Source organism: Cryptomeria japonica, chromosome 2, assembly GCF_030272615.1.
Source record: "Cryptomeria japonica chromosome 2, Sugi_1.0, whole genome shotgun sequence".
Classification (NCBI taxonomy): Eukaryota; Viridiplantae; Streptophyta; class Pinopsida; order Cupressales; family Cupressaceae; genus Cryptomeria; species Cryptomeria japonica.
In genome coordinates, this window is record NC_081406.1 from 73,302,368 (window position 1) to 73,446,546 (window position 144,179).

Consider the following 144,179-nt stretch of genomic DNA (forward strand, 5'->3'; position numbering starts at 1 on the left):
TATGACTCAAGGGGAGTTCAAGTGCTCATGATGAAGAGCTGACTTGATTGAACTTGCAAGGGTACTGACTACCCAAATTGCAAGAGATGGAAAATGCAGAGGTGTTGCAGGATGACCAAGAGGTGATTAGTATTCACTGACACATCAACAATGGGTATCAGTCTTTCTACAAATTGAGTTAAAATTGGAGAGAACATGCATGCTCAATTTGTGTCAGTTGATGGTTAAGTTCCCCATCTCAAGTGCAGTGACTTGAGAAGATATAACAAGTGGTATCTGATGAAGACAAAGGGGGAGAAAGTATCCAAGAAAGTGTTGATAGAGACAAGGAGGTATGACATCCTAACAGTGCCCTTTGCCATTGTTGTCAAAGGGGGTGAAGGATTCTATAGTATGACGGATACTACATGTGTTGACATCAATGCCAAAGGGGGAGATTGTTGGCATTGTGTTGTCATTGATGTCAATTAATATGTGATGATGATCGGTAGAAGAGATGTACATGCAACACTGTTATGAAAGAGTACATGATGTGATATCTTGGATATCACCTTGTGTTGCAAAACACTAGTAAAGATAAGGAAGATGACCACAGGAGTCACCAATACACAAATCAGTGCTTGACTTGTGTGATGAGATAGAAAGGTGTTTGCACAATTGTTTGTTATGAAGAGGAAGAATTTTATCTGAATCACATCAACACTAGAAGAGAAGAATGAACCTGTGTGTTGTGAGGTTGTAGAACTATGGGACCCTCACCGGTTGAAGATGCAGTCATCATGAGAAGCAATGACTAAATAGTAAGTGTGTCCACACTGGATCATATGTGCCTATTTGAAAATATGCTGCACAAATAGGGAACTCAAATGAGCAGATGACAAGGTGTCACTCCACCAAGTAAGTGGGGCTTATCTCCTATATGAATTGAGGCATTATAGTTTGGTGAGACAAGAGTGAAGAGGGAAAATGATGCAGGAGCATCCATTCAAGGCATTCAGGGTACCAAGGTGAAGAATGGTACAAATTAATCCAATGAATAAAGGAGACCTATAAGGTCCTCAAATGATGTAATAATTGCCATTAGAGCCAACCAAATTGGAAAAAGTAATAGGAAACCCAAAAGTTGAAAATTGCCAATATGTGCAAAATTGACAATTTTGGCCTAGAACTTGGTTTTTGGGTAGGAGATGAGTTTTATGAGTAAAATAGGTTTGTAGGGTCATATAATGACCATATGGACTGATTCCATGCATTGGATAAGCCATTTGAGAAAGTTGACAACTTTGTGGGACAACATGACAACTTTTTGTGCATTTTTTTTGTTGTCAAAAGTTGCAAAATTGCATTTTTGGTGGTTAGAGGGTAGTTATCCATTTGGATTTGGTTTGGAATGATCCAAACACTATATAAAACTTTTAATAAATCCCTAAAAAAAGGAGAGAGGGGATTGGAGACCGAAATACAAGTTTTGATGCTTCAATAAAGGTGAAATAACCCTATTTTTCTGCATTTTATCACGTGGCAGTCTGAAACTCTTTAATTTTCCATGCATTTATGAATTTATTTCTGTTAAAAATTGATTGTAGGTTGATATAAAATATCTTAGCTTCATTTTGATACCAATATTGATTGGGTTTGGTGTCCATTTGAATAAGTTATAAGCATTTTTCTATAAACGGTTAAAACCCAGATTTAGGGTAAGCAGCAGGCTTGTAAATGTAATTTCTTTCATTTCATTGCATGTATTGACCCCAAACATGGTAAGGGGCTTGGGGAAGATGTATATTACCTTTTCAAACCATTGGTTTGAGGTTTTGTAGGGTTGACATCCTTGAAAGTTGTAGATTTGCAGGGTTAAGCATGATGAAGATGCTTGGTAGGGTATTGGTTTGACCAATCTACCTTAAGGATGGTACCTTTTTATGAAGGAAACAATCTAGGTAGGTCCTAGGGATGGTGTAGGGTCCATCAATTTGATGGTAAGGTGTCTAGAGGTCAAACGTTGACCAAGCCCTAGTTTCCTAGGGTCTACATGCTCAAATTTGGGGCTTTCTATGTTGCATGTGGTTTGAGTCTAATTCCTCTAATATTTAAGCATTTTATAACATATATTGCCACTATCCAAGAGATGGAGTTCAGGGGTTAAGATTTGAGGGGTGTTCCTTTGTTAAATGACCCACTTTTATGTCATTTTATAGTCCAAAAGTTGTAGCAGCAGAGACATGGTCCAAAAAAACCCCTATCAAGTTTCACATATGTTGAAGAAATTAAAAAAGGGTATTTGAAAAGCCAAACACTTTGTCTAGTGCTTTGGAAAATTTTTGAGTCAGTTGCTCTAGAAGGTCACTACAGGGCTACAAGAGGGGCAATTAGGCCTCTTTGGCAATTCTTGGTGTTTGAGTGCTCCTTTGGGTTTTAGGTCTCAAAGTCCACCAAGACCTATTCAATTGATTTGTGTAAGGTGTCATGAAGTGTCTTAACCATGAGTGAGTGGCTCGAGGTGTTTGAAATCCATTTTGTGTCTTTTATGCCATTTGATCTTGTTTGCGGAAGGGCTTTGAAACCTTGTATTTCCCTTATCTATCTGATTGGTTTGAATCTCTTAGTCCACCACACTTACCTCTACATCAAGTGGTATCAGAGCCTAGGAATGACCTAGGAGGAAGGAGTTGAGAAGATCCTTGAGTAGATTGGTTGCACAAAACCAGAAATCAACCCTTGAAGTGTTCATTCCTTTGGAGCAGCAAAGATGTCAGAAGGAGAGGATGATACACTACCTCAGAGGGTCACCAATGCAGAACTTGCTAAGATTGTGAGAGAACTCATGGTAGAAAACAAGAAGGTCAAAGAAGATATGGCAAAGATGAATGACAAGATAGTCAGACAGAGCATGATTCATGAGGAAGAAAGTGACAATGAAGAAATTGCAGCAGCAAGGACAGAGCCAGTTGATCCAGAAGATGCAAGATTGGAGAGGATCCTGAAGGCAGTAAGGCTTGGAGACTCTAAGGTAAAAGTTGAACTTCCTTTTTATGATGGAAACATGAATGATGAAGTCTTCTTGGATTGGTTCAGTGTTGTAGAAAACTACTTTGAATGTGATGATATTGCTGACAAACACAAAGTTAAGATTGCCAAGTCCAGGTTGAAGGGGCATGCATTTTTATGGTGGGATAACTTGCAGGTTGATAGGGTGAAGAAAGGTTGGCCTAAGATCTCATCATGGACAAGGATGATGGAGAGGATGAAGGACAAGTTTCTTCCTGAAGATTATAAAGTTCAGTTGTTCAAGAGAATGCATGGACTGAGGCAAAAGGAGATGGATGTCTCTAGGTATACTGAGGAGTTCCACAAACTTGACATCAGAGTTTCTCATGATGAAGATGTGGAAGAGAAAGTGGCAAGGTACCTTGGAGGATTAAGGTACAATATTCAAGATGAGATGAGCATGGCTATGCCCAAGACTCTTGAAGAATGCTTCTGTTTGGCCATGAAGGCTGAAGAAAAGTTGAAGAGGAGGCAAGAGAAGACAAGTGCTTCAAGAGGAGTCCAGAATAAGGGAAAGAGTGGCAGTTCAAGCCATGAACATGCTGAAAAAGGCAAGGACAAAGTGACTGATCCTAGAGGAGACCAGAAGAATGGGAAGAAGAGCTTCTCTGGCAAGTGCTACAAGTGTGGAGAAGATGGGCACCCATTCTACAAGTGTCCTCTAAGAGAAGCAAGGAAGAATGAGAAAAGAGTTGCTTTGGCTCAAGATGAGAAGTAGCAAGATGAAGATGAAGGGGAAGGACACCATCATTATGCACATCCAGAAGTCAGAGAATGTCTTATGGTGGGAAGATCTTCAAGTCAGCATACACCCAAGGTATCAATCTTTAGGACTAATTGCAAATGTTATGGCAAAGTTTGTACGGTGATAATAGATTCTGGTTCCTTTGACAATCTAGTGTCATATGAGATGGTTAATAAACTTCATTTGCAAAAGATTCCACATCCTAGTCTTTATAAGATTTATTGGATTACTGATCCACTTTGTAACTGTGTTTATTATGAGGTTGGATTGGAGCAGTAGACTCCAACAACATTTCTCACCGAGGTTTTTCCCATCTTGGGTTTTCCTTGTATATGCTGGTCTTATGTGATGTCCCCTTGTGAGTGTGTTTGCATTTAAGTGAGTCTCCTCCATAACTGGTAAGTCTGTATTGAGTTAAATCTTTCAACCAGTATGCTCACATAGGATTACAAAAAGAAAAGGGATTTGAGAACCACTAATTCACCCCCTCCCCCTCTTAGTGGTGCGTTATGTCTAACACTTACAATTTTCTTACCCTCATCACCAGTGATTTCCTTAAACTCTTCCTTCATTTTAGTCTTTACTTCCTCTTAGATTTCTTGATCTGATCTATCTAGCCTTTGGGTCTTCTTCTCACTAATTCTTCTTTTGTATTCCTCAAATTTTGTCTTTCATACTAACTGCAAAAAGGTTGGGCTCCTTACAAAGGCATCATCCTCAAGAAATTTGTCACATGTCTCCTTTCTTGTATCTTTGAAGGCTTTAGCCTGGATATCCAAGGGAGTAAGATCCAACTCCAAATTAGGAGGCAATTTAGGAACACTGATTTGCATTTCTGCACTTGTTGCAATGAACCTATCTTCCTCCATTTGTTCCTCATCCTGCCTTACTGGTGAAGAAGATATAGCTGATGGTGAAGGACTTCTATCAGAATCTTCAAGATCAATGATCCTGACTTCTTGAAGAGGCTTATTTTGTATCTTGGGTAAAGGCTCTTAACTGATCATCTTCTTACCCTTTCTCCTTATCAATCTTTGACTATCATTACTACTATCCTCTTCATCACTTGTTTCTTCTCTTACTCTTTTGTGAGAAGGTTCTCGAATAGGCTTCCCTGCTACCATGCCACTTGCTCTTTGGGATAAAGGAGGTTGTGAGTTTGATTGTTGTCAGCCATGAACTTCTTCAAGTTTGGCTATCTTCTCCTTTAAAATCTACTTCAACTCCTAAAAAGGTTTCATAACAAAATCAATTAGCACAGAATGGGGAAAAATCCTTTAATGCATCATATTTTTGGTATTGCTTGGAAAAGAAAGAAAATGTCTTATGTGCCATTAATATTTTCATGAGTGAAAAAATGGCTCATAAATTTGCATTTAAGAAAGTTTGAAACCAAGTCGTCGATCATCTTCCAAGTTGGCAAATCCAACGATCATCTCTTGTCGACTCAGTACTTGACTTTCCATCTATATCAACGGACCCACAAAATCATGACTAATCAGCACTACATCATCCTTCGACCAAACTCTATCAGCAGCCTCACCGTAAGCCTTCCTAGTCATCCCTAGACATGTGACATCATCTTGCAATGCCACGGTCTGTAACCTCCCTACAAATTCCATCATGGGAATATGGGGGCCATCAGATTTGTTCAAACTTTACCCTTTGCATAATACCCATTAACTCCTCTAGAATTAAAAATTGAGCAACTTTTACCTCAAGACAAAACATCTCCATTCATTTTGAACATGTATAAATTGATGGGAATGTTAGTAGACCAACCTTTACCACTTGAGAATCGATAACATGATGGTTCGACTGGTTATATAGCCAACCCTATCGATTTCCACTGATAAAACGTGGTACAATCTTGTGATGTCGCGGTCCCTATAATCCTCACATCTTTGATCATGGGGAAGTGCGGTCCATTGGATTCAATCTTTCTTTAACAACCCACTGAACTAATTAGGACTTTTGGTCTTAGGAAAATATAAGCATGGGCATAAATATTTAAAGTGAGACTGGTCATAGGGAAATGTTATGTGCATGACTTAGGAAAATCATATTTCATAAACCAGTTAACCACTGCTTAATACTTAGGAAATGAAATGGCCCTGTCAACAAAAGTGGTACCCTCGGCCTTAAGTGAGAAAAAGGTAATGAAAAAATATAAAAAAGGACTGAAGACTTTTTTTCAAACCAAGATTTAATCAAGAAAAGACATAACCCCTAAAGCCCTAAACCTTTATAGCTTGATAGAGGGCAAAATAAAACCAGAACAACCAAATTTTGGAAGACATAATTTTAGGTCCTATCAGTGGCTCTAGTTGGGGACGTCTATTTCATAGGAATGAGATGAGAAACCAAGATCTTTGGGTGAAGCAGACCAATTATAGAGCAAACAAAAAATAAATTACCTTGACTAGGCAACTTCAACTGAAAGAAAACTACACTAATACATACAAAATCTAACTAACATTCATGGAAAATAACTACTTTCAAGAAAACTAGAGATTCAAGAATTGTCCATGAACAAGCAATTCAAGAGTATCACCATGTATATCCTAGAGAATATAAGAATCTTCTCCCCATTTTCTTTCAGATATGGGCCCATCCAAATGGCATCAAACTTGCCATTTTTTCCCTTGTCTTCTATTCTAGTGTTCCACATCAGAACCAAATCACTAACCTAAAAGATCCTTGTAGTTGCTCTTTTATCATACAGGTTTTTAACCTGCATCTATAACTTTGTATTTCTAGTATTGGCTTCTCTTCTAGCTTTGACTAATTCCATTAAAGCCTCAATTCTCAACTGCATATCATCATCTATATCATTGTTATAAGTTTGGGCAAACTTATACATCTCCATCAGATTATTTTGGGGTAACCTTGCATGCATACCATACACCAAATCAAAAGGTGCACACCCAATTGATTTCTTGATTGTTACGCTGTCTGTCCAAACAACTAATCTCAGCTTTGAATCCCAAGCCTTTTTATTCTTTTTTAGGATTCGTTTAATAATATTCATCAAAATTTTATTGTTGGATTCAGCTTGGCCATTTCCTTGTGGTTGGTACAATGATGAATAAGAGATCTGGATACCATATTTGTTGCAGAATTTTTCATATTCTCCTGACCTAAAACTCATTGCATTATTAGAGACCATCCTCTCTGGACATCCAAATCTGGTCAATATATTGTCTGTAAGGAAATCAATTACCACCTTACTTGTTTCTTTCTTAGTGGGTATAGCTTCAAGCCACTTAGTGAAATAGTCAGTGGCCACTAAAATCCAAGAATGGCCATTGCTAGATTTGCATGCTATTTCTCCAATAAAATCTATACCCCACTGCTGAAATGGAGCTTGCACATTTACAGGTCTTAATGGAAAATTTCCTGAAAATCTTTGGCATGGGTCACATTTCTTGACTAGTTTATGTGCATCTTTGAAAATTATTGGCCACCAAAATCTAGCTCTTAATACTTTGTGTGTAGTTTTTTTGGCCATATTATACCCTCCACAAACTCCACTATACAATTCAGGCAACAACTTTTGAGCTTGATCCTAGTCCACACATTTTAACATGACACCAACACTATTCCTCCACCAAAGCTTCCCATTTACAATGGAATATTTAATAGCATGTAATTTTAATGTCCTTCTTTTATTATCAGTCATGTCTTTTGGACATTTCATCCTCTACAAATAAAATATGATATCATCATACCATTTGCAACCATCCATATCACAGATATAAGATATGTGCTCTTCTTCCACAATTTTTATTTGATTGGCATCCAAATTACTCTAGGCCATCAATTTTGCCAATCCTAATCCTCTCACTAACTTAGTGATTTGGATATCAATGTTGAATTCTTGGATCCTATTATCCATCAACATCTTCTTCTGGATACTTCCTATTGTGTGAAAATATCTTTAATTGCAGCACTTGGCACATATGCAATCATTGTTCCTCCCATCAAGTAAGTCCTAAAATCTTTAACAACCTTCACTAGCACATAAGCTTGCTTTTCATTTAAATCATACTTCAGTTCTATAGCTTGCAAAGACTTACTAAAAAATGCTATAGGCTATTCAAAACCTTCTAAATTCTTTTGCAACAATACAACTACAACAGTATGAAAAGATGGAAATTAAAATATCTACATAGGTTTTCCATAATCAGGTGTTTTAAGAACAGGTGCATTTTTAATAGCCTGTTTGATCTCCTAGAATGCCTTGACTAGCTCCTTGTTCCATTCTATCTTTGCACCTTTCTTTAACATTTTGGATAAAGGTCTACTAATTTCAACAAAATTAGTGACAAACCTTCTTAAAAAATTGATCTACCCAAAGAAAGATTGGATACCTTTCACTATTCTGGGCTGAGGGACTTTGTCAATTGCTATTACCCTCTCTGGGTTAATTCTCACACCATATTTTGAAACGATGTGACCCAGTAACTTACCTTCAGTTACCCCAAAAGCACACTTTTTGGGGTTTAGGGATATCCCATGTTCAACAACTCTATCAATTCTTTTTTTAAGGTGACCACAGTGACCACTTTCTTTCTTGGAATAAGCTGTTAGATCATCCTGATATACTACTAACAATACATTTATGATATCAGACAATGAAACATCCATAGCTCTTTGAAATGTTGCTCCTACATTTGTTAAACCAAAAGGCATTCTTATATAAACATAAGTTCCCTAAGGTATAGTAAATGTTGTTTTGTATTTTTCTGACTCTTTGACCATCACTTGGTTGTAACCTAAAAATCTATCCATCATAGAAAAAATCTCACAACATGTTACCCTTTGTGAATTTGCTTCCATATTTGGCAATGGATAATTGTCTTTTAATGAAGATATATTCAGATTTCTGAAATCAACACATAGTCTGATATCTCCTTTCTTTTTTCTTACAGGTACCAAGTTAGACACCAATGATGAATATTTGATGTCATATAATCCTGACATATCTTAGCTTGACTAACTCCTCTTGCATTTTAGGTGCTAATGTTGGATTAATAGACCTCTATTTTTGTCTAAAAGGCTTGGCATTTTCTTTCAAAGGAATCTTATGTTGAAATAAATCTTCCCTATAAGCCTTCAAGTCATCATATGGCCAAACAAAAACATGCTTGTATTTTCTCAATAAATCAATTAGCATTTTCCTAACCCTGGGTGACACTTTCTTTCCAATATATACCTTCCTTCTAGCTCCTTCTATCCCAAAGTTAACTTCTTGTAAATCTTCAGGGTGTGGGGTAGTAGTAACAACCTTAGCCTTATCTTGACTATCAAACACCCTTTCTAAAACAACCAAACCTTTAAAAAATTTATTTGTCTTTAGTTGAATCACTTCCTTCTCAAATATTGTTTTCTTGTCATCTTCTGTCTGCAGAAAAGCATTGAAATCAATTTCCTGATTTTTATATTCTACACAATGTAGAAACCTTAAAATATCATCATCATCATTAAAAACCTACCAGTTTTCAATGTTATCAGGGATTGAAGGCCTTGTCTGAATCTTAATCTTTAAGATACTAGCAAAAGTGACATCCTTTAGCCGTAGAACTATATTTTCCAGGAGATCAGCCATTTTGTTATGTCTTTTCTCTTTCCATTCAATACCAAACGCATAAAAGTTCTCAATTTGGTCCCATACATGATTTCTATACTACTTCAGCCTTTTGTTTTTTGATGCATATTTAGATCTGATTTGGGATATGACTAACTCAGAGTCTCCAACCACCTTGATATTCTTTATCCCATATTTTATAGATAACCTCAAACCAAGCAACCAGGCTTCATACTCTACTACATTATTTGTACATGCAAAGGCCAGAGTAAAAGAAAACTTAAAAGTTTCTCCATGGGGTGATATGAATAACACACCTACTCCTAAGTCCTCCTTAGAACTGGCTCCATCAAAATACATGGTCCACAAATTGTCATCTCTTGATGATTTTTCTACTTCTTCATCCAATAATGTAGGTTGTTCCCTTTTCTTCTGTGGAGAATCTTCAACCCTGAATGTATTTATCCCTATGTCTACAAAACAAGTCATATCTTCATCAGATTGTGTTGTATGTACCATCATATATGGTACCTTGGATTCTCTTTTAACCTTTACATTATTACCATCAATGCAAAAGGTAGCATAAGATAGGTCACATTGCAAACTTCCACCCATAGAGGCACTCCATTTTCTTGATAATAGCATCCCATAATGCAATGGAATATCTACAACTAGGACACTCATAATTAATTCTTTCTTGGGGAAAGCAACAAGTTTATAGGGTAGTGCTTTTATAGTTCCTATCATAGGCACTTCTCTTGAATCCATAGCATAACATCTTCCATGAGGAGTATCTACCTTCAAACCCATGGACTGCATTATCCTTGTTGGCATGACATTATTTGAGGCCCCATAATCAATCATACAATTCTTCAAGACTCTTCCATTTATAATAACAGTTAGGAAGAAAGGATCTACATTGTTAGGGCTCTCACCTACTGTATCTTCAAGATAAATTTGGGGAATCTGAGAAACCATTCCCTCTAACTCTTTATCCTTTGTTTCATTTTTAATCATTTATTCCTTTATATTATGAGATATATTCTTATTTTCAATTTCAACAGAATGGGAAATACCCTTAACGCAAGCCATGGCTTTCGCTCTATGCTCTTCAATTCTTAATGTCTCTTGCAAAGGAACCTTAACTGTAATCTGAGAAAGGAATTGAAGCATATCCATAGGTGTGTAATATGGTAATTCAAGTGACATACCTGATTGTTCTTCAAATTTCTTTGGTATGTTGCCTTCAATGTTTTGTGTATTTTGTAAGTCTCCTTCAATAGGCGAAGCATACTTTTCAACCATATTTGCTTTCATCTTAAGTAGAGAAGTTTTTTCAATAGGTTTCACAAGCTCTGCTTTCTTAGCCCACTCCTTTCTCTTGACCTCCTTAATTTTGATTGCATCTTTCCCTGATTTATCCTCCTTGACCTCTTTTCCTTTATTTTTCAATTCTTTGACAAATAGAACCGAAGGCTTTCCCTAGTCTTCACCCACAATCCTGTTTCTCAATTGATAGTTGCTTTTTACTTGAGCTACCATAGTAGTTGTTATTTTGGAAATCTCTTTATTTGAGGGTCTTCTCAAGGATACAGAACACTCACCTTGTTCAGCATTACACATTCAGTTATCAATAGATAATTCCTCATTAGAAAAAACCTACTGATGATATGTTTCATTTATTTGCCTTTGATTATTTATATTAGGGAGAACTAAGAAGCCAAATTATTCCCCGAATTGACACCTTACTCAGTGTCTAGGAAGATGCAATCAGTGCCTTAGATAGACGGGTGCCTTTAGATCTAAAAGGTGTTGAGGCCCATATATTCATGTTTAGTGCATTAATGAATGTTTTGGATTGTTTCCTTAGAGGATGGAATGAGTACCTAAAATCCTTAAAGGTTACTTATTAAGATATTTTCAATTTCATATAACTTATTACATTCATTTCTTTCATTCATAAGTTTTGACAGATACTTGCCCATTACCATTGATGTTGAACACAATGCACCACTGAGAGGGGGTGAATCAGTGGTTCTTGAAATCATTTCTTCTTAACCAACCTTAGAATATCGGTTATCACCCTATGCACTAAAAAATCAAACTGGTAAGATAAATGTGGATATCAAAAGAGGAAAACACACAATTACATAACCCACAACACCAGATGTACGAGGAAAACCCAATATGGGAAAAATCTCAGTGAGAAATGTTGCTAGAGTCTACTACTCCAATCCAACCTTATAATGAAATAATGGATTAAAATGATTTAGGGAACCATCCCAAGGAACACCAACCCCTACTAATTTAGGGCACCAACCCAAGGAGCACCAAACCTTGCACCAAGCTCCAACTCGGTGTTGTATAATGAAATACAATTTTGATACAGTGATAGCACCTAGTTGCAAATGAGTTCTACAACACTTAATCAATGTATTTCTAATGATTAACAAACTCCCCTTCTTCACTGGTTCTCATACTACTAGTTATCAGATTACTCTCTCTAATCAGTCATCGGTTACTCTCAATCTTTCCTCTCTCTCTCTCTCTCTCTCTCTCTCTCTTAGACTCACACTCCATGGTGTCACTCTTGGATGCCTTCTTAACCAATCACTTCTTACCAGTTTTCTTGATTGTTAGAACTGCAATAGTTTACCAGTTACTCTCTCTACTAGTTAAGACCCTCTCACCGGTTACCAGCTAACACACACTCTGACTCTCTAAGAAATAACTCTAAGACATATGATCTTTCTTCTTCCTTAGGCTTGACTTCCTCTCACACCTTACATTCAACATCAACTCATTTCAGTCTCAAGCTAACATATTTATCTATTAGGGTTCCTGCTGAGAGATGCATTCAAATGGTGTCGTGTTAGGTTTTTCATTCACCAACTCGATCTATATTAGATTCAATCAAAGTTGCTTTTCTAGAGTGACAATCTACATGTCATCGATCAACACCACCAACACCTCATATTCTAATGTCTATTTTATATATTTGGATGTATACACCATTCTTTTCTGCATTTCTCTGTCAACTATCATTAATGGCTTGGTTGTTTCCTTTGGCAAGCGGGTACAAAGATCAGATCTTCTTGAAGGGTCAGTTCAATCATCCTACCACCTTTTCTTCCTCGATCTACAACATTCTACCATCATCCCATTATTTTTGGGTTCTTCATAAAAGTTACCTACTTGCTAACTATTACATTGATGAGTACTTCACCGACCTCAGCATGATCAACACCTGGATTCTACATGTCATCCTTGTCAACATCCACCTATGCTTAGTTGCTATGTCAATTTGACATCTTTCACTGACCAAGATTGACTACCGATTCAACTCACCTTACCAGTATAGCCTAACTTCATTGGTTGTCCTTCATACTTGTTGACCTCTTCTTTGTCGATGGATCAACTTGGCCTTCCATTAAACATACTAGTCCTTTGACTAAGACCATTTATTGGTAGCATTAACCTTCCCTGTGTATATTGGTTCATATCCTTCAGTTCTTCTTTTGCTTTCTTTCTTTTCCTTGTTGATGGTCTTTGTTTATGGGTAGATGATGCAATTTATGTGTACTAGTAACCTACCTTCTATCTTCTTACACACATATGGATTGAAATCATCATGTCTTACTTCTCTCATACCAGTCACCACTTCTTAGTCACGGGTGACCATGCCAAACTAGTTGACATCAATAAAAACTTAATGCCAATAATGCCAACTATTAGCATTATATACTCAGATGAGAATGGTTGATGTTTTCATTGATGGAAACCAACTGGTAATAGGGTTCAAAGGTTCTACCGGCAATAGACTTCACATTGGCACCGATAGTTACTATAAGGTTATTCACACCGACATCCATTTACATCGGTAGTAGATCATATTGGCAGTCCAAGCCAACTTGGAATTATATTGTTTATGCGAATTGTATTGTAATGAAATATTATATTTGTATAGCCGACAGGATGCAATTGTAAAGACTCATATATGTATGAGATCTTGTAGGTCATTTAAAAAGTGTGAGACTATGTATGTAGGTATGTATGTAAGCCGTATATGAGAGCGAATAATTATATATGCATTTTGATGTATTTATCTTAAGAGCGAATAAGAAGTAGAGAAGAGAGAAGCAAGGTTTTGGTAGAGGTATCAGACAAAGCTTAAATCGATATTGAATCCAACATTGCAGATGCTATTATGAGTAGTACATTGTTATTTGATTTAACCATCGAATTGTGTAGTTAGTGAGACTCCATTTTTGTAGTTGAGTAGTGAACTCTAGGCAGTTGGTCTTCCTACATGTGCAAGCCCCTATTGTACTAAGTAATATTTATTCATATTGGCCAGTGAGTAAATGTTGTGGGTCACAAATCCCACCAAGGTTTTTCCCTTACCGGGTTTCCTCACCAAAAATATTTGTTATGGTGTGTATTGATGCTTATTGTTTTGTTTCTCTTTACTGTATTATTACTTGCTTACCAGTATATTAATTTGGGTGGTAAAGTTGTAAATAAGTTTAAATATTTCATCTACCGATTAGACATTGATTCACACCCCACACCCCCCCCCCCCCCCCACTCTTAGTGTCTTTGGGACTAACCAAATATCTAACAATTGGTATCAGAGCCTAGTCCTCTATTTGTATAAGCCTAACAACTTGAGGAAGATTCTGAAATAGGTATTGATGGAAAGTTTGAGACAACAGTTGGAAGGATCTCTTAAATATTTTGATGCAAAAAATTTGAAGAATATCAAATTGGAAGATGAACTCAAAAATGCTAAGGAATTTATCATAGCACTTCAAGATAACCTAGTTATAGAAAGAATAAGAGAAAATAATTACATGTGCAACTGCAAAACCAAGATGATGAAGAAAAAGAAACTCTCAAAGATATTGCAGAGAAACTAAGACAAGAGAATAGTAACATGAGGAATGAGATGCAAGATTTAACCATGAGACTATGTAAGGATATTGAAGATAGAAAGAGGAATGAGGAAGATTTTGCTAGAAGACTTAATGAAAGATCAGATGAATCTCTAAGGCTTAGTTATGAAAATGATATGCTTAAAATAGATTTGATTCACAAGAAACATGACAAAGAGGAACTTATGAGACAAGTTAGTACTTTGGAAAGTGAGTTGGTTGCAACAAATGAATACAAAGACAAATTTAAGAATAATTTAGACAAGCTTGATGATATGCTGAAAAGTCAAAAACCTAATGGAGAAATAGTTGCACTTGGATTTGAACATGGAGAAATTTCTAGAACTGCAAACAATCATGATCACTACAAACCAGTAAGACAACCTAATGCTTATAAATTCAATGACAAATATTTTAATTGCAACAAATTTGGTCATAGAGAAAATTAGTGCAAATTTAGGAATAATCAGAATACAAACTAATCCACCGGTCAATGTTCCAAATGCAATAAAAATGGTCATAACTCAGACAATTGTAGAATGAATGTAAAATGATATGTTTGTGGTAGATTTGGATATCTATCTAACCAATGCAGAACTCAAACCAGTCAAGATTATGGAAAAGTTATTCAAAGAAACAATGTAACCTATTATGCATGCAACAAGATTGGGCATAGTGCAAGATTTTTTAGAAGCAATAATTTACCAACAAACAATAGAGGATCTAATGACAAAGGCAAAGAAAAGGTGAATGAAATCAAGAAAGAATTCACTAAACAATGGATTAGGAAGAGAGATCAGAGGAATGATGAATCTGTCTCTGCACCAGTAGAACAGAGTAATCCTGCACCGACAGGAGATTATTCATCTAACTAAGGAATAATCCTTAGGGGTAAGACAACTAATTGAAGATCATGCATTTACCCTCAGTTGGTGGTAAGAAGTCACAATTCTTCTTTATCAACACATATGTTGGAAATTCACTTCACCAACAAAGCATTTAATGTTGTTGTAAGTTAACTTTTTGGTTATAAAGCACTTGAATTTCTCAGTTCAACTTACCAAAGCATTCAAGCATTCAAAGAGCATAGGAGTTGAGCATCAACATTCTAGAAGCAAAGAAACAAAGGTTTTTTAGAGCATCCAAGGTTTTCACTTGCATTCAACAGTAAAAAATATTTATCCTACGACATGGCTTCTTCATCTTTCGCTCCTGAATTCATTGCAAACCCTACCATTGTGGAAAATCTCAAGCATCCTAGACTAGTTTTTTAAATCATCCCTAAGATAGCAAAGTTGGATGACTCCATTGGTGCATTTTCAAAATTTTTGAAGGGAGATGCATTTGTTGAAGACCCTAGGACATACATTCACTATAACATAGAATATTTAGGGTCTGAAGATTTAAGGAACATGGTCATGAATGTTATTACTGACAACCAAGGTGTAGTGAAACCAGAACACAAGGTTATTGAAGAATTAGGGTTCACTAGCATCCTTCACATGCCTGAATTCTCAGATGAGATTGTCTATTATGTTCTTAGCCGAGTACATGGTGAATTCTTGTGGTTAGATTCTATTTTCAAGATCACTAAGGAAGCAATTAAGGTTTTTACTAGTTTACCTTCTATCGGCACTAGGCCTGAGAAGAAAAAGAAAATTCCAAACAAAGAGGTTATGAACTTAACCAGAGCTACATTTGATAACAAATCGGTTAGGGTTAGTGATATAACCGACAACAATGTCAAGTATGCTAGTATGTTTATTGGATACAAAGTTGCTCATACTAATAGGCTGAATTCTGTTCCAAGTTTATGTATTCATAGTGCCTATGAGATGATTATGAATAATGCAAAAATTGACATCTATGAATAGTTGAAATATGAATTGTTAGAAAATTTAAGCAAGATCAAAGGTGACAAAAAGGGAACTTTCAAGTTTAGGAATTTGATTGTATGTTTAATGCTATATTTCTCAAAGGAGATTCTCAGTATTGGACACAAGGACTTTGCTTGTGATATTTCTGTTGGAAAACAAATTAAGGAGGCAATTACCGGCTTAGGCTTAGATGGTGACAAACTGGTAAAAGAGTATTTCAAGAACTTTCAAGAAAAAAAGAGGCAAAGGGAAAGAATCCCTTAGAGAATTGTAGACAAATATGACAAACATATATGCTTTTTTGTGAAAAGAGATGAAGTATGGATGGAGGTAGTTAGACCTAGAACTGTCTGGATAACAGAGATGGGTTATGAAGTGGACTCACACATCTTGGAATATTATGCCAAGATACTTCTAGATGCTCCACCGGAACCCATTGAGAAGATCTTTGGAAATACTAAAATTATAGAGAGTGATGTTTCTATGCAAAAGCAGAGGAAGAAAAGAGAAAAATAAATAAAAGATGCTTCAAAGTTTGTAGAAGTTGTTAAGAAGGGATTGTTGAAACTAGATCCAATGAGAGGTGTTGCTGAACAAGAAATAACATCAGAATAGAAACTAGTAGCACATATCTCTCCTATGGCTACCTCATCTGATTCTGATAATGATAAGGTAGCTGAATTCAAAAGGGTTGAAAGGAAGAAAAGAAAATCCTCATCGGCACCTACTCCATCTCCAAAGAAATCTAGAACACTTAGAAAGAAACAATAGGTTGTAAGAGAGCCCAGTGGTCAAAAGAAGAAGGTCACACCAAATAAGCAACTAGAACAAAAGGAACCAGATACTCTTTCACTAGTAGAGCTAATAAATGAAATAACTCAAGAAAGAAATATTAGTAATGTCAGTAATTTCTATCACTCTTTTGTTGATTCAGATAAGGATACTATTGAGGAAAGTATTATTTTGTATCTAGACATTTATAAGAAGGTTCTTATTGAGGTTGTAGATGTTCTTCATGTTAGATTCAATGACAGTCCCAAAGACACTGAGAGGGGGGGGGGGTGAATCAGTGTCTAACTGATTAGTGGAATATTTAAACTTATTTATAACTTTGCAACCCAAATCAATGTACTAGTAAACAAGAAATAATACAGTAAAGAGAAATAGTAGAGACAACATAAATGCACACCATAACACAAAATATTTTGGCGAGGAAACCCGATGTGGGAAAAACCTCAGTGGGATTTGTGACCCACAATATTTATTCACTGGCCAATATGAATAAATATTACTTACAACATGGGCCTGCACATGCAGGAAGGCCAACAGCCTAGAGCTCACTGCTCAATACAAGAGTCTCACTAACTACAAAATGGATAATTAAATCCAATACAATGTACTACTCAAAATAGCATCTCAAATGCCTGGTTCAATACTGGTTTAAGCTCAGTTAGATACCTTAACAAAAAAAATTCATTGTCTTTACATATACCAATAATAATCACCTATCCTTATGCTTCCTCATATAAAATGATCTATAAGATCTCATACATATATGATTCTTTACAATACATCATGTTGGCTTACAAATAATTAATTACATTTATAATATAATTCATATAAAAAAAACTTTGTCTCATGTTAGCCTGAGTGCCGATATACTTCATTGTCGGTGTGATCTAGATGCCGGTGAATATGCCTGCCGGTGCCGGTGCCTATTGGTGTATGATGTCTACGATATTGGTGCCTATGTAGAAACCTATTGTCAGTTGGTTTCCATCAATGACAACATCAACCATATTCTTATAGAGTGTATAATGCCAACAATATCCCCCTTTGGCATTGATGGAAACACTCATGAGAAAAAATCTAAAACTATTATCCAAAAATGAAGTCCAAAATCTGATCCCAAAAAGAATGTGCTCCCCCCGAGCAAGTGATCTCCTCTGTGCATTTTTTTTCTCCATACTACTCCCCCTTTGACATAAATAGCAAAGGATGTCAAAAAGAATCAAAGAATACAAGAATGCTACCTCATAGCCTATAACCGGTTTTGTACAAGTTGAAAAATGTCTACTAAAATTAGATTCAGGATCTGCATGAATTTGTTATTGTTAGAAAGAATGGTTTTAGTTTTCTAGATCAAGCTAGTGAGCTAGTGCATCTGTTTCTCTAGTGATCATTCTCCTTGAATTTATGCCTTTGATATCTCAACCCGCTAAGTGATAAGATTGTCCAATCTTGGACCAAGTTTTATTTTTAGTTCCTAGGCTTTTAACCTTATTCTAGCTTTCTCTCTCTCAAGTTTCTCCAACCCTTGCTCAAAAACTGAGATAAGTCTCGAAGAGCCTATCATATTATCCACAATATCATCTATTTCTTTCAGTGTCTTCTTAATATCCTCATCAATATCTTCAATTAGGTGGTGAGGCTTACAAGCTTCTCTATATAGTTCCTTATATTCCAAAATTGTTGAGTTAAGTGCTGGTAATAGTGAATCCATGTGCTTAGTATGGTTTTTGATGGTTTTCTCAAAGAATTCTCCTTTCTCTTTATCTACTCTTTCCTTTCTAGTATCCTCATTCATTTTATCTATAGTTAGAACATTCTTAGCAATAAATTTGGACAATGTGTCCAATTTGCCTAATGAATCCTCAATGTGATCTATCTTAGAAGTTGGTGCAATCATTTTCAAGATAGGTAATGTGTCATCAATAGCCTTAAATGCTAAGGCATTGCAATCTGTTATCCTCTTAATAGAATCCAATAGAACATCTATTACATTGGTGGGTTTGAATTCTCTAATAGATGTGCTTGGTTTTGCATTAAATTTCCTTTCAAAAGATACTTGCCCAATTACCTTCACTATATATTCCTTATTTCCATCAATTGCCTCCTCTTTATTTACATTTTCAACTGGTTTCTTTGTCTATGTAATTACCTCTGCTTCTTTTGGTTTTTTAGTCTGTATAAGTACTTCTTCAATTATCGATTTCTCTAACTCTGATTTCTCTATGTTAGTTACCTTATCCTCTGTCGGTTTTTTAGACTCGGGTTGCTCAGCTTGTGTCGATATCTCAGTGTTCTGAGAGTCAATAGTGTGTGTTGGTGACTCAGAGATCTTACTGATCTTAGCATCATCTATCGTAACCTTTGTAGTCTCTTTATCCACAAGAATGTTAATATCTTATGTATCTACATTCATAGTGAAAAGAATTTCGGAATCAGGGTTAGTGTCATCATGAGTAACTTCTTCAGTTGCCTCAACTGGTTGATTGTTTTTATGTACCACTGTCTCAAAATTTATTGGTGGAGTATCCTATGTTGGTGGAGGAATGTTATATGTTACCTTTATAATAGGTATACTACTAATTTTTCTTTTCCCTTTGTCCTTCTGGTATACCTTAGCAAAATATTTATCCATTTTCTGTCTCTCCCTTTCCTCTTTCTTTTATTTTTCCACAAAAAATATGTCCCATTTGTCTATAGTTTCATCAGTAATCTCTTTCACTCTCCCAGCCATTAGGCTAACCTATTGGTGTCCACTCACAAGAATTGACCTATTTGCTTCATAAATTAGTTCATCAATTTCCTCTCTAGAATTTATAGGATGTACTACCAATAATGCTTCAACCTTTAACTTTTTATCTAGTTCCATCATTGACATTCTTTTAGCTTCTAACCTTAAATACAAGTCATTTGGCAAATCATCTACAACTTCAATCAAAAACTTCTTATAGATGTCTAAATGCAAAATAATACTAGCCTCTATTGTGTCCTTGTTAGAATCGTTGAATGAATGATATAATTTATTTACATTGCAAAGATTTCCATCTTGTGTTATCTCATTTATCAGTTTCTCTAGTGTAAGGGTATCTGGTGCCTTAGTTTGTTGTTTCTTCTTTGGTGTTAACTTCTTCTTAGGCTCCCTTACAACCTACTTCTTTTTCCTTAATGTCCCTGCCTTTTTAGGTGAAGGAGAAGGTATCGGTGAGGGTTTTCTCTTCTTCCTCTCTACTCTTTTGAACTCAGCTGCTTTTCCACTGTCTGTATTCAAAGATGTAACAACATATGAAACATGTTCTTCTAGTCTCAGTCCTTCCAATTCACTAGTAGATATACCACTCAAGTTCATTAAATTTTCTTTAGCCTCCTTAGCCATCTTGGATGCATCTCTGATAAACTTTTCTCTCCTTTTTCTCTACTTCTACATCAAAACAACACTCTCAATGGTCTCAGCATTACCAAAAATTTCTTCAGATGGTTCTTTAGGTGCATCAAGGAGTGTTTTAGCATATGCTTCAAGAATATTCAAGTCAACTTCATAACCCATTTCTATTATCCAAATAGTTCTAGGAGTAACAACTTCCATCCATGTTTCATCTCGTTTGATTACAAAGCATATTTTCTTATCATACTTATCAACTATGCTCTGTGATAACCTTTCTCTAGCTCTCATCTTAGTTTGGAAGTTTTTGAAGTAGTCTGCTATAATGTTTTTACTATTAGAGCCCATAACAGTGATAGATTCCATGATTTTCTTGCCTACCGGGATGTCATAACCAAAGTCCTTATGACCAATACCAGGTATCTCTTTGGTGAAGTAAAGCATTAAACACACAAGTAAGTTGCCAAAATGAAATGGCCCCTTCTTGTCACCCTTAATCTTCTTTAGGTTATCAATCAGTTCATCCTTAAGCCATTCATAGATATCAATCCTAGCATTGTTCTTGACCATCTCATATGCACTATGAATACATAAGCTAGAAATAGAGTTTAATCTATTTGTATGAGTTACTCTATAGCCAAGTACCATGCTCACATATCTCACATTTGCATTAGTAATATCATTAACCCTAAGAGATCCATTGTCAGATGTTTCTTTGGTTAAATCCATAACACCCTTGTTAGGTATCTTCTTAGTTTTATCGGGCCTACTACCAGTTGATGGTAAACTAGTAACTGCCTTGATTGCTTCCTTTGAGATTTTAAAGACCGAATCAAGCCACATAAATTCTCCAAGAACTCAGCTTAGAACAAGATGAACTACCTCTTTCAGAAATTCAGGTATGTTCATTATTTCAACAAATCCTATCAATGATAGTCCCAAAGACATTGAGAGGGGGCGTGAATCAGTGTCTAACCAGCTAGTGGAATATTTAAACTTATTTATGGCTTTGCAACCCAAACCAATGTACCAATAAACAAGAAATAATGCAGTAAAGAGAAATAATAAAGATAACATAAATGCACACCATAACACAAAATATTTTGGCAAGGAAAACTGATGTGGGAAAAACCTCGGTGGGATTTGTGACCCACAATATTTACTCACTAGCCAATATAAATAAATATTACTTACAACATGGGCCTATACATGCAGGAAGGCGAATAGCCTAGAGCTCACTACTTAATGGAAGAGTCTCACTGACTACAAAATGGATAATAAATCCAATACAATGTACTACTCAAAATAGCATCTCAAATGCCTAGTTCAGTATTGGTTTAAGTTCAGTCAGATACCTTAACAGAAACCTTTCACTATCTTTGCTTATACCAATAATAATCACCTATCCTTATGCTTCCTCATACAAAATGATCTATAAGATCTCATACATATATGAGTCTTTACAATACATCATGTTGGCTTACAAATAATTAATTACATTTACAATACAATTTATATAAACAAAACTTTGTCTCATGTTGGCCCGAGTGTCGGTATACTTTATTGCCGGTGTGATCTGGATGTCGGTGAATATGCCTGTTGGTGCTGGTGCCTATCAGTGTATGATGTATACAATGTTGATGCTTGTGTAGAAACCTATTACTAGTTGGTTGCCATCAATGACAACATCAACCATATTCTCATAGAGTGTAGAATGCCAACCCTTCCTAATTATTTGTACTTAAGACTTGAAGCAAAGAGAATGTCTATTATGGAGTTAGATAAGAAATTGAAGGTTGAGGCACTATTAGCTATCCATCTTGTTAATTCAAAGAAAGAAATAGATGACTTAATGTATGAAGCTAACATGAATGTTTTTGTGAGTGGTCATCGACAAGTTGGTCTTATGATTGATAGAGTAAAAGAGATTGCAGATGAAATAGCTGATAAATGGGATATATTCTTTGTTAATAAGGAGAAAAGAGAAGAGAAAGATAGACAAAAAATTGATAAATCATTTACTAAAGTATATAAAAAAATAGATAAAGGCAAGAGTAAGATTGGTAATGCACCTGACATCACAATTAAGGACAACTTACCACCACCGACATAGGACACCCCACTGGTTGTATCAGAGGCATCGACAAAAAAGGAAAATGAGCCTGAAAAAGAAAAGATATCAGAGGAAGTGAAAATAGATAATGTTGATTCTGAGTCAGACATTCTATTCATAGTGAATGTTGACACCCAGGACATCAATATTGTGCTAGACAAGGAAATTGCAAAGGAGAATAAATCTGAAGCTTTAAATGTTGAGAAACCTGAATCACTGATCAAGACTGTTGACACTCAGCATAATGTTGAGATACCAGCTGAAAAAAAAAAAGGAACAAGAATAGACACAATCAAAACCGACAGTAAATAAGAATGAGGATAAAAGTGAAGATAAGAAGGAAGAGGAAGTGGATAAGGAAGAGGTTAAGGTATCTGGAGAAGAGAAGAAAGTTATTGTAGATCCTAGCACTCCTCCCAGTACTTCTACTATGGATTACAGACTAACAAATGTAACTGATGTGTAATTGGATTCCATCAAGAATATAACAAAATGCAATGCCTTAGCATTTAAGGCTATTGATGATTCTTTACCAATTTTGTAGATGATTGCACCGATGTGCAAGGTTGATCATATTGTTGGGTCTATAGGTAAACTGGACACATTGTCCAAATTCATTTCTTCTAACATTCAAACTGTAGATAAGATAAATAAGGAGACCATTAAGGAAAGAGTTAATAAGGAGAAGGATGAATTCTTTGATAAAACAATAAAGAATTGTATAGGATAGATTGATTCATTGTTACTGACACTGAATTCCACCATTTTGGAATACAAGGAATTGTATAGGGAAGCATGTAAACCTCACCACCTAACAAAAGATATTGATGAGTAAATAAAGAAAACACAGAAATAAATTGATGACATTGTTGACAATATGATTGGTTCTTCAGAACTCACATCAGTTTTGGATCAAGAGATGGCTACTTACGAAGAGAAGATTGATAAATTGGAAAGGGAAAAGGAAAGGCTAAAGATGAAAACCTGCGAGTTAAAGAACAAACTTGGTCCTAGATTGGATAATCTACTAACACATTGTAATAAGATATCTAAGGCAAGTATTCAAGGGGAAAGATCATCGGAGCATCAAATGCATTATCTCACTAGGATAATCTAGCAAACAGAGACTATAATGTCTGATAGTACAGAGTTTTTGCAAGGTCTTAACTTGGTTTTGGCACACATTTTTCAGATTGTACACAACCAGCTACAAGTTTCTAGGTAAATTTTTATTTTTTGATACTTTTGACATCCTTTTTCATTGATGTCAAAGGCGAGTGGTGTAATGATAAAAATATACAGAAGGAGATCACTTCCTCAAGGGGAGCACTCTCAGTTTTTGGACTTCAAATTTTGGATATCAGTTTTGGATTTTTCTCATGAGTGTTGCCATCAATGCCAAAGGGGGAGATTGTTGGTATTATACACTCAGATGAGAATGGTTGATGTTGTCATTGATGGCAACCAACTAGTAATAGGGTTCAAAGGTTCTACTGGCAACAGACTTCACACTAGCACCGATAGTTACTATAAGGTTATTCACATTGACATCCATTTACATCGGCAGTCCAAGCCGACTTGGAATTATATTGTTTATGCAAATTGTATTGTAATGAAATATTATATTTGTATAGCTGACATGATGTAATTGTAAAGACTCATATATGTATGAGATCTTGTAGGTCATTTAAAAAGTGTGAGACTATGTATGTAGGTATGTATGTATGCGGTATATGAGAGCGAATAAGAAGTAGAGAAGAGCGAAGAAATGTTTTGGTAGAGGTATCATACAAAGCTAAACTGGTACTGAATCCAGCATTGCAGATTTTATTTTTAGTAGTACATTGTTATTGGATTTAACCATCCAATTGTGTAGTCAGTGAGACTCCATTTTTGTTGTTGAGCAGTGAGATCTAGGCAGTTGGCATTCTTGTATGTGCAGGCCCCTATTGTACTGAGTAATAATTATTGATATTTTCCAGTGAGTAAATATTGTGGGTCATAAATCCCATTGAGGTTTTTCCCTTACTAGGTTTCCTCACCAAAAATATCTGTGTTATGGTGTTCATTGATGCTTGTTATTTTTTTTCTCTCTAATGCATTATTACTTGCTTACCAGTATATTAATTTGGGTTGTAAAGTTGTAAATAAGTTTAAATATTTCATCTACCAGTTAGACACTGATTCACCCCCCCCCTCCCCCCTCTTAGTGTCTTTGGGACTAACCAAATATCTAACACCAACAATATCCCCATTTGGCATTGATGTCAACTTAGTGCAAGACTTCACACCGATAGATTTCTACCCCTTTGACATAATGACAAAGGGTCATGGTACTTCATTCTCCCCCAATTATATAGAGTATTCTCCCCTTTTTACCATAATATTCTTAACCAACAACATAGAAAATTCAAATGTGATTGTACTATGAGTGTTGCTAAGTGGGAAAGTAGATACATGTAATCATGAAATCTCTAGGGTATTCCTACAATAATTTCCTTCTTTTGTAGTTGATGCTATCAGTACACCCATAAGTTCAAGCATGTCAGTTCTGCATCATAAATACTTGATCTCCCCCTATGTCCACCATATGGTTCAAGAGATAGAATATTTTACCATGAACTCCCCCTGAACCATAGATATCCTTCCAATCTTAAGTGCATGAGGTGGGTGACACAACTCCCAACTTGTTTCTTAAGTACTCAAAAGTGCTTACCGGTAATGGTTTGGTGAAGATGTCTGCAACTTGTTCTCCTATAGGAATGTATTCCATCTTTATTTCCTATCCTTCAACCTTTTCTTTGACAAAATGATACTTGATGGCTTTATGGTTTGTCCTTGAATGCATTACCACATTTTTTATATGTTGATGGCACTTGAATTATCACACCGGATGGGAATAGGATAAGAGATGTCCACCTATATGTCCTTGAGATTTTTCTTCATCCAAAGCAACTGAGAGCAACATGTATTAGCCACAATGTATTCTGATTCAATAGTTGATAGGGAGACTGAATCTCGCTTCTTGCTATGCCATGAGACCAACCGGTCACCTAGGAAGAATGCACCACCACTTGTGCTCTTCTAGTCATCAATGCAACCTACCCAATCAGTATCAATATATGCCTCCAAGATGAATTTCCCTTGTTTTGGGTACCACAATCCATAACTAAGTTTCCCTTGTAGGTACCTACAAATTTTTCTTACAACATTCACATGACTGCTTAGGTGCTGCTTGAAATCTACCCACCATGCACACTGCCTACACTATATCTGGTCTAGAAGCAATAAGATACAATAATCTGCCTATCATGGATCTATACAATGTCTGATTCATCATTCTTACTTAATTTGCTTCCGGTCACCATGGGGGTACTCACCAGTTTGCAGTCCTTCATTTGAAACTTCTTTAACATATCCATTGAATAATTGGTTTGTGAGATAAATATTCCCTTATCTTGTTGTGATATTGGCAAACCAAGGAAGTATGTCAATTCTCCAAGCATTGACATCTCAAATTCTTTGTAAAGGGTGTCCTTGTTGCCTCCAAAAATATTATCATCTACATACACAACCACAATGATCATGTTATTTCCATTTTTCTTGATGTATAAATTGTTGTCAGCACTCCCCCTTTTGAATCCTTTCTCCTTTAGATATTGATCTAGCCTTGAATACCATGCTCTAGGAGCCTTCTTTAAACCATATAGGGATTTCTTCAACCAACACACAAGGCTCTCATCATCATGTAACAAAAACCCTTTCGGTTGCTTCATGTAAACTTCTTCTTCCAAATTTCCATCGAGGAAGGCGGATTTTACATCCATTTGATATACCATATAACCCTTGTAGGCTAAAAAAGATAGAAACATTCGAATTGCTTCTAATCTAGCTATTGGTGCAAATATTTCTTCAAAATCAATGCCCTCTACTTGAGAGTAACCCTTGCACAAAAGTCTAGCTTTATGCTGAACAATTTTACCTTCTTCATTCATGCTTCAAAATCAATGCCCTCTACTTGAGAGTAACCCTTGCACACAAGTCTAGCTTTATGTTCTTGTCTTCTAGTCTAGGGACTAATTCCCAAGTCTTGTTTTTCTCAATTTGCTACAACTCTTCTTCCATGGAATCCATCCATTTATGACTTTTATTGGCCTCATTGAATGTTTTAGGTTCTACTTCAGTCATAAGGAAGAAGTTGACTTGTTCATCATTCTAGGCAAGTCTTCTCCTAGACTGCACATCATCACTCTTATTACCTAAAATCTACTCTTCAACAGAGATTACTTTAGTGGCGAATATGTGCCAATGGAAAAATTTTCATGTCAGTGACCTGGGAAATGGCAAATATTTTGTATTGACTGGGGTTGTCCATGTCGCCAGAACATTATCAATTTCTATTAAATTCATGGCCTGATCACCATATGTTTTATGTAATTAAATGTTTCTATGTGAGGATTTCACCAATAGAATATACGGTGGACACATAGTAAATTTATTTCTTTTGCCTACAATGTCTGAGGTTGCCTTAATAGATGACCATAATTTGCCTATAGGCATGTGAAGATTTGTTAGCTAGGAGGACCTAATTCACCTAACATTTTGCCGACACCTGTCTTCATTCACTGCAATTTTCACTTATATTGTATTTTCCAATTATTTGGACAACCCATAATCGCCTCAAAAATTACATAAGTCGTGTTATAGTTACACAAGATTCACCAAATATTTGTATACCATATAAAATTTTGACAAAATTCACCATATAAGGATTGGTATAAATACATGCAAAGATCAGATCTATCTCAACACAATCTGGTGGGTTCTAGGCTCTAAATTCTGATTAATAGAAAAGTTTCAGACCAAAGAAAATCATTGTTGTTGACTGCATTGGTGACTACTAGTGACCTAAAGGTGAGTGATTATATTTTTTAAGTGTTATAATATTATTCTAAATTTATCTATATTTGTTTGCACTGTTGAGTTCATTTTTATTTAGTGGTAGCCTATCAGTGCCAAGTGGTCAACTGGGACATTCAGACCTCAGACATCTAGATTGGAGGTCATAGGGCCAATGAAACATATATTATACTTTATAGTCTATTATTGCTTCTTCAACAAATTGATATATTTTTGGTAGCCTTTATTTCATTGGAGATGTCAACCGGGAAGAAGGGTAGGAAACCTGAATGTGGGGAAGACCATGAGAGGCCAACAAAAAGTAGAACGCTATCTTCATACTTTGGCTTTGGAAAATATTGTGGTGAAAATTAGGAAGGTACATCATCACAAGTACAAGTAAAAAATTCACAACCTACACCACATGTTAAAGATGACAGCAAACCTGATATCTCAGATCTAAATGATCTTGAAGAAGATTATCTGGTAGATGCCCAAGTTAGCCGGAATGATATAATCAACTTGGGTGATAATGCCATTGATGATAATGCATGGAAGGGGAAAAGAAAAGCCAGATCAAAAAAGGATCAGGAGTTGGATATGTTAGTAAGGAATTTTCAAATTAATTGGGCATCAAAGTATCCATTCATTGAACCAGTGGAGAATCCAATTGAAGGTGAGTCTCCAATAGAATGTAGGTGTAAGATTTGCACCTGGAAACATAACAAGGAAATTAGGTTGCAGCTAGAATTTGACACCATAGAAAAGCATATGGGTAAAGTTTATGAAAAATAAATGATAGACAAAGTTGAAAAATTAGTGATAAGATGGAAAACAAAAGAGGAATGTAAGCATTTGAGGAATGTCAGAGAGTATTATTTTCATGAGAAAATATAGACCAAGCCTGCTGAAGTTAAAGGTTCTATTGAAGCTAGTTTTGGAAAAGCAATGCAAATAGAACAACTGGGAAAAGTTGTTCAGTTAAGCATTGTTTTTTATATTTTGAGCAGAGGGCACACTATGATAGATTTACCATCAATTAGTGGTTTATTACACTTTTTTTAAGTTACTAACTATCCTAATGGACACTGGTTAGTAAATAGTGGATGGGAATGGGCAAGTTGTCTTGCTGAGGTTGAAAAAGAAGATGTAAAGGAAAAAATAAGAGAGTCAAACTTTATTGCATTTTCTTTAGATGAAGTTACGATAGTAGACAATACTTCATGGGTATGCATGAATGTTTATACTGTACATAATCATTCCCACCAACCTCATCTACTATCTAGTGCTAAAATGAAGGAGAGTGCGACAATGGAAAATTTATTTCAACTAGTAAAGAGAAGTTTAATTGAATATGGAGGTATGGATGACATGATGGTTGCCCAAAAATTGGTGTGTGTTGGAGTAGATGGAGCTTCAGTAATGCAAGGTCATAGGAATGATCTTTGTATAAAGATTGAAACTTCATTTGCACCGTACGTTATTGCAATTCACTGCATAGCTCACAAAATGAATCTAGCTTTTGGAATTGTGAACAAGTATGCTTCAGTAAAAATAATTGAAATTTTAATCAGAGAGCTCTACTCACACTTCTGTTGAAGTCCCAAGCGATTTATGGAATTTCAACACTTTGTTGATGGAATAACTAATAGGAACAAGATTCTCAATGATAATTATACCAGATGGATCTCTTTGGATGGTCCAGCACATCAAGTTTTTTTAGAATATCCGTCCTTGATTGGACTATTTCACACAACTCACGATGAATCAGAGCAACCAAAATTTCTTGACCTTCTTCAGAGGTTAAGTAATCTAGAGACACTCTTAACTTTAGCAGCTCTTCTACCTATACTAGAGGAAATGAGTAATATTATGAAGGCTTCAAAGAAAAGAGCTCTATATATTACAGAATATGCTATGCTACATAAGATGACATGCATGACCCTCGACAATCTCGATCGAAATCAGCTAACATTATCTGATGAAAAATTTGTTAAGTGGCAGACACTCATAGATTTGAACAATCCTAATATTTTTTTACAAATTGGTGCAAACATGGAGGTATGTGCCAATGTATAGGGAGTTGATATACCAATGCACTTATATGCCACGATCGACCCCGAGGAACTAGGAAAATGCCCCAGGAAGCAACTAGCAAGAGTTACAAGGAAAGATTTCGACAAGGTTGTTGAGACTATAACTACTTCTATTAAGAAAATTGCCTATAATCTTTCCTCACAAATTAGAAGTAGATTCCTTCCTAATGACCTACTCGAAGCCATGTCTATAATGTTTCCCCAATATTGGAGCCTCAACAGTGCTACTGATTTTTGAAGTAAGCTACTAGCTTTGATAAAACAATTTTGCATATCCAGAGAATTGAATGGAGTAACTATAAATGAAATATTAGATGAAACTCATGTTTGAGAGAAATCATATCATTTTACATACACTATGAGAGAACAATATGGCACAATGGAGAACCCCTTGTGAAAAGGGATCAGTAACAAGGCTTTGGAAATATATAGCTGAGAACACAACGTTGTATGATTCAATGTCAGAATATTTGAAGCTTGCTGATTTATGTCTTACCATTATATTGGGTGCGATGGAAGATGAGAGAGTTTTCAATGCTTTGGGGTTCCTAAAATCAAAGCTAAGAAACAAACTAGACAAAAAATTGGAAAATTGCTTGAGCCTCTATACATCTAGGTATGATGCCCACACTTTTCCTTATGATACGACACTACAAATCTGGAGGTCCAAATGTGAAAGAAGATGTTTGGGCAACACTTCAAACCAAAGTGCTAGTGGGACTATTGACTCATGTACTGGACCTACTAGTAGCATTGAGATGTAGTTCAACAAAGGTATGAAGACTCAGAGTGAAGAAACCACAAACAAGAATCAAGAAAGCTCTGAATTTGATGAGGACGAATGGCAATTGTAAGAGATCGGTATTTATTAATCTTATTACTGTATCTCATCATTCATATTACAAAAGCATATTATTATGGTTGATAACTTGATGATATTTTATGAGTCTATTAACTTTTTGCAATTAGAATTTAATATTGATTTGTAATTGTATTTTTTAACTTTCTATTTCTAAATTTAAAATAGCATAATAAAAGACCATAATGTGTTTATTGGTACAAAGATTTTATTTAGACATGTTTGAGAACTTAGATTTTCATTAATTCTTTCAAAATATAGCCATATGATATAATTCATTGAATAGTAATACACTAATTTGTTTGATTCTCCATCCAAAAGTCAATAAAAAGTTTTAGAACCCTTTGCAAATGACCCTGAATTCCCTTTTATAGAAGCAAGGGAGTAAAAATAGCTTAAGGTCGAATTGCAACATGTGAAGACTCGACATCAAATTCACAAACTCAGCACAGATTTACATGGCCATCACATGGTAGATTAGAAATTTAATAACTGCTACATGTCTGATGTCTCCTATTCAAAAAATAGAGTTCAAAATTAATATTAAGTCAAGCCATGACAAATTAAATATAGATAATAGCAATGCCCAAAACCTAGTAATCAGAAATAGAGAAATGCAAAAATGTTAAAGCTTGGGAGAATTTGAGAATACAAATTTACAGGCTGAAGTTTTGCATTGTGCATCATATATTCATAGGCTGGATTAGCAATTTAGCAATAGCGAGTGCTAGTTTTTTCCTATTCATAAAACAGAGTTCTTTCAAGCGATGCCAAATTCCAAACAAAAAAAATATAAAACCTTGAAATTAAGAGTAAAAGAAGAAAACTGTGCAATACATACTATGATTCTTAAGATTTTTGTGCCAATTTTTGTAGGGTGCTCCAATCTTCATTTGATGGAAGGTCAATATTCTATAAACTATGGAAAGTCAACTACAACTTCATCAACAATCCATATTTAGAAGAGTGACTTGACATCACTATTTCACCCAATACTGCATTCAGAGTTGTAATTGGTTGGATGAATTCCAGAAAGCTTTAGGGGGTTGTGTTCTTAGGAAGCAAGTCTAGATCAGACTTCATTTTTATCTCCATGTTTTTTTTGTAAGCTTCTTTTCCAATGAATTTATTTGATGTGTCAATGGTCTTAGGAAAACCAAGTTTAATCAAAGTAGTTTTCTTTTCTTGTAGCTTCAATATCTTTTTGCCATATTTATCCATAACTTTTGATGTTTCCCTTAGTTTCTGGCATTTTTGAAGGATAGATGATGTCTTAACTGTGGCATCAATGTGGCTCTTAATTACCTTGGATGCTAAGTAGCCGACACTAGTACTGTAGACTACTTGCAGAATCTGTTTTGCCAAATCCTCTTTTGAATAAACATGTATGCTCTTCTCAAAGTGCCCTTTGATTTTCATATAAATTAATCTCAGACTTTCATTCAATTAAAACCATTCACACAACTTGTCACTCCTCTGCATTATTTGCTGCCAAATGTTTTCTTGTATATACTTCATTGTACTTTTTAAATTATCTTTCAATCTATCCTCCAAAGTTTTAATTTTATCATTTGCGTTGTGCAGGTCTTCTTTCATTTGTGCACATTTTTTTCTTTCTTCCTCTACTTCCTCTTCCAAATGTTTTTCTTTTTCCTTCTCATGATCCAATAGGTCCTATATTTGTTGTATTTCGGCAGCAGTAGACTCATAACTTTTGTATATTTTTTGAAAACTGGCTCTTTCCTCACCAATTTTTTTACTACTTTTAGCCAGTTTTTCTCTCAGGTCCTTCAATTCCGCATCCATCTTTTCCTGCTCTGCAATTTCTACTGCAAAGCCCAAATTTTTAATCCTTTTTTATAAATCATTTCACTTGTTATCTGTTGCTTTCCTCTTTAATTTTTTTATTTGCCAGATCTACCTGTAACTTTTCTACTTGTTTCTCCAGTTTATTTTTTTATCTCTCCACCTTTAGCAATGAAGTGTACACCACTTCATTAGTCCTTTTCGACACACTAATTTTGTCCATATTATGTACTTTGAAAAAAACCATTTGGAGGGTGCTAACTTGAAATTTAGAGGGATCTATCTAACTGTGTGGTGGATTTTCATATTTAGTTGGGGGCATAACAACCATGAACTCCATCTTATATTTGTGTGGATCATATGTTGGAAATACCCCGTTCCTTGCAGGTTGTTCATATAAAACTTCAATTAGGGAAACCCTATGAAATACTCTCTTTTTTTCTTTATTTTCATTTGTTGTGTGTTCAAAATTTTCATAGTAATCACGAAATTGAAAATTTGGTCTTGCTAAAGCAATTGAATGTTTGAAAGGTGACATAGGAATAGCAGAGGCTCTATTTCCACTTACGCCTGTGGTTTTAACTAATGCATTACTAGGATTAACAACAACCATTCCTCATCCTATCCCACTGACACTTTCATGTGTAGTTTTTATAATCTTTTGAGGTATGTGATCTAAAGCTACAAATGATTGATTTGTAGTGTCAGTGGCACTTGATATAGGATTCTGAATAGTATGAGTATCTACCACTAGTGGCCTCTTGCGAGATATATTTTGTTGTTGCCCTTGTCCAAAACCAAGACAACTAGTATCAGTAGTAGTACCCATGCCAACCCCACCAATCATAGTGGTACTTGATTGAACACTACTAGGAATACTATCCCCAGATTCCCCACCAGTGGCACTTGATTCGCCACCAATGGGAATACCATGATGTGGTGGTGGTCATTGATTTGAACCTAAGACAAATGTAGGTGGACCCTGAGGGTAATAAGTAGTACCTTTTCATGATGAATCTGAAGAATCAAGTCCAATGACTAGTTTAACAGGAACTTTTGATTTCAAATCTGATGGAAATTGTACCTCAAGTGGATACCAAAAGCGTTCTCCTCTTGGACCTAGACCACCACCTACAAAACCCATTTTTTCCACAATGTTCACCCCTTTGCTATAATTTTCTTTCATGGAATCATTGACTCCACCTAATATTTTAGGGACTGTAGTAGTTGCTGGAGTGGGCTCTATTGTCTTGATGATAATTGTAATGAATTCATCATATGTTGTCATTGATGAAACACATACACACACATATATTAATATTGTCTACTGGTGTAGCTTCAAAGTTGTTTATTCTACAATTTGTATACTAGAGGTTTATTTCTAACCAATACTTGGTGACAACCGGTATATGCATAGGAGACAACCAGTTGATCAACATAACTCGGCAGCAACATGAAGATCGAGTGGAGATTATCACAGGAGCATCAAGGATAACGGTTTATATGTTTAACTCCAACCGGTATTTATTGTTCCAACCAATATTCATTGATTGTGTGATGAGTTATCACAAGTCATGATGAGTTATCCTCACCGACAAGATTTGGTAGTATTTTTGTGATGAGCTATGATCACTTTACTAGATACACTGCACCTAGGTAATTGTGTTATGATTTCTAGAGGCTGACATGAAATCTAAAATGTCTATATATTGACATCATAATGAATTATTTTGTATGAGAAAAATGATATGTTATGTGTAAAGATAGAAGTGTTAAGTCACAAAGTATGTTGGTAAAGAGGAGTTAAGTGCACAGAAGAGGATCCATACAAGCAATTTGTGTTGTCACTAGATCACATTGCCTGTTGTTTTCTAATCACTGCAATAGCCAAATCCCCTAACTAGGTAAGCTTTAAGAAGCTTCATTGTTCAAATCCTCTAACTAGGTGATCCATTATTTTGGATTTAGAAATCCTCCACTGAGGTTACTCCTTACAAGGTACTACCTTTTATAGGGTATAGCTTTTAACTAAGCTTTGGGATCTTTAACAAGATTCACTCCTAGTAGAATATTTTATAGACCCTAACCATTTGGTTATCTATTACTACAGATAGTTAACTTGTGAGTCCCATCTCACTATGGTTTTTACCTATTTGGGTTTTCCATGTATAAACACTTGTGTTATAGTGTATTTTTTACTTATTGTGGATGTTGTTATATCATTTTTTATTGCATGCATATTGTTTAACAAACTACTTGAGTTTATCTACCGATTAGTGTTTAAAGTAGTACTATTTTTGGTGTCACTGATTCACCCCCCCTCTCAGTGCTCTACAAGTCCATCAATTGGTATCAGAGCGTAACTTCCTTAAATCCTAATCACTTGGAAGAAAACCCTAAAGCTATCATGGGGGATATGAGCTACTTTGAGATGGCTAGAGAGCTTGAGGCTAGTAGGAATGAGCTTGAAACCCTAAGGGTCAAACTAAAATCTTCTCAAGTAAAAAGAAGAGAGATAACTAAACAACTATTAGAAATATCTGATAATAGTTCTTCAGATGAGGCCAATATTGATGCTTTAGCTAAGGAAGTTGAAAAACTAAATAGTGAAAAGCTAAATTTGAGGAGAGAGTTAGAAAGTCTTACTATCCGCATGAGTCAGGAACTGGAAGCTAGGAGAACTGCTGAAGATCTCACCAAAGAAAGAGATCATGATTTTTCCAAGATCAAGTGAGAGAATGCTACCTTGCATGAGAAATTGAATGCAGAAAGAGAGGAAAAATAGAACCTACAACTAGATCTTAAATTAGCATCATCTCTAAGAGAGAACCTATCAAAACATAATGAAGATCTTACCAGATAGCTCACTAAAGCAAATAGGAAATTGGAGAAGTTCAACAAAAGTTCTATCTTATTGGAAGAAAAAATTCAATCATAAAGGAGGAATGGTGATACCTCTGGATTGGGTTTTCACACATCTTAAAAAGGTGAATCCTTCGATACCAAGAGCAACACTCTTAAGAATAAATCTGTTCTTAAGGTAAAAAATCCTACTGGTAAGAAGGTCTTTAAACCTATTTGTTTTCTTTGCCATAAACCTAGTCACACTACAAATATTTGTAGAGACAAACCTAATAGAAATGCAAACTACAATACTAATGCTAGGTATGTGTTCAACAAATTTGAAGGTCATTGCTTCGCATGTAAAATGTATGGACATAGATCAGTTGAATGTAGATATGGAGTGAATAATCTTGTACCACATATGCATTCAAGACCAAATGGCAACTGGATAAGAAATTTTGACAATCGGGTCAACATGAACTGGCAAAGACCCTATGGCAACCGGTTTAGTCCATTTGAGATGGACAAGGTAACAAATGTCATTTGCACCATTAGTAACAACTTTGGTCATGTGGCTATGAATTGCAAAATAAGAACTGAGAGAGGTAATGCAAGACCTTGGAAATCATCTGGTATGGCTTGCTATCAATGTCACAAATTGGGATACTTGGCAAAATTTTGTAGATCCGGAAAGAGAAAACCGATCAACCCTTCTAAAGATAAGAAAGGAAACCAGAAAGTTAATGTGTAAGAAACCAAAGAAGAAATGAACCAAATATCAAAGAAGAAGAGTGATGAATCACCTGGAGAAGAAATTGTTCCTTCACCAAACGTGGAAAATCCTACACCAGTGAATTAAGCCTTTTCTATATGGCTAAGGGGAACTTAACCCTAAAACCACCTCTGAACCCCTTGAGATAAATAAGCGGTAAGAGAATTTGTATGCATGAAATTTTGATAACTTCTTGTCAATAGGTTATCAACCAGTTTTACATCTATGTGTCATTAAGCAATGTAATTAGGGTTTGTAACCCTAACAAGCAAGCATTTAATGCAGTAGGTAAAAAGGATAAAAGCGAGTTTTCACTTTGTTATTTTTACCCTAATGCATTCGAGAAAGAATTTTTGAGTGCTTGCAAGGCTAAGAAAGGATTGTTGGCTGATATTTGTCAAAGCTACATTGTGATTTGAGTAATCAAGTAGATTTCAAGGTTAGAGAAGTGTAATGCCCACCAAAATACCCTAAAGAAATTAAAAGTACTAACACAATAATGGAGATTAATTTATTTATTTATTAAGATCTATTAACAACTAATGTGTCATGTAACATCTTCATCGAATTACATTCATTAACCAATAACCATTATGAACACACATCATTACATTAATTATGTAAGCAGAAATAACATAACATCATTAATCTCTCTCTAAGGTACTTCAAACTCATTACTTATTTTACCACCATAATGGCATCCTACTCACATGATAAACATATTCCATCTTTATTTAATGCATTGTATTCATTTCCTCGCCATGAGATATACAACCTACCAAATTATCTATCCATCATGATATGCATGACATTCTACCATTTTACTACATATTACATTCCTTCCTTAGAAATGTAAGACAACCCCATATTCATACATTCATTTTATGCACCAAATATAAATGTGTTTTAACCCATCATTTCCTTTCTACATGCTCTTATCTTTTTCCATAATAGTGCAATCCTAATGCATGGGTATAATCCATCCTTACTAATCCATTTAAACATACTTCAATCGTATCTACTACTAACATGATCTCATATCATATATTATGATTATCTACTCATAATGTATAAATCATAATTCATTCTTTAATCCATATGATAAACTAAATTCTCTTATTTCTTTACTTAATCACGAGTAAGCAAAACATCACACTATTCCTTCAATCAAAAAGTTAATTTACTAACTTACAAACATATAACTATATAAATCCATTACTTCTAATATAATTACATGGCATACATCATATACAAGTCACTTACTATCTATCTAGCATTATTTAGCTATTAGCAACATGATCTATTCACATTTATAATTCCTTCAATACATCATAGCTTACACATAGCACCCAAAGCAAATCCACGATTCCATAGGCAGCAGTTTCCTTTTTCTAATCCAACTACACATACAACCACTTTCCTAACATGATCATTTCATTTGATAATAAACCCTAATGCATAACACAAGAATCCTTATATTTTCCTTCCATAATCTTTTTCATTCTCTACATACTTTTCTTAATTTCCAAGTGTACACATTGAGACATCATTATCTAAACCTTATCCATATTATCTAACATCCTCTATATTGACACTTAAGATTATTCATTTTCTCAAGGTTCTTTCACATATTAAATCACAATCTAAATAATAACCATAAAATTCTTTTCTAACCAATACAAAAAGATCATATTACAAATCACATCTGTTTCAATTGCAACACCATTGCCAAATTTAGGTACATGAATTCATTCCCTTCATTTAACAAGAACATCTCATTTCCACATTTACAAATCATAAAATATCCTAACTACCATTCATGAATTACTTACAAATACATTTACATAACAATACTTCAAGAACATAGCTCTTTTTACATGATTCCATCCACTACATACAAGATACTACATACATGCATTTCATCATTTTTATTACATAAATCTGCTACAAGGTACATCTATATTCCATCAAGAAGGTTAATCCACATCCACACACGAAGAATCCAAGAGAAAATCCCAATGGCTAAAAGCACCAACCACTCGACCATGTGGAACCAAAGGAACCACCCCCCATGCTAGGAGATGACACAAGGTCCCAGCACACACTCTAAACCTAAGTTGGCACCTATAACCATGCATGGGCCAATCACATCATACAAGACTAAACTTCTAGAGGTGCATGAATCAACAAGGCATAAATTCAAATTCAAAAGAGGTAATAATAAATGACAAGGGGACACATGTAGGAGTAGAGTGTCATCACATGTCATCCTCTAACATAACAAATGTAATATATATAACAACATAAGGCACTAGCCTTATGGGAATGTGGAGCCATCCCAACCTATGAAATAACAAGAGAGATTGATTTTCCATAGCAATGGTCTTCTCATGCTTATCCTAAAACATCCTCCCTAGGATCAAGTCATGAGGCTCACATCACTTATTATTTTTATTAATGAATCTAACTACCCAGCCCATTAATTATTAGGTTATCACTTAATTACAAAACATGATAAACTTCCAATGTGACCTAGCGGTCTATACTTAATCCATCCTTACTAGGAACCTTATGCAATTCATACATCCTTACTAGGAAAATTATGTAATTCATACATCCTTACTAGGAAGATCATGCAAGCCTATCTCTCATGACCCTGGTCATCACATGTGTTGTTCTAAAAAAAGAGAAACCCAAGTTCACCTGCAAACTATCTATGAAATAGCCAATCTCAATCAATGAAATGCTTCAGGGCTTAGACAACATAACAGAGGATACTAATGATCCTCCCACACTTAAGATTCTACTAGACCTAGGGGGGACACCCATTTGATGCATAAAATATAACCAGTTACAAACATATGGTATCAATAAAAGTAGATGAATCTCAAAAGGCTCATAAACTAGGAGGTTAATGCAGATGAGCTAGATCTACATTGACATCTCAACTAGATTGGAGCATGAGATAGGTAGAACAAAATAAACCTACAAACATGAAAATTAAATGGATATTTGATTTTAAAATCTCTGAGGATTCCTAGAATCTGGAAGATCAGTACCTTATCCAAGGGCATGGAGTCATACATCAATCTGCAAATAAAAACCTTTATTGAAAATCTAATTTATTGAGAAAGATATCCCTGTATTAATGCCTGACATTAATACATTCTAAACTCAAACAGAGGATCATGCATATCCAGACATTATCTTGAATCCAAAATGATTATTCATAGAATTTAAACTCTTCCATGAAGAGTACCTAAGAACAACCATTACACTCTCACTTTGAGAGGACAAACCCAAACTCCCTTGAAGACTGGATTTATTGAAAATCAAAGAAGGCCTAGAGACAATCCAATAAACTATATCTATGCCTTACATATATGTGACCTACAATAGAAAACATCTACTGCAAGAAGATACTCTATTACTTGAAAGAAGACATTGTATTACAAATTTGGAAAAAACTCAGAATTGGAAACCAAGATTCGGGAGCCTTGCTCACAAAAAATAATGGAACCCCTAGAAAATGAGAAGACCGTCCAATACGAAGGAAGGGACAAAAAAAACATATTTCATTCTCTGACAATGGAAACTACCCTAGCTTTCAAAATTAACTGTTTCGCACAACTTGGCCTGCAGAAAACCTTTATGACAAACTAAAAAAATCCAATCTGAGATCCTGAGGTAACTACTGCAAAAATACATTTTGTGGGTTACAATTAACTATATAATAAGATTCCTTGGATTGAGATCTTTCCAATGATATATAACACTTATATATCAGGCAAAAAATAATCCCTTAGTCATCAATCCCTCTGTAGGTCAGTCATTAAAATTCTGCCTTTTCACCATAGTCTGAAATTATATTTTAAACCTTTGAATTTCTTGCGCAGATATCTACCATGCATCTTCACCACATGGTACCTTCTGGTTCACTCTGGGGTACTTATCCTACCACCTCAACACCTCTTGGACTTACCATTGAAATGAAACTCTTTGTTTCTTCCTTATTGCTGATCCGCAATGGATATTAATCGTGCATCTGTAGACTACGGATCAACGACCACTGTTGATCTCCCTCAAAATTGCTTGTTCTTTATTTCCTTTGGATTTCTCTTTTTTTCCATCGTGCCCCACCTCTTGGTCACCAACTCGTGGCTATTAACCATCGAGCTACTTTTTGTTGCAACCTGGCAACAGTCGTTTATCTCCCTTGGATCACCGTTGATATGCCTTGACTTGCTCGACCTTTACTTTTCTTGAGTGGCTCCCTCTATCACTTTGTCTTCTAGAGGGCCTGACATGTGGAACATCTTGATTTTCCTTTGGATCCATCTACCTACCACCTTGGACTTGCCACTCGACTTGAGCCCGCCTTGATTCTTCTTATACTCCCACTATGTGGCACGTCCTGATTCGCCCTGAGCCCACTTGGACTGCCACCTCAACTGCCACCTGGTCAGTCGCTATGTCATAAGTGATAACCAATGAGGACCTTCATCTTGTAGTATAGTGATAGCCATAGATCTTCCCTCAACCTACTCAATCCTTAATTCCTAGGTCGCTTCATCTTTTCTGCACATGCTTTGTCACCAAGTCATAGAGGATAGCTAGCAAGCACTTTCGCATCACAACATGACAACAATTGTAGGATCATCTCACTCGACCATCAAATCTTCTTAACCTACTAGGACTTTACCTTAGCTAATCCGCTCCCCTCTTTGTCATGTTTCACCACTTGGCACCCCCCTAATTCATTCTGACATCTACCTGGGCACCACCTATTTGTCGGGTCTGCCATGTGTCAACCTCTGGTTTGCTACCTAATCCATCTACGCATGGAATTATCCACCACATCAACACTACTAGACCCACCACTTGGTTTGGTTTGTTTGGCATCATTCTTTTGGTGGAACCTCCCCTTCGACGAGTCATTTTTATGTCTCGTCGACACCTTTTATGTTGATGAAACTGATGCCTTCAGTGAGTCCCTTTGGACTCCACCTATCTGCCTCATGTCACCACTGGATTGGTTCTGAGGTCCCTATCCTAAAACCTTAGCATGACCTCCACTAACCATCTGAATGAACTTCCTCATAACCGTCTCCCTTAACTACCAGCCATAATTCATCGCTAGTGGTTTGTCGGCAAGTCATGGCCTTTAACAGTCGAGCACCTTCGTGTTGCGATATAGCGATGGCCATTAGATCTTTTGCACCATCATCTGATCTTCTTGGACTTGCAAGCTGGTTAATCTCCCCTTTTGCTGCAAAATTAGGCTGCTCTAAGATGTGTGCGCACGTGGGGGCCCACCAATGCTAAGATGCCACTTTGTGAAAAGCCTGTAAGCTTTGACACTAAGGATATAGGCGACCTAGCTATTAAATACCAAAATTCACCCCCTTGCGGCCAATGTGGGATAAATGGTCTACGCCTTGAAAGTTCATTTCTTTTGTAAACCCAGTTTGGTGCCCAAGTAGAAACGCCTCACACAAGTTGATTGCATCTGCATTGAAGTTTCTCTGCTTCCCATGTGCGGCGTAGGGGATTTGGCAATACATTTTCCAAAAGAATTTGCATGCAGGTTTTAATTTTTTAGGCCCTCACATTACAAAGTCGTGACTCACGCAAGAGAAATGGTTGAACCTTGAACCTTGAACCAAAAGTTCAAGTTTCAAAATGAATTACAATAATGCATTTGCCCTACCATAAAACAAAGCCACAAAGATAAATCCATAAAGCAAGGCTTCATTGGGTCACCAAATTTAGCAAGATTTTTATGAGTCCCAATAGTGCCTCTGATTGGGGATTGTTGATTGCAAGATCTACACAAGAATTCAAAATCTTTGGCAGAGTAGACCACCCAAAAATAGGACACTGAGCCTTACTCTCCAATTCCACCCAACAACAGGGCTCCTTATTGAAAATCACACAACTGAAAGCAAAGCAACTGTACAATAGAACTTATTTACATATGGCCCCAGACCATCAAAATTGGAATCAATGCTTACCCGTGTCAAACACACGATTCTCATTTCCATGAATAAAGGGTAAGCTGGAAGTTTCATTTGCATTTGCCTGATCACAAACTCTACAACTTCTCATCAGCTCATCACACAAAAGATAATTAACACACTGGTAATCAATCAATCTTTGAAAAACAAAACTTGCCTCTAAATGTTGATCATCAAATGACACAAAATTGTCATATTGTTTATAATTATTTCCCGACTGAAAAGAAAAGTAACCCTACTCCATCTGATCACTAGGAACATTAGGCACATGTTGATTGCTAGTTTGCAAAAATGGAAAACATTCATCCATAATACAATCTTGCAAACTAGAGAGGAACATTTCCTCAAAAAATGATTGCAACTTAGCATGTTGATCACACGTTATATCAGCCTTTTGCAAACATGAAAATGCATGATCACCTATCAATGGTTCATTTACCAGTTGCAAATCTGGGAAAACCACTTCAGATTTGTCTTTCTCGTTAACACCAAGATCCACACAATGCATATCAAGTTCTTATTTCATATCAACATATGAATCCACATTATCAAATTTATCAACCTTATATGCATTTTCATCTTGTCCATTATTCAAATCAAATGTAGGGAAAGAAATATCATATGTATCATGCCTCACACCTTTAAGAACATCATCAGTATCAAAACATATATTGATTGGGTATGAGAGATTGGGGACATTTCTGGATGTATACCTCTTAAGATCAATAGCTAAGAGTTCTAAGATTTGTTCACTACTTAGTGAACCTTTTCCTTCATTTTCATTTTCCTTGGCTTCATCTTCTGTGTTGTAAACATTGTCCCAATTTGATGCATGTATTATGTTAGGATTATTGATAGTCCCAAAGATACTGAGAGGGGGGGGGTGAATCAATATCTAACCGGTTAACAAAATATTTAACCTTATTAAGTATTTTGCAATCCAAAATAGTGTACCGGTAAATAAGAATTAACGCAGTAAGGAGGAACAATAAAGACAGTATAGAAAACACACCATAACACAAGATGTTTAATGAGGAAACCCGGTGTGGGAAAAACCTCAGTGGGATTTGTGACCCATAATATTCACTCACTAGCTAATGAATAAATATTACTTACAATGAGGGGCTTGCACATGCAGGAAGGCCAACTGCCTAGAGCTCATTGCTCAATCTACAAAATAGAAGTCTCACTGACTTACAAAATGGATTATGAAGGCCAACTGCCTAGAGCTCAATGCTCAATCTACAAAATAGAAGTCTCACTGACTTACAAAATGGATTATGAAAATCCAATACAATGTACTACTTCAAATCAGCATCAACTATGCTAGGTTCAGTACTGGTTTAAGCTCATACTATAACCATAAACCTTATACAAAATATGTCCTATGCATTCACATATATATCATCTTCTATATCCTCTCTATATCAAAATGATTTACAATATCTCATACATATATGAGTCTATTACAATATTCCATGTCAGATTTACAAAAAGATATTTATAATTAAATACAATAAACAAAAGTTTATTCCTGTTGGTTGGAGTGTCGGTATGCATTGTTGTTGCTATCGGTGAAGTGTCTGCCAGTGTCGGTGATTGTTGGTGATTTACCAGATGAATTTTGAGTGGTTTCCTGAAGGTTTCTAGTAGGTTGCCATCAATGACAACACCATAATTTCTCACTAGAGTGTAGAATGCCAACAATCTCCCCCTTTGGCATTGATGGCAACACTCATGAGAAAAATCCAAAAATTGTTTTGAAAAATGAAGTCCAAAAATTTGCCAAAAATATGTGCTCCCCCTGAGCAGATGATCTCCTTTGAATAGCCATTTTTCTCTATCCACTACTCCTACTTTGACATTAATGACAAAGGTTGTCAAAAATTATAAATGAGTGCAAAAATTCACCTTAAGGTTGGTAACTGGTTGGTTACAATCTGAAATATATCATCCAAAACCAAGTTTAAACTCTGCATGAATCTATTGCTATCATTCATGGTTGCCTCTATTTGTTGGATCGTGCTGGTGAGATGATGCATATTCTCCTCTGATGATCTTTCCCATTGAATCAATGCCTTAGAGATCTCATTTCTTAGAGAGATAAGGATATCCAGTTTAGGACTAAGTTTATATTTCAACTCTCTGGCATTTGCCTTGATCCTTTCTTTTTCCTTCTCAAATTTCTCCAACTTTTCCTCAAATCTTGCTATTTCTTGCTCAATAACTAGTATAGGTTCGGATGAACTAATGATGTTATCAACTATATCATCAATTTCTTTCTATACTCTGCTTATTTCTTTTTCAATGTCCTGGGTCAACAGATGTGGCTTGCATGTTTCTAAAGTAACGTGCGTGAAATGAGGTATTTCTTTGAAAAATCCTACTTCAAATCTAGTTTATCTGGAATGGCATCATCTTCTAAATCAGTAGAGAGAATAATGATTACATCTGAACCTAACAAATTGTGTCTTATAATTCTTTATCACAAGTTCTTAGTGGTGTTGTAGTGAAAGGAGATTTGTCCAATTACATTGACTGCAAGATTTAGGATTTAGGATCATTGTTGATATATTCTCAATTAAAATCTCTTTGCAATGAGAATGAGAAGATTCAAACAAAATATATTAGGGTTTATGAAAATGGTTTTCATAACGCAACTTACTTTCTTGAAGATTTTGAATAAGAGCATATCTGAATTATTTTGAGTCAAGTTCATGTAGAAAACATGTATTTAGAAAGGACTCATACTATAACCAAGGAAGCTATTCAAGTTGTAACTGGTTTTTATGCAACCGGTGAAGTACCTGTGTGGAGGCGTATTTCAAAAGAGACAGTATACACCCTAATCGGATCAACATATGTTAAGTGTGCTTTTTATGTCAATAACATCAGGGACCCAACAGCAAAGTTGGCAGCTATAGTTATAGGCTATAGGATATTTTAGTCTAGAAGATTAAATAGTGTTCCATCAACAATGGTGCATACTGCTTACAAGATGATAACTGAAAATGATAATTATGACCTATGTGAGGCCATAAGGAGCCAATAATGTTAAATATTCAGTCTATGAAGAAGGACAATAGTCTAAAGTTTAAATTTAGACAGTTATTGATCGGTATATTCTTTTATTTCTAGAATTTCCTACGGCGAATAGGTGATCTTGAATGGTCTAAGGATCTACCGGCGTCTGCCCAGATTAAGAATAGTATCAAGGCTATGAAGAACACCTTTTATGCTGCAATGAACAAATACTTCAATGAGTTTCAGAAGAAAATGAGAATGAGATTAAGATTGCCTGAGGATGTGGTAAAACAATTTTCTAAGGACATTGTTTTCACAGTTACCATTGATTGCTATTTAATGAAGGCAATTGAGCCTAGAGAAGAAGAAATGGAAGATACGAGTTATGAGGTCAACTATGACTTATTGATTGGTTATGATAATAACGTGTTGGCATCTCCAAAGGATAAAAAGAAGGCGAAATTGAATGTTGTTGAAGATCAGACTACACAAGCGAGAACTAGTATTGTTCCTACCACGAGTGGTAAAGGTAAGAAAAAGAAGGTTGAGCAAGCATCACCAGTGATGAAAAATACAAGAGTGACATGAAGTGTCCAAACCAAAAAGGAACCAGCACCAAAATTTTATGCAAAGAAGGAGAATGCATCTAAGAAAAGAGGTCGGAAACTAATTCTCCAAGCAGAATCTCAAGGCACTGACACTGAGGAAGAACCCAAGAAGATGAAAGCTACCGGTAGAGTAGAAAAGAAAATGAAGGAAGTGCCAAAGGAAACTGTGCCCTTTGATATCTCAACTTACAAGCCTGAGACTACCTTTGAGAGGATAGTGAAAACATTAGGAAGAAACAAATTTGACAATGTCGAAGAACATTTTGATTCTTTCACTGAAGAAGAAAAGGAGAAAATCATTCAATAGGTAATCAATCATTTGTGTCATTACAATAGATTACCACATGATCTTGAAAAATACATCTCTAATTCCTTGTATACTATTCTTTTGAATAATGGGAGGAAGCAATAAAGAAAGAAAAATGAATCATAGATGATGTATTTGTACAATATTTTCCTGGATTGTCAAAGGATGACTTGAATGAATTAGTTGATAAGTATAAAGTTCATTTTCCTTACAAATCAAGAAGATTGAAGCTTATCAATGGAAAATTGAAAACTATTGAGACTAAGACTCGTTATATTTCTCATAGTATCGAACACTCAGAAGATCTTATACATTCTTCTAAGGATGAACAAGATATTGTTGATAGACCTGAAATGGATGAAGAAGAAATTGTGCAAGTTGATGTGGTCTATCCTATCAAGAAGAAGGATGACACTATCATCCAAGTTGTTAATGATATTCAGCATACAATTGATCTATCTAGAGACATCATTGTACTAGATATGCAACCACCTAAAATCATTGTTTTACAAGTTACTTCAGTTGAGAAACTGGTAACTCAACCAAGAGTGGATGTTCCACCTACAAAGGAACAACTTGCGAAACCCTAATCCCCACCGGTTTCACAGAACATTCAAAAGGAATCTAATTAAAATGTTGACACACAGGCTTCTGAACAAGAAATGGAGAAAGGACAAGAGAAAGAAATTGTTAGGGTAACATCTTTTAAACTAGCAAAAGCATTAGTCATATAGTAGACTGATGAAGATGATGATGACTCATTAGGAATATCAGGGCCTATAATTGTTGATAATATGAGCGCATCTGAAATGATGAAGATTGAAACTATCATGCAATCTAGAGCTCACAAGAAGAGACTCAAAGAGAAAAGAATGGAAGATGAAACAATTCAGAATGTTGTAGATATTTTATCAAGTCTACTACTGGAAACTTCTACATGACATCTGACAACCCCTATTATCAAGCTTGGTCAATTGGTTGTTAATGCATCTGACAAAATTAAGTCACTTGAAGAAGAAGCTCAAACTTATGCTAAGAAGAGTTACAGGAAGAGGCATGGAGAGCAACTTATGAAAGCAATTGATATAGGGAAACTTGCTCTATCTTTGAATAACAATTTTTTAAGTAAACCTATTGAACATGAGGAAAATATCTTGCTTCTACTTCTAATGTTTCATTATTTTATTCTGATATCAATAAAAGGCAAACTAAAACAGAGCAAGAGATAGAAAAGATATGCAATTCATATGTACCACTCCAAGACTCTGTTTTTGCTTTTAACAAATATGTGGATGATTTGCACAATAGGTTGGATACCTATGATCTTGAGAAAGCAAAAATACTCTGGTCACTAAAGGAATTGAAGAGTCTCCTCAAATCCCAAGTGGGCATACTGCAGAGAGCCTACAATAATGCAGAAGCTATTTTAGCTACTCCAGAAACCTCTACACTTGATTCCATGGAAGAGTTCCATACCTAGATTATGTCTACACTTGAGTACACTGAGAATGTGCTGGAAACATTGAAACATGCCTTATCATAGTTGAAGAGGATCTTTAATGTTATTTTCATGAGACTTGTGAACTCATGAATCTTGCTTTAGTTTTTCAAAGTTTTTGTATATGTAAAAAATTTTGATACAAACTTTTCTATATATATATATATATATATATATATATATATATATATATATATATATATATATATATATATATATATATATATATATATATATATATATATATATATATATATATATATATATATATATATATATATATATATATATATATATATATATATCTTTCTTTTCAATTTGGCATTACTGTTAAAGGGGGAGTAGAAATATGTATGTGTATTTTTGAAAATTTTGTATGATGTATGTAGTAAGGGGGAGTATGTGTATATTTTTTTTGTAAGCACACTTAGTAGTATTACTGTAAAATATTGTAAGTGTTGCCATCAATGCCAAAGGGGGAGATTGTTGGCTTGATGATGACTGTAATCAATTCATCATATGTTGTCATTGATGAAACACATAAACACACATATATTCATATTGTCTACCAGTATAACTTCAAAGTTGTTTATTCTACAACCGGTATACTAGAGGTTTATTTCTAACTAGTACTTGGTGACAACTAGTATATGCATAGGAGACAACCAGTGGATCAACATAACTCGACATCAACATGAAGATCTAATAGAGATTATCATAGGAGCATCAAGGATAATGGTTTATGTGTTTAACTCCAACCAGTATTGATTGTTCCAACCGGTATTCATTGATTGTGTGATGAGTTATCACAAGTAATGATGAGTTATCCTCACCGACAAGATTTGGCGGTATTTTTGTGATGAGTTATGATCACTTGACTAGATACACTACACCTAGGTAACTGGGTCATGATTTCTAGAGGGTGACATGAAATCTAAAATGTCTATATATTGACATCACAATGAATTATTTTGTATGAGTGAAAATGATACGCTATGTGTAAAGGCATAAGTGTTAAGTCATAGACTATGTTGGTAAAGAGGAGTTAAGTGCACAGAAGAGGATCTATACAAGCAATTTGTACTATCACTAGATCACATCACCTATTGTTTTCTAATCATTACAACAGTCAAATCCCCTAACCGGGTAAGCTCTAACAAGCTTCATTGTTCAAATCCTCTAACCGGGTGATCCATTAGTTTGGATTTATAAATCGTCCACCGAGGTTACTCCTTACAGGTTACTATATTTTATAGGGTGTAGCTTTTAACTAAGCTTTGAGATCTTTAATAGGATTTTCTCCTAGCAAAGCATTTTGTAGACCCTAACTGGTTAGTTATCTATTACTACAGATAGTTAACTTGTGAGTCCCATCTCACCATGGTTTTTACCTATTTGGGTTTTCCATGTATAAACACTTGTATTATGGTGGATGATTTACTTATTGTGGATGTTGTTATATCATTTTTTATTGCATGCATATTGTTTAACAAACTAGTTAGTTTTATCTATCGGTTAGTGTTTAAAGTAGTACTATTTTTGGTGTCACTAATTCACCCCCCCCCCTCTCAGTGCTTTACAAGTCCATTAGGCTCAACCTCATACTCATAATCATCTTTACCCCTATCATGTTGCTATGGAATGCTCCATATTCCACAATTTGATAAACTCTTCATCCTCGTCGATGGTCTCAAATTCTACACCAGTCTTTGGTTCGCCTAGATTCTTCCTCATAGTTCAAAAATAATTTATTTTGGTTTGAGTCCAATAACTCTCTTTACATTCTTACATAATTGATTTGGGAATAGATTTGTTAGATGGATTAGCAGATTTTTGATAGAAATTGTAGGACCTCCTATTTTGGATGACCTAACCCTCCTCTATTGTCCTCTATGTGTGTAATGCCATAATTTGTGATGATATTTCTTCTGTTGAAATTTTATTCTCAGTGGCAATTTTCTCCATCTTTTGTTTTACCACATCCCAGGATTCCATGTGTCTAAGCTTTTATAGCAATGGTTTACTTTCATGTTGACATAATGCTAAAGAGTACCTATTTTTCTTAAGCCTTGCTTGAACTACACCGATTGGATCATACTGCTAGAGACCCTCATCACCAAAGCTAAAAACTATCAAAAAAGCATGTGCCACATTGAATTCTTTTCTCTCATATGTGAACCCTCCACATGAGAAAGGTAAGGAAGGAAATATTCTCTTCTTTTGCTGACCATGGAAGTGCCTATCTGTTCTCTCCAACTTTCGTACATATTGCAATGCAAATAATCTCTATGTCACATCTATTGGAAGTCTGTATGGTTTTACTGCTGATCTGTAAAACCTTAACATAGTGTATTATTCCATGAAGAACCAGTCAGCCAATTCTATTTGACTTCCGAGTTGAATGCAATCTCTATAAAACACAGGCAATCTAGGCATTCAAGTGATTGTAATTTTATTATACATCGGTGCCAAAAAGAAGTCTACAAAATGGTTTTAGTTCTTTCTGTTATCATGAATCCTTACCTTTGGTGTCCATTCATATATTGGACACTTTGTTCTATTCTGAGTCTTCTCATTAATCTTATAGTTCACAATTTTAAGATTGTTGGTCTCGAATATTGCATGATACTTTTATAGAAGGAGATAGCACACATAGGATGAGAACCTAAATATCTTACAGGAACCTTTTTTGATCATTAGTAATTGTTTTTGCATGGATTGAACAATGTGCTCAACAAAATTATATCTTATTGGCTGAGCTACACAATGGATATTATAAATCATTTCAAGAAGGCTTTCACCCACTTCCCTATCATTTTCCAATCCTAGGAAAAATGACAACAAGGAAATAGTATCCCCAACCCATGGAACAAAAATGTTAGAATCATAAGGAGGATTATGATTCTAATCCAACAAAGTACCACGCTTTATTAGCTTTGATAAATGAATCTTTGCGACTTGGATCGAGACTCTTATAATTCTTTGCCATCTTTCCTAGGTCAATTTGGATGTTTGAGTTGTGTTTCAAACCCTAGGTTCAACAAACGAGCAAATTCTCCCACGTTTATGTATAGAATTTCCTCTTTTGTATTTTTATTGACAATTGCTTTATTATCTTCATCATAATTTTTGGTGTAGACCATGACAATATTAGGGCAAGGGAACACTTCAGGTAACACCATGCTTCCCAATCCAGCATCCCACGATGTGATTTTATTTGTTCTTTGTTTTAACATGGTGTTGAAAACAGTAAATTTTTCCTTGGTTGGATCCGCTGCCTTACTAGACATTGCATATCTAATATCTATGATACACTTTTCACCATGGATAGAAGGGTCATAAATATCATGGTATTCATCAATGAAACTTCATGTTTTAACCACTTCAGTTAGGTACATTTTTTTTTTCACTTGCCTTCCTGTTGAACTATTGCTTCCCGTTTTCCCCATCACTGTTATTGTTAATAATTCAAAATAATGCTAGATACAAACCTAAAAATGCTAACCCTGAAATTGGACCACAAGATTAAAAATAGTAAAAAAGGTGGGATGTAGGTATTCTAGATTTTAGCCAAAATTTCTATTTCACTAGATTGGCGTAGACAGTCTCTATTGTAACTTACATTCCTCAATCTAGTAGCTACTTCTGAATCTCCCTCTTTTTACTAATTTGTCCATGAAATGAAATATGATTATGATTTATGAGTCACTTATTTTGCAAACTCTAAAAAGTACAAAAGTAATACCTAAAGGGAAAAATATCTAGAATCATGTTGTAATTTTATTAATTATTATTAATATCTATTTGCCGCCGAAGGATAAAACATTATTACTTCAGTCTAAATTCTGAGGACATTAAATGTAAAATGTTCAATTCTAGGTGAAGTTCTCACAAATGTGTTCACTTCCCACATTCAGGCCAAAATCCACCATAAGTCATTGATCTGTCCTCAACCAATGGATGATGGTATCTATTGTCAATTGTCATGGGTCCCATGAATTTTGCCATTTTTTAGGCACATCACCACACTCATGTCACTTTTTCGAACTATTTTTAAGTCTTTTTAATCCTTCAACTTCCACCCCAAATAGAGCATTATCGATTTAATTATACTTAATTAAATGTAAAACGTTCAATTCCAGGTGAAGTTCTCACAAATATGTTCACTTCCCACATTCAGGCCGAAATCCACCCTAAGTTGTTGATCTCTTCTCATCCAACGGATGATGGTATTTGTTTTCAGTTGTCATGGGTCACATGAATTTTGCCATTTTTCGGGCACATCACCACACTTGAGTCACTTTTTCGGACTATTTTTTAAGTCTCTTTAATCCGTCAACTTCAGCCTGATAAGGAGCTTTATAGACTTAATTATATTTGATTTAATGAAAAATGTTCAATTCCGAGCAAATTTCTCACAAATGTGTTCACTTCCCACATTCAGGCCGAAATCCACCCTAAGCTGTTGATCTGTGCTCATCCAATGGATGATGGTATCTATTGTTAATTGTCATGGGTCCCATGACTTTTGCCATTTTTTGGGCATGTCACCATGTTGGTCTCAATTTATGATTGCTTTGTTTTCTTTAATAGAATTTCAAACCTCTGTCACTTATGGAGAGAACAACAAGAAAATGAAACAAAAGACAACAAATGACCAGGTTTAAACAAAAACCTTCTACACTTTAAGCTTCCACTTAGCTTAGGTAGGTATACCTTTAAAATCACTTTGTGCAATTGAAAATTTACAAAAGACCATGTTATCATTGTTTAGAAAATTGGTTACTCTTGTCCCATAGTCAGCTAAAAATCAGCAAAAGTGTGTTTGGTATGGCCTTGTTGCCCCTGTAATTCTTGGGTCAAAAGAGGGTTTAAGGTTTTTAAATTTTAACCCTTGCCTATGTTTTGTTAAACCCTCACGTTCTATTCTAGCATTACTTTTTCCACTTAAGGAAGGGTCGGTCTATCATGAAAAGTGTCCCCCCCCTTTAGATTTTCCCTAGGCGGTCTTTTAAATATTTTAAATCTTTACGCCTTTACCTATGTTTGGTTTTAATCTTTGTCGGGCTCCTGAATAATTGTGCAAGTCAATATTGATCCTACGATTGTCATTGTTTTGCTAGACAAAGATGCTTGCGGGTTAGTGTTCGCGAAATGGCGAAAAGGGTAAGCAGGCCCAACCAAAGGATTGTCCGTTAGACTAAAAGACTGCATCTTGTATTGGATCCAATAGCTTGCGTTGCTTCGCTAGCCCAATATGCACATGATTTAACTTTCATGAAATAGAAAAAGAGTTGGTGGGTCCCAGAGGCGAGCGATTCCATTGGTTAAAGGATAATTAGTTTAGAAAAGATCAATGGCTAGCCTTGATTCATAGCCAAAAGATGCATGTGTTTTACCTTTCACAAAGTAACAAAAAGGTGGAGGGCCTAGGCAAGGTGATCATGGCAAGGGTAATAGATGACCGGATTTCTAAGATCTAATAGTGGTCGTTGCTTCGCGAAGAAGAGTTGACAAATATTTAAGGTCTGTGAAGTAGCAAAAAGGTCAGTGGGCCCAAAGGACAGGCAATTTGTAGATTTTAAAGACCGATTAAGTAGAAGTTAATCAAATGGCTCGCATGGATTCGTAACCTCAAATTAAATAGAGATTAATGTTCGTGAAATAGAGAAATGATGTGGTAGTCACATGGAGGATGACTTAGCAGGACAGATGGGTTGCTCCATGGAAAGAATTAGTGACTTGTCAGATGCACGTGGCTCCGAAGGGTAGTTGAGGGCCCACCTTGTTTAAAATGGCTATTATGTTGAAAATGGTAAACTCAAATACATGGTGGCCTTAGAATGGAACCCGATGGAATTATTTGAGCAAATAGCTGACTACCACATGATATTTATTAGCTAGTGATGAAACAAAGCAAGTGGTCTCTAAGCTGAGGGCCCACTTTAAAGGTCTAAGCACATTAAATGGTGTTCATCTCGAGGTGGATCCAATGGTTGTCGTTGCTTCGCAACCCGAAGATGCCTATAGTTTAGCCTTTATGAAGTGGCAAAAACCATTAACCATCATGGTTGTGCGTGATTAGTTAAGAAGACTGGTAGTCACCATAGGAAGTAAAGATCGATCAAGTGGATAATGATCTGATGGCTGGCATTGTTTCATGTGGTCAAATTGCACAGTGTTTACCCTTCGTGAAGTAGCAAAAGGAAGGTGGGTCCCATTACTAATGCAGAGTGACCAAGGAAAGTAAAGGCAGTGCAAGTTTTTGAGATCCAATGATCGTCATTGCTTCGCAAAAGAAAAGTACCAAGGGTTTTAAACTCTACAAAATGGCGAAACAACAAAATAGAGAAAAAATCAGAAGGCTTGTGATCCGTTGGAGCTTGTTTTTGAATTCAATTTGCTAATTCAATTCTGAGGTGATGACCAGAGCATGTAGGATTAATTTCTCAATTCAATGCCAAGCTGCCATATTAAGGTCCAAATCAATTGAATGTTAGAATCATTTCGACAAGTTTGTTGCAGAGGAGTTGGTGCAGAGAGAGTTTCTTCAGGCGGGTAATAGGTTTTTATGTTTTTCTTGCTAGTTGTAATTTGAAAGTCAGTGTTACTATGTGAATTGCCTCATTAAAGTTTTGTGTAAATCTCAATTGATAATTGCATTAACGAGATGGTACCAAGAAGGGATTTCACAAGGGAGGTAAATTACCAAGATAGGAATATATGTGATGACTTCCTAGAACAACTAACTATGTCTACCAATGTTGGGGCCAAAGCTAAAGAATTGGTGCCAAAAAACCCTTGTTTGAGAATTGGAGATGGTCTATATGACAAAGGCAATTGGTTGAGGGATCCACAGATAGGGATGTTCAGCCTGGGACTTTTCAGGGTAGGTTTTGGTCAGAGACATTCCCCCGCCCCATTAAATAGTATATGGGAATTGGATGTGGGAAAGCTTATAGTCCTAGGGGTTTTCATGGATATAGGTTTATTGATCATGATTGCACAAAATTATGACCCTGTAGCCAAATGTATTAGAAATATAAAGGGAGTAGCCTTAATTGAGATTAATGATGATGAGTTTAGGAAGATTTTCAAGATTAGTGAAGTGTCCAATTATTTAGAGCCTATTAACTTTGAGACACTAGCACAGGTGTACCAAGGGATCACTTAAGGAGTGGCCCACTGAAAGAGTTTTTTGTCAAGATAGGAGGGTTAACTGTAGTAGGCCCTAGTACCATAGAACCTTTCTCCTTGAATCTATTTACTCTAAGGGCTAAGGGCATGTATTGGGCACTTTGTCAGATTTTTGGAGAAGATGCTGAGAGAAACATGCCAACTCATTACATGCTGATGATTGCACAGATTCCTAACCCCTCTCTGGCAATAACATTTGATTATGCACCTTACCTCACTGATGCAATTCATGAAGGGCTAGTGGGCATAAAAAATTGTAAGGTGGATAGGACTTTTGGATGGTACTCCCTTCTTATGCACATGTTTTTATTTAAAGGTGCTGATTATTTTGCTAGTGAAATGGAACTAATCAAGGAAAAATATGGTGAAGAGATGCCAGTGCAATTATGGAGCACCATTCTGTCCTGGGATAGAGAAGATGCTAGTTACCTAAAGTATGATAGGTGATTTGCATCTAAAATTAGGATCCTCTCATCTACAGAAAACCCTAGGATTCCTAAGGCTCTTTTAGAATTCCTCAGGCCCAAGGAGTTTGCTGAGGATATTAAGATTGTTCATAATTGGGGTGATATGTATTTGTACCCTGTTTCTACAATTTTTCAAAGTTTATGGTTTTAGAGGCACTCCATATTTATTGCCTTATCAAGTCCCACTGAAGATAGGAATTGCAGAAGTCTTAAGGCAGATTTGAGGTGTGCAAGAGGCAGAGTTGACAAATAGAGGTAAAGGGACTATTTTCCCAACTATTATCATGGCTCATCACTTTGTGATCACCAAAGGTTGTTGGAAGTATTTTGAAGAATTATTTAAACCATATAGGTTGTCTACTGTGTTGTCAAGATTTGCAGACCCAGAAGATTTTTTCAATGGCATGTTTAGAAAGAGAGCAGTATGTAAAGGTAGGCCACACCAATTTCATTTCCCTGAAAATCTGATTAGAAATGAATTCAATTTGGATGTGCAAGAATTGAGGAAAGAGAAATGGGTGGCATATAAAAAGGCTCTTGACTTCATTCATTCGTTTGATAGTAGTTATGACCCTCTTTCTAGTTTTAATCCCTTTGAGGAAAAAATAAAATTCCTAATTCTTTATTTTGAAGACCTCATGCAAACTTTGAAAGAAAAGAGGGAGGCTATAATGAGAGATGATCCTGATAGGGTTAGATTGGTTCTTGCTAAGCCTTCTTTTGCTAAGGCTATCCCACCAGATGATTATGTAATGCACAAGAAGTCAAAATAGAGTGTGATGATACTAGTGACTCGTGAGGCTTCTCCTTCAAGGGGGAAAAGAGCAATTGAAGATGTCACTGACATCCAAGACTCCCCTAAAAGGAAAAGAGTGGGGAAGGAAGTGAAAACCAATGAGCCTCTATATTCTCCATCTCAATCCCCCATCCACATAGGAGATGAGCAGGTGGTGGCTAAACAGTTGTTACAGTTAGGGAGTCTCAGGGAGATTGCCTACACACATGAGGAAACACAAGAAGGGATGCTAGAAGAGCCACCTAGTGTTGGGATGAACTTGACTGAAGGTGAGCTCAAAGGTAAATAGCTAGACCTAACTGTCAAGCAAGCTAGTGAGGAGTTCTTAGCTAATTGTAACTTTGTTACAACAGGGGCCTTCATGCAATTTGTATGGAAACAAAACATGGAACAATTTAACACTAGATGTAAAAAAAGGAAGAGTGAGTAGCCTCACAAAGATGCAACTCTCATGGAGGAAGAAGTAAAACAAGAAATGATTGAAGAATTCGAGGCCATTACTCCTAAAAAGGGAAGATAGATGGTATCAAAGGCTGGTGTTTTAATCCTCCCTAAGTGGGATATAGTTGATGCTTTAGTACTTGAACTAGTCAGGAAAGAAGCCAAGCCTATGGAAGGAGTAACATTCAACAAAAATGATGCTTCTTTAGTCATGTGGTTTTTGAAAAAGGATGAAAATAGAAGAAGAAAAGATGCCTCAAATTCTACTTTCCTGGGAGGTATGATTGTGAAAAGAGTCCAAGATACAGGGGTGGTAGAAGCTACTAGCATGGTTTTAGAAACTACAAAAATTCAGTGTAGCAGTGGCAAAAAAGGAGGCAAAAGAAAAAGCTAATCTCCAATTGAAATTGGAAACAATCTTGAAGGCTTATAATGAGGCCAAAGAGGGAATAGCTAACCGAGACAACATCACTGATAGACTTCAGAGTCAGTTGGCAGGACAACACCATCAGGGTAAGTCCTCTACTCTTATGATAGCTTCTTCTCCAACAAGACCTCCACCTACACATCCTATTGTAGAATATCCCCCTTCTCCTATGCCTTCTAGTTTCCAATCAGCTAAAACTATTCAACATGAGTTGGAAAAGCTAAAACAGGCTCAAGCCTTGTTTGCAAGAAAATATGAGGAAAAGTTAAAAGCTACAATTTTGAAATTTGCTGATTCAATTAGGGCCTCTATTGTGCATACTTCTATGAAGAGGATTCTAAATATTTTGACTCAATTAAGAGAAGATGAGACCACTTTGGAACAAATTCCGAGTAAGTGGATGCCTAGGGGAAAGGAGTTAGAGCTTATGTGTTCATCCCATGTAGATATAGAGGCAAATGATAGTCTCAAATCCACCTGTGAATTCATAAAAGAAATGAATATACTCTCAGAAGAAAGGATAGGTGTGAAGAGAAAGGCCCAATTGTATAGGAAAGAATATTCTGATCATAAATATGAGTTGTTTCCAAGGGGTTTTGTGTTGGCATTTTTGTTTATTTATGTTGTGATTATCATTGATGGACACACACTTGTAGTGAGATCCCCTTTATATGTATGAGCTCAAGCTCAATCGGTATTTGTTTCAACCAATATGTTGTATTCTAGTCTTTAGACTAGTGGTGATTTTGCAGAATGTATTTCCCAGTCTGAAGCAACATGTTGACCCCAAATGGTATGAGGGAGCAAAGCGGCACAACACATTCTTACCAGTCTTCATTTTTGTCAAACCGGCAACCGGTAATTTGTATGAACTGGTAATACTCTGTGATGAGTTACCAACCAACATTTTGTGATGAGTTACCAATCCATCGATTGTTTGATGGTGCCGACACATTGATGGTGCTTTTTGTGTCATGTTACTAAGTATGTCTAGATTCATTGAACCTAGGAAATTATAATGTAATCCTATTGGACCGACATGAAATCAAATTCCTTTAAAAGGACATCATGTCTAGGGTTTTGAGTTGTTGCTGAAAGGGTTAATGTCATGCTAGGGTTTAAGATGGATGTTGAGTTGTTGTAAGAATGATCTAATCCGAGAAGATCAAGTTGTAACTAAGAGAGAGAGAGAGAGAATACTAAAGTAATGCTAGAATGCATTAACTATGAGCAATATTGGATCTAATCAAGTAGTTTGTGCTATTAGATAGATCAAACACTTGTTGATTACTCACATCTTTGACAAGTCTGTAGCCCTTAACTGGGTAGGCCTCAAAGCCTTTGTAAAATCCTCTAACAAGGTGGTTCACACCTGTGAATCTAAAATCCTCTAACAAGGTAGTCTTTAATCAGACTTATCTCCTAACAGAGATTGAGATTCCTAATAGGATTTGTTCTAGTGAAGAACATTGTAAGACCTTAACTGGTCTGACCTTAATCGGTCTAGTTTCTATTCTGCAGATAGTGACTTGTGAGTTCCATCTCACCATGGTTTTTCCCAGTTGGGTTTCCATGTCAAATATCTTGTGTTATGGTTGTATTGCTTTTGTGGGTGAATGCTTTATTCACATTTTGGATTGCATGTGCGGTAACTAGTTTGACTGTTAGACTGCTTTACTGTATTATCTTTAGACTATGTAAGTGTTTTAGTGTAGAGATTTTTGGCATACTAATTCACCCCCCCTCTTAGTATTCATCAATTGGTATCAAAGCCTACCTTTCTATAAGTTTAACCACTTCTAAAGAGATATGGGGGAATACACCATGAGGGAACTTGCTCAATGGCTCACTAAGTCTAAGCAAGCCTATGATGATCTTATGGTCAAATACAAGGCATCTCAAGCAAATAGGAGAGAACATGCAGAGAGGCTGATGGAACTATCTGAAAGTAGTTCTGAAGATGAAGCTAACATGGAAGCCATGATTGCTGAAGTGAATAAGATGAATGATTCAAACTCCAATCTGAGAAAGGAGTTGGAAGGACTGACTATTTGGTCTAGTTAAGAGCTTGAGAACCAGAGAAAAGCTGAAGATCTGGTAAAGAACAAAGATCATGAGATCTCCAAGTTGAAACAAGAGATTAGTGCACTGACTGCTCGCCTTTATGAGAGTAGAATGGAAAAGGAAGACATGCAAGGAGAACTGAACATAGCCATCTCAGAAAATGCAATTCTAATGGAGGTAAACACTGCTATTTCCAAAGAACTCTCTGAGTCAAAGGAAATACTTGCTAAGTTTGGCAAAAGTACTGTCAAGCTAGAGCAAAAGCTTGAGTCATCTAGACTGGCAAAGAATACCAATTGTCTTGGTTTCTCTAGACATGAGGAAGGAGAATCCTTGGGAACAAATGCTGAAGCATCAAAGAAGCAACCAGCACTCAAAGGAAAAGATAAGCAAAAATTCAAACCTATTTGCTTTAACTGTCTTAAAGAAGGACACACTGCCAATGTATGTAGGAGCAAAGCCTACAATAATTTTCCATATTTTATCAACAATGTACCTAGATCTAATAAGTTCAATGGTCATTGTTATGCATGCAACAAGTTTGGCCATAGAGCATTTGAATGTAGGTCTATGATGGATAACACTAGAAGATATCCTCAAAGGACCCAAGGAACTAGTCCTGAACCTTTTGTGAACCAGAACCACAACCAATTTAATGTCTTCAATCATCAATCAAGAAGCAGTGGCCATCAAGCGGCAACTGGATGGAGAGAAAATTGTATGATCTGTCATGGTCATGGTCACACTGCTACAACATGCAGAAGGAAGAATGGAAACATGTACAATGGACCTTGGAGAGCACTTGGACTTGTTTGCTATCGCTGCAACAAACCGGGTCACATTGCAAGATTCTGTAGAAGTAGAAAAAGTATATCTGATGATATACCAGTCACTCAAGAAGGAGAAATCAATTTTGAAAAATTTCAAGGGGACATGAACAAAACTTGGAGGAAGAAACCAACAATGTTGGAAGAGGAACCAGTTTTTGCACCTAGTGTGGAAATATCAGAACCGGCAAACTAAGCCTCAAAGGCTTAGGGGGATCAAACAATGAAATGCTTTCGAACCCCCAGTTTACATTGGTAAAAAACCTTAACCGGTATGTGATACCTATCACTTAGCAAAAGACCAGGAATAGTAAAAAGGAAAATTAGGGTTTACGTCCTAATAGAGGAGCATTAATGGTGGTAGGTGAGAGACATGTATAAAAGCATTTTTAAAATCATTTCTCACTATCTATTTTTGAGAAAAGAGAAGTTTTCAAGTGCAGAGCAAAGAAAAGGTGATTTGAGCTAAGATTTCAAGAAATTGATAAACCTTGAAAGAGATTCAAATCCAGTTTGCAAGCGGTAGTGGAGAACAAAGCAGTGATTTGGCAACTGATGGAGAGTGGAGTGAATCAAAATCAGGAAGCCCTAAATTCGCATTTGAAAGGTATTTTTCATGTTCTTGAAATACTCTACAATGGCTTCCGCATCTCATACCAGATCGAGTACATCCATAAAGTCAAAAATTTTTATTCAGAGGAAGTCCAAATATAATGCCTTATCACAAGTTCCAGCTAGAGTCATAGTTGAAGAGGGAATTTCTAATTATAATGATTGCAAAATAGAAGACCTAGGGTCTTTAGCTATTCACAATCAGTTAAGTCTATTTTGCAGCAAGGACAAAAAGATCAAACCAAAATTTAGTATCTTAGAGAAGAAGAAATTTCATAATGCAGTATATTTTCTAGAAGATTTTATGGAGGATCACATCAAGATTATTTTGAGCAGAGTCCACGGTGACAAGATGTACTTGGAGAGGATGCATGATATTATGCATCAGGCAATTCATGTAGTCACTGGTTTTTATAACATAGGGGAAGTGCCAGCCCTGAGAAAGGTGAGAAAAACTAAAATAGCCAAGCTCACTAGTTCAACCAGTGACTCACGGGGTATGGTAGTTAATCCTATCAAGAATGATCTGGTGAAATATGCCTGCATGGTGATAGGATACAGAACGTTTTTAGCCAGCAGGATTAATTTTGTATCTACTGCAGTGGTAAATGCCACTTACCAGATGATAAAAGAGGATGCATCTTTTGACTTATGCAATGGTATGCAGAGGCAACTCCTATTTAATCTAAAGGCAATCAAACAGGATAATTCACTGAGGTTTAAGTTTGGACAACTACTGGTAGGGTTGTTCTTCTATTTCCAAGGCTACTTTCCTAGTGTAGGAGATGTCCAGTGGTCTCCTAACAAACCAGTAACCAAATAGATAAAGAAAAGCATTCAAGCCATTGGAACTGGCTACCTTGAAGTACTGAACAAATATTTTGATGAGTTCAGAAGAAAGATGAGTCAAAGGGTAAGAATCTCAGGTGATATAGTAAATAAATATGAAGATGACATCTATTTCACCATTCAGGTGGACAAATGTTTAATGGAGGTTGTTGAGCCTAGAATGGAGGAAGTGGAGCCAATGGGCTATGAGGTTATGTATGAGATTCTAGAAGGGTATGCTTCAACCCTTATTGCCTCACCTCTTGATCCAAAGGCTAAGAGGACCAGAACCTACTTGGAGAGGATTGCACCAGCTGAAGAACCATTGGTTAAGAAAGGAAAAGAACTGACAACAAAGAAAGCCAAGGCAGTGCCTGCATCATCAGCACTGGCTACCACTGCTACTCCAAGAGTGACCAAGCGGTCACCAGTAAAGAAGAAACCAGAGGTAACACAGGCAAAAGTCTTCAAAAGAAAGAGGAAGACTAAGACAAATGAACTAGACTTTGAAGAAACCAAGTCTGATGAAAAGCCAAAGAAGGCAAGACAGACAAAGAAGATGAAGAAGAATGAACCAGCAGCATCTACACCAGTAAATATTGACATCTCCTCATACAAACCTTTGACACATTTTCAAAGGATAGTTAAGAATATGAGGAGAAAATTACTTCATGATTTAGTAGATTACTATGATGATTTCAATGATGAGGAGAAGGAGGAAATACTACAGGAAATCATTGTTTATTTGTGCAAGAATTACCGGTCACCATCAGAGATTAAATCTCAGACACCGGCTTCTTTATTTAAAGCATTAGATAATAAATGGTGCATTGCCATTGAAAAGGAACAGGAGATTAGGGAGAAAGTCTTTTCACAATACTTTCTTGACCTCTCAAATTTAGAATTATTTGATGTGTTGGATCAAAATAAAGGTCTCTTCTTCACAAGGAGAAGAAGACACTGGTTGTTGGAGGGAAGAATTGATGATGTGGAAAAAGACACTCATCAACACATGAATCATGTTGTTCTAGCTCACAAAGCATGAATGGTCGACCTCCAAGTGGAAAAAGAACCGGTTATTTCCAAACTAGATGAGGTTTTTGATGAGGAAGGAAACCTGGTGGAAGAACCAATCGACACTATCAATGTTGATGCCATGTATGTAGAAGATGTCACTCAGGACATACCTTCTGAGGGAACTGAACAAGGGCAACAAGCCGAATAGGGTAGTAAGCAGGCTAAGGACACATAGGAAGTGGCTAAGGAATAGGAAGAGAAGAAGAAGATGGATGAAGATGAGAAAAAGAAGAAAGAGGAAGAGAAGAGAAAAGAGGAAGAGGAGAAAGGAAAAGATGAAGAGAAGAAGAAGCAAGAAGATGATAGGAAGAAGAAAGAAGAAGAGGATAAGGAAGAAAAGAGAAAGAAGGAAGAGGAAGAAAAGAAGAAGAAGGAAGAAGAAGAAATGAAGAAGAAGGAAGAGGAAGAATAGAAGAAGAAGGAAGAGGAAGAATAGAAGAAGAAGAAGGAAGAGGAAACAAAGAAGAAGGAAGAAGCAGAGAAGAAGAAGAAAGAAGAGGAAGACAAGAAGAAGATGGAAGAGGAAGAGAAGAAAATGAGAGAAGAGAAAGAGAAAGAAGAGAAGGAGAGGAAAAATAAAGAAGAAGAAGATAGGGAACAAGAATAGAAGAAAGAGGTAGAGAAAAGGAAGAAGGAAGAATCAGACAAGATAGCTGAAGCAATGAAGAGCACATAGATGGAGACTCCTAAGGCAACCGGGAGCCAAGCTAAACTGGCTGCTATCTCAAGTCCTATTGATCTCCAATATACAAGTGAGTCTGAGCTTATGCAGAGCATTAAGGTTACCCAAGAGTGCCTTGAAGTCATTTGTAGGAAAAAGGAATAGGATATTATTCAGGCGGCAGTAGACACCCTTATCGGTTTAATCCTTGGTACTAATCTTTCAGACACAACTCAAACTACTATGTACTATAGTGGATGATCAGGTGTAGAGTCTGGAAGAAGCAATAGAGGCCAATATCAAGAAAGAGCACCAAAAGGCTCTTAATGTTGCTTTGGTGAAAAAGATGAATGAGCTTAGGACTGAACTACTGAAAGACCAAAGGACATAAGGAATGCCTTGGATGAGGGAAACTTGCTACTCAGCAAAATCTGTCAACCTCATCTATTCTGTGATGATGTGTTAGCCAAGAATCAAAAGCTTCAAATGGACTTACAGTCCTACTTGGGCACATTTAAGACACCTTATGATTCCTTTGCAGCATATGGGCAAACCGTTCACCGGTTCCAAATCTAGTCAGCCAAGATGGAGCAAGAGATCAGTATACAGTCTAGGGATTTGAGGGAGCTTCAACTGGTTTTACTTCCATGACTGCAAATTCTTCAGAAGTGTTATTTGAACCTAGATGCCTTGACAGTCACACAAGAACTGAGCATAGTTGATGCCATGGAGGAACAGGTATCCAAGATGCAAACAGAGAAAGAAGTGGCAACCTCCCTACTTGAGTCCTGGTCTCTATCCATGAAACAATTTTTGCAGGACTATAAATCAGTTTTTGACAAGTATTATTCATTATTGTCATAAACTTTTATATATATATATATGGAAATAGGATTATTCAACGGTACTTTGTCATTGTTGGCAAAGGGGGAGAAGTATCTGGTTTTTGGTTTTAAAATTTTGATCTTCTAACACAGGGGGAAAAGTATCTTCTTTTGAAATTTTGATATATGCTTTGATATATGCTATATGCTCTGATGTCTCAATGATTATGCTCTGTATGCAAAATTTCTATACACTGTGTTGATTAAGAGATAGTGTATATGCTTAGGGGGAGCAATTTTGTTAATGGCAAGTTTTTGTTGTAAAACACTTAGATGTCAAAATTTTATTTTCCTAAGTGTTGCCATCAATGCCAAAGGGGGGGATTGTTGGCATTTTTGTTTATTTATGTTGTGATTGTCATTGATGGACACACACTTGTATTGAGATCCCCTTTATATGTATGAGATCAAGCTCAGCTGGTATTTGTTCCAACTAGTATGTTGTATTCTAGTCTTTAGACTAGTGGTGATTTTACAGAATGTGTTTCCTGGTCTGAAGCAGCATGTCGACCCAAAGCAGTACGAGGGAGCAAAGCGGCACAACACATTCTTACTAGTCTTCATTTTTGTCAAACCAGCAACTGGTAATTTGTATGAACCGGTAATACTCTGTGATGAGTTACCAGCCGACATTTTGTGATGAGTTACCAATCCACCGATTGTTTGACGGTGCCGACACATTGATGGTGCTTTTTGTGTCATGTTACTGAGTATGTCTAGATTCATTGAACCTAGGAAATTGTAATGTAATCCTATTGGACCGACATGAAATCAGATTCCTTTAAAAGGACATCATGTCTAGGGTTTTGAGTTGTTGCTGAAAGGGTTAATGTCGTGCTAGGGTTTAAGATGGATGTTGAGTTGTTGTAAGAACAATCTTATCTAAGAAGATCAAGTTGTAACTGAGAGAAAGAGAGAGAGAAGACTGAAGTAATGCTAGAATGCATTAGCTATGAGCAATACTGGATCTAATCAAGAAGTTTGTGCTATTAGATAGATCAAACACTTATTGATTACTCACATCTTTGACAAGTCTGTAGCTCTTAACCGAGTAGGCCTCAAAGCCTTTGTAAAATCCTCTAACAAGATGGTTCACACCTGTGAATCTAAAATCCTCTAACAAGGTAGTCTTTAATCAGACTTATCTCCTATAAGAGATTGAGATTCCTAATAGGATTTGTTCTGGTGAAGAACATTGTAAGACCTTAACCGGTCTAACCTTAACTAGTCTAGTTTCTATTCTGCAGATAGTGACTTGTGAGTTCCATCTCACCGTGCTTTTTCCCAGTTGGGTTTCCACGTCAAATATCTTGTGTTATGGTTGTATTGCTTTTGTGGGTGAATGCTTTATTTGCATTTTGGATTGCATGTGTGGTAACCAGTCTGACTGTTAGACTGCTTTACCGATTTATCTTTAGACTGTGTAAGTATTTTAGTGCAGAGATTTTTGGCATACTAATTCACCCCCCCCTCTTAGTATTCAATATTTTGTTGGTCCGACTCAACTAAAAGAGGAGAAGGCATGGTTGGAAGAGATAGACCATAAATTGGCCCAAAGGGTTAATGAAATCATCAACACTGATGACACATCCTTATTTGTCAAGACAATTGAGGAGATTGAAAAGGTAAAGTCACATTATGGTTTCATAGAAACAGAGAGAAGATGTTGCAGTTGAACAACAAACTAAAAAGGACATGTAACTATTTCTTGGAGGACATTGCAGTTTGTAACAAACTTTTCTTAGGATTGTCCGAGGCTTGTATGCATCCATAATGTTATAAATGGATACGACGACTAATAGAAAAAAGGGATCACAAGAATTTTTGTAAAGAAACTCTACAGAAATATAACTAGGTTTTTCTAGCTTTTACAAATAACACTTTGAGTCATGTAAAAATGTTTTCAAAAATGAATATAAAGATACAGATCAATACTTTTCAAGCCTAAATCTATGTTGTCTTCTGGTGTGCATTCGTTAATTTGTTGGTTTTATTTGAATAGTCTAGGGTTATTTGATTGAACATGGATTGCAAGGCAGTCGTATGGATATGTTTCTAGCTTTTCTCTTCAAGGAAGAGGAATTAAAATGCATGAAATATCTTTATCAGTAAATCAATTGCTTGCTAATTTTGAATTTGATGAATAGTTTTAGTTTTTAAGAAGACAAAACTCATGTATATGTAAGGCATGTATGGGGTTGACATAAGGCCGAGGTGATGAAATGTATGAGGTTATTCAGTTTTGTAGCTTTAACTTGTTTTGGGTGACTCTGTAGCTCGGGATAAGGCACTAGTATCTAATTATGGGATTCTTTCTATCTTTCTTGAAGATCAATACTGAAAATGAATACAAATTTTTCCTTTAGTGTTTTAGTTTCATTGAGGCGATGAAATCCACAGGTTTTTTAGCACTGGTTTACTATGGATCTCAATCTTAAAGTGTGAAAATATTCACAGAAGGTATACCCACCTTAACTTTGGATAAGTTTAAAGTGTAGAAGGTCTCAAAACCTTGTTATATGTTACTCTTGAGTTCTATTCCTTTATCTCTTTATGTGCAAATAGAGTTATTTTATTTCTTACAGGAGGGATAGAAGGGAAATGAAAATTTGAGACTAACAAAAGTGGTGACTCTACTAGGGAGAGTCATAGTGCATATCTATGTTACAGATTGGTTCCTGAATTAGTTTAGAAGTTTGTTCAGATATCTGTGTTGTGGAAGATTGCCTGATCTCTCATTTGTGCTATCTTTTTCTTTGAGAATCTTCTTGATTTTATTAAATCTTTGCAAGTGATTTGTTTAGTCTTGTTTTCTTATTTCCCACAATCTTTGTGGGTGGCGACTCTGAAAATTATAACCAATCCTTTTAAATAAGTGTAACTCTTTTAAGAAAAACAAGCACAATGCAGAGAGGAAGGAACACCAGGTCATTCATGAGGAAGCATCCTCAAGAGACATTGCGAGAGGGATTACCTAAATAGGCAAGGAGAGGTCAGAAAAGATCAGTTGTACATGAGCCATCCAATGCTACTTGGGTACAAAAGAGCTTTAATGTGGGTAAGTCATCTGAAAAGCCCATATATGCCAATTCAAATTCTTCTTCCCATGAGTTTGATCAGGATATTTTGGGTTTCCATTCTGTGTTGTTTGGTAGTAATGAGGAAGTCCAAATTCTAAATCAATGGATATCTCATATTAGTTTATCCAGGAAAGATAGGAATAGTTCAAATATCAAGAGAGATTCTGTACCTAGGACAATTGATGGAAACAATAGTTTAATTGATATTGACCAAGTCAATGTGTCAGACTTTGAAGAAATCTTCCCTGATGAAGATAAGGTATCCCAAGAAATTGAGGTCTTGAATAGAAAAGTCCATCATTTAATTTCCTTAAGGGCACAAAAGGAAGCAAGTAAGGAAAAGGAAGTAAAATCAAAATTGATGGAGAGAGATAGGCTCTTAAGATAGATTGTCGATCTTGAGTTATTCACCCAAGAGAAAGCCAAGAGTGAGGATGAGGGTCCAGTCATCAGAGAAATTCTTGTCGCCAAGACTAACCCTCCATACAAATCTATTATGCTACCAAATAGGGAAGTCCTTAGTGGCCCACAACCTATTAGAAATAATGTTGATAAGGGAAAACATAAGTGCATGGAAGATGGGTCTGGATATAAGACTACAAAGGAGATCTCTCATATTTTATCAGCACATGAGAGAGAGATGGAGAGGACGATGAAAGAGAAAGAAGATCTGCAAATGGAGTTGGAAAAGGCTGAATTAGAAGTAGCCAATCAAGAAGTTAAAAGAAAGATTAATTATCTAAAAGCTCCTCCTATAAGTTTTCCCTCAGCAGACCTAAATAAACTTGTTCCTCAGCAAGCTTCACCCCCTTCAGTCAAAATTCAATCAACTTTTCCTATGAGTACTATCTCAACTAATCAAGCCCCTATTACTAACCAAGGTAACTAGATCCCTCTAACTCATGGCCCTAATGTAAGAATGAACATAGGAAATAACCTTGCTGCTAATCAATTCTAGAGAAGACCTATTAATTTGGAGTTATATAGACAACTCTTCTTTGATGGAATCGTAGGGTACCCTAACCATGTTCCTACAGAATTAAGGGATAGACTCCACAAGTTTAGTGGCAACAATGCAATCAGTGCAGAAGAGCACTTAAAATCTTTTGGTGACTTAATCAATGATTATGATAATATATGAAGATGTCATCATGAAATTGTTTGTACAATCCTTAGTAGATGATGCAATGGATTGGTATAGAGGTCTCCCTATGAATAGCATTGGGTCTTGGGAAGATTCTAAAAACTGCTTTCAAGAACAATATGGTGACAAGACAAATGTGAGCTTTATGCTCAATGAGTTCAATAATTTCAGAAAGTCTGATAATGAAATTGTCATAGACTTCAATGCTAGATTTCAGAAAGTGATGCATAGGCTATATCAAGTAATGAGGTTAGATAATAATATGTGTCTGAATACTTATTACAATGATTTTGATTCTAAAATGGCCTATATTCTGAGGGATAAAATTTTGCATAGTCTGAGGGATGCATTTAGAATTGCCATTAATGTGGAGAGTAATAGGAAAGCATCTAGGAAAGTAGGGAGAAGAACTGATGGTAGGTTGTGGCAAGAATCAAAACAACAACCCAATAAAGTTGCTAAAGAGGAAGACAAAGTAGAGAAATTAGTAATTTCCATGAAGGATCTTACTACCAAGGTGAGTAAAAATGATAAGCCTCATTACAATTGGCAAGATAGGCCTCCTAGGTTGCATGACATGCCTTACAACACTACTTGGAAGGATGGCAAACCTCAAAATGAGAAGCCAAAAAACACTGAGAACCAAGAAACCCCAGATCCTTTGAAAGGAGGAAATGTTCATAATATGGAGAACACTCCTTGGTGCATAGCTTGTGATGGACCACATTCTCCTCATCAATGTGTTGTAGCTCAAGCCCTTGAAGAATCCATGAGACAAGAGGCTGAGCTTGATATTAATATGTTTTAAACTATTATTGAAAGTGATGATGAGTCATTACAAAGTGAACTTAGTGAATGTGATGTGCTGAATAGTAAAAGGTCTTACTAAGGACAATTGACACTTGATTGGCATCCCACCTTGAATGTGGTGACTATTGAAGATGAAGAAGTTCATCTCCGAAGACCCAGTGATGAAGAAGTAAGAAATCTTACTAAGGCTACCATAGCCAAAGCCAAGCATATTATAATTTGAGAAGTAGTAAAAGGGATGAAGATCGAGGTGAACCTAGTTCAATGTTTATAAAATAAGTATCCTAGAAGAAAGCAACAAGTAATGCTATGTTACCCCAAGGTAGTCAAAAAAAGAATGACCAATTGAAAGATATGGCTAAAGGTATGGATAATGATGCTACTGGTGATATACAAGGAACTGCCACAAATAAGAAGGCAAGTCAGCCTAAGACAGAGAAAAGTTAAGACTAATACTGAGTTGATTAATAATTTAATTTTTGATACGACTCAGGCTCTTACCCAGATGAAGGTCACAGTCCCTTTGATATTGTAGACACCTAAAATTGTCCAGTCTAATTAAATAAATATCTTTATTTATTTAATTACTTTAGCCTAATTCTTCTATTAATTAAATAAATCTTTATTTATTTAATTAATTCATTTATCCTCTTCTAGCCTTATTTCTCATTTAAATAAATACCTTTATTTATTTAAATTATCCTTTTCTCATAAATTAAATAAATATCTTATTTATTTAATTGATCCCACTTCCTCTATTAATTAAATAAACATTTATTTATTTAATTAATTCATTAGCCTTTTCTACCTATGACACATGTCATTCATCTCTTAATTCATACACTACCTACCCTCTCATTATTTTATTATTTTCTCTACCTACCCTCTAATCGTAGCTGACCATTTATCTTTTACACCTCTCAATCTTATCCCTCCATTTCTTATAGTGTCTTCTATATAAGAAGTTGCTTCCTTCATTATAAACCCTAATCAATCTATGCACCCTAATCAATCAATCTACACACATCCTATGCATTCAGCCCGGACTATGCTTTGCACTTTCATATGCAATCAAGCCTACTTGCAACCACATTTCCGTTCTTTGTTGAGCTCTTGTGCACACATAAAATATGAGAGCAAATATATCAAGCAAGATCAAATGAGATAGGAAGAATGGAGATCCAAAACCCTATTGGACATGTGATGGTATAATCTTTGTGATTTCATTTGATTTGCATTGTCTTAGGTAATCTTCATATGTTATGGTGGATCTTTGTTGTTGTTAGGCTAGGGTTTTGTGGTTGAATTCTATTTAGTCTTTCAATATTGTTGTTATCCATTTTCACCATAAACATTTTGGCATGCCAGGTGGGACATGGATTTTTCTTAGATTTGTGTTTTTTGCAGATTTTTCTAACCCTATATTGCTGTTTTGTAAAACAATTTGGAGAATAACCTTGTGCAGCTAGGGTTTTGGACACAAAATCAAGATCTTGGAGAGATTTGATCATATCTCACAAACAGCTTGGAAATTTTGCACCAAATATTTTTTGCAGGTTGAAGAAAGTATCAGGAGGTCTCAATCCAAAATTCAGAATTTTTGGAGCACATTTTTATTTTCTATGAATTTTTTATGATTTTTCATAAAAAATTATTTTGAGAGCAAATGAGAGAATTTTTCATATTTTCTTACATTTTTGGAAATCTATCATAATTATACATTGGATTTGTTCTTTGTGATTTTAATTTTGATGCAAAATATTTCCCTAAAAATCAGATCTTTAAAAATTAGGGTTTTTCCTTATTTTGATTAGATCTCACAAAAGGCTTCGAATTTTAGCATCAAATTTTTTTTCCATGTTAGGAATATTATTAGAGGTGTTTAGTAAAAATTGCAGATTTTTTGGATCAAACTTTCATTTTATATGAATTGTTTATGAGTTTTCATAAAAAAATAATTTTGAGAGAAAATTAGTGAATTTTTTAGATTTTCTTACATTTTTGGAAATTTCTTAGAATTATACATAGGATATGTTCTTTGTGATTTTAAATTTAATGCAAAATCATTCCTCAAAAATTAGATCTTTGACAATTAGGGTTTTGCGTTATTTTACACATATCTCACAAACTGTTTGGATTTGTTGCAGAAAGTTTTTTATGCAGGTTTGGAAGACCATCAGGACTCTCTAGTAAAAATTTCAAATTTTTTGGATCAATTTTGCATTTTATATGAATTTTTTATGATTTTTCATAAAAAATTAATTTTTGGAGCAAATTAGCAAATTTTTTGGATTTTCTTACATTTATGGAAATGTCTTAAAATTTTACAGGTGATCTTTTTTTTATGATGAATCAGATCTTTGAATTGGTTAACAAAACACATTGTTGAAGGCCCCTATTTCACAAAGTCTTTTGGATCTAAAATTTACCTAACTTGTGTGCTTGCAGGAAGGGGTGATCATTTGAAACAATCCAAACTACTAACAAATCTTTGTTGCAGGACCTTGGCAAGGGTTTTTGATATTTATTGTGTGCCTTGTTTTCATAGATTATCAAACACTTCAATTGGTGCACTAAAATTGAACTAGTGTCTTTTGTGTCTTGAGCAATAGGCTCTTTTTGTGTCATCTTTAGAGGGCCTATCTCCCTGTGTGATCATTAGGACTACTAGTGAGGAGAGAATGACCCAAGTGGTAGCAAAAGAAAAGCCATCTTCTTCCAAACCACTATAAATAATTGTATCCATGGTGAAAACTATGGATAACGTGTGCTGATTAGTTCATACCGACACTATGTCTCCCCATAAACCCGTTTGATCAAATTTATTTGATCATTTGTAGGGCGTAACCCCTACCGGCTGGGAGCCTTCTATATTTACAGAGCTAAAAGTGTTGCATGAATGGCCACACGAGTGGATGCCCTTACTAGCACCTTTTTGTTTTAGAAGCCAAAATCCTTCTAGTTGTTGAGGCAGGAGGTCAGACCTTTGGTAGCGGCCCACACACATACAGTTCTTAGTAGAGATACAAAGTTTGCCACGAGGAGTTTTTGTGGGGACTGATGCTTGGCTTCCCCAAGAAGTGAGTGTCGAGGGTGGAGCCAGTGGGGTCAAGCATCTAAGTATCTGCTCTAAATAGCATAGCCTCGGGGGAAACTCCATGTGGGATCAACAGCTATTGTCCTGCCCAACCATAAGAATTGTGCTTGTCTTATTTTGAACAATCAAACATTCAAGACCAAACAACAAAACATTGTGTCTTTTGTGTCTTCAAGTGTATGCAAAACAATTGTTTACATCCAACAATACACTTTTCTTTGAGTCATTTTGAGTCTAAACACTTGCAAACATTGATTCTTCATCATCATTATGTCCTCTTGTCACAAAAAATAGTCAAAACATTCAAATCTGGTCACAACAAAGCAACTTCACAAATTGGAAAAATTTACAGTCCAACAAACAAGAGCAATTAGTTTCAGAATTCTTGAGCTTCCTAAGTTATTTCTCTAGATTTTCATCTAGCATTCAACCTATTTTTGGGTCTCACAAAGTCCATCATTTCTTTACACCTTACATTACATTCACATTTGTCTAAACTTGAGTCAAAAGGTCACTTGCATGTCCTCATCCTACTTTGTCAACACACTACATACAACAACATTTTGCTAAGTGGTCCCTCATCAAGGTCAATCACCTTTGGGTCTCATTTGGTCTTACTTAGAGTCAAGGTCAACTTACCTCATCAAGAGAAACTATCATCTCTTTGGAAGTCACACCTACTCTACTACATACATACTTGGTCTTACACTTTGGACATTGCAAGTACACCTCAGATTCATTTACATTCCATCCAACTCTTGGTCTTCCATACTCTTTCCATTTTCATCTAGTCTCACACATCTTGGTCAAGACCTAGTTCATGGTTGAAACTCATTTCCAAAAATCTAGGAGAGAAGATAAAGAGGCTCAAGAGTCCACAAACATGAGTTCCTATGAGTATGACAATGATATCTTTTTCAATTCTGATCATACTACATTACCTGACATGAATGCCTATAGAAACATTCCAAATGTTGAAAACATTGACACTACAAACAACAATGATACACACAATGACAATATGGACAACTTTTCAATACATTCAGTAGAAGTGGAAGACTCCATTATGGATCCCCGTTTCAATCGATTGGTTGAGGAAATAATGAAGAGAGATGGACAATATTTCTTACAAGTGATGGCACATAGTGGAGCCAAGATTCCTCATGATTTTGACATGTCTCAAATAATGGAAAATCAACCTTTGCAATAACCTCACCCCAACATGGATCAAAGGAGGCCTAATAGTGGAGGCAATAGAGGACCACATATGGTGCCTGAATCACCATCATCTTTGTTTCAAAAACCAGAGGTCCCATACACACATGGTCAAGCATATGATACTCATCTTTACAGACCATTATGGAAGTCTTATGTAGAAAAATACACTCAAGCACATGCTAATGCTAAAGACCTACCACAAAATCAATTGGATATCCAAAGGCATGCTCAAAATTTGGACACAAGGAAACCTCGCGTCAAATTTGGGGGCAACACATTAGAACATGACATTCCTATAGAGTATGGTATACATGGACAAAGCAGATATTCCATTCCTCACCATGACTCTATACCAAGTGGTCCATATACGCAACATCACTATAGACCTCCTCCATATGAACATGTGTATGATCAATATCATCCATATATGCAACATGCTCCTCCTCTAATTGGTGCCTCAAGCATGGGGTATGGTCCAAGAAGTCGGTCTCCACCTAAGAACAATTTGGAGCAGCAAATTAAGGACTTACAAAAGAAAATGGAGGACATAAATACACCGAAGCCAACTTATACAATGAGAGACATATGTCCCTATCCATTTGACAAAATCATTCCAATGCCTCCATTTCCTATACACTTTGCGAGACCTAAGTTTGATAAGTACAGAGGAAAAGGGGATCCTAAGGCACATATAAGACAGTTTTTCATAGCTTGCATTGAGGTAGCAGTAGAAGAGACATATTTGATGAGATTATTCCCACAAAGCTTAGGTGATCAAGCTATGGAATGGTTCTCCCAACTTCCACCTGGAATTAAGTCATGGGGTGACTTAGCAGATGCATTTATTCAACATTTCTCATACAACATAGAGATAGACATATTAGTCACTACCTTGTGCAATACCAAGCAAAAGGATGGAGAATCTTTCTCATCATTTTTACAAAGATGGAGAAATCTAGCCAGTAGATGCTCTTGTGAAATTCCACAAAAACAAATCGTAGAGATATTCACTCAGAATGTTAACAAAGACATTGGTTATGACCTAAGGAAAGCTTGCTTGTCCACCTTCAAGGATGTCATTGAAAAAGGCTTACCAACAGAGAAGGTCCTAATTGAGCAAGGCATCGTCAAGATATTCAACGAAAACAAAGATGACTTTAAAGGAAAAGATAAGCCAAGATGTTGGAATAAAAACAAGAACACAATCAATGATGGTGTTGTGGATGCCAATATGGTATGACCCAAAATTGTATTTTCTTGATCAAGTTCTACAAACAATCAAGTGAATACTCAAACAACTTCAAAGTCACGAAGGAAGTACACCCCATTGGGAGAACCACTTGAGTTAGTTTTCAAGAAGCTAGTGGCAAACAAGATAATAACAATTCCATATCTACCTCCATATGAGCCAAAGGTCAAACCAAATTGGTGGAATGACGATGAGTAATGTGAATTTCATAAGAGCAAGGGTCATAAAATAGGAAATTGCCATCGACTGAAGAACATCATACAAGATCTCATTGATAGAGGTGACATTGATATTGAAGGACACTCATCCAATCAAGAACATGAGATGTTCAAGGAACCATTCCCAAAGCATGACAAGGGAAAAGCCAAAGCCACAGATGATCAAACCAACTATACCAAAGCATCCTATAACTATGATTCAACTATCAATCACATCTCAATGGACAATTATGTCTCTACCATTATCATCAAGGACAAAACACCTAAGAAGTCTACCCAAAGACCCAATATTGTCCTAAAAGGCATTGGATCTTCTTCCGAACCTACCTCTAAATGTCATGTTACAACCTGTTGAGGTAAATTCACTTTGCAAGGTGCTCCAACTAAAAACATAGCTTCCTCATCAACCAAACCTGAGTATGACCTTATCGAATAGTTAGGGAAGACACCTGTGCTCATCTCCATCCTTGAACTCTTACACATATCCCCCGCACATAAAGCTATTCTTGAAAAAATCTTGAGAGACACTGTTGTCCAAACTAATCTGAACGTGGACCAGTTTCAAGCCATGGTGGGATACCTTTCCATTCCACACTCCCTTACATTCATAGAAGCTGGTGATACCTCTGTAAGTTAGCCACATAATGCACCATTACACATTGAAGCCTTCATACACAAACATCGAATAAAATGAGTCCTGATAGATGGAGGAGCTGGTCTAAACATTTGCACATTGAGCACTATTGAACAATTGGGACATTCTGAAAAAGTTGTGAATTCTACAAACAAAATTACAATCAAGGCATATGATGACAAAGAGTGTTCATCTAAAGGCACATTCACCTTACCTCTCAGAGCTGGGCCAGTTATGAAAGATACGGTTTGTCAATTCCTAGACCTTGATCTCACATACAACATACTCTTGGGATGCCCATGGATTCATGAAATGAGCGCAGTCCCATCTACATATCATCGATGCATCAAGTTTCCACACAATGGAGTTGAAGTGACTATCAAAGTGGATCCAAATCCATTCATATATTGCAACAATCTGCAGCCTCGATTAGAAATAACAATCCTAGTCAATCGAGAAGCTATTCCTTCATCGGCATATGTGGATCCAAAATCCTTGAAAGCTTCTACATCAAAACAAGTAGAGATCAAAGAAAATTTCAAGATTAAAGACTTGGGATGTGGTGAGTATATTTTTCATGTTGATCAACTCCCACTATCTCCTAAGGTATTCAGTCAACAAGAACAATCTATAAATAATTTGCAAGGAATTGGGTATGAAGCACCTAGTGTTGTGGCTACTAAGTCTGAATGCAAATCTCCTCTAGTGGTGCAAGCATCTCTTGATATCAATAGTCCTAAGAGTGGTTCCAACTAAGAATCTACTGAGTGTATCACCAACCCTCTTGATAACTCACATAGCTTTACCATATCATCCAATCATTCCATTTCCACTCCACTTCTAGACTTGGATCAACAAGAATCACAAAAGCCCTTACTAATTGGGGATCAAAAATCAAGCTTTGAAAAGAAAAATCTAAAAGTCAAAAATAAAGAAAAGTCCTTTAGTCCAAATCCAAATCAAAAGCTATTGGACTCTACAAAAATCAAAGTCAAGGATAAAAATCATATGAAGAAAAAAGAACAAGAGTTGATCTCCCCTAATACCAAAATAGCTGGGGGCAAAAGTTCTAAAATTTCAAGTCAAAAGGCATACTTGTTGATCCTAAGTTTCCATCATGCTATCCTACTTTCACTTCTTTTCACAATCATAAGCCTTCATCACTCATCTACGTGTTCCACGCATCCTTTCCCTTCTGGCGATACATCATGGACCTTTAATGGAGCTTCCTCTAGGGACTTTGTTGTTGTGGATGACTAAACTTCTTTAGGTGACATGCATATGGGCTTGTGCAGTCCACACATTAGTAATTCTATCTCAGTTCCTTTATCAAGGAAGATAGTCACTCGAGCAACATATCATTCAATCAAGGAACATTACAGTTACAATCATAAGGTCAAGCCTCATACATTTGAGTAGGTGACTTAGTTCTCAGAGAAAATCCTAAAAATCAGCAAGACAAAGAGAAGAAAGGCAAGTTCGAACCAAATTGGCTTGGTCCTTACATCATCACAACAACATATGGATCTGGTGCATATCAGCTCTCAATCACAGAGGGTGAACCTTTGGAGGATCCTATCAACAACATGCACCTTTGCAGGTTTTACACATAGCTCTTCAGAGTATCCTAATTCAAAAATACAAAAAAAATAAAAATAAAATAAAAAAAACAAAAAAATTCAAAAAAAATCAAAAATACAAAAAAAAAATCATAAAAATAAAAAATTGTTACTTGGTGAAAACCTGGTAAACAGGCACCTTGTGACACAAAAAAAATTTGGAAAACAAAAAAACATTTCGTTCAATGGTGAAAACCACTTCGGTGGTGCCCTGGGCAAGTACCATGGTGAAACTGGGTCACCGATGCCATGCGTAGAGACATTGTTCCTCCCTCCTTCAGGATTCCATCGCATCCTTTCACTTTGCACACACTCACAACCTATTCATTCATAATAAACTTACTCATTCCCATCATGGCTTCTTATTGATCTACCCAAGATTAGTTCACCATTCATAATAAACCTCCCTTTTCACTCCTTTCCATTCATAATAAATTAGCTCCTATCTGTGGCTAAGGCAAATCCTATGTCTAGTGATGGGTGTAGAACTGAGAGCATCACATGTTTAGAGGAGTACAGTTTCTTCCACTTTTCTTTAGTCTATCTACGCACAATCTGCAATAAAGCTGCATCTGCATCGCCAATCCGCAATAAAGTTTTGTCTTCTCCGCAATAAAGTATCAGTTTCATGGATTCAGTCAGTTTCAAATGAGACATAGCAGTAATAATGGGCTTCAACAAATCAAATATTTCAACAGACTCTGACAACATTATGTTTCAGTGCTATCTATCCTTTTTGTGAAAGTAAACATTGTGACCACAATCAAATAGACTTATACAAGTGACAAGAGACACTAAACTTGAGGACTACAATGGATGTTGGTGTCGAGTCTTGGTTTTATTTTGATTTTATCTTTTGGCAACATGTCTTTTATCTTTTCTAGGATGTCTTTGACTAGAGATTCTATCTCTAGGATGTCTTTGACTAGAAAGGCAAGGATGGGGTATAATCACCTATTTTTCTTTTGCTGTCTGTGGATTGTCTCTTAGTAATGCTATGACTTGTCTAAGGATATGAGGACATTGAGAGTCTAGTATGAACTGGGGCATTCCTTGTTTGAGATTGTCTTATCTCCATGCAAACAGGTACAATGACTTTCTAGGTCGAACATATGCCTCGATTGTCATAACCTACTTGCCATAATAAAGCTCAATGATGATAATGCACAAGAAGCTCTTTCACTTTCATATCTTCTATCTTCCATCCCCCTTTCTTGATTGACTTCCATCATCCTTCTTGAATCCATGTAGCCTGCTATCACATGACTGAGTATAATGACACGCCAAAAATATTTTCATTTCATGTAGTTTGCATCTGCATTACCACATATTAAGCATTTCATACATACATATAGATATTACAATTGCATCACATCCTGCACACAACACATATTAGCACATTTTACATTTTCATCATGTAAATAATCATTTGCATTATCATATTCATTTGCATTTCATACATTCACATTTGTATTGGCATAACATATAAAACATAAAATAACAAAAATATTGCATTTCATCATGTACATATGTGCATCCATATCATAAGCATCACATCAAAACATCTCATCACATAGGTATGCATGCATATAGTTGCCACATGGATGAATCTCATATATATATAATCATAAGTGTCATGATATAATGATGTCAAAATACATATGGTTACACAACCAATCCTCGTGTTGCCCTATCCAGACAGAGGAACCCACTGATCAGTCCTGCCAACACCGTTGGTAGCACCAATCCTATTTGTGTCATAGTGTCCCACGCCATGTGTCCAACCCTCATCTCCAATCCTGGATCCTGAAACACTTGTCTCAAGGCATCCATGTCTCTGTCTCGATCATAGGGTATCAACTCCCCATCAATCGGTATCCTCAAAATCCTATATACATCCTCTAAGGTGACTATCATCTCACCCATCAGCAAATGAAATGTACAAGTCTCTAAGTGCCATCTCTTAGCTAAAGTAGTCAGCAACCCCATGTTCACTTGAAACTCAGGCACATACAAAATATGTCGCAGACCCATAACCTCAATGGCAGCTCGGTCCTCAAATGTTAGCTCCAGTTGTAACCTCTGCATCAATGGGAATCTCTCTCGTGACTCTAGAATAGGCAAGTACTCCTATAGTCAAGCAAATCAACTGTGTCAGTCAAAGTGGCATTCCCTGTTCATCACAAAGTGCTGCTCATATTCGCACTCCCTGTTCATCACAAAGTGCTACTCATTTTGACATTCACTGTTCATCACAAAGTGTTGCTTATATTGGTACTCACTGTTCATCACAAAGTACTATGTCTTGGTACTCCCTATTCATCACAAAGTGCCTTAATCTATTCTATCCTAGGGCCTCTGCTTGAGTGTATCCTCTTGAGTAGTTTCCTAATTGGCAACGTATGTTCTATCACAGAATTGTCAATCCTAGCCCTATCTGCTATCCTAGTCTTCCCTAGAGGACCTACTTGAGTGTATCCTCTCAGCAGCTTATCCAATCGACAGCGTATGTTCATCACAGAACTATCAATTTAGCCTTGAAGACATATTACCCTACCTACATGCATTAATGACAACATTTATTACGACAAACTACAAGGAGGTTTTGCGGTACTTACCGGCTCTCTTGCATTTGCTGGCCTCTGAAATCGGCAAACGCGATTGAATCTGTACACCAATGTCATCACTACCAACTGCAGCTACTCTATTGTCTCTCTGCACTCTGATCTCTTGGATGTGTGGATGACAAAGAGGATGTTTTTCCTTCATAGTCTATTTTATAGACTGCCCTAGCCCTAGCCCTAGCCCTCATTTCCCGAGTCAATCTTCATTATCTCGTGACTTTGTCACCCTATTCTATCTAGTTAGTCCATTCTAGCATTTCTTTCTTATCGAGAGATTGTTTGTGATCTTTCTAGACATTTTCATCCAATCTCTCGAGGGGGCATATGATTCCCATCTTAGGGCAACTTTGTATTAGTTCATCTCATCTTCTTTGAAACAACGCGACAAGCTACATTGTCTCAAAGAGGGGCGAAATATAGACACCATAAATTGTCTAGTCTAATTAAATAAATATCTTTATTTAATTACTTTAGCCTAATTCTTCTATTAATTAAATAAATCTTTATTTATTTAATTAATTCATTTATCCTCTTCTAGCCTTATTTCTCATTTAAATAAATACCTTTGTTTATTTAAATTATCCTTTTCTCATAAATTAAATAAATATCTTATTTATTTAATTGATCCCACTTCCTCTATTAATTAAATAAATCTTTATTTATTTAATTAATTCATTAGCCTTTTCAACCTATGACACATGTCATTCATCTTTTAATTCATACACTACCTACCCTCTCATTATTTTATTATTTTCTCTACCTACCCTCTAATTGTAGCCGACCATTTATCTTTTACACCTCTCAATCTTATCCCTCCATTTCTTATAGTGCCTTTTATATAAGAAGATGCTTCCTTCATTATCAACCCTAATCAATCTATGCATCCTAATCAATCAATCTACACACATCCTATGCATTCATCCCCGACTACGCTTTGCACTTTCATATGCAATCAAGCCTACTTACAACCACATTTCTGTTCTTTGTTGAGCTCCTGTGCACACATAAAATTTGAGAGAAAATATATCAAGCAAGATCAATGGAGATAGGAAGAATGGAGATCCAAAACCCTATTGGACATGTGATGGTATAATCTTTGTGATTTCATTTGATTTGAATTGTCTTAGGTAATCTTCATATGTTATGGTGGATCTTTGTTGTTGTTAGGCTAGGGTTTTGTGGTTGAATTCTATTTAGTCTTTCAATATTGTTGTTATCCATTTTCACTATATACAGATATAATTATTGAAAATAATGGAACATAGAGAAGCTACTTTATCCTTATTTTCTAAGATCTCTGACAGTAGCATAGCTTTGCCTTCAGGTTCAATCAAGGATGAAAAGGATCATGAGCTGCAAACCCCAGAGGTATATGTTGGAACAACTATTACACAAGAGCCCTCACAGGTTGATCCTTTCTATGTTACTTTATTAGTGAATAATCAATTAATTAAAAACTGTATGATAGATTCTAGTGCAGCTGCAAATGTAATGCCATATGGTGTCATGAAAGAATTAGGATTGTCAGTAAGTACAATGTATGGGAAGTGTTATGATATGGATAATAGATAAGTGTCAGTGATAGGTACAATGAAATATGTTGAAGTAAAAATAGCAGCATTCCCTGAAGCAACATATAAGATGGATGTCATTGTAACTGACACTAAACCTTATTATGGCATGCTTTTATCTAGACAGTGGGCTGCAGCAGTAGGTGGGAATGTTCAGTTGGATCTGTCAAATGCTACAATCCTCATCAATGGGAGCCAAGTTAAGTTGTATAGAGAACCACGTGCCCCTAGGGTAATTGAGAGGATAGACCCTAGTATGTTAAACTGTATGATTGATGTGGATCTTAACAATTTTAGGATACAACTGATTTTGCTTGAATTGAAAAATACTGAATCTATTGTGATTGAATTGGAATCTCAATGGCATGGTTTATGGCATATGTATTTTGATGGAGCTTTCTCTAAAGAAGGATCTAGAGTAGGAGTTCTTTTTCTGTCCCGATCAGGTATGACCTTCAAATATTCTTTTCTGTTAGCCTTCCAGTGCACAAATAACATAGTTGAATATGAAGCTTTGTTATTGGGGCTTGAAGTTGCAAAAAGGCATGGGATTCAATTTTTGAGAGTATTAGGGGATTCAGAGTTGGTTGTTTCTCAAGTTAGATCCAAGTATGCATCTAAAAATGATATTTTGAAAAGATAAAAACATCCACTTTGGGATGTGATTGAACATTATAGTGCATTATCTATTAACTGGATAGAAAGGTCAAAAAATATCATGGCTGATTTCCTAGCAAATGTTGCATTAAAAAATGATGATATAACATTAATCGGTGTATCCACGATTGAGACAAAAGCTAGGCCTACCATTATTGACAATGTATATAATTGGCAAGTGTTTGTTGATGATGAAGACATTCTTAGGTTTATACAATGCATCGATGACTATGATGGACAAAAAATTGATTGCAATGCATTGGTAGAAGTGGTTGAAGATAGGGAAACTATGTTTGGAAATGACATGGTTCAGTTGGAAACTAATGAAATACCTAAAGGGTTAGTAGAATTGGAAGGTATGTTCAGTTACAGTGATAGTCATTTGCATCAACAATCAACCACCAAGTTAGATGAATTAGAGGAAGTGAACTTAGGGACTGAATCATCCCCCAAGTTGGTGTATATTGGAAAAAATCTATCTCCTCATGTTAGAGTTAACCTTATTAATTTATTGAAGAAATATAAGCATGTTTTTGCTTGGTCTTATGAAGATCTAAAGGCGTATAGACAAGATCTTTTTCAGCATGAAGCCCCTTTGCTTCCAGATGCTAAGACTTTTAGACATAAACAAAGACCTATTAACCCCCTATTGGAATCTAAAATGCAGCAAGAATTAACCAAGCTGAGGGAAGGGGGAATCAATAATCCTATAAGGCATTCATCATGGGTGTCTAACTTGGTCCCAGTTAGGAAGAAGAATGGGGACATAAGACTCTGTGTTGATTTTAGGAACCTAAATGTTGCTTCTTTGAAAGACAATTACTCTTCTCCTAATATGGAAGCAATGTTGCAGAGAGTAACTAGTTGTGACCTATTGTCTATGATGGATGGGTTCTCAGGATATAACCAGGTGTTAGTGAAAGAATCTAAACAATTCAAGACTGCTTTTACCACCCCTTGGGGGACATATGTATATGTAAGAATGCCTTTTGGTTTGAAAAATGCTGAAGCTACTTTTCAGAGAGCAATGGATGTAGCTTTCAAGGAATTCATCAATATTATCATGGTAGTGTATCAATATGATTTAACATCTTTCTCCAAAAGGGAAGATGCCCACTGTGGGCACTTGGAAAAGGTTTTCAATAAAACTCTAGAATATGGTGTCTCCTTAAATCCAAAAAACTATCATTTTGCTTTTACTGAAGGGAAGTTGCTTGGGCATATTGTCTCTAAGAAAGGGGTTAGAATTAACCCTGAAAGAATTGAAGTTATAAACAATGTACCTAAGCCAAAGAGTGTTAAAGGTATCCAATCTTTCTTGGGAAAGGTAAATTTTGTTAGAAGATTTATTGCAAATTTTGTAGAGATAGTCAAGCCGATTGTTAAATTGCTTAAGAAGGATACACAGTTCTACTGGGATGAAGAAGCTTAAAAGGATTTTGATGAAATTAAATGGGATATTTAGGAGGTACCAGTGTTGAAGTCCCTTGACTATAGTAAGCCTTTCTCTTTGTTTTCTTTTGCTTCATATTACAAAGTGGTTGTCGTTCTTTTACAAAAGGATAATGAAGGATATGAACATCCTGTAGCCTTTTATAGAAAATATTTATAGGCTACAGAGTTAAAATATGAAATTATGGAGAAGCAAGCATATGCTTTGGTCAAGGTTGTTAAAGCATTTAGGCCATATCTTGTAATTGCACAAGTAATTGCTTATGTCCCACATGTGGTTGTCAAAGATATTTTATCCCAGGCTGAGGTCACTGGTAAAAGATGCAAATGGATAACCAGAATCCAGGAGTTTGATTTAGAGATTAAGATCACTAAATTGGTGAGAGGTTTAGGCCTTGCTACGCTGATGGCTGAACCAAACCTTCTTAATGTTGAAGTGAATAATGTTGAAGTTAGGGACATCCTAGTCACCAGTATTGAGACACAACCCTGGTACTCAGAGATAGTAAATTTTTTAAGGGATGCAACATTTTTAGAAGGGATGACTCATAATCAGAGAAGAACAATGAAGTTGAAGTCTCAAAAGTATGTCCTTATCTAGGGTGACTTGTACTGGTAGAATAGAGATGGGGCATTGCTGATGTGTTTGGACAAATCCCAGGCTAGAAAGATGTTAATTGAGATGCATGATGGGGTATGTGGAGGTCACTACTCTACCAAAACAACTGTCAGTAAGATAGTTCGGGCTGGATATTATTGGCCTACTTTGTTTAAAGATGCCCATGAACATGTTCGGAGATGTGATCCATGCCAGAAATTTTCATCAAAATTGAAGTATGAGGGAGATTTACCCCTCAACCCAATCATAGTGGAAGTCCCTTTTGTCCAATGGGGAATTGATTTTATTGGAGGAATCATTGAGAAATCAGGGAGAGGTCATAGGTGGATTATAGTAGCTACTGATTATTTTACCAAGTGGATTGAAGCTATACCCACTAGGAGAGCGACAAGTAAGGTTGTTATTGACTTTCTGATGGATAATTTCATAACTAGATTCAGATTACCTGTAAAACTAGTGATGGATAATGCCATGAGCTTTAGGTCAAAAGAATTCATTGAATTTTGCACCAGCCATGGAATAGTTATGTCCTACTCTTTGTCATATCATCCTCGGGGTAATGGGCAAGCTGAATCCAGTAATAACAACCTCTTGAACATTATTAAGAAAATATTGGAGGAGAATAAAAGGTCTTGGGACCAAAAGTTAAAGTTACCTCTATGGGCAGATAGGATTACTATCCAGAAAGCAATTGGGGTTTCACCTTTTGAATTGGTTTATGGCACACAATCTAGGGTGCTAGTCAATAATCTTCTTCCAGTATACAAGTTTCTACAAGCTGAAGACATGGAGTTATCTGAACCTATGGAAGACCAAATGATTCAAATGGTGGAGGTGGAAGAAGTTAGAAATTTGGCTCATAAGAGGAATTGGAAGATCCAATTGGAGTCCAAATATCTATTTGACAAAAGAACCTTGTTAAGAAAGTTTCAAATTGGTGACATGGTTCTTCAATGGAATGGAAAAGGGCAAGACAAAGGCAAACATAATAAATTTGAATCATTATGGATAGGCCTCTCTGTGGTTTATGATCTTAATGGAAAGGATTCATATTTTTTGCAAAAAATGTATGGTGAGGTACAGGAATTTCCAATGCATGGATAGTTCTTGAAATATTACTTCTCTTAAGTCCATGCACAATAGGTCTTAGCTTGTATATATTTAGGTTTGCTTTTGTTGTTTGTTTTTGGGCTTATGTTTGCTTTGTTCTCTAGAGTGTCTAAATTCTTGTGTTGATTTTTCAATCAACCATCCCCAGTCAGAGCCGTTGTTATCACTATTTAGAAAATTGGGTACTCTTATCCCATAGTCGGCTAAAAATCTGCAAAAGTTTGTTTGGTATGGCCTTGTTGCCCCTATATTTCTTGGGTCAAAAGAGGGTTTAAGGTTTTTGAATTTTAACCCTTGCCTATGTTTTGTTAAACCCTTGCATTATATTCCTACATTACTTTTTCCACTTAAGGAAGGGTTGGTCTATCATGAAAAGTGGCCCCCCTTTAGATTTTCCCTAGGCGGTCTTTTAAATATTTTAAATCTTTACGCCTTTACCTATGTTCGGTTTTAATCTTTGTCGAGCTCCTTAATAATTGTGCAAGTCAATATCGATCCTACGGTTGTCATTGTTTTGCTGGACAAAGATGCTTACAGGTTAGTGTTTGCGAAATGGCGAAAAGGGTAAGCGGGCTTGACCAAAGGATTGTCTGTCAGATTAAAAGACTGCATCTTGTATTGGATCCAATGGCTCATGTTGCTTCACTAGCCCAAGATGCACATGATTTACCTTTCATGAAATAGAAAAAGATTTGGTGGGTCCCAGAGGCAAGTGGTTCCATTGGTTAAAGGATGATCAGTTTAGAAAAGATCAACGGCTAGAGTTGATTTGCAGCCAAAAGATGCATGTGTTTTACCTTTCATGAAGTAGCGAAAAGGTGCAGGGTCTGGGCAAGGTGATCACGGAAAGGGTAACAGATGAGAAAGTTTCTAAGATCTAATGGTGGTCATTGCTTCACAAAGAAGAGTTGATGAAGATTTAATGTTCATGAAGTAGCAAAAAAGTCAGTGGGCCCAAAGGACAAGCAGGTTGTAGTTTTTAAAGACCAATTAATTAGAAGTTAATCGAACGACTCATGTGGATTCGTAGCCTCAAATCAAACGGAGATTAATGTTCATGAAATAGAGAAATAATGTGGTGGTCACATGGAGGATGACTTGGCAAGACAGATGGGTTTCTTCGTGGAAAGAATTAGTGACTTTTTAGATGCACATGGCTTCGAAGGGTAGTTGAGGGCCCACCTTGATTAAATTGGCAGTTATGTTGAAAATGGTAAAGTAAAATTTGTGGTGACCTTAGAATGGAACCTAATGGAATTATCTAAGCAAATAGCTGACTTCCACATGACATTTATTAGCCAATGATGAAACAAAGCAAGTGGTCTCCGAGCTAAGGGCCCACTTTACAGGTCTGAGCACGTTAAATGGTGTTCATCTTGAGGTGGATCCAATGGTTGTCATTGCTTCGTAGCCCGAAGATGCCTGCAGTTTAGCCTTCCCGAAGTGGCAAAAACTGTTAGCCATCATGGTTGTGCATGGTTAGTTAAGAAGACTGGTGGTTGTCATAGGAAGTAAAGATTGATCAAGTGGATAATGATCTGATGGCCAATGTTGTTTTGTGTGGTCAAAGTGCACAATGTTTAACCTTTGCAAATTAGTGAAAGGAAGGTGGGGCCTGTTACTAATGCAAAGTGATTGGGGAAAGTAAAGGCAGTGCAAGTTTCTAAGGTCCAACAATCATCATTACTTTGCGAAAGAAAAGTGCGAGGGTTTTAAACTTTGTGAAATGGCGAAACAACGAAACAGAGAAAAACTCAGAAGGCTTGTGATCCATTGGAGCTCGTTTTTGAATTCAATTTGTGAATTCAATTCTGAGGTGACAGTCGGAGCATGCGAGATTAATTTCTCAATTCAATGCCAAGTTGTCGTATTAAGGTCCACATCAATTGAATGTTAGCATCATTTCGACAAGTTTGTTGTAGAGGAGCTGGTACCGAGCAAGTTTCTTCAGGCGGGTAACAGGTTTTTATGTTTTTCTTACTAGTTACAGTCTGAAAGTCAGTGTTACTATGTGAATTGCCTCATTAAATTTTTGTGTAAATCTTAATTGATAATTGGATTAATGAGATGGCACCAAGAAGGGATTTCATAGGGAAGGTAAGTTACCAAGATAGGAATATATGTGATGACTTCTTGGAACAACTAACTATGTCTACCAATGTTGGGGCCAAAGCTAAAGAATTGGTGCCAAAAAACCCTCGTTTGAGAATTGGAGACAGTCTATATGACAAAGGCAATTGGTTGAGGGATCCACAGATAGGGATGTCCGGCCTAGGACTTTTCAGGGTAGGTTTTGGTTAGAGACATTCCCCTACCCCATTAAATAGTATATAGGAATTGGATGTGGGAAAGCTTATAGTCCCTGGGGTTTTCATGGATATAGATTTGTTGACCCTGATTGCACAAAATTATGACCCTGTAGCCAAATGTATCAGAAATATAAAGGGAGAAGCCTTAATTGAGATTAATGATGATGAGTTTAGGAAGGTTTTCAAGCTTAGTGAAGTGTCCAATTATTTAGAGCATATTAACTTTGAGACACTAGCACAGGTCTACAATGTACAAAGGGATCACTTAAGGAGTGGCCCACTAAAAGAGTTTTTTAATCAAGATAGGAGGGTTAACTGTAGTAGGCCCCAGTATCATAGAACCTTTGTCCCTAAATTTGTTTACTCTAAGGGCTAAGGGCATGTATTGGGCACCTTGTCAGATTTTTGGAGAAGATGCTAAGAGAAACATGCCAACCCATTACATGCTAATGATTGCATAGATTCTAAACCCCTCTCTGGTAATAACATTTGATTATGCACCTTATGTCACTAATGCAATTCATGAAGGGCTAGTAGGCATAAAAAATGGTAAGCTAGATAGGCCTTTTGGATGGTACTCCCTTCTTATGCACATGTTTTTATTTAAAGTTGTTGATTATTTTGCTACTGAAATGGAACTAATCAAGGAAAAAGATGGTGAAGAGATGCCAATGCAATTAAGGAGCACCATTCTTTTCTGTGATAGAGAACATTCTAGTTACCTAAAGTTTGATAGGTGCTTTGCATCTAAAATTAGGATCCTCTTATCTACAAAAAACCCTAGGATTCCTAAGGCTCTTTTAGAATTCCTCAGGCCCAAGGAATTTGCTGAGGGTATTAAGATTGTTCATAATTGGAGTGATATGTATTTGTACCCTGTTTCTACAGTTTTCAGAGTTTATGGTTTCAGAGGCACTCCATATTTATTGCCTTATCAAGTCCCACTGAAGATAGGAATTGTAGAAGTCTTAAGGTAGTTTGGAGGTGTTCTAGAGGCAAAATTGACAAACATTTCCTAACGTAAAATCCTTAAAAGATACATCCATAGCCCTCTGAAATGTTGCACCAACATTCTTCAGACCAAATGGATTTCTCACATACACATAAGTTCCCCAATGGGTAGTAAAAGTAGTTTTAAATTGCTCAGACTCTTTTACTAACACCTGATTATAACCTGAGAAACCATCCATCATTGACAATAAGTCACATCCAGTTACCCTTTGTAACATAGCCTCCATATTTGGGGAAGAATAATTATCTTTCAAAGAGGCAACATTCAAATTTCTAAAATCTACACAAAGCCTTATGTCTCCATTCTTTTTTTTGGGAGGGACTAAATTGGACACCCATGAAGAATGTCTTATAGTCTTGATAATCCCCCTTCTGTCAATTTGGTTAATTCTTGTTGCATCTTGGTATCTAAAAGTGGGTTAATTGGTCTTTACTTCTGTTGAAAAGGCTTAGCATCTAGATGTAGAGGCACTTCATGCTGAAATAAGTCTTGTCTATACTCCTTTAGATCCTCATAGGACCAAGCAAAAACATGTTTATACTTTCTTAACAGATTAATGAGGTTAGTCTTGATATGGGGAGACAGTTTCTTCCCAATATATACCAACTTAGGGGATGACTCTGTCCCTAAATTTACCTCTTCCAATTCTTCCAATTTAGTAGATAAATTTTGGTGCAAATGACCATCATTATAACTAAAGATACCCTCTAATTATACCAATCCTTTAGGTATCTCATTAGTTTCTAACTGAACCATGTCATTTCCAAAAACTGTTTCTCTGTTATCTACTACTTCCACCGATGTATTACAATCAATTTTCTATTCTTGATACTAATCAATGCATTGTAAAAACCTAAGTATATCATCATCAACTTCAAACACCTACCAAGTATAAATGTTATCTAGGATAGCAGGTCTAGCTTTTACTTCAACTATTGATACATGAGTTAATGTCACATCCTTATTTTTTAATGCAACATTGGCCAAAAATCCTACCATGATGTTCTTTGATCTTTGAATCCAATCAATGGAAAATGCATTAAAATGCTCAATTACATCCTAGACAACATGTTTATATCTTTTCAACCGATCATTTTTCGATGCATATCTAGACCTTATCTAGGATACTACTAACTTTGAATCGGCAAAGACACTTAATAAATCAATTCCATGCTTCTTAGCAATTTGTAGCCCCAAAAATAAGGCCTTATATTTAGTTGTGTTATTTATACACTAAAAAGATAGTAGAAAAGAGTATTTGAAAGTAATACTTGATGGGGAAACAAACAATACTCCTACTCTAGACCCTTGTTTAGAGAAAGCTCCATCAAAGTAAATGGACCACAAGCCTTCTTGTTGAGATTTCAATTCATTAACAATGAGATCAGTATTTTTTAATTGAAGCTGATGGGTTCCACTCTGAAAATATCAAGGTCTACATCAATCATGCAATTGAGCATGTTAGGATCTACTTTCTCAATAACCCTTGGGGCATGTGGTTCCCTATACAACTTAACCTGATTTCTATTCACTGGGATGGTTGCATATTAAAGATCTAATTGAACATTTCCCTCAACTGTTGTAGCCCATTGTCTGGATAACAACATTTCATAATGAGGTTTAGTGTTAGTCACTATAACATCCATCTCGTAGGTAGCTTTAGGGAATACTGCTATTTTTACCTCTACATCCTTCATTGTACCTACCATAGGCACTTCTCTATTGTCCATGGCATAGCATTTCCCATACAAAGTACTCACTGAAAGTCCCAATTCCTTCATGACACCATATGGAATCACATTTGTAGTAGCCCTGAAGTCTATCATACAATTTTTAATTAGCCTATTATTGAATAATAAAGTTACATAAAAATGATCAACCTGGGAAGGTTCTTGAGTAATTGTTGTTCCCACATATATTTCTGGAATTTGTTGCTCTTGATCCTTTACATCCTTCTTAGTACCTATAGGTAAAGATGCATTGTTATCTGATATATTAGAAAATAAAGAAAGAGAAGCTTCTCTATGCTCCTTTATTTTCAACAGTTCTACCAATGGCACTGTAACTTTCATTTGGGTCAAATCATGAGTCATATCAAACGCAGAGCTAACAATCAACTCAGTATGGGTTTTAACCTTTTCTATTTTCGGCTGACTTGCCTTTTTAGCTATAGTAGTCCCTAGCGAAGTGCCAGTAGTAAAATTCTATGCATTCTTTCCCAAATCTTTGGATTGGTCCCCTTTTGCATGGTCCTCTTGGGGTAAAGTGTTATTTCTTGCCATCTTTTTCTAAGACACTTCTTTCATAAACATAGAACCAGGATCACCCTAATCTCCATCCTTTTTGTTGCTTCTCAAATTGTAGTTATGTTTGGCTTTAGCTATAACAACTTTAGTGAGAATTTTTACTTCTTCTTCACTAGGCCTTCTGAGATGGACTTCTTCATCCTCAATTGTTACCACATTCAAGTGGGGTGCTAGTCAATTGTTAGTTGCCCATGATAACCTTCATTGTGGCTCAGTGTATCATACCCGCTTGCTTCACTTTGTGAAGAATCATCATCATTTTCAACAATAGTTTCAAACATATTGACAATAGGCCTATCCTCATTTTGATATCACAATTCACCATCACCCCTCATAGATTCATTTAACACTTGAGCCACAACACACTGGTAAGGAGAATGTGGCTCATCACATGTTGTACACCAAGGAGTGTTTTCCATATTATGCACATTTCCACCTTTCAAGGGATCAGGTGTATCTTGATTATGTGTGTTTTCTAGCTTATCTTGCACAGGTTTACCATCCTTCCAAGTGGTGTTATATGGCATGTCATGTAACCTAGGAGGCCTATCTTACCAATTGTAATGAGGTTTGTCATTTTTACTCACCTTGGCAGTAAGATATTTCATGGCAATCATAATCTTCTCAATTTTATCCTCTTCCTTAGAAACTTTATTTGGTTGTGGCTTTGGTTCTTGCCATAGTCTACCATCAGTCCTCCTTCCCACCTTTCCTGATGCTTTCCTATTACTTTCTACATTTATAGCAATTCTGGAATCATGTCTTAAAATATGTGGGTCTTTATCCCTGAGGATGTAAGCCATTTTGGGGTCAAATACATTATAGTAAGTAGTTAAACACATATTTTCATCTAATCTCATTATTTGAAAAAGCCTATGCATTGCCTTCTGAAACCTTGCATTGAAATCTATGACAACCTCATTATCAGACTTCCTGATATTGTTAAATTCATTGAGCATAAAACTCATATTTGTCTTATCACCATATTGCTCTTGGAAGCAGATATTAAACTCTTCGCAAGAATTGATGCTATTATTAGGTAAACCTTTGTACCAATCCCTTGCATCATCCACCAAAGGCTACACAAACAATTTCATGATCACATCTTCATTGGAAATCTCATAATCATTTAGCATGTCACCAAAATAATTTAAGTGTTCCTATGCACTTATGGCATTATTTCTAGCAAATTTCTGAAGCTTGTCCCTCATTTCAATAGTAACATGATTTGGGTAGCCTAGTATTTCATCAAAGAAGAGTTTTCTATACAATTCCACATAAATGGGTCTTCTTTGGAACTAGTTACCAGTAGGATTATTACCAATGTTCATTCTCATATTAGGACCACAAGTTCGAGGGAATTGGTTATTCTGATTAGTAATAGGAATTTGATTTACTGGGAAAATATCACAAAAAGGGGCAAAATTATTTTGACTAACAAGGGAATGTTGATTTTGAATTGGAATAATATTTATAGGTATGGTTGACTGAATCTTGACTGCAGGATGTGAGACATACTGAGGTGGTAGCTTACTTAGATCTGTTGAAGGAAAGATCATGGGAGGAGCCTTTAAGTAATCAATTTTTCTTTTAACTTCTTTATTGGTTGCTTCTAATTCATCTCTTTCTAATTCCCTTTGCAGATCTTCCCTTTCTCTTCTCATTCTTTCTATTTCTATTTCATGTGCAGATAATCTATGAGATATCTCTTTTGCAGTTTTAGACCCAGATCCAGTCTCCATGACCTTTTGTTTCCCTTTATCTATAGTATTTCTATTAGGTTGTGGGTCACTATAAACCTCTCTAATAGCTTGCACAATAATTTTATTTGTAGGATTGGTTTTAACAGTCATATTTTTTCTAATAACCAGGCCTTCTTCCTCACTCTTGGGCTTTTCTTGGGTAAATAATTCAAGATCTGTGATCTACCTCAACAACCTATCTCTCTTAATTAGTTTAGACTTAATTTCATTCTCTTTATTTATTTCCTTTTGTGTTCTTAAAGAGATCAACTGGTGAACTCTTCTATTAAGAACCTCAATTTCTTGGGATACTTCATTTGGATCTGGGAAAATCTCTTATGAATTTGACACATGGGCTTGAGCAATATCAATCAAACTGATATTTCCATCTATAGTTCATGGTATAGAATCCATCCTAACATTAGAACTAATCCCATCTTTTCCAAAAATACCAGTATGGGAGACTCTATGATGCAAAGTTTGGACATCCTCACCATTTCCAAATAGACCCGTATGAAAACCCATAATGTCTTCCTCAGATTCATGGGAAGAAGTATTGGAATTTGCATATATGTGTCTTTTAGAAGACTTGCCCATGTGATTACTCTTTTGTATCCAAGCAAAATTAGCTAGTTCATGTGTAGCTATTCTCCTTTGACCTTTTCGAGCCTGCTCAGGGAATCCCTCTTGCAATCTCTCTTGAGGATTCCTCCTCATGTTAGACCTCATTCTTTTCCCTATCTGCATTATATGCTCTTCCTTAAAATGACATGCTTTGTTAAGAACACTGGTTGTTGTTTTTATCAGAGTTGCCACCCAAATTGGGAAATTAAGAAATTATTAAGCTCGACAAATCATTCACAGGAGATAATAGAATGAGAACACAATTTTTAAAGAGAAAAAGATAAGACAGAGGGATAAAGAAACCTGCTATGAGAGCACAAGTATACACAAATTTGAACAAATTTTGGGCAATACAGGCATTGATCTGCAATATAGATTTACACTATGACTCTCCCCAGCAGAGTCGCCATTTTTGTTGGTCTCAATTTCTGATTACTTTGTTTTCTCTACTAGAATTTTAAACCTCTGTCGCTTATGGAGAGAACAACAAGAAAAGGAAACAAAACACAACAAATGACAAGGTTTAAATATAAACCTTCTACACTTTAAGCTTCCACTTAGCTTAGGTGGGTATACCTTTAGGATCACTCTATGCAATTGAAAATTTATAGAAGACCAATGCCAACTTCTGCAAACCCTACAACTTTAAACATAACTGGACATAAAAGAAAGGCTTGTATTCATTTTCATTGATCATCAAGAAGGTCATGAGCTTCAACCAGCTATACTAGTGCCTTATTCGAGCTTCAGAGTCATTCAGAATTGGACAAGAACTGATAGAAGAAATTCACATACATGCCATTACATTCATTTAACAAAATATATATATGCCTAACATATATAAACTCTCACCATATGCTAAAGCCAATCATTGAATTCAAGTAGAAATCAATGATTACCAATGAAAAAGGATTTAAGTATATCTAATTTCCCTCCTTGAGGGAACAACCTAAACACATTCTCATAAAAAACATGAAGACAATAGGAATCAAGACTTAAAATATTCTGGTCTGTATATTAATATTTTCCATCTAATTCTACATAACTCAGAATGATTTTTCAAAAACCAGAAAAAACCTAACTACATTTTACCTGAGCTTCCTTACAAAATTCTTGTGATGATCTTCTAAGTAGTCCTGGTATCCATTTATATAGATATGGATGCGACTAGCTTCAGACTTTCCTAGAAATATTTTGTTATGACCATAATTCCCTCTGAAAAAGGGTTAAATTGCTTACTAAAGAGAACGAGAAGAAAACAAATTAGTTAACAAACTGGAGAAAGGCCAAATGACTTCCTAACATTCACAGGTCGAGCTCCAGGTGTCCTCAATTCTTCAAAAATCCGATTAGCCTAAAATAAACTGTTACAAGAGCTAACCACTTCCAATTTCCTAAGGGTTGTCACATGCTACAACGTTGGTTGACTCTTCTTGAGCCTCTACTTCTTGTATCACATATTTATCTTTCCATTCTTTAAGTATGTCGGCCAAGAAAAGTTAACAATTTTATTCTTCAATTTATTTAATCTTTTCCATGTATTCCTTAACTGCTTAACTTCCTTTTCAAAAAACCCAAAATGTGACTTTATCTTTTCAATTTCCTCAATTGTTTGAATGAACAAAGACGTGTCATCTGAATTTATGATGTCATTTATCCGTTATGATAATTTATGGCCTAACTCACCAAGCCACACTTCTTTATCTTTCAACTTGTTGGTGCCAATAAAACCCACAGGAAATTGTTCAAACTTCTAATCAACATACTCTTTTCTATACAGATTTGCTTTTCTTTCCAGATTAACTCTTTCCTCTACCAACCTAGACATACATTTTACCAACTCATAACTAGATTTAACAATGGCATCGACACCTGCCTCTTCATGGGATAAGTACATAAGTTCCAAATCCACCTCCCTAGCAAACCATCTATCCAAAATTGGCTCCAAAATGGCCTCATCCTCCTTCAAAGAATTTAAAAGGTTCACAACCCTACTCATATTTATGTACATAGTTGAAGCCCCAACTGTATCACCAAATTTCAAAATTGTTCCCCTGGCCTTCTTGATAACTCAATGATGAGCAAATAGTACCAAACCAATACTGAGAAGGGGGGTGAATCAGTACATGCAAAAACACAATCCTAAACCGGTTTGTCAACAGACACTGTGCTTCAATAGACAAATAGTAACACCGGTCTTAAACAGAGTACAACTGAAAAAACCTAGAATAACTAAGACAAGCATAAACTGGTTGACACTTATCTTCTCACACAATCTAATACTTCATTTCCATTTCATCCTAGTGCATGAACATGTAATCTATCATCAAAGACATATATGTAAACAACTAGATCAACATGATTCACCACTTGATAGAAAACAACATATCATCACATGAAAAGGACATCACATATGACACACATATTTTTCACATGGAAACCCAATTGGGAAAAACCACAGTGGGGATGAATACCCACAAGCTTGTTTTTGAACTCTTTAGAAGTCTGCTCTGTTCAGAGCCTTGTCTGATTAAAGATTGATACAGTAGGTCCTGTTAGGAACCGATCCTGTTAGGGATCACCCGATTAAGGGATGGCTAGAATACCCAGTTAAGGGTTAAACCCTGTTAAAGGTTACCTTGTTAGAGGATTTCAAGAACTCAATGGTTTTGAGTCACCCTGTTAAAGGATTTACAGCAAGTCGGTTAAAGCCACCCTGTTAAGGGATTTCCCAACTGTTGAGGTGGTTAGAGATCAACAGGTATTACAATGATTTGGTAACAACACTCAATGCTAATGTAGATCCGCTTTAGCTCCTCTTCACCTTCTACACTTACACTCTATAGGTATCACTTCTCTCCTCTGGTCGGGCAAGAATCACATATTTCTTCTCTTGGATACACACACACAACTTTTGCCAACAACCTCAAAAAGAAACACAACATCGACCTTATAGGGAATAGATAGGTTGGTAGCATAACCTGTAAACCCTAAACCTGTTAGGTTAAGAAATTCAAATGGTTCAATCCTGACCATTGAGCATATTGCATTAAATGCAACAATCTTGATCTAATCTCAAGACATTTTCCATCGTTCGTTTTCCACTGATTTCATGGCGGTTGATAACCCATCACACGTTATCACTGTTTACAGAATTCGCACATTCCCAAGGTAGATAGGAACAATCTCCTTCATTCAAGATCCTTCACGTGCACAAGTCTTACGTGGCAACATGATCTATTCTTCATTACCATGATAACTCATCACACAAAGTCACCGGTTGAGCCACACAGGCTTGAAGCACTTCAACTGAAAAACTTGAAGTTGAGACTACCAACCGATAGTCATACAAAGCTTCCATGTGCCGGTTCCCATAACCACATGCCGGTTCACCTTTAAAAAACACACTGCTTCACTTTGGCACAAATGTCAGTTCATGGTATTATACCGGTTCTCTTCTCTTCAACATATTGACATCAGTGACAACATACAATGTCATTATGTCCTTATACCGGTTCAAATAATGCCAACAATCTCCCCCTTTGGCATTGATGGCAATATACAAAGATATCTCTCTACTTCACATCTTCTCCCCCAATTTCTGCAAATATCTTCTTTGCTTCTCTTCTTCTCCCCCTTTGACAACAATGCCAAAGTGGAGGCACAAGCTTCCCTATTCCATTATGCTGCTCCCCCTGAGGAGTAGCATCCTTCAACACATCAATCCAAAAAAAATTTGACTATGCAATACCTGACTAATGTGGAGCATATACCTTTAGTTCATCTCCTGAAGGGGCAGCACCCCTAATTCACCTCTTAAGTACATAAATGTAGCCTTTGGGAGAGGCTTGGTGAATATGTCTGCTAACTGCTCCTTACTGGAGACATGTTCCAGTGCATTCTCTTTGTTTTGAACCTTTTCCCTCAAGAAATGATACTTAAGCTCAAAGTGCTTGGTTCTAGAATGTAAAACCGAATTCTTGGAGATGTTAATTGCACTAGTATTGTCACAAAATATACTTATTGGTTTAGATACAGGGACTTTGAAGCCATTTAATACATGCTTCATCCAAATTGTCTGAGTGCAGTTCATGAAAGCTGCAACATACTATGCTTCTGCTATAGACTGAGAGATACAACTTTGCTTTTTACTCATCCATGAGATCAGTCTACCACTGAGAAAGAATGCACCACCAGTTGTGCTCTTCCAGTCATCTACAATACCAGCCCATTCAGCATCTGTGAACACTCTCAGGTTAAAATCATTATTGTATGGATAACATAACCCATAGTTAATAGTTCCCTTCAGATACCTAAGAATCCGCTTGATTGCAACAAAGTGGGATTCTCTTGGAATTTTTTGGAACCTTGCAGTAATGCCAACTGCATGTGCAATATCTGGTCTACTGTGCACTACATAATGCAACTTACCAATCATTGATCAGTATTCCTTCTCATCAACCAATGCTGAGTCATCCTCTTTGGATAGTTTACAACCGGTCACCATCAGTGTACCAACTAGTTTACTATCTTCCATGTCAAAGGTCTTCAACACTTCTTTGACATACTTGGACTAAGTGATAAAGATTCCATCTTTCATCTGCTGGATTTGTAGTACAATGAAGAAATTAATCTCCCCTATGAGTGACATCTCAAACTCTTTCTTCATCTCATTTGCAAACTTATGCCTCATCTTGTCATCTCCACCAAAGATAATGTCATCAACAAATACCTTATAGATCAGGATCTGATCTCCTTCAGACTTCAAGTAGATATTTCTATCTTCACTTGTTCTCTCAGATCCAATCTTCACAAGATGGGAGTGCAGGTATTCATACCATGCTCTAGGTGCCTGCTTTAGACCATATAAGGCGTTATGTAGCCTACACACCATGTCACTATCTTTAGATAGGGAAAACCCATCTGGTTGCTCTATATACACTTCCTCTTCAAGTACACCATTTATGAATGCAAATTTTACATCCATTTGATATACTTTGAATCCTATAAAAGCTACATATGCAAGAAGCATACGAACTCCTTCCAATCTGGCTACAGGAGCAAAGGTTTCTCCATAGTCTTCTACTTCTTCTTGGGCATATCCTTTGCACACCAATCTGGCTTTGTTTCTAATCACTGTGCCATCCTCATTCAGCTTATTTTTGAAAACCCATTTGGTACCAATGACATTTTTATGCTTTGATCTTGGTACCAAAGACCATGTACCATTTTTCTCTATCTGGTCAAGTTCCTCTTACATTGCCTTGATCCAATGTTCATCTTTATGTGCCTCTTTGAATGATTTAGGTTCAAATTCAAAGATCATATATGAGTTTTCTCTGACCTTTATTCTTGTTAGGATTCCTACATCCTTATCTCCTATGATCTTCTTAGGATCATGATTCGGCTTGACATATTGAGGAATGGTCTTGATAGATTCCTCTTTCTTTTCTTCTTCATCCTCATCTCCATCAGTATCAGCATCTACATCTACCGGTGTAGGAACACTATTATTGGTACTTCGTTGACTGATAACTGGTTCCTAGAAGGTTACAACCAGTTCATTTACCACTTGCTCATTGCCAATTTCCTCAGTTTTCTCAGAGGTTTCATCAACTCTTACATTGATGCTTTCCATAATTCTCTGAGTCCTATTATTGAAACACTTAAGAGCCTTTTTCTTGGTGGAACACCCTAGGAATATTCCCTCATCACATTTCGCATAAAATTTGCTTTGTTGTTCACTCCTCTTGATGTAACATTTGCTACCAAACACTCTAAAGTAGCTAACCATAGGTGTCTTACCAGTCTAATACTCATAAGGAGTTTTATCCTTACCTTTCATGATGAGTACTTGGTTCATTGTGTAGACTGCAGTGCTCACCACTTCTCTCGAAAAGGTGTGGGCTACCTTTCCTTGAATCAACATAGTTCCAGTTGCTTCAACCATAGTCTGGTTATTCCTCTCTGCTAGGCCATTCTGGTGTGGAGTTCAGGGGGCAGATAGTTGTCTCTTGATGCCATGTTCTTCATAGTACTTGTTGAATTCACTAGAAGTGAATTCCCCTCCTTGATCAGTTCTCAAGCACTTGATTCTTGTACTGCTTTCCTTCTCTACTAAAGCTCTGAAAGCTTTGAACTTTACAAAAGCTTTAGACTTATCTTTCAAGAATGTGACCCACATCATTCTTGAGCAGTCATCAGTGAGAATCATGAAGTACCTATCACCCTACATACTCCTAGTTTTCATAGGACCACACAAATCAGTATGCACAAGATCAAGCAAATTGTCTGCAGTGAAAGATTTACCTTTAAAGGTTGAGGAAGATATTTACCCCAATTGACACTCTCTACACAAGGTATTATCTAGTTTTCTTAGCATCGACTACCCTCTAACTGCCTTGATCTTACTGGCCTTCACAATATTATCAAAGTTTACATGGCAGAGTCTCCTATGCCATATCCAGCTATCATCAAATTTAGCCATAAGACATGTACTTATATTTGCATTCAGCTGAAATAGGTTACCTTTGGTCTTCATGCTGGTGGCCACCAATTCACCATTCTTTCCTTTGATTCTGCACACTCCATTCTTGAATTCCAGAGTGAGACCACTATCATTTAGCTGGGCAACACTCAGAAGGTTGTGTCTGAGACCATCAACCCAATACACATTGTCAGCACTACTCTTTCCATTTAGAGAGATGGACCCTCTGCCTTTGACCATACATGGTGCATCATTACCAGAGTGAACCACACCACCATCATACTCTTCCAAGGATAGAAACTTGCTTTGGTCACCAGTCATATGGTGAGAACAACCATTGTCAATAATCCACTCATTGCAATTATCAAACTGGGAAACAAGAGCCTTCTTGTCTAACTCATCTTCCTTGATAGCAACAAACACAATATCTTTATTTTCTTCATCTTCTAATTCCTCATCTGTGACACCTTCATCAACTACCACAAAATAGTTTCTCTGGTTTCCTCCTTTGAATTTCTTGAACCTTTCTAGTTTGTCCTTGTTGTTGCCATTAGGACAGTTTACAACAATATGTCCTATCCGATTACAAGAAAAACATTTCAAAGGAAGCTTACCTTTGTATTTGCCGGTTCCTTTAGGAAGTTTCCTGGCAAGAAGAGCTTCAAATGCCATCAGAGTCTCCTCATCATCCATTTCTCTGCTCTGTCTTGGTTCACCACTAGTGCTAGCTTCTTTTCATTTTCTGGATGGTAAAACAAAAGCTTTAAAAGTTGATTCAGTCTTTTGAACACTGCCATCAAAACTATTTAGCTCATAGGCTGTCAACTTTGCAATGATGGAGTCTAGGGATACCTTAGTCTTGTCTATTGATCTTAGCTCTTGAATAGCAGCAACCCTTATTGTATAGACCGGTAATAAGGATCTCAGGACTTTTCTTACCACAGTGGAATCTTCCATTTTACCACCTGCACTCTTGATATCTCCAACAATGGTTTTGATTCTTATTCCATACTGTTGAATGGTCTCACCTTCAACCATCCACATGTCTTCAAACTTCCCTCTAAGGCTTTCTTCCTTAGCTTGTTTTACATGCTCATCACCACCATAGATATTTTCAAGAGTATCCCATACCTCTTTGGGATTTACCTTATCTTGGACATCAATAAACTCAATGTCAAATAAACTAATAATTAGGGCTTCCATGACTTGCCCATTCTCCTGCATCTCTCTCTTTTGATAATTGGTGAGAGTACCGGTAGGAGCAACATAGGCATTCTCAACATAACTCCAGTGTTGAGCACCCATGCTTCTGATGTATATCTTCATTCTATCTTTCCATATACTGAAATTTTCTTTGTTGAACTTTGGACCTTCCCTCTTCATCATTAGATTGGGATCTTTACCTCAAGCGGTTAAGCTTATAACATAGACGACCTAGATGACGCTCTGATACCAATTGATAACTCAATGATGAGCAGATAGTACCAAACTAGTACTGAGAGGGGGAGTGAATCAGTACATGCAAAAAAACAATCCTAAACCGGTTTATCAGCAGACATTGTGCTTCAATAGACAAACAGTAACACCGGTCTTAAACAGAGTACAACCAGAAAAACCCAGAATAACTGAGACAAGCATAAACCGGTTGACACTTACCTTCTCACACAATCTAATACTTCATTTCCATTTCATCCTAGTGCATGAACAGGTAATCTATCATCAAAGACATATATGTAAACAGCTAGATCAACATGATTCACCGCTTTACAGAAAACAACATATCATCACATGAAAAGGACATCACATATGACACACATATTTTTCACGTGGAAACCCAACTAGGAAAAACCACGGTGGGGATGAATACCCACAAGCTTTTTTTGAACTCTTTAGAAGTCTGCTCTATTAGGAGCCTTGTCCAGTTAAAGACCGATACAGTAGGTCCTGTTAGGAACCGATCGTGTTAGAGATCACCCAGTTAAGGGATGGCTAGAATACCCGATTAAGGGTTAAACCCTGTTAAAGGTTACCTTGTTAGAGGATTTCAAGAACTCAATGGTTTTGAGTCACCCTGTTAAAGGATTTACAACAAGCCAATTAATGCTACCCTGTTAAGGGATTTCCCAACTATTGAGGTGGTTAGAGATCAACAGGTATTACAATGATCTGGTAACAACACTCAATGCTAATGCAGATCCGCTTTAGCTCCTCTTCAACTTCTGCACTTACACTCTATAGGTATCACTTCTCTCCTCTGGTCTGGTGAGAATCATGTATCTCTTCTCTTAGATGCATGCACAACTTTTGCTAACAACCTCAGAAAGAAACACAACATCGACCTTATAGGGAACAAATAGGTCGGTAGCATAACCCCTAGACCCTAAACCTATTAGGTTAAGAAATTCAAATGGTTCAATCCTGACCATTGAGCATATTGCATTAAATGCAACAATCTTGATCCAATCTCAAGACATTCTCCATCGTTTGTTTTCCATCGATTTCATGGCAGCCGATAACCCATCACATATTATCACTATTTATAGACTTCGCACATTCCTGAGGTAGATAGGAACAATCTCCTTCATGCAAGATCCTTCACGAACATAAGGCTTACGTGGAAACACGATCTATTCTTCGTTACCATGCTAACTCATCACACAAAGTCACTAGTTGAACCACACAGGCTTGAAGCACTTCAACCGAAAACCCTGAAGTTGAGACTACCAACCGGTAGTCATACAAAGCTTCCATGTGCCGATTCCCATAACCACATGCCGGTTCACCTTAAACAAACACACGGCTTCACTTTGGCACAAATGTCAGTTCACAGTGTTATACCGGTTCTCTTCTCTTTGACATATTGACATCAATGACAACATACAATATTATTATGTCCTCATGCCGGTTCACATAATGCCAACACTTCTCCTCATATTTACTTGCAAAAATGGCCTGAGCTTGTTTCAACCTCTCCATCTCATCTTGGATACTTCTAGCAGATTGAAAACTAGGAATCTCATAAGAAAGAGGAAAGTGAATAATCAGGCCAGCAGAAGGAGGTTTGGCCAGAGAAGAGGCAATCGTCAAATTAGAGGGTTCACCTTTTTGTTGTTATCCTGCTATCTGACCTTCAACTTGGCAATTGCACTCTCATTATGAGCTATCTTAATTTTAGCTTCATTATAGGCTTTTAGGACTATTTCTAACTTCACCTGGAGATCAACTTTCTCCTTGGCTTCTTTCTCAGCCACAGCCATACTGAATTTTGCAGATTTTAAATTTGAACCAATAGCCTCTATCACCCTTGTGTCCTTCACTCTCTTGACAATCATGCCTCCTAAATAACTGGACTCTAAGGAGTTGTTCCTCTTTTTGCTGCCTTCTCTTGTTAATGACCACATAACTAAGGCTGCATGGTTAGTGTTGTAGGTTATTCCTTCTAGAGGGTCAGTCGCTTTTCTAACTACATCAAGAATTAATGCATCAGCTCTATCCCACTCAAGGAGAATCAAAACTTTATCTTCTACAATCATTTTCCTTCCTTGCTCATGGGTAATTGCCTCAAACTCTACTAGCATCTTTTGGTTTACTTCTGTCTCAATAATAGATGTATCTTTTGGGGGATGTTCAACCTTCCCATTCTCACATCTCTCCTTGAATTGATCTATATTCATTCTCCAAACAAACTATAAAAATGCTCCTGTTTTAAAAAATTGCTATCCGCCAAAAATTCTTCACTGGCCTACTTAATGATAGTGTCCAATTCCTTACCTTTGAACTCTTCAACAATCAAGTCTATTTTGGCACTTGTTGGTTCTTCTAGCATTCCTTCTTGTAGCCCTCCATATGTGTAGGCAATTTCTCCAAGACTCCCTAATTGCAACAACTACTCAGCTATTGGATGCTCATCTCCTATGTGTATTGGGGATTGGGAAGGAGAATATAAGGGCTCATTTGTCTGCACTTCTTCCCCTACCCTTTGCCTTTTTGGAGAGTCTTGGATTTTAGTGACATCTTATAGTAGCCTTTTCCCTTTCGAAGTGGAGGGCTCATCCCTTTTGGGCATTACTGTATTATACCCAAATTTTTATACATCACATATTCACTAAGTGGAACCACCTTGGCATAAGTAGGCTTAGCTAAAACAAGTTTAGGTTTCTCAGGATCAGATCCTATTACAACCTCCCTTTTCTCTTTTAAAGTCTACATTATATCCTCAAAATAAACCACCAAAAACTTAATCTTTTCTTCAAAAGGATTAAAACTAGCCAAAGGATCATAGTTTCTATCAAAATGCTGAATGAAATCTAGAGTTTTCTTAAACACTACCCATTTCTCCTTCCTTACTTCTTGTTCATCCAGATTAAATTCATTCCTTATTAGGTCTTCAAGGATATGAAATTGATGATCTTTACCCCCACATCCAACTTTCTCCCTAAACATATCATTGAAGAAATCCTCTATATAAGCATACCTAGCAACTGTAGTGGGTAGCCTATATGGCTGAAGAAATTTATCAAAATATACCTAGCCACCCTTGGTGATTACAAACTGATGGGCCACTATGACTATTGGGAAAATGGTGCCCCTTCCTTTTTTTGTCAACTCTACTTCTTTAAATCCCTAATTTTCCTCAACATCTCAGCTATACCTACCTTCAAAGGGATCTAGTAGGGGAGCAAATATGGAGTTCCCCTAAAACCATACACTCTGAAAAAAGTAGAAACAGGGTGCAAAATTATATCCCCCTAGTTATGCACAATTTTAATACCTTCAATAAACTCTTTGGGTCTAATGAATTCCAAGAGGGCCTTAGGAATTTTAGGGTTTTCTTGACATAAAAGGATCCTAAGCCTAGATGCAAAGTATCTATCAAATTTCAAATAACTTGAATCCTCTTTGTCCCATATTTCTCATGGTTTTAGTGATGGGGTCATAGTTTTTTGCAATCTAAGCTAGTAGGTCAACATCCATGAATACTTCGAGCACCACAAGTTTTCCAACATCTAACTCCCATATATTGTTAGTTGGGGAAAGTGAATTTCACTGACTAAATCCTACTCTGAATAGTCCTAAACCTGCCATGCCTATCCGGAGCATCCCTCAACCAACAACCTTTATCATATAGCCCGTCACCAACTTTCAAACGGGAAGCTTTAGGCACAAGTTCTTTTATTTTGGCTACACTATTGGTGGATTGAGCCAATTGTTCCAAGAAAGCATCACAGATAGCTCATTCTTGGTAATCCACCTTTCTTCTGGGTTCCTTTCATAGTGCCATCTTAAAAACTATCCCTACCACAATCACTATTTCTAATAATTCATCATAAATTTGGAGCACCACAAGAGAAAAGATACAAAGAAAATTCATAGAAAAACTTACTCGTAGCTTGAGAAAACTCAGACAGTGCACCCACTTTCCACAAAATTTCTTCGAATGCCCTTTTGCTATGTTGAATTTTGAACACTGTCTTATCAATGAGTCTTGACAATAATTGAGCATTGATTACTAATTCATAAAGCCACATACTTCTGCAGTTAAACTTTTTTATATTTCAAAAATTTGGCTCTAATGGCCCAGAAGGATGCCCTTTGCATATTTCTCACTTGGTCGCCAAACCACAATGGTTAAAGTTTGGATGCACTTCCACTGCAATATAGCGACCACCATCGGATCCTACCAAACTAACACACTCATTAACAACAACAGCTTCCTTAGTGGGCCCATCAGTTGGTCACTTATCTTCCCTTTGTCGCTATGTCGCAATAGTTATCAGTCGAGCAATTTTTCTTTGTGGTATAGCAACCATCATAAATTTCTTATCTTATCAGATCTTTAACATGCCTCGACCTTTCTTTTCTCACGGGTCCCATTGGTTGTCACCATATCGCAACTGATATCCATCATGCATCTTTTTGTTGCAGTATAGCGACAGTCGTGAGATCTTTTCAAAACTACTAGACATTTATGGTTCATTACCACTTAACCACCATCATTTTACTGTTCATCATAACTGCTTGGCTAAACTGTTGGCCTTAACCGCTAACGGTTTGTCGCCATATCATTGCTGATATCCATCGTGCAACTTTTTATTGCAGTATAGCGACAAACATCTGATTTTCCCGTACTTGCTTGCCGCTTAACTTGCCTAAGCTTCTCTTTTTCCGAGCTCCACCACTTGGTTTCCATGACGCAATGGTTAAAGTTCAGGCATTTTCACGCTGTAGTATAGCAACAGCCATGAGATCAAACATGAACATACCTGATTTTTAAGAACCTGACCTATATATAATCAAAGGCATAGGACTTGTGAAATACTTCAAGATTGATAGATCCCACCTAAGCCTAGAACACAAAGCAGACCCCTTTCGATGATAGGATGACCCTTCCACTTAAGTGGAAAAATAAACAGGCTGAAATAAAAGATTTGAAGATAAAGAAACACAAGGGTTTATGCTTTGAAATATTTTGAAATTTAATATCAAACCCTAAAAACTTTTGGCCATGGACTCGCAAACAAGGACCAAAATCAAAAGATCTGATAGATTTTCATAATAAAAGGTAATACTTTCAACAAATTTAAAAAAGTGATAACACACCACACTCAAGTCACCTTTTGGGATTGTTTTTTGAGTATGTTTAATCATTTTAAACTTCCACCTAAAAAATAGCTTTATAGACTTAATTATATTTAATTAAATGTAAAACATTCAATTCCAGGCGAAGTTCTCACAAATGTGTTCATTTCCCACATGCGGGTTGAAATCCACCCTAAGTTGTTGATCTTTTCTCATCCAACGGATGATGGTACCTATTGTCAGATGTCGTGGGTCCCATAATAAGACACATTTAAAGATGTGCAATAGTTTGAGATAACTATTAAATATAATGTTAATATTATTTGTAAAAATATGAAATTCAAAAATAGTATAGAACATGAAACTTAGATTCTAGAATAAAAAATAACTAAATAAAAATATAAATTTTGATATACAATTTGAAAGGTAAAAGTTTAATATAAAAAAGAAAACATTCAATATCAAATCTAAAATATTAATTTAAAGTTTAACAAAATTCTTTAAAAATATGTTTACGATATATAATTTAAAAAAATAGAAAAATATATATAAAAGTTCAACATAAATTTAGTGTAATATAAATTTTAATTTAATTTAATTTAATTTAATAAATAAATAAAGACTAAAAATATATATAAATGTTAAACATAAATTTAGTTTAATATAAATTTTAATTTAATATAATTATAATTTAATTTAGTTCAAATTGATTTAATAAACAAATAAAGACTATAAAAATATTATATGATTATATTTACAACAAAGTTTATAGCCTCTATGAAAAATCCACCCTAAGTTGTTGATCTAATTGAGTCTAATCCTATTCTCTAATTGAGTCTAGATTCTTGAATTTTCTTCTAATGGCCTTGGCCTTGAGTCTAATAATGTGGTGAATCTTATTGAAAAACCTGCACCTCCTAAGGACCTATGCAGTATGCATTACCTTTGATCCTAGTGAGACTATTAAAACACCTGATGGCCCACTATAAGTCTATATACCACTGCAAAGATCAAAGACATACTCTCAAGAGGGGTTCTCATTGATGGCTAATCCAACATGTATGGTGAATGTAATAACTTAAGAATATCTTTATACTTTACAATTGCATGAAGTAACATATTGATATGATAAATTTGATATAGTGGTTAAGGTCTTTGATGGCTTCTCTTGTCCTACTATAGGTTCTATTACTTTTCCTATTAAGGTTGGTACTAAGTGCTTAGATGTCATTTTTGCTATCATTCCTAAATCCTATGTCAGATCAATTGTGTGTGAAGTTGGGACATAATTGCCCTTGTTTCTCTTCCATGAAAGCGATCCCATCTACCCTTCATAAATGTCTCAAATTTCTTCATTATGACAAAATCTTAACTATAAATCATAGCATGTGCCTAGTACCAACCCACACATGCACTAGTTCAAAACTTCAACAACAAGTAAGTTGGACTTTTAATTCACTTGTTTTTCGCAAGATAAACATCTCTTTTTTAATATTTATAAAATTATAATCAACCACAATCAATGTACAAATAATTAATGGAACGAACTGAATTTTTTTTTATATATTAAATATAGAGGAAGAAGCATTACATTAAAAAGATCACAATATTAAATTTATTTCCACTGTTTAACAAAATATTGAAATAAAGTAGCTCATAGACAAAAAGCATTTGAAAAGCTTTCATTAATAAAAATAAAATAGAAAGCATTTTTATATGATATATCCATAAGAGGCAAACTGAAACAACTGAAATTTGAAAAATTATCATTAATATTTATGCTTTGGAAATTTACAATTTTTACATGTCTAAGACTTGAGTCCCTCAAAAACTTTAAAGCCAAAATGAGTGAGCCATTAAGCCTATGAGGTTTCGAGGACATAGGCAAAAAAAAAACTACTAGGGGGTCGGGGCTAGGGCATAGGTAGTGGATGGTTTACCCTAAGAATCTGGCCCTCCTTCCATGTAGAATTCTTTAGATAGCATAAGCTGAGAGAATTCTTCAAGCCACCTGGAGTTTGGAAAGTTGTCCAAGAGAAACCATTTTTGGAGAAAGTCCTTTCCAATCCATGCCCATTTCCTATGACGCGTCAACTACTCTGCATTCAGGTTCAGAAGAAATGGTTTCCTAGCCACTGGCATTGTTTGGTCAGGGAGGAGAAGCTTGGTTAATTCACTCGCCCAAGGGATCCCCACCCCTACTTCTACAAGGATAACAACCGTAATGTCATCTCCAAGGAAGTCTTCCTTAAGCACCTTCCTCAACAACATCAACATATCCACCTTATCTCCTCCAAGGTCCAGAAGAGACACCAAGAACTAGGATGTAATGTCCCTGTTAACACGGTATCTATTTTCATTTCGCAGAAAGTCTCTGCCCAACACCATCCACACAGCCTCATTGGTGAACAACCTAACCTTCTTGCAGACTGATTGGAGGGTTGGGTCTCTAATGGAGCCAAGAAAGGCCCTCTGGTCCTCTGCATAAATGATTCTCAAGTGGATGGGAGTGTCCATCTTGAGAAATCAGGTTACCAAATTAAACAAACTAAGCCTATAGACCTAAACCAAAGGCATAATTTAAATACCATGAGCTCCGATGATTTATCTACCAAATGGCAAAAGGTAATTGAAGATGAAAGAAGCAGAGATCGTATATAAATATTTGAAGATCTTGATTGTAATAATTACTTCTCTAACCATATTAATTTGTTTAAATTTTTTTAAATCTTTCGTATCTCTGAAAATATTTCCCATAAATGCACTAGTGTGCGAAATTGGAAATAGCTATAAACTAGTACCGAGTTGGCAAGTACCACATTGTAAGTCATGGGGACAGAGTGGATTGCAGTTAGTGACTAGATATATACTAAATGACTGAAATTATCGATCATGACATTTGATACATGTCTATTGAATCCAATTCCATTCCGGGCACTTTCTAGTGAGCTATGTTCTCTTTAGAAAATTGGGTCGAAATAAAACTTTAGCCATTGATCTACGATCATCAAACGGTTTAAAATCATTGATGGATTTTAGGTATGTGTCATTCTTTATGTGTTAAAGAGGTTGTTCTTATTGATACATCATGTAGAGTCCAGACTCAATGTGATGTGCTGATGTGATGTGATGTGATGTGCCTTGTCTATTAATGGCAATGAATTCATGAAATCACCAATAAATTATATATTTTTCCATAAATAACAAAATATTAGCCAAAACTATAGACATCTAAAAATGGTCAACGCTTGTGGAGTCATACTTTAACATTTGTGCATTATCTTATTTTAGGGTTCTTACGTCGCATTAACATTTCTTCTATGTTGTGCACTTGGTCTTTATCATTTACGAGCATCGAGTCCTTCTTCTACATTCCTCATTTTTATCGCTTTCGAATTAGGTCTTGTCAATAGCAATCTTCAGTCATGATTTTGGTCGATCTTATCCTGTTGCATCATGGTGCATGCTCATTTATCATCATTTTGGACATCTTCAATCCTAATTGATGATAGAATTAGGGTTTTGTCCTCTTGTCAATCTTTCAATCATCTTTAGCTTGTTAGTAATCATTTTCAATTATCAACTTGTCAATCTCATCATTTTGCGATCGATTCGTCATCGATCCTTGTCCTTGTCAATCTTGTCATTTTGCGATCGATTCATCATCGATCCTTGTCCTTTTCAATCATGTCAATTTGGATCGATTAGTCATTGTTCCTTGTCAATTGGTGCCTGTCAATTTGATCTCCTTGTCAATCTTGGTCAATTTGTCATTGATTTTTGTCAACCAATCTCAATCATTTATCAACATTGGTCCTTTGTCAATTAGAATCATGATTGAACCTACATTAATTTCTTGTTGTCTTGACCTAATTCCTTGTCCTCTTATTTCTAGGGTTTTATGATTTGTTCATTTAATCCTTTTCTTCTTCTTTGTGGGTTAAATAAATCTATTTATTTAGTCCTAGGTCTCTTTTATGAATTAATTAATGGATGAAAACCTATTAATTAATTCACCTAATTTCTATTTCATCTTTTTCCTCAATTTTCTAATTTGCTAATTTCTCCTAATTCCTAATTTCTATTTCTCCTATTTTCTTTAATTTTTCTAATATTTCCCCTAATTTCATTCCCTCATTTTCTCCTATGTTTATGCTTCCATTTGTTGCAATCATGGAGGCTATTTTCTCTCTTCCCTTTTTTCATGGGAATGTCATTTCAATCTTGTCATAATTTGTCATACATCTTGCATAGAAACTTGTCATAATTTGTGCATAATTTGTCACACCTTGCATAGAAAATGTCACACATTTGTCATAATTTTTCCATTCTTGATTTCAATTTTCTTTCAAATCTCTTCATACTAATCTTGTCCTCTCTCCAATTTGTCTATAAATTCGATGATTTTCTTCAATGAAAAGGGGGAATCAATCACATTTTTGAGTAACCTTATGCTACAAATTTCATCTCTCAAAAACTTGTTTTCCACTTGTAAGTGAGATCTACATCAAATTTGAAGGTGAAAGAAGAACAATGGAGCCACATGAAGGAGATATTTGCGTCGGTTTGCTTTGATTTCATTTGATTTGAATATCTTGTCTTTATGTCTTCATTGATTGGATTTAGGATTGCTTTCATAGCAACTTTAGGTTTTGTGGTTGTCCTAATTGCTATTGTTTTGATGATTTTCAATTTCCTAATCTACATTTTCTTTAGAAAATTGAGCTGAAATAAAACTTCAGCCATTGATCTATGATCATCAAATAGTTTAAAATCATTGATGGATTCTAGGTATGTGTCACTCTTCACATGTCAAAGAGGTTGTGCTTATTGATACATCGTACAGATTCCGGACTCAATGTGATGTGCTGATGTGATGTGATGTGATTTGCCTTGTCTATTAATGGCAATGAATTCATGAAATCACCAATAAATTATATATTTTTCCATAAATAACAAAATATTAGCTAAAACAAATTAAATAATTTTGCAGCGGTTGATAAAAATTGCTAATACATTTAAATAATTTTTCCTTCGGAGTAAATTTTTTTGCCCATACAATTATATATTTGTTCCTTTTAACAAAAATATTTGCCTCCTACAATATATATTTTCCCCATAGAACAAGGTATTATTCTCTAGAAATTTATGGAATTTTTCATACCCTAGAAAAAAATCGCCAATACAAAATACTTTTTTTCCCTATTTTGAAAAACAATTCGTCATCAATATGAAAATTTCTCCAAAAAAATAATGTCTGATTCACTAGGATTTTACACTTTTGCCTAGGGGGTGGTTTCTTAAAGTTATCCCTGCTCTTTTGGGTGGTTCATCTACACATACTAGTTAGGAGCCTTTTTGGATGCTTCTTCTAGTTCATTGTCTGACTGAGCTTCTTCACCTTCATCATCAAAATCATTATACCAGTTCACTTGTGCATGTCTTCCTTTATGCATATCCTCATCAACTCTTACATGCACACTCTCAATGACTCTTCTTAGTCTTTTGTTGTAGCATTTATAGGCCTTATTATTAGTTGAATAACCAAGAAAGATTCCTTCATCACTCCTGTAATCAAAACTACCTAAACCATCAATATCCCTCTTGATAAAACACTTGCTTCCAAATACCTTGAAGTATTTGACTGATGGTTTCTAGTCATACCACAACTCATAAGGTGTCATTCTATTTTTTGTTCTTAGTTAAACCCGATTCAAGGTATATGCAACAGTATGAACTGATTCCTTCCAATACATGTCTGACAACCTTGCCTCATTTAACATGGTTCTGGCTATCTCCTTGACTCTCATGTTCTTCCTTTCTACCACACCTATTTGTTGTGGTATCCTATGAGATGAGTATTGCCTTCTGATTCCATGTCTTTTATAGTAATCTTCAAACTCATTTGATGTGAACTCTCCACCCCGGTCTGATTTTAGGCATTTTAGTTTGCACCCACTTTCCTTCTCTACCATTTTCCAAAAGATCTTGAATCTGTCAAATGTTTGTGATTTATCTTGTACAAAAGTGATCCATGTCATTCTTGAATAATCATCAATGAAGAGCATAAAATATCTTTCACATGCAAGAGCTCATGTCCTAGTTGGAGCATATAGATCTATATGCACAAGTTCAAGTGGTCTTGAAGTGTTGTGTTCTTTTGTTCTTAAACTCACCTTAGTTTTCTTTCCTTTCACACATTCATCACATAATGTGCTCACCAGTTTGATGATGGGTGGAATATTTCTTACACACCCTTTTTTGCTTACTGCAACTAAGTTATCAAAATTTATGTGGCCTAGTCTTCTATGCCACAATCATCTTTCATCCACTTGTTCCAACATGCATTGGGATTAAAAACATTCTTTCAGATTGTATAAATTACCATCTATCCTCTTGCCTTCAGCTACAATCTAACCGATACTCTCCTTCTTTATCTAGCAGCCAATAGAATCAAAGGTGAATTTATAACCTTTGTCACACATCTTACTCACACTCAACAAGTTGTTCTTCAAGCCTTCCACATAATACATTTCATGTGCTTTCAATTTTCCATGAATGTTTAGAGTACCTTTTCCCTTTATCTTGATTGATGAGTTCCAAATCTCACTAAACCACCATTCCAATCTTCAAGCTTGATAAATTTATTTTTATCACCGGTCATGTGATTGGAATAGCCACTGTCTACAACCCATATATTTCTTCTTTTAGTATGTAGGGCAGTTTGCACTATCAGACTTGATTCTTCCTTGTCCTTTTCTTTCTCAACCCATATCGGTTTAGTTTCCTTCTTCTTATCATCTGCAATTTTGTGCTCCGGTTTAACTACTAGTTCTTGATTAGGATATGTCCTCTTCTGCTTGATTTTCTTATTCTTACAAAAAATTTCTATATGTCCAAACTCTTGATTGTTATAGCATTTCACATTTTCATTGAAGGATGAATCTTTGAAATGATTGTAGGACATTGGGTTACTCTTCCTACATTCAAAACTCCTATGACCAAATCCATTGCACTGATAAAAGACAACATTCATATCCCAGAGTGCATTAAATTGATTTCTACTTTCATAACTCATAGTGGGCTTATTGGTTAATCTACAGTCCGCTAACCTATGTCCAAATTTGTTACACCAACAACAATAACAATGAAAGTTTGGAACATATCATTTAGGTTTCCTTGGTCCTCCAAGTGTCTACCTCACTAGGGGTCTTCCTTTCATGCCTTTGACTCTAGTAAATCCTTCATGATGAATTCTTGCATTTCTCCTAGTATCTACATTTAAGTACATTGAGTGTGGCCTCTAGTTCATTGATTGTGTATACCGGTTTGTGTGATGGTTTCTAATAGCTTCTGCATAAGTCTTCTTGTCAGTATATTTTTTTACCATGAATGTCTTCTTCTCTCCACCTTCACTTGAAGAAGTGAACCATTTATCCCTATTGGATGTGTTTTACTATTTGAACTTTGTCCTTGTTCAAATCCTAAGCTGCCAACATCTTTAGATTGCTTCTATTTTATCAAAATCTTGTCTAAGGCTTCGGTGCTACCCTCATATTTGCTCCTCATTTTTAGTTCATCATTTCTCTCTTCAATCTCTTTCTTGAGATTCACTATTTCTACTTCTAGATCTTGATACTCCTTTTTGTTCTTCAATATGTCAGAGGATGTAACTTCACATATCCTCTTGGATTCTTCCAACTAGAGTTTCAAGTCAGACATAACTTGATTAGACTCATCTAGGGAATGCTTCAAGAGATCTTGTCCTTCTACTACAAAGAGCTTGAACTTCTTGAGTTCTTTTCTTGTTTTACTTAACTCCTCAAGAGGACTTATGAGCTCACCTTTTAGATCCACTTTGGCCTCAATGTCTTCTTCTTTCTCATCTTCACCAAGTGGTTCATCAAGTGCCATAAAGAGATTAACTTTTCTTTCATTCTCATTGTAGTAATCTTTTGAAGTACTTTCTTCATCTGTGGCATCATCCTCAATATAATATAGGTTGCTCTTCTTTTGGTAGCCTCTTCTTCCTTATCAGTAGACATTCCTTTCTTTGTCTTTACTGACAAATCTTCCAAAACTTCTTTGCTCACCTCCATCGGTTTCATTATAAGGACATTTTGCAGCAAAGTGTTCAACTTTACCACAATTGAAGCATTTGAGTGGTAACTTTCCTTTATACTTGTTGGATCCTCTCTTGAGCTTTTTGACAAATTTTTCTACCTCTGCATCTGAGTCTTCACTGGATCCTTTATTAGCAACCTCTTCCTTCCCCTTTTTGGTGGAGTTGAATGTTGCCTCTTTCCTTAAGGATGCTTCACTAGTTGATCTCATTTCATAGGCTGATAGAGATCCAAATAGATCATCCATTGTGAAGGTCTATGGATCCTTGGATTTCTCTAGGACAAAAACCTTAGTATCATACTTAGATGTGAGAGATCTAAGTACCTTCTTGACAATAATCTCATCAACAATTTATTCTCCAAGTCCTCTAATCGTGTTCACAGTTTCATGTATTCTATGAAGGTAGTCTATAATATTTTCTTCATCTTTCATCTTGATACCTTCAAGCTGATTATTGGTCTCAAAAAGAGACACCCAGGTTCACCTACAAACTATCTATGAAATAGCCAATCTCAATCAATGAAAAGCTTCAGGGTTTGGAAAACATAACATAGGATCCTAATGATCCTCCTACACTTCAGGTTCTACAAGACCTAGGGGGGGACACCCTTTGATACATAAATTACAACCAGTTACAAACATATGGCATCAATAAAAGAAAATAAATCTCATAGGGCTCAACAACAAGGAGGTTACTGCAGATGGGTTAGATCTTGTAAAACGGAAAAATCGAACCCTAGTTGTTCTCCCCTCCCCAACTCCAAGGAGAGAGAAGGGAGATTCACTAGGGTTGATGGTTTTCACTTAGGGGAGACTTTACATTCAAAATAGTGGTTGAAACCCACAAGATCCAATCCCACGCAATGCAAGATTGGATTCTATATGAGTTTCAAGGGTTAAGACAGCAAGGCTACCCTCTTTTGTAAAGAATGTAGATAGAATGATTAAGCTAGGAATACATAGAAAGTGAGAAAGATTCACTTATAAACTAAGATAGGGATATGATATGAAGCTACGGACTTGGAATTAGCAGTAAAATGTCGAGACGGTGCTGTCCTGCAGATTTGAGAAAAAGTTGACGGGACGATGGCGCCCGGCGTGCACACGGTCCTCCGAAAAATCTGCGAAACGAAGGGGGATCTGTTCGTCTCTGCACAAGGATTCCAGATCTTCAATTTCAGCCGCGTACCTGCAACCTACACATAGAAAAGCGAAGACAATTGGGGGGTTAGGGATTAGGGGTTTGCCCTTAGGTCAAACCCCGGTTTTGGAATTAACCAAGAAATGAGAAATTGCTGTAAATGTAAATGATTGTAATGTAAAACAAGTACTAGTACCTTGTTGTAAGGATGTTTGTATCCTTATATGTGAAGGTATAGATGTTGTTGTTTGTTGTATGTTGTATGTTGTAGCATGTGATCTCCTCTTCAATGGTTGAATCCTTGTCTTGAATGCAACACCTAGCCTTGAATGGAGACTTAGAATGATCAATTGTTTGAAGGAATGTTTGAATGCTTGAATGCTTGAATGCTTGAATGTTTGAGTATCGTTTCCACGCCTTGTACACATATGTCCCTCCTCCTCAAATGGGAGAGGAAATGTAGTTTTTATACTTGCCAATTAGGGTTGATAGACTGATTTTCCCAACCTTAGGCCGACCAGGAAATGTTATTTTCCAAATTGCAAACAAAAAGGCCCGAAGTCCCATAGGAGACCGGGCCCAAAATAGGGCAAAGGACTAGGGCGCTGGGTGCCATGGTCCTGGGGGACTAGGGCACTGGGCACCCTAGTCCTGAAGGACCAGGGTGCTGGGCACTCTGGTCCCACCTCCCGGGACAGCAGGGTGCAAGGAGGATCAGGCCAGGGTGCTGAAAAATGCAGTTTTTGGTGTCGTGAACAAGTTTCGGGGTCTCCATTCAAGTTCAGTGTTGCGTTGCCATCGTGAAGACCCAAATGTGGTCAAAATTGCAAGAGTCACAATTTTAGGATGCTACATTCAGCCCCCACTTTAGCGGGAGTATAAGTGTACGCTCATACTTCCGGTAAAGTACAAGGAAACAACATTGAAAAACTTTCACCACGTCAAGGAGGCAAGATACACCAAGCCCCCAGTGGACTAAGGATCTTACGACTTTGATTGAAAAAATAAAAGGGAAGATCACGAGGGAGAACCATGACTATCAGTAGTAAGGTTCCCTCACTATGAGTCATGCAAGAAAGATATCAAAAATTTTCAAGGCAAAGCTAAATTTGTCAAGAAATTTTCAAGTATCTTGAAAAGATATGAACGGGATGTATGCCCCCCTATGTTAAAGCGATCGCACACACCTCACCGGGGGTGATTGCTTTAAAGTAGTGATACATATAAGAGATGAGAAAGGAAAGGAGCACGTTATCACAAGGATTTAGCCCCCAAGTGTGAGATAAGCCCAAGGATAATAGACAAAAAACACAAAGCACAAGGTGACTTCGCTTTCCTCGGGGTTAGTATGTTGTATGATAATTCATGTATATCATATGTATGTATGCATAATTGTTCTTCATTCCCCAATCAAGGAAGGTCACCTAGAAGAAGGGAACACATGTGTCTTTTGAGTCAACATGAGAGAGATCGAGAGATCTCAATGTTTTGCATCGTCCTCAAGTAGACAACACTAAGGACAACAAATAGAAGAATGAGAATAACACATAGAAGAAGTAACAAAAGGAGAGGAGGAGAGAGTTTGCTATGCTAATGAACTAGTCTAGCACGTCATCTACCCCCCGATCTTGCTGATCAATGTTTCGGGAAGGTAGGGAACATGCTAGAGGAGGAACATTCAACACAGCAGATGGAGCTATCACAATATCCAAACAAGGGCTATGTTCATGTTCCAAGCCACATTGTTCTTGTCTAGGAGCTAGGATAAGTGCTTTAGAAAATTCATTAGATAAATGGTTATCAACATCAACAAGTTCATATTCACTATCAAAAGCAATAGAAGTAACATTTTCATCTATATCATCATCAAGATTTATAAAAATAGGATCTTTAACTCACACAGGATCAAGACCATCATGCATCTTATGTTTAGGAGATTTTGGCTCAATTTCCGGCTGAGGAGAAAATGGAATAATACTAGTTGAAGGTGTTTTTGGGGATTGCAAAGTTTGAGCTCTAAGACGACGCTTTCGCCGGCGTTCACGTATAGAATGATTTCGTCTAGTCTTAGTAGGAAGTTGAGAAGATTGAGGAGGAGGAATGTTCTCATCCTTATCACTTGGGTGTTTAGGTTGTGGTCTCTTAGGTTGAACAATAGGAGAAGAGGAAGGTCTCTTCTCTCCATAAGAGGAAGGAGGAGGAACTGCTCCATATAAGGGAGGAATATTTGGTTTTGGAAGGAGACCCAGTCCATCATGATGAGGAGGGATAGGTCTACTTTTGGGAAGTTTATTAGATATAGGCATAGTCACATCCATAGGAATGGGTGAGGAATGTTCTTGAGGTAAGACATTAGTTTTATCTTTCAAAGGAAGAACTTCCTTCTCAAGAACGATAGGAATGTCAAGTTTGGGTGTTCTAGGTTCACTTAGAGATAGGATCATATCTTTCTTCCACTTTTGATAAGATTTGAAAAGATGATCACTTTGCGGAGGAAGAGATTGGAATTTTTTAGGCCAAAAGTAATCAATAGGAACACTAGAAGTTCTTTCAGCTGGTTTAAAGAGACTATGATTGACAGTAACAACTTCACCATTATGGGGAAATTTCAAACACTTGTGAATAGGAGAAGCAATAGCTTTCATGGAAGATAGCCAAGGATAGCCAAGCTTCACACGGAATTGTTCAGAAGATGGAATAATAGAAAAGTTCACATCAAGGGATTTGTTATGAACTTCAATAGGTAATGTAATAGAACCAATTGCAGGAGAAGAAAATGCATCAAATAATTTCACAACCACATCTGTTTCATCATAGATTACTTGATTCAATTGCAAAGTAAAAAGAAATTCTTCAGTAATGATATTAACCATACAAGAAGGATCAATAAGCACTCCATGGAAAGGTGTATTTTTGACTTTTGCAACTATATATAAAGGACCATCAGGTGCCCTGATAGTTTCACTAGAATCAAAGGTGATGGAAAGTTCTTTAGGGATTTTCTGCTGCTCTACAAAGTTAATCACATTTGGAGTCATAGACACAAGATCATCAGGTGAGACAGAGGAATCAGTAGTATCAATCGCATTAGAGGTATGAGAAGGTAATGGATCAGTGAAAATCTAAAGATTTTGGTTAGGAATAGCTACAGATGTATTGCCTTTATCATTCACTCCAGAAACAGAGATAGTATTATTATCAATCAAATCTTGAATTTTACCCTTTAAAGCAAAACATTTTTCAGTATCATGCCCAGGTTGACGATGAAATTGACAAAAAGATTTATCAAAATAAGGTGAAGTAATCTTTGCAGGATCAATTTGCCTTATAGGAGGAAGAGTAAGCACATTTTGTTCCAATAACTTATTCATAATACTATGCAATGATTCATTCAAAGGAGTAAACTTTCTTTCTTTCTTGAAAAACTTAGAAATAGGAGGCACACCTGATGCTGCATTCACATTGTTGTTGATGATGTTTTCATTGAATTTGATGGACTCTCTGTTCGGTTTAAACTTCCCAAATGGTTGTTGACTACTATCACCCTTATCACTCAGAGCCATAGGATGTGATTGTTCCATTTGACTCATAGTCAGTTGATAATTGTGAAGAGTTGCGCACAACTGTTGGAAAGAAGTAAACTCAGAAAACAGGAGTTTTTCTCTAATGTCTTTTTGTAAATTAGAAATAAAAATTCTTTGAATATCATTGTCAGGCACTGGAAAGGAAATTTGAGCATACAAATGCTTATATCTACCAATGAAATCAGTCACTTTTTCTTTAACACCTTGTTTACAATGCATTATATCAATCAAAGTAACTTTAGGACTTATATTGTTTTGAAATTGTTGAATGAAAGCATTTGCAAGTTGTTCGATAGAAGTAATAGAATAGGATGGCAACGAGCAATACCATTGTAGGGCTTTGTCTCTTAATGTTCTAGTAAACAATTTTGCAAGCAACCTTTGGTCATAAGCAAAATCAGTACATATTGTTTGAAAGGTCTTAACATGTGTTAGAGGATCACCCTTACCATTATAAAGCTCCAAATGTGGAATTTCAACATGTTTAGGGGGAATAGCTCAAACAATATCAAGAGAAAGTGGGCTCGCAACATCAAATGTGGGCACACTAAACTTAGATTGATTCATAGAGGCAATTTGTTGCTGTAAAGAAGAGACAGTTTGTGCAAGATTGTTAATGGTCGCTTCAGTCGAAGAGTTCATATTAGACGTGTTAGATTGTGATGGAGGTGTTATGTTATTGAAAGAAGGTAGAGAGTAAGGTGGTGGGACACTATGATAGTTAGTCATAGGAGATGATTGGACAGGAGGAACACTACAAGGAGGAATGGAATGGTTAAATGAATTGTCCCCTTGCATCATGTTCATTTGTGGAGATATAATAGGAACACTCATTGAAGGAATGAATGAAGAAGTTGGATTGAATGAAGGAAGAGGGTTGATTGAAGAAGAAGGATTGCCTCCATGATTAGTGATCATAGGAGGAATGTCTTGTATTGAAGTAGTCATTATGTTTGATGTAAAAGTAGGTATACTAGCAATAGGAGTTGTCAAAGGAATAGAATGATTAACTTGAATAGGAGGTTGTGTATAACCCAAGGTTTCGGCACAACTCTTCATAGGCATCATATTTGAATCCATAATGTGTGCAATACCACGCAAAATATCAATTCCATTCTTATCACTTTGAAGCATACGTTTTAGACCCTCAATTAAAGGAAGAGCTTGACTATCAGGGTATTCTTGAGACATCCACTATCGAAAATCGTCAAATTGGTTATCCAATTTTGAAATTTGTTCTACAGAAACCTCATGGAGAGCTTCTTCATCATTAAGAGGATTAGAGGAATTATCCATGTCCTTGTTAAAAAGACCATTCAAATTAGGTTCCATCTCCTTAGTAATTAAACTTTGGAAGGACTTAATTCTAAGGCTTCGTCTAACGGGAATAGTGTAAGTAGGGCTTATTGTTGTAAAACTCATGCACTAGAGAGAGAGAGAATATTTTGAATTTTAGAGGTAGCAAATTTCAGTAAAACCAGCCAATCTTCTAGATTTAAGCTTTTAAATACAATCAAGACAATCTCCCAAAATTTCGGAAAAAATGTCCGGGACCATGGTGCTCGGGGTGCACACGGTCCTCACAACTTTTTTTGAAATTTGCAGGGATGAAATTTATGATGATTTTACAGCTAACCTGAAAAAATTGAGTGATTTTATGATCTGTAGATAGGCCAAATTAAAGTTGCAATCTCAAAATCGAACCCTACCAAGATTGTCGAAAAAAATGCAAAATTTGAATTTTGAAAAAGAGAGGGAAACTGAAATTTTGAATTTTATGATTTTAGAGGGAATGTTAAGAGCAATGCAAGTTTTGAAATTTGAAAATTGACTCAATTTCATGCAAAATTCAATTTTGAAAGCAGAAATCAAAGTTGTTGTAATTAAGCAATTAATTTCAAAAGTCACAAATTGCAAAAATTTGAATAAATCATTGAAATTTCGAATGAATGATAACACACTTTTCAGATTTAGGACTGTAAGAAACACAATTTTGACACAAATTTCAATTTCAACAATTTTTGAATGATTAGAAGCCTCAATCCAAGCAATCGCTAGACCAACTTTGACTGTAATTTTGAAAGTGTTAAAATTGATAAAATCAGCCAAAATTTTGGATTTTAGCAGAAAAATACAGTAAGATCTAGCTCTCGAAATTTTGGAAAAAATGTCGGGGACGATGGCGCTCGGGGTGCACACGGTCCTCGCAACTTTTTTCCAAATTTTCAGGGATGAAAGATATTGTGATTTTATTGCGGAATCCAAAGTTACAGCTGATTTGGAGATGTTTTGATCAGTGAAATTGTCAGACAAAGATTGAATCAAGAGGGTTTCAAAAATTAGGGTTTTGACACTTAACCACTTAATTTTCAAAATTAAAGCACAAATATGAATTGATAATTTGTAATAGAAGGGCAGATCTGAAAGAAGCATTAACAATTAAACATTTCACAAGTTTAATTACTAAAAAGAAAATTTAGGGTTTTTATGCAATTAACCTCTAAAATTTTGCAAAAGATCAAACATGGAAATGTAATTAGGAAAGCAAAATTTTCAGATCTAACCATGAATAATCAGAAAGGATGTTCACGTCGGGTTCACCAAAATGTAAAGCGGAAAAATCGAACCCAAGTTGTTCTCCCCTCCCCAACTCCAAGGAGAGAGAAGGGAGATTCACTAGGGTTGATGGTTTTCACTTAGGGGAGACTTTACATTCAAAAGAGGGGTTGAAACCCACAAGATCCAATCCCACGCAATGCAAGATTGGATTCTATATGAGTTTCAAGGGTTAAGACAGCAAGGCTACCCTCTTTTGTAAAGAATGTAGATAGAATGATTAAGCTAGGAATACATAGAAAGTGAGAAAGATTCGCTTATAAACTGAGATAGGGATATGATATGAAGCTGTGGACCTGGAATTAGTAGTAAAATGTTGAGACAGCGCTGTCCTACAAATTTGAGCAAAATTTGATGGGACGATGGCACCCAGCGTGCACACGGTCCTCCGAAAAATCCACGAAACGAAGGGGGATCTGTTCGTCTCTGCACAAGGATTGCAGATCTTCAATTTCAGCCACGTACCTGCAACCTACACACAAAAAAGCAAAGATGATTGGGGGGTTAGGGATTAGGGGTTTGCCCTTAGGTCAAACCCCGATTTTGGAATTAACCAAGAAATGAGAAATTGCTGTAAATGTAAATGATTGTAATGTAAAACAAGTACTAGTACCTTGTTGTAAGGATGTTTGTATCCTTATATGCGAAGGTATAGATGTTGTTTTTTGTTGTATGTTGTATGTTGTAGCATGTGATCTCCTCTTCAATGGTTGAATCCTTGTCTTGAATGCAACACCTAGCCTTGAATGGAGACTTAGAATGATCAATTGTTTGAAGGAATGTTTGAATGCTTGAATGCTTGAATACTTGAATGTTTGAGTATCATTTCCACACCTTGTACACATATGTCCCTCCTCCTCAAATGGGAGAGGAAATGTAGTTTTTATACTTGCCAATTAGGGTTGATAGACTGATTTTCCCGACCTTAGGCCGACCAGGAAATGTTATTTTCCAAATTGCAAACAAAAAGGCCCGAAGTCCCATAGGAGACCGAGCCCAAAATAGGGCCAGGGACTAGGGCGTTGGGCGCCATGGTCCTGGGGGACCAGGGTGCTGGGCACCCTAGTCCTGAAGGACCAGGGCACTGGGCGCTCTGGTCCCACCTCCCGGGACAGCAGGGTGCAAGGAGGATTAGGCCAGGGTGCTGAAAAATGCAGTTTTTGGTGTCGTGAACAAGTTTCGGGGTCTCCATTCAGGTTCAGTGTTGCGTCACCATCGTGAAGACCCAAATGTGGTCAAAATTGCAAGTGTCACAATTTTAGGATGCTACAGATCTAAATTGACATCTCAACAAGATTGGAGCATGAGATAGATGAAACAAACTAAACCTACAACATAAAAGAAAATAGATATTGATTTGACTTTTGAAAAGGATCACAAATGCAACAAAAACCAACAGATAAACCAGTGCCTTATCCGAGTAACAAATTCATCTACAACAAACTGCAACCTGACAAGAGAAACTAGTACACAAATCACAGGTTCCTGATCGATCAACTCTGAATATGCCTGACATACACAAAGTCCTAATCTGCACTTGATTTCATCATCAAATCCACACCAAAAATACTGATATCAATGACTTTGTTCTAAGCATATTTATATTTTTCTCCTTAAGAAAAAGACTTAAAACAACTTCATTAGATGCCTAGCAAATCATTCAAATAAGAAATCCTTGATTACTTAAAAGAAATGAACACCAGTACAATGACATTGAGACAATAAAAATCTGAATTTAAATTTTTTGGACTGTATATTTACTTCCCCTATCAAAAGGTTACAAGTACTTCATATTTGACTTAGATATTGCTAAGACAAAGGCTTGTATTAATTTTGCCAAAACATTTCTACAAAAATTTGTGTCCCTTTTCTAGGTAGCCTTGGTATCCTTTTATAGCAATCAGGATGCAACAAGCTTCATACCACCTAGAAGAAAATTCTTACCTTAATAGTCATTTATTGCAAAACTTATATTTTTGTGCCATTGCAGTTGAGGGAGAAACCTAACATTGTTTCTGGGATGCATGCTTCATTAATTCACTAGGCATTCACTTGGAAGATGGTCAAAAGGGTAGGTTCCTATTACCCAAAAATCAAATACAACCATCGTCACCTTCATAATGTCAATGGATCATCTTGTGCCAGAGCATTGATGGTTTTACTAAGAAAACACAAAGCGACGCACCATTATTTTCTTCGCATATCTCCCTGATACCTCTCACCAACCCATTTTCATCTTGAAGCAATGTCAGATGCAACTTGCATAGCTCTACCAATATTTCTTTTGAATATTTAAAATTCTTTGATGCCAATGGATCAGGAGGCCTTCTCTCTGAGCACTTTTAATTTAGTCTCCAAGTCATAGCCATTAATATCTGAGCACATCCATCTTGCGGTATGGAAAAAGCCATAGATCTTCTTTAAACTTGCTTGTTATTTACTTCCTCCAAGTTGTTCTTCCTATGGGTCCCACCACTTAGCTGCCAAGTCACAACTATTAGCCATCGAGCAACTTTTCATTGCAACTTGGTGACAACTATTGATCTCCCTTAGATCATCACTGATCTACCTTGACTTTCCTGACCCTTATCTCGCCTGAGCGGCTCCCTCTATCACTTTTTATTCTAACGAGTCTGACACGTGGCATCCCCTGATTGGCTCTAGGGTCCCAATCTGCCCGACTCAGCACGACCTAGATTCATAGCCAAAAAGAAACCATGACCATTTGATCAACCTTAATCTTCTCTCTTAGCGAACCACAACATTCGGTCACCAAGTCATAAAAATAAACATTACACGACATCTAATCACGGTATAGCGACCATCGTCCAATCAACTTGATCGACTATTGGATCTTTCTCAACCTGCTTGATCCTTATCTCTTTCTGAGTGGCTCTCTCTTATGCCACTCTCTTATGAGGTCTACCTGGCTTGCCACACGTCAGCCTCTAGTTGGCTCCGAAGTTCACAACTGGGTGCCATCTATCATAAGGTTATTCAATCTAGGCTCTCCACTCTTACACCCTAGCACAACCTCCAATAACTGCTAGAATGAACTGTTTGCCTTAACCACTTACATTAACTATCGCCATGGTTCACTGCTAGTGGTTTGTCTCCAAGTTGTAGGCGATATCTGGCGAGAATTTTTACGTCACGACAAAGTGAAAACCCTTGGATCCATCTTGATCATCATTGATCTTTGTTGATCTTCTTGACTTGCTCGCTGGTTAATTTCCCCCTTTTCCACAAAATTAGGCCGCTATGAGATGCACGCGTAGACGGGGGGCCTTGCCAAAAGTCTGTAAGCTTTGACACTAAGGATGTACATGACCAAGTATTTAAATAAAAAATAATTCCTTCCGACAACCAATGTGGGATAAATGTTTATTCATGGTGACATTTACTTGGAGGTTTCTTTTTTCTAAATGCCTTTACCTTTCTCAGGCACGCGAGGAGAATGTCGGCTTTCATTTTACCCTTCTTTGAAATGGGTCTCGAGAATTAACTCAAAAAATTTATGAGTTCCAATAAGTGCTCTGACTGGTGATGGTTGATTGCAATATCAACACAAGAATTCAAAATCTCAGGTAGAGCAAACCACCCAAAAAATAGGACACTTCTCTTCTTCTCAAAAAAATAGGGGTCCCTTATTAGAAACCACACAATAGAAAACAAAGCAACTATACAGCATAAAAATTATTTATAAATTGGCCCCAGGCCACCCAAGCTGAAGCCAACTCTTTCCCTTATCAAAAATCTGATTCTCATCACTTGGTAATGTACGCAATCTGAAGCAAATACTGATTATCAAAGATGTGTTTGTGTTGTGATACACATTATTCAACATGCTTTTCTAGTCGACATTATATACACACTCATCATGAAAATAATTTTGGACCTTAGTTTAATGATCAACCACTGAAACATATCCATTCTTTTCATCATCTACTATATGAAATAAATCAACATCTTTGATATCCCACTCTTGAAAAAATACATATACCTCTGGGACAAACATATAATCTGAAATAAGATTTGAACATTCACTCATGTTTCCATGAAAAACTTCAAGATGGGGTTCAAACATACTAGTAGGCAAATCATTATAAAAATCTTCATCCTAACTCATGTTACTGCTGCATGGAGCGGTGTCAGCCTCATCAATAGGTTCATCATTTACAATATCTAGCATATTCAGCACCTCTTTATACAAAGGGTTAGAAATAAAAATGCAAACCCCTTTTGTGAATATTATGGCAAAGTCACGACTGGATGATCTATATCAACATCAAATAAATCATTAGAAATTTGTTTGTTGCAAACATCATCTATTCTATTGTCACAATCATCTTCATCTAAAAAGGAAGAAATAGAATTTGAAAAACATTGTCCTCAACATTCCATTTGTCACAATCGCAAGGATTGTCACTATGACCATCGTTTTCATTGGAATCATCTTGGCAAGGAATATCAAAATGTATATCAGGGTAACAATGAACTTCAACAGTTTCATCATTCTTGTTGGCATATGAGCAATTATCCACCTCTTCACAAGAAGTACTCTCTTCATCAACATATGCAAAAATATTTTAAGAATTAGGCACATCAATATTTATGTCAACAAAAGAATTACTACTATCTTCAGCTGTATCTTCATGACTGTGGTTCTCACATTCTTTTATTGATAATTCCTTTTCATAAGGCTTCTCTTCAGCCTCATGAACATGGTGATTATTTTCAATTTCCTTCATGTCATCATTAATTGATGCATTCAGTTGTTCAATCCTTTCAAGAAGAGTTGCACACTATCGTTCAATGCCATATTCTTCACAAATTTGTTTATCAATGTGGGCTGTATTTTTATTGCAATCATGTGTACCATTAAAATCTTCTGAAATAATTTTATGCTCAACTTTCATATTAGAAAGATCATCAACATGATTACAAGAAGTGAAATTTGAAAACTCTCACTTCATCTTCAACACAATTGGCATTTCCAATATCATGACAGCAAACACCGACAGATAAAAATTCTTTAGGAATACCATATTTTAAGTTTTTCTCTATGTCCATGGTGGTCACAAAAGCCTAATGTAATGTCTTTGGCTCTTTATCCCTCAACCTCTAACTCATCTTACTTCCAAAGGCATCCAAATAAATCACTAAAGACACTACATCATTTAGTCTATTCCCTTCTAGGATCTCAGCCAGTGCTTTGGAAAATCTAACATTGAAGGCTGGCACTAATCCAGCTTCCTCATCTCTAATCTCCATCAACTTCCTCAAAACATTTCTGGAGAAAAGATGCAACTAATTCTTCCCATGAGGGAATAGAAGCTTCCTACAAAAATGAGAACCAAATCTTGGCATCCCCTTTCAAGCTCTGCACAAACAACTTCATGAAAATATCCACAGGGTAGATATCATAATCATTCATTAAATCAACAAAGTTTTGCATATGCATTCTTACTAATTGTTTTTGGTCCCCATTAAACAATGGTAAGTGTAGATAGGAATTCAGAAATCATCAAAGCAAATACTAATTTTAGCCTAGCTCAATCATGAAAACTCAATTGCAATGACCAATCCTAATTACATTCAATGAAAACATTAAAACAAGACATTCAAGATTGAAAACTAAGCAAACCAAATGTAGATGTCTCCTTCATGTGGCTCCATTGTCCTTCTTTCTCCTTCAAATATCTTTGTTTGTGGATCTCACCTACTAGTGCATAAGCATGATGTGAAAGCAAGATTGTCAAGACGAGAGGACAACATAAGGGTACTAGAAGCGTGATTGATTAGACCTTTTGATTTGAAGAAATTCATCCAATTTATAGACAAATTGGAGAAAACACCAGATTAGCATGAATTTGATTCGAATGGAAATTTCAAATCAAGAATGACAAATATGACAAATTATGACAAATTGACACTTTCTATGCGAAATTGATTGATTGACAATTATGACAAATTGCTATGTCAAAATTGATTGATTGACAATTATGACAAATTATGACAAATTTGCTATGTCATTCCCATGAAATTAGGAGAAAATTAGGAGAGAATAGAAAATTAGAAAATTGATGAAAATTAAGAAATTTGAAAATGAGGAAATTAGGAATTAGGAAAATTAGAAAATGAGGAAATTAGGAATTAAGTGAATTAATTAACAATTTTTCATTTATTAATTAATTCACAAAGAGGGAAGAATTAGTTAGCCAATTAAATAAACATTTAATTGTGACAAGAAGACTTAGGATAAATCAACTATTTAACCTAGAGGGAGAAATGACAAACAAGGTTAAATGACTAAATCATGAAACCCTAGAAGATGAATTAGCAATGCAAGGGTGACAATTAGGTCTTGATGAAGGATCGATTTGATCATGATTCTGACTTGATAAAAGACCAATGCTGATAAATGATTTGATTGATAAATGCACCAATTGACGAGGAACAATGACTAATTGATCCAAATTGACATGATTGAGAAAGACGACGATCGATGGCAAACCGATCGCAAAATTGACGAGATTGACAATGACAATGATCAATGACAAATCGATCGCAAAATGACAAGATTGAACATGACAAGGATCGATGACAAATCGATCACAAAATGACAAGATTGAAAATGACAACAATCAATGACAAATTGATCACAAGATGACAAGATTGATAAGAGGACAAAACCCTAATTCCATCATCGATTAGGATTGACGATGTCCAAAATATGCCAAATGAGCACGCACATTGATGCGTCAGGATAAGATCGACCAAAATCATGACTGAAGATTGTTATTGACAAGACCAAATTCGAAAGCAAGACAAATGAAGAATGCAGAAGAAAGACTCGATCCTCACAAATGATAAAGACCAAGTGCGAATCATAGGAGAAATGTTAATGCGACGCAAGACCCTAAAATAAGGCAATGTGCCAATGTTAAAGTATGACTCCACAAGCGTTGACCATTTTTAGATGTCTACATTTTGCCTCTCTTTGAGACAATTTGATTCTAAGCATTGTTTCAAAGAACAATAATGAAAATGCCCCAGACAATGATAATGACATATGCATGCCCCCTCGAGGAATTGGTCAGAAACATCGAGGAAAGAGGCCAATTGATCGATAAAAATGATAGAAAATGATAGGATCGAATGGACTGACAATTGGAGACTAGAGACACAAAGGAAAAGCAATTGAGGGTGCAAAAGACCATGACCAGCATAAGATGGAGAGGGTGCACGTCCATCTATGCACTGACAAAGATCTATAAATGAGACAAAGAGAGTGAAAATTGCTCATTTGCACTAGCCAAAGAGGAGAATTTATTGCTCTGGAAAAGGATGCTTGCAGAGAGATGGTGAACATTCCAATGGCAAATCACCTTGGAGAATGTGTATGCACATACAGATGATCAAACGATGCGAGAGCAGTGGTATGTATCTCAAAAACCCATATTATCAATTTTATGAATTTGACTTGCTTGTGAGACATTGCGGGACCCACAGAGAATGCAGAAAGTGACTTTTGCGCCTGTGTGAGTGCATCTTGCGCTTGTGTAGGGTATCCTACACTTGTGTAGGGTACACAGGTGCAGGACCTAGCACACAGGTGCAGTTGTGCATTTGGAACCCTAATTTGGCCAAAAATAGCATGCGAAAGTTCTAAAAAGGGGGATAAGGGTAGGATAGGTCAAAATAGATTAGAAACACCCTGATTTGTGGATGAAATGAGGAAATGCAACCCGTAGGAGAAAACCCTAAAATTGACAAAATGTGCTCCAATTGTGATGCAGAGTTGATAGTATCCATTGATCATGCAAGAGAACCGACCGGATTGCTTCATGTTACGACATAGACTCAGGAGCATAGACAGAGATACATTAGTAGGACTTGGGATATACTATATCACATTCATCCTCAAGATTAGGGCAAACATAGGACTACTTACCACATTGGCAGAGCGATGGCATTCAGAGACTTCCTCTTTCCATCTGGTGACTAGAGAGGCGACAGTGATACAGCAATAGCCCAGGCATAGCAAGAAGGACAGAGAGTCATTGAGTATATTGGGTCGATTAGGGATGCCAGTGCACGTGAGATGGCATAGATGTTGGTAGAGACTAGAGAGGAGATATGCCATTGGAGGACACTATATGAGAGTGCAGTTCCACCAGAGCAAAGAGCAGCATCATATCGGGCATGATCGAGGATAGAGAGCAGGGCACGCTCTCGGAGGTCAGTGAGCAGCATGGGGGTGAGTGGACCTATGAGACCACCACATCCAGGACCTAGGATAGGAGGGACATCATCCTTGAGACATGGCAGGGATGAGGAGGATAGAGGGAGCACCCAGTGACAGAGGCACGTGCTCCTTAGGACAGAGACAGATGTAGTTTGACATGATGTAGTTAGCCTATGGGCCATACTTAGGACAGACAGTCCAATTTTGTACTCCGATATTATTTTGATATATGATATGATATGCATCAATATGATGAGATGCAATGGGTTATGGCATATATTTACTTTCCATGCATGGATATCTTATGCACTGTTTATTGTGGAACATGTATGGATACATTTTGATGTGTTTTGGATGCATTTATAATATGAAATGGACAAAATGCTTGATATAGGAAAATGTACTAACCAATGAATGCAGGATGCAGCTTATGTTTTTGGAGATCGAAGAATGAGACTGAACTAAGTACCCAAACTGATGGAAGAAATTTTAGTAAGAAGAAATGAGATAGAGGACAGTTAGAGATGAAGAAAAACTTGCTTTCACTAATGCACTTTGTAGGTGAGAACCTTTATTTTAATGTAGAAAAACGGATGCATAGCATCATGGCATTGAAGGCCAGAGCTGAAATTCAACCCTTTTTGCAAAAGAAAAACACGTCGCACACAAGGGATGAGTGAAACATCCTAGAATGCATACATCAAGGGTCGAGGTATGTGCAGTGTTCACAAAGTGAACATACTTATCATAGACACCCAATGATATAGTTGCCCCAGTTTGTGACCAACATTCCACAAATAGAAATCACAACAAAAAAGAAAGGGACCATGAACCATCCTGGTCACTCTAAATCACTCAGTGACATCATCGAGCAACATAAGAACATGATCAAAGATAAATCAATAAATGATAAGACTCGCTAATTCCAACAAGTCAAACAAACATCTTGATCTTCATTGTCAAAAGTTGAAAGTGTTGATAGGACGATCATGTTGTTTGGTTTCAGGACATGCAGTACCCCATCTAAGATAGGACATAGTCTGGTTTCGAGCATACCACACCCTATATAAGACTTGTGATAATGGTGATAAGGTCAAATGATATTGATGTTGATTTTTCGATTGAGAAGACAATTGTGATTAGTTTGAATGTCTGGTTTGATTGAAAAAGGTCATCTATTAATGCGTGATCTTAGTTAAAGCACAATGTGTGATTGGGTGTTGTTGGAGGGATGCTCAGTGATCTGTATATGCATAAAGGGATCATTTATTGCAAAATGCTTGTTTTTGGATTTTTAGTGTTCATTTTTTTCAGGACTTTATTTGACTTTTTTAGGGATTTATTTCAGGACATTTTTTTAATTTTTTTTTGGATTATTTCAGGACATGTTTTGATTTTTTATGATTTTTTCAGGACATTTTGCAATTTTTTTGTTTTTATTTCAGGACATTTTTCAATTTGAAAGTTCCAGTGATTGATCATGACAAGGGGAATGCACCCAATGCACATCTGAAAGACATATAGAGCGACCAGGACCGAAACATATGCACAAGAAATGGAGTATGCAAGACAATGATGTTGACCAATCACAGGCCTGAAATAGAACATTGGGTCAAGACAAGGATAGGCATGATAAATCTTTAGCATAGCTAGAGGTCATGATAGATGATAGAGCAATGATTGTTTTTACACATGGCACCTGTTTGCCAGGTTTTCACCATGGTACTTGCCCAAAGCGCCTATTTGCCAGGTTTTCACTAGAGGGCGAATCATTTTTCTTTACTTTTTTGTTCTTTTTCTTTTGTTTTTCACTTTTTTTTTTCACTTTTTTTGTATTTTTTTGAGCTTTTTGATTTTTTTAATATTTTTTTAGGATCATATTTGAAGAATTGCTGATAGAAAACTATGCCCAGTACTTACGAAGGTGCATGCTATTTACAAGATCGGACAAAGGTTCACCTTCTGGGGTGGCAAGCTGATATGCCCTCGAGCCATAGGCTATAGTAACTATGAAAGGCCCAACCCAATTACGTTCAAACTTGCCTTTGATGATGTTAGTCGATTGTGCATTCTTGGGGTTTGCCTTTAAAACTAGATCTCCCACTTCAAAGTGTCACCCTTTGACCTTCTTATTATAAGAGCGACGAAGATGGTTTTGATATGCTTGCAAATGTGTCAGGGTTGTCTGACATTTCTCATCTAACATCTCAAGCTGATGCAATCAAGAGACTCTATGCATCTCATCATCAATCAGATGTTGCAAGGAAACATGCAAAGAAGGTATCTCCGCTTCCAAGGGTAAAATGGCTTCTGCACCATACACCAAGGAATAAGGTGTTGCACCAGTAGGTGTGCGGATAGAAGTGAGATAAGCCCATAGTGTTGGATTCAATTGTACATGCCAATCTCGACCAACGTCATTGACAACCTTTTTCAAGATCTTGATAATGGTTTTATTTGATGCTTCGACTTGACCATTACCCTGTGGATAGTATGGATTGGAGAAACGGTGTTGGATATGAAACTTTTCACAGAGTTCCTTGACATCTTTATTCTTGAAGGGACGGCCATTATCTATGATTATGGCAAGGGGAACCCCATATCAGCATATGATATAATTCAATAGGAATTTTGAAATTTGCACACCGGTGATATAGGTCATGGTAATAGCCTCGATCCATTTTGTAAAATACTCTGTGGCTGTAATGATAAACTTGTGTCCATTTGCAGATGTCGGGTGAATCTTGCTAATAAGATCCAATCCCCATTGAGAAAAGGGCCATGGAGATATGACAGAATGAAGCTCTTGGTCTAGTGCATGAATGTAATTTCCATGAATCTAGCATTTGTAGCACTTCTTAACAAAATCGTGAACATCTTTTTCCAGACTGGGCCAATAATACCCAACATGAATCAACTTTTTAGCTAAGCTTAGACCATTGAAATGGCCCCCACATATACCATCATGAACCTCGTGTAAAGCCATTTGTGCTTTGTCAGAATCCAAACACCTAAGGAGGGTATGGTCAAAGGAACAATAGTAAAGGGTATCGGCAATGATGACATATTTGGCTGTTTGTTAGATGAAGGCTCGGCGTTGGTTAGCAGAAAGGTTAGGTGGTAAGGTTTGGGATTTTAAATATTGATAGACATCATTGTACCATGGGGATTTAGGACCAACAAGAACGCACATCACATCTATTGTCAGAATGTCAAAAGAAGGGACAAGCAACTGTTCGACCAAAAATTCACATTTGTCCATATTGTGGGGCATATTTAACATGGAAGCAATCGTAGCCATTGCATCTGCCGACTTGTTTTGCATTCTTGGAACTTGACTGAAATGGATAGCCGTGAACTTTGTCTTGAAGAAATCTACCATATGCTTGTAGGGAATAAGCTTTTCATCTTTTGTTTCGTAGTCATCATTCACTTGACGGATGACTAACTGAGAATCTCCATAGACTTGTAAATGTGTGATGTTCCAGTGGACCGCTACTCGAAGTCCTGTGACCAGGGCTTCATATTCTACAATGTTATTGGTGCAATGGAAAGTTATTCGGTAGGATATGGGAATAGCATCACCTTGAGGGGTGACAAACAATATACCTGCTCCAGACCCAAACTTGGTATGGGATCCATCAAAGTATAACTTCCATTCATTAGAAGATGTGAGAGCAAAGACCGACTCATCTGGAAAATCAGTCAACATGGGATGATCATCATAAATAGGAGCCTCTGCAAGTTGATCCACTATGACTTGTCCTTTTATTGCCTTTCGCTCCATGTACTCAATATCAAACTCATTGAGGATCATAACCCACTTTTCTAGGTGACCCGCCAAAGCTACCCTACTAAGCAAGTTTTTCAAGGGATCAATTTTTGTAACTAGCAATATCTGATGGCTTAACATATAGTGTCGAAGCTTTTGTGTTGCAAAGACCACTGCTAAACATGCTCGTTCAATAGTTGAATAATTTAGCTCATAGCCCACTAGTGTCTGGCTGATATAATAAATAGCTCTCTCTTTGCCTTTCTCATCTTGTTGGGCCAAGAGAACTCCCAGTGTCGTTTCAGTTGCAGAAATATACAATATAAATGGCTTTCCTTCTATAGGAGGCATTAGAATAGGTGGTGACAACAGATAATCCTTGAGAGCTTGAAATGTTGATTGACATTGCTCAGTCCATTTAAAAGTGACACCTTTATGCAATAAATGCTAGAAAGGATGACATTTGTCTGCTAATTGAGCTATAAACTGGTGGATTGACTGTAGCTTTCCTTGCAGACTTCTTAGTTGTTGGAGATTGGAAGGAGGAGGCATATCCATTATTTCTTTAACCTTGGCCGGGTTGACTTCGATGCCTCAGTGAGAAACAATGTACCCTAGTAATTTGCTAGTTGTGACACCAAAGACACACTTCTTTGGATTGAGTCTAAGCTTGTAAGTTTCCATTCGGTCAAAGATTGGGCCCAGGATGGCTAGATGACTATCTCTTGTGACAGATTTGCATAATAAGTCATCAACATAGTCCTCCATCAAAGTATGCATGAAATCATGGAAAATTGTCATCATCGCTCTTTGATATGTGGTGCTAGCATTTTTAAGACCAAAGGGCATCACATTCCAGCAATAAGTACCCCAAGCACATGTGAATGCAGTCTTATGTTGATCTTCACGAGCAATGCGAATTTGGTTATAGCCGAAGAAACCATCCATCAATGAGAGCATCTCATATCCAATAGTCATGTCAACTATAATTTCAATATTTGGCAGTGGAAAGTCATCTTTAGGGCATGCTTTATTGAGATCCCTAAAATCTATACAGATTCGGATGCCCCCAGTTACTTTGCTAACTGGTACCAAATTGGAAATCCAGTCTGCATAATCGATGGGTCTGATAAAGCCCACGTCTAATAATTCTTTTAGTTCTACCTTGACCAAGAGAGCCACCTGAGGATGCATCTTTCTGAGTTTCTATTTGACAGGCTTGGCATCTGCTTTTAATGGCAAGTGATGAAGGACTAATTCTGGATCAAGGCTGGGCATGTCTGCATAGGACCATGCAAAACTGATCTTCTTCTCAAGAAAGAAATTGACAAATTCTATCTTCTCCTATTTTGATAGAGAAGCAGCAAAATGAATGACCTTAGGGTTGTCAGGTGTACCCAAATTTATTGCTTCGGTCATTTCCACAAGCAATGTTGATTTATCCTGACTTGATAGGGGTATGTCCACTCTTCCACCTTTGGGCACCTCAGAGAGGTTTTCACCCATAGGTACGTCTTTTATTTTTACTTTTTCATGATCAGAGAGTGCCTTATGGTTTTCACTCAAAGACCTATTCTTTTGATTTTTTACTTTTTCTTTTCTTTTTTCATTTTCATGACTAGAAGATGGAGTTGACTCCCCAAAATATGTTGTGGAATCCAAATCAATAGCAAATCCTACCTTATGATCACCTTGTGGTATGCCTTCCCATAGTCCAAGGAATTCTGCAATTGCTTCGTCATTTTGAAAACAATCCAATGTGAGTGGTTCTTGTTGGTCATGTTGGATAAGCTAGGGATAGACGAGGGGCATGTCATCGTCGGTTTTAAGGAGAGAGATGACTAAGATGGTAAAGATGTAAACATCTATGGTATCACTGTCTAAACTACTTGTATCTGATTTGGAGCTTGGGTCCCAGAATGACTCTATCCAAGCATTAGGACATGTTTTGGGAAGGGGAGTTATTTCATGTTTGTCTTCCATAGGCAAATCATCAGGGTCAAGGAAAACATTGTCAAGGGCATAGGAGCTAGAAGAAAAAGAACTCCACTCCCATTCATTGGAATTAGTTTCAGGTTGGGTATCCTCAGGTGTTGTTTCATCATCAAAGTCACGCCCCTTTCTACACGTGGTCATTTTGGTAAACAAGGGTCCAATTCGCAATGGTACAAAACCTAACCCTAAAGTTGGAGGTCGCATCTTAGGTATAATAGGTTCTAGCCTTCCTTTCTTGTCAGGGCCTAAGCCACTGCAGCCGTCATATCCTTTCTTCTGCAATATAGTAAATCCTTTGCCGTACCACTCCACTGAAAACCTGATAGGTGGGGTCTCAGTTGGGCCCTTATAAAGCCAATCTATGACATCATCATCCAAAGTTTCTTTGTCAAGTTCACCCCATCTTGTAAATGTAGTGGGGGGCTAATATTGAATGACTATTTTAGGTTCCTTTTGCAACAAATGTGGTTTGCCATATGATTTTGGAGATATTGGTAAATTCCCGATGAGGAATGTTTGATCCAATGAATACTCTCCACATCCTTGGTCCTGTATCTTCAATTTTCCTTTGACAACATCTAACAATTCATTAGGATCCACATAGCTATGTGAGTGGGCCTCTCTATTAATTGGGACTTGCTACTATGGGGAATCTTTTAGAGTAGTACAAAATTGAAATGGATTAGGATCTCCTAGAATTGTTATCTTAGTTCCATTGTAAGGATATTTTAAACATTGATGATAAGTGGATGGAACTGCTTTCATTGCATGGATCCACAGACGGCCAAGAATCATATTGTAAGGGAGATTGAGGTCTAGGACCTACAAGAAAGTGTTTTCTATCACTGGATCGACTCTGATAGGCAATTTAATTATCCCTTTAGATGGGCGCTCAGCATCATCATATGCTTTGATTGTTATTCTTCTAGAAACATCAATGTCATTCTCTGTATAACCAAGGCCAATGACCACTCTCAAGGTACAAATATTAAGACCTTCTCCGCCATCTATCAAGACTTGTCAGATTTTGCAATTATGGACAAAGAATTCAAGATGTAAAGGATCATTATGAGGGAGCTTATCAGGTGAAATATCATTATCAGAAAATGCAACATTTTGGCAAATAGCTAGATGTCCAATTCAGGCGTGAAACTGGTCAACATCAATGTCTTTTGGGATAGTGGACTCAATTAAATCTTTATCTAGGATTACGTGATGCATGGGGGACATTTTCAACAACTCAAGGATTGATATTTGTGCAGGTGTCTTTCCTAGATGATCTAGGAGATTATACTAACTCACAGGAGTTGATTTGGGAGGAACTACAGGAGCTCCTTTCAGGACTATTTTGGATCGACGAGTGGTGACTACGCAAGAAGGATCTTGTCCCTTTATTATTAGGGTGGAAACATACTCATTTGATGTGCAAAAACAATTGATGACATTTTTGTAACCAGTATTCACATAATTTTCTGTTTGGGTAGAGTTTGAAGAAGATGCTTTACCCTTGTCATGATCAAGCAAAGGAGTTTTGAAAATTGTATGATCAGTGTTAGAGGTCGCGTTGGGCGGATCTACCTCAATTACTCCTTGCTCTAACAAGTCTTGAATCATATGTTTCAATTGAAAACATGACATGGTTTTATGTCCTTTTGACCGATGGTACTCACAATATACATTATCATTCCACCAATGCGGCTTTACCAATGGTTCTGCCTTGATATCTGGTAACTTGATAAATTTTGCTTGTATTAATTGTTTCATTACTAACTCAATAGGTTCTCCCAATGGCATAAACTATCGAGGAGGCCCACCCCTTGATCGAAAAGGCTTGCATTGCTAGTTTTGTTGCTGACCTTGTTGTTGATTATATTGTTGAGTGTATTGTTGAGTATGTTGTTGGTATTGTGACTGTTGAGTAACATTGCTCACTGGTGTGTGATTTTGTTCCATAGTTGACATATTAGGAGTACTCAATTTCTTGATTGTGAATGGGGGTTGATTTGCATTCACCATTCTTGCATCAACTACTCCATAATTAGTGACATTCTTGTTTTTGTACCAAAATCTATTTCTATCCCCAGAATTGTTTGTGTTGTCACTGTCTTTGTTGAGCTTAATGATCCCTTAGCTACAAGAGTAGTTTCAATGTTCATCCCTTTCTTAATGAGTTTCTTAATAGTACTGGGACTTTTCAATTTGAGTTCATACATCATTTCCAGGACCAAATTTTAGATAAACAAGTTCACTTGTTGTTCTTTAGGTATATCTAGGGAAGAACGACTATACAGACTTCGCCATCATTGCAAGAATGTCACTAATGGTTTGCCTTGCTTTTGCTTGGTGTTGCATAAATCTGACATGGTCACATCACTGTTGATGTTAAATGCAAAGTGAGATATAAACTTTTGAGCCAATTCCGACCAAGTCTTTATATTTCCTGGTAGATGCGAATACCAATCCATGGCTTGTCCCATGAGACTTCGTGCAAATAAGTGCATTAAATATGTTTCCTCATAACTCACTTTAGTACATGCCATGAAAAATGCTTGAATGTGATCTTTTGGATTGCCATTCCCTTTATATTTCTCAAAATTAGGTGCCTCAAAATGCTTAGGGAAGGGAGGCATGTATAAGCTCTTGTCAAATGGATTAGGACATAAATCTTGATCTATGTCATGCCCAAAATTTAGGGCAAAAACGGAACAATTTTTTTTTTTAAAAATGCTAATTTAATTAACAAGTTCACTCACACGACAAGCGTTATAGAAATTTCCATAATTAAATTCGAGCTAATTCTGAAAACAAACCAGGCATCAATAATTTTGTTTAATATTATTTGCAGAAAACTAACTGGTTTAATTTTATCTCCACGAGATACATAGCCATTAGGTTTATTAATCAATCACGCTAAAGAAATAGGAGAGGAAAAATTAATTTAATCTCCAATAAGACATATAGTCTAAACATCCAATTTAAATTTTAAATACTCTAATTAAATTACACTGGACATTATTAAATACATTTAAAATTATAAAAACTAGGCTTACCTCCGATAATTTATTTATTTCACTTTACTTTTACTTCTTATGAGTATTCATACGGAGGTATTGAACTATCTAAAAAAAACTCCATTATATACTTTTAAATATTTTAAACTTTATTATATACTTACCCAATTTATAACCAGAATATATATATATATCTATATATATATTTATATATATATATATATTTAAATATATAATATATATATATATATATTTTATTTTAAACCTTTTAAAAAATTGTCTCCCCAAAATAATAGTTAATTTTCTCTCCAACCCTAAATAGAGTTTCACATTATTATTATTTCTTTTATATAGATATATTACTAACTATGAAACTATTCTATTATTTTAATCCTTTTACCCTAGCCCTACCCGGGCTAGGGTTTAATTCTCTTTTTTTTCAAAACACTGTGAAATCTTTTTAGCAGGGCCGAACCCCATGACGGCCATTTTTTTTTTATTGCAGGACGTTGAAGGCGGCAGGGAGGGTGACTGGAAGAGAGCCAAGACGCCACTGTGTGGGTGCACAGTGGGCGCTGCGGCACCACTGTGTGTCCACACAGTGGGCGCCGCTAGCGGCTTCCCCACTGTGTGGCCACACAGTGGTGGCCGTGGCCATCCACTGTGTGTCCACACAGTGGGCGCCGCTAGCGGCTTCCCCACTATGTGGCCACACAGTGGTGGCCGTGGCTGTCCACTGTGTGTCCACACAGTGGGAGCCGAAGCGGCTCCACTGTGTGTGCACACAGTGGGCGCCGCACGGCCCTCATTGTGCATACACATAGTGGGGTCCGCATGGATGCTTTTCTCCTTGTTATATTAGTTTAAAGTTTTTGCAATGTAAATCCTTTTTTTTTTTTTTTTAAAAAAAAACATATATATATTTATATTGAAATATTTACACCCTTTTTAACTATGATTATAAATTTATATAAATATAAATATATATATATATATAAATATATATTTATATATATATATATATTTATATATATTATATATAAAAAAAAAAAAATTAAATTTTTAACCAAAAAAAAGAATTGTTTTGGGTCCACGCGGACCCCACTGTGTGTACGCACAGTGAGGGCCACGCGGCGCCCACTGTGTGCACACACAGTGGAGCCGCTTCGGCTCCCACTGTGTGCACACACAGTGGAGCCGCTTCGGCTCCCATTGTGTGGAAACACAGTAAACGGCCGCGGCCGCCACTGTGTGGCCACACAGTGGGGAGCCGCTAGCGGCGCCCACTGTGTGGACACACAGTGGTGCCGCGGTGCCCACTGTGTGCCCACACAGTGGCGCCACGGCCTCCCCACCTCCACTTCCATAACCTACAATAAACAAAAAAAAAACATGGCCGCCTTGGGGTCTTCAGCCCAGCATGAAAAATTCTCTGTTAAAAAAATAAGGATTAAACCCTAGCCCGGGTGGGGCTAGGGCAAAGGAATTTAAAAAAAAAAAATATGATATTTAGATTTGTAAATATATATATAAGAAAATAGAACCCTAATTAGGGTTGGGGAAATATGGATTAATATTTAGAAAGATATTATGTTTTTGAATTAGAATTAAAATATTTAAAATATATGTAATATATATATATATATATATATATATATATATATATATATGTATCTATATATATATATATGGATATATATATATATATTTATATGTATATATATAAATTCTGGTGATAATTTGGATTAATTAAGTATTTAATTATAAATATATATATATATGTATATATAAATAAATATATATATATATATATATATATATATATATATAATTCTGGTTATAATTTGAAGCAAGTAAAGTGAAACAAATAAATTATTAGAGGTAAGCCTAGCTTTTATAATTTTAAATGTATTTAATAATGCCCCGTGTAATTTAATTAGAGTATTTAAAATTTAAATTGGATGTTTAGACTATATGTCTTTTTGGAGATTAAATTAATTTTTCCTCTCCTATTCCTTTAGCGTGATTGATTTAATAAGCCTAATGGCTAGGTATCTCGAGGAGATAAAATTTAAACTAGTTAGTTTTCCGCAGATAATATTTAACAAACTCAAAATTAATTATGGAAATTTCTATAATGCTTGTCGTGTGAGTGAACTTGTTAATTAATTAGTATGTTTTAAATAAAAAATTTGTTCCGTTTTTTGCCCTAAATTTTGGGCATGACATTTTGGTATCAGAGCAAGGTTTCCACACTAGGAGCCTTACTCACTTACGTTTTGCCTTAGAATATTTAAAATTATTTTGTTAAATGGAATTTTGAATTTAATTGAATTTAATTCTAAAAGAAATAAATTAATTGGTTTTGTCTTATTTCCTCTTAAGATGCCTCCGACGACGCGACAAGCTCGCAAGCGCAGACGGGGTCCTAGACGTGTGAGCATAGCACACGATGAGGTAGAGAGGGAGGTATCGGTTCCAGAGGAGAACCCAGAAGCACCTCCCGAACAGCCAAATGAACCTAACCGAGACCTCTTAGCAGCCATTTAGAATCTTATTGGCATTGTTCAGGAAAGGATCCCAGCAGAGAACCCTTAAGTTAGGAGTCATGACTCTGGGAGTCATAGATCTGTTGATAGAGAATGAAGCAAGAGCCCAGCTCTGATTCCTGTAGAGAGTCAGGGTGGCAATGAGCCAGAGTCAGTGCATATACCAGGACCACCTCCAGTGGTGGAACTAGTTTATTTTGAGAGAGCTCGTCGAGATCCAGGGGATCTCATCAGGGAGGTCATGGGCCTCCAACCACCATCCTTCGGAGGTTCTATAGATGGAGTAGAGGCTGAGACATGGCTTCTGAGTCTTGAGAGGTGCTTTGCGTTGCGTTCTTATGAGAGCAACTTGAAAGCACGTGTTGCAGTTCATCTTCTAAGAGGGACAACCTCCACCTGGTGGAGACAAGAAGAGTACAAATGCGGATTAGTTCCTGATACACTCTCTTGGGAGATATTCATAGAGAGGTTCCATGAGAGGTACCTATCAGAACACTTCAGGCAGCGTCATATAGATGAATTTCATGATCTCCAACAAAAAAGCTTGTCAGTAACCTAGTATGAGAGTAAATTCTTTGAGTTGTTGCCATATGTAGATTATCTAAAGGATGAGAAACTTCTTGTAAACCGCTTCATCAGGGGATTGAATGCCAGTATAGCTAGGCCTGTTAGGATGTCTACTCCAGAGAGCCTTCAGGTTGCTGTAGAGAAGGCAGTGATTGCCGAGGAAATTCAGGTTAGACCACAGGACAATAGGGATCGGTTTCAGAACCGAAATCCCGCACCTCAGACTTATGGATTCCAGAAACCACATTGGAAAGGGAACAACCAAAATTCTTAGGGGTTCACCAAACCCCCTCCTCCACAACAGACACCATAGAACTAGAGGCAGAAGCCTCCACAGTATCAGCAGGGCTCCAAGCCCAAGCAGTGGCAGACTCAGGGACAAAAATGTGATCAGAGAGCACAGGGGCAGTACACACAGCCGGCAGGGACTCAGCAGTCCTCCAGGGGTGGGTACATCAGATCCGGTAGGACAGGAGGTCAGTCATTCTCTAGGCCTCAGGGTACCCAGTTCCAGGCACGAGGTGCTTACTTTACGTGTGGAGCCATGGGGCATATGGCGAGGGATTGCCCTTAGGGACAGGTAGCAGGGAGTCAGCGGATGGCCGCTTCAGAGCCGACAGTTGGTGATATGGGCAGGGCCCATAGAGTTTTCACAGCGGTTGACAACTGCCAGGCTGAGCATCAGGCCACGGTTATCGAATCTGCAGGTATAATCAAAGGTAGCAATGTATCTATTTTGTTTGATTCAGGAGCTACTGACTCCTTTATATCTCCATTGGTTGTGGAGCGTTGCAGGCTAGTGGCAACTAGACAGGTGTCAGTTGGGAAGTGGAATTAGCTTCAGGGGCTAAAGTGTCAGTGGAATCAGAGGTTAGGGCATGTCAGCTACAGATTGGCAAGACCACCACTTTAGTAGACCTTAGAGTGACTCCACTTGGATCTTACGGAATCGTACTTGGCATGGATTGGCTTTATGCCCATAGAGCCAAGATGGATTGCCACCTGAAAAGGATCGAGTGTGAGGACGATCATGGTTCACCCATAGTTATCACCAGGATTCAGAGGCCCGTGTCTCTTCGTATGATCTCCGCAATGCAGCTTAAGCGGAGCATGCGGAAGGGATGTCAGCTATTTGCTATCACTATCAGTGACAGAGGGGAAGAGGAGGAAAAAGAAACATCGCTCGATGACCATCCTATCCTTAAGGGATATTCAGATGTATTTCCTTCAGAGTTACCAGGAATACCTCTCCGCAGAGAGATTGACTTTCATATAGACCTAGTACCAGGAGTCGAGCCAGTTTCCAAAGCACCTTATAGAATGACCACAAATGAGCTTAATGAACTTAAAATTCAACTCGAGGAACTTCTTGAGAAGGGTCATATCCATCCTAGCATATCCCCGTGGGGTGCACCAGTCATCTTCGTTAAGAAGAAGGATGGATCTCTCCGATTGTGTATGGATTATCGGCAGCTAAATAAAGTAACCATCAAGAACCGATATCCTTTGCCCAGAATTGATGATTTATTTGACCAGCTTCAGGGTGCCAAAGTCTTTTCCAAAATAGATCTGAAGTCAGGATACCATCAGTTGAGAATAGTGGAAAGTGATATCCACAAGACCGCATTTCGCATTAGATATGGTCACTATGAGTTCACCGTAGTCCCCTTTGGACTTACGAATGCCCCAACAGTTTTTATGAGCCTCATGAATGGGGTGTTCCATACCTTTCTAGACCGTTTTGTTATTGTGTTCCTCAATGATATACTGATATATTCTTGGAATGAGAAGGAGCATGAGAAGCACCTGAAATAGGTATTGCAGTGTTTGCGGGATAACCAGTTGTTTGGCAGCCTATCGAAGTGTGCTTTCTTTCGATCTGAGGTTAAGTACCTTGGACACATTATTTCCGATGATAGGATCTCAATCAACCCATCAAAGATTAGGGCTATTATGGATTGGCCAGCACCTACCAGTGTGACAGAGGTCAGGAGTTTCATGGGTTTAGCAGGGTATTACCGACGTTTTGTCAAGGGATTCTCCAGAGTCGCACACCCTATTACTTCTCTTCAGTGTAAAGGGAAGAAATTTGAGTGGACAGAGAAGTGCGAGAAGGCCTTTCAGGAACTCAAGAAGGCACTTACTAGCGCTCCTATCCTTGTTGTACCAGACCCTACAGCTGACTTCATGGTTTGTACAGATGCTTCCCTAGAGGGTTTAGGGGCAGTTCTTATGCAGGATGGTAGGGCCATAGCTTTCAAGTCTAGGAAACTTAAGACTCATGAACTTAATTATCCCACTCATGACCTTGAGCTCGTAGCAGTAGTGCATGCACTTGTGAGGTGGAGACACTTCCTTTTAGGTCATCACTTTGAGTTGCATTCAGACCATCAGAGTCTTTAGTACATCTTCACTCAGCCGAACCTTAATGCACATCAGAGGAGATGGATGGAGTTCTTGTGCGAATATGATTTTGACGTTCACTACATCAAGGGAAAGGAAAATGTAGTTGTAGATGCCTTGAGTAGGAGATGTCATGAGGTTTACACCATATCCATTTGCACGGACTTGAGAGACCGTATACTTTGGCACTTGTCAGAGGATGGATGGTACGCAGAGGTTTGTCAGGTATTACATTCTCAGGTCACTCTAGAAGGGAAATATGTGGATTATTCTTTGGAGTCCGATGGACTGTTACGCCACAGAGGGCACATTTATGTACCTTCCTCCGGAGGATTGCGAGAGTTCATTGTCATGGAAGCTCATAGAGCTCCTTATGCAGCGCATCCTAGGGTTAAGAAGTTGCATGCTGACTTGAGGTAGTTGTATCATTGGCCAGGAATGCGGTAGCTCATTGCTGAGATAGTAGCTCGATGTCTCGAGTGTCAGAGGGTAAAGGCGGAGCACCACCATCCAGGTGGG